Source organism: Vicugna pacos, chromosome X (genome assembly GCF_048564905.1).
Source record: "Vicugna pacos chromosome X, VicPac4, whole genome shotgun sequence".
Taxonomy (NCBI): Eukaryota; Metazoa; Chordata; class Mammalia; order Artiodactyla; family Camelidae; genus Vicugna; species Vicugna pacos.
The window spans coordinates 56,717,614-56,861,792 of record NC_133023.1 but is presented as its reverse complement, the minus strand read 5'-3'; the positions used below and the strand labels follow the sequence as shown (position 1 = coordinate 56,861,792).

At 34.2% G+C, this 144,179-nt stretch overlaps 1 long non-coding RNA gene and 1 pseudogene across 1 annotated transcript; both read right to left on the bottom strand.

Annotated features, from left to right (window-relative positions):
- Nucleotides 1–12,452: 12,452 nt before the first annotated feature.
- On the bottom strand, nt 12,453–13,176 carry LOC102525909 (dnaJ homolog subfamily B member 6-like; annotated as a pseudogene).
- A 31,014-nt stretch (nt 13,177–44,190) lies between these two features.
- Nucleotides 44,191–125,237, bottom strand: LOC140691767 (uncharacterized). The gene is made up of 2 exons (XR_012067438.1): nt 125,109–125,237; nt 44,191–44,226 (listed from the first exon to the last, which is right to left on the bottom strand). It is a non-coding gene; the product is annotated as an uncharacterized lncRNA (long non-coding RNA).
- Between the last annotated feature and the right edge of the window lie 18,942 nt (nt 125,238–144,179).

Genomic DNA, 144,179 nt, shown 5'->3' with positions numbered 1-144,179 from the left:
TCCCCAGGTACAGTCACATTCTATGGTACTGGGAGTTAGGACTTCAACATATAAACATGGGGGAACATAACAGCCCACAATAGAAGGCAAAATATCAAAAGTTGTCAGAAGAATTTAACACATGATTAAAATAGGATCATGGGTAACTGAGAAACAATACTTGGCTACCTATTTGACCAAAGTAACAACAAAAATATTTTAAAGAAAACATAGGAGGTAACACAATGGAAAAGAATTTTAACTCTTTCAAATGGGAGATGATGATGTCACAAAAAACAGCAGTGTAGAGAACAGAAAAATTCCATCCCTTCACTCTAGCAATAATTAAGCTAGCAAAAAATGCCAGAATCATCTTTTGAGAACTCTAGAATCCAATAAAAAATTTTCAACCACCACTCCATTGCTAAATGAAGAAAGAAGCTACTAAATTTTATGAGAGCAGTGTGGTATTTAAAGTAACCCCATACCATTTCTCATTCCCCTGCTTGGTGACAGTGGCCCACATTCATGGAATTTTTTTTTACTGATGCCAGAAGGGACAATGTGGGACATCTTCTTAAAGAATTATGATTGTGTGTTTTGATCTGTCTGGTGGCTCCATGAAGGATGGTTTCAGGGGCTTGCTTTTGTTTTGCCTACTACAGAACTTTCTCAAAGCTAAAGTGATCACTTAAGAAGTGTTGTCAAAGGAATTTAAAGACAAATAAACTAGCCACAAACATCTCAGGCAAGTGATACCAAACAGCACAAGCAGCAGACAGAAATGCCTGACAAGAAGAGGCTAGGAAAAGCTATACATGGGGGAATAAAGAATGTGAAAAGCTCTCACATACACTGGAGAATCTAGAAGTTCACAAACATACCCAGAGTTGGACATATGTTCAGACAGTACATGAGGAGGACCAAAGCTTTCACCTCTTGCTGATATATAGGCTCTGAGCAAGGAGAAAGTGAAGACAAAGCAGAGTTTTAAATTGTCTGGATAAATATTGAAGGAGTTTGCTAACACAGGACTGATTTATAAAATCTAAGCTTTTTGGGGGGGGGCCTTCAGGCATTTAAGGAAATATTTATCAATGCACTACCTGAGTTTTGAAATAAATAGTACTAATGGTTTCACAAAACTGAAAAAGTAATAAATACCACTGAACTGTACACTTAAAATGGTTAAAATGGCAAATTGTAAGTATGTTATATATATGTATATTTTACCAAAATAAAAACACTTTTTATACTCCCTGACCTAACAGAGTAAATATGCTATTGATTACATATGAAAAAGAGTATGGTCTTTACAATGGTAGTTTAGAAAACTCACTAAAAAAAACAACCAAAATTCACAAGCAGCAAAAACAAATTCTTGAGAGGACAGAAAAAGCTGATTTCCAGAGTTGCTGTATTATAATATACAAAATGCTCAGTTTTCAACAAAAATTAGAAGGTATATACAGAAACAAGAAAGTATGGCCCATTCATAAGAAAAAAGAAATCAACAGAAACTGTCCTGGGGAAACCCAGACATTGGACTTAGGCAGACAAAGATATTAAATTGACTATCTTAAACATGTTCAAAGACATTAAAAATGTATATAAAAGATGAAAGGAAATCGGGAGAAAATGTCTCATCAAACAAAGAATATCAGTAAAGGTAAAAACTACAAAAAGAAACAAAATGGAAATTTTGGAACTGAAATGTACAATAACTAAAATGAAAAATATACTAGATGGTTTTAACAGGATAGAAGAAAGAACCAAACAGGAAATACAAAGATAGGTCCATTGAAGTTATCCAGGTTGAGGAGCAGAAAAAAAAAAACAATGAAGAAAAATAAACAGAGTCCCAACACCTGTGGGAAACCATAAAGAATACCAATATATGCATAATGTGAGTCTCAAAATGAGATAAGATAAAGGAGCAGAAAGACTATTTGAAAAAATAATGTCTCAAATTTTCCCAAATTTGATAAAATACATGAATCTACATATCCAAGAAACTCAATGAACTCTAAGTAGGGTAAACTCAGATTCACAGTGAGATACATTCTTTTTTTTTATTTTTTTATTTTTTTATTTTTATTATTTATTTTTTTAACATTTTTTATTGATTTATAATCATTTTACAATGTTGTGTCAAATTCCAGTGTTCAGCACAATTTTTCAGTCATTCATGGACATATACACACTCATTGTCACAGTTTTTTCTCTGTGATTTATCGTAACATTTTGTGTATATTTCCCTGTGCTATACAGTGTAATCTTGTTTATCTATTCTACAATTTTGAAATCCCAGTCTATCCCTTCCCACCCTCTACCCCCCTGGTAACCACAAGTCTGTATTCTCTGTCCATGAGTCTTTAGATTCCACATACGAGCGATCTCATATGGTATTTTTCTTTCTCTTTCTGGCTTACTTCACTTAGAATGACATTCTCCAGGAGCATCCATGTTGCTGCAAATGGCATTATGTTGTCGGTTTTTATGGCTGAGTAGTATTCCATTGTATAAATATACCACTTCTTCTTTATCCAGTCACCTGTTGATGGACATTTAGGCTGTTTCCATGTCTTGGCTATTGTAAATAGTGCTGCTATGAACATTGGGGTGCAGGTGTCATCCTGAAGTAGATTTCCTTCTGGATACAAGCCCAGGAGTGGGATTCCTGAGTCATATGGTAAGTCTATTCCTAGTCTTTTGAGGAATCTCCACACTGTTTTCCATAGTGGCTGCAACAAACTGCATTCCCACCAGCAGTGTAGGAGGGTTCCCCTATCTCCACAGCCTCTCCAGCATTTGTCATTTGTGGATTTTTGAATGACGGCCATTCTGACTGGTGTGAGGTGATACCTCATTGTAGTTTTGATTTGCATTTCTCTGATAATTAGTGATATTGAGCATTTTTTCATGTGCTTTTTGATCATTTGTATGTCTTCCTTGGAGAATTGCTTGTTTAGGTCACATTCTTTTTTTTTTAATTGAAGTATAGTTATTTACAATGTTGTGTTAAATTCAGGTATACAGCAAACTGATTCAGATATATATACTTTTTTTCAGATTCTTCACCATTATAGGTTATTACAAGGTATTGAATATAGTTCTCTGTGCTGTACAGTAAGTCCTTGTTGCTTATTTTATATATGGTAGTGTGTTCTCTCTCACTCTTGAAGGACAGTTTTGCTGGATCTAGGGTTCCTGGTTGAGTTTTTTTCTTTTAGCACATTGAATAGCACTGCCTTCGGGCCTCCAAAATTTGTTTCTGATGAGAAATCTGCTGATAATCTTATTGAATATCCCTTGTATATGAGGAATCACTTTTCTCTTGCTGCTTTCAAGGTTCTCTCTTTGCCTTTGTCCACAGTGAGATACACTCCAGTCAATTTGTCAAAATTCAAATATAAGGAGAGAATCTGGAATGCAGAAAGAGAAAAGTGATTCATCACTTGGGATCCTCAATAAGATTAATGACTGACTTCTCATCAGAGAACATAAAAGACAGAAGGCAGTGAGATACCATATTTAATGTACTAAAAGAAAAATACTGTTAAACAAGAATTCTTTATCAGATATTATTCTTCCAAAATGGAGGTGAAATTAAGGTATCCCCAGATTAACAAAAATGGAAGGAATTTGTCATTAATACACCTGCCCAACAAGAAATGCTAAAGAGAATCCTTAGCTGAAATGAAAGGACAATAGAAGTAATGCAAAAATATATAAATAAGTAATTAACACTGGAAAGGCAATTGGAACTACAAGGTAAATATAAAATAATGATATACTTCAGATTTGTAATTCCTCTTTTATCTTTTTCACACAGGTAATTTAAAAGACAAATGCATGTAACAGTAATTATAAATTTGTGTTAATAGACACACAATACATAAACATGAAATCTGTGACAATATCAACATAGAGGGATAGGACAGCACTGTTTGGGTGCAGAATTTGTGTATACTATTGAATTTAAGTTGGTTTTAATTCAAGCTAGATTATTATAAATTTAAGACATTAACAGTCATCCCCAGGGCAATCACTAAGAAAATAACTAAAATATATACAGGAAAAAAGAGAGAGGAATTGAAATGATACACTAGAAAAAAATTAAATACATAAAGCAGTCATAGAGGAACTGAGGAATAAAAAAGTTATAAACATATACAAAATAAATGGCAGAAGTCTTTCCTTATCAGTAATTACTTTAAATGTAAAAGATTTAAACTACACAATTAAAAGGCAGAGATTGGCTAATGTATTGAAAACCATGATCCAACGGTATGCTGTCTACAAGAAATATACTTTAGATACAAAGACACAAATAAGTTGAAAGTGAAATTGAGGAAAAAGATGTTTCATGCAAATAGTAACCAAAAGAGAGCTGGGGTAGCTATATGAATTTCAGAAAAGATAGACTTAAATTCAAAAACTGTCAAAAAAGTAAAAGGACATTGTATATTAATAAAAGAGTCAATCCTTCAAGAAGATATAGCAATTATAAACATGTACACACATAATGATAGAGCTCCAAAGTATATAAGGCAAAAACTGACAGAATTAAATGGAAAAAGAGTTATAAAATAGTACTTAGAAATTTCAGTACTTCACTTTCACAAATGGGTAGGACAACCTGATGGAAGAATAACAAAGAAATGGAAGACCTGAATAGCAGCATAAGAAACTATACATAACAGATATACACAGAACTATTCATCCAACAATGGTAGAATATACATTATTCTCATGTGTGCATGGAACATTCTCCAGGATAGAAAAAATATTAGGCCACAACACAAGTCTCTTCTCCAACCACAATGGAATAAAATGAGAAATTACCAACAGAAGGAAAACTAATAAATTCATTAATATGTGGAAATTAACACCCTGTTAAACAATGAAAGATTCAAAAAAAATTACAGAGAAGAAACATGAAAATACTGTGAGACAAATTAAAACCAAAACACATTATGGAATGCAGTAAAACGAGCACTCAGAAGAAAAGAAATATTTGTAAAAAAATTACATTATACGAGAGGAAGTATCTCAAATCAATAATCTAACTTTATGCCTGAAGGAACTAGAAAAAGAAGAATAAGCTAAACACAAAGCTAGTAGGGGGACAAAAATAATAAGGATCAGAGAAGAGATAAACAAAATAGAGAATAAAAAATAGAGAAAATCCCCAAATCCAAAAGCTGGTTCTTTCAAAAGATCCACAAAGATAACAAACTTTTAGCTAGACTGTTTAAGGACAAAAATGAGAAGACTCAAATCAGCAAAATCAGTAATAAAAAGGGGAATATCATTAATCATTTTATAGAAATAAAAAGAACTGTGAATACAATGAACAATTTATATCAACAGATAAGATAACCTAGATGAAATAGACAAATTCCAGAAGCACACAAACTATTTAAAAGTGACTCAAAAAGAAACAGAAAGCCTGAACAGACCCATAACAAAAGATATTTAATCAGTAAACAAAAAAAATCTCCTAACAGGAAAAGCTCAGGACCAGATGGAATCACTAGTGAATTATACCAAATACTTAAAGAAGAATTAACACCAATCCTTCTCAAACTCTTCCAAAAAATAGAAGAGGACAGAACATTTCTTAACTCATTCTGCAAGGCCAGCATGACACTGATACCAAAGTCAGACAAAGAAGAAAACTACAGACTAATACCAGTTATAAATGTAAATGCAAAAACTTCAATAAGATGCTAACAAATCAAATCCAGAAGCATATTAAAAGAATTAGGTATCATTACCAGGTGGTATTTATCTCAGAAATGAAAAGGTAGTTCAACATATGAAAATTTGTCCATGTAATACACTGTGTTAATAAGATAAGGAAACAAAGCATGATCATCTTCACTGATACAGGGAAAGCAATTGACAGTATCCAACACCCATTTACAATAAAAATAAAAATAACATCCCAAAAATATGAGTAGAAGGGAACTTCTTCAACAACCTAAAGGGCATTTTTGAAAAATCCACAACTAACATCGTACTTAATGCTAAAAGACAAAAAGCTCTCCCTACCAGTTCAAGAACAAGATAAGGAAGCCCATGTTCACAATTTCCCTTCAGATTCCACTGAAAATTAAAGCCAGAACAATTAGATAAGAAAAACAAATAAAATATTTGAAAAGAATAAACAAAACAATTTCTTCATAGATAACATGATCCTATATGTAGAAAACCCTAAATAATCCACAAAAAAAAACTAATAGAGCTAATAAGTAAATTCAGTAAAGTTGTTGATTACAAGATTAACACACAAAAATCAGTTGTATTTATTTACACTAGCGGTAAAAACTCTGAAAAGAAGTTAAGGAAACAATTCCATTTATAATAGCATTTAAAGGAATAAAATATTTAGGAATAAATTTAATGAAGAAGGACAAGTCTTATATGCTGAAAACTATGAAATATTTTTTGAAAGAAATTACAGAAGGCCTAGATAGATGGAAAGACAGCCTATGTTCATGGAGCACAAGACATATCGTCAAAACATTAATAATTCCCAAAGAAATCTACAGATTCAATGCAATTCCTATCAAAAGCCCAATGGTCTCTTTTGTAGAAATGGAAAAACTGATCCTGAAATTCATATGGAATTGCAAGGAATCCCAAAGGCAAAATATTATTGAAAAATAACAAAATGGGAGACTCAGATTTTCTGGTTTCCAAACTTAATACAAAGACAGAGAAATCAAAACAGTATGGTACTGGCATAAGAGCAGACATAAGACAATGGAACAGTGTTGAAAATTCAGAAATAAACTCATACATCTATGGTCAATTGATTTTAGACAGGGGTGCCAACATTACTCAGTGAAGGAAAGAAAATAGACTCTTCAACAAATGGTGCTGGGACATATGCAAAAGAATGTAGTTGGACCCTTACCAAACACCATACACAAAAACTAACTCAATATAGATCAAAGATTGAAATATGAGAGCTAAAACTACAAAATTCTTAAGAAAAAACATAGAGGTGAATCTTCATGGACTTGAATTTGGCATTGGCTCTTAGATATGACACCAAAAGCAGAAGCAACAAATGAAAAAATAGGAAATAGGACTTCAAAATTAAGATTTTTCTGCATCAGAGATCATTATTAATAGAGTGAAAAGATGCTTCACAGAATGGGAGAAAAATATTTGCAATCATATAGCATATACAGATCTAGTGTCCAGAGTATATTAAAACTCTCAAAACTCAACAACAAAAAGAGGAACAGCCCAATGTTTTAAATGGGCACAGGGCTTGAACAGATATTTCTCCAGAGAAGATACACAAATGCTTAAAAAGCACAAGAAAAGGTGCTCAACAGCCTAATCCTTACGGAAATGCAAGTCAAAATCACAATGAGATACCAGTTCAGGCACACAAGACAGCAATATAGAGAAAAAATGTGAAAAATAATGTGTTAGCAAGAATGTAGAGAAATTGGGACACTTGTACAATGCTGTTGGGAATGTAAAATGGGTCAGTCACTGTGGAAAACAGTTAGTGGTTCCTCTAAAGTTAAACATAGAATTAGTCCATGACTCAGCAATTCCACTCCTAGGTATCTGCCAAAAGAATTGAAACATGTGTTCAAAAAAAAAACTTGTACATAAATGTTCATAGGAGCACTACTTACAATAGCTAAAGGTGAAAACATCACAAATGTCATCCACAGATGAATGGTAAAAATATGTGGCATATCCACATTCAGCTATAAAGAATATTCACCCATAAAAAGGAATTTGTGATACACAACATAGATGAACCTTGAAAACTTTATTCTAAGTAGAAGCTAAGCACAAAAGGCTACATATTACATGATTCCATTTATAAAATATCCAGAAAAGGCAAATTCATAATACAGAAAGACGATTAGTGGTTGCCAAGAGTTGAGGGGAGATGACAATGGGGTGTGACAAAAAGGTCTTCTTTTGTGTTAATGACAATGTTCTGGAACTTCATAGTGGTAACGGTTGCATAACATTATAAATGAACTAAATTACACTAAAATTTTCACTGTAAAATGTTTAATTTTATGTTATGTGAATATCACCTCAAGTTTTAAAATGTAAGTTAAAAGAGAGTAGGCCAATACTTCAAGAAAATTGTGTTGTTTTAGCAGAAAAAATTCTAGATTTGCATTAGTATACTAGTTTATGCTAAAATTTTTTGGAAAATATTTTAAATAAAGCTATCAAATGTTAGCCAACTTTGACAAATAAAATTCCCTTTCCATTAATCTTCCACAATATTCTGTATCCATAAGCCATCTTTCCAGTACATCATATAAAGTATGTTCAAAAATGAACATTTTCATTAAGCATATATATCTGTATATATAAATGTATAATACATGCAGTATATATAGATAGTGTAATAAATATTTATTTTTGTTCCTGTATTCATGGTGGAGCTATATACATCCTAATATAACTAATAACTAATATAATGCTATATTATATAATATTGTGTAAGTTTGAGATGTACAACATATTGGTTTGATACATTTATATACTGCAATGTGATTGACTACCACATACTTAGCTGACACCTTTATTATGTCTCATAATTATCATCTCTTTTTTGTGTTGAGAACAGTTAAGATTTAGTCTCTTAGTAACTTTGTAGTTTATAATGCAGTATTGTTGACTATAATTACTGGGTGCATTAAATCTCCAGAACTCATTTATCTACTCATAATTTTGTACTCTTCTCCCCAATTCCTGCCTCCCAGTCCCTGGTAAGTACCACTGTACTCTGTTTTTACAAATTGTTCTTTTTTTAAAATCCACATACAAGTGATATCATGCAGTATTTGTTTTTCTGTGTCTGACTTAGTCTTACTTAACATAGTGCTCTCAAGGTCCATCCATGTTGTCACAAGTGGCAGAATTTCCTTCTTTCACATGGCTGAATATATACCACATATTCTCTATCCACTGACAGACACTTAGGTTGTTTCTATATGTTGGCTATTATGAATAATGCTGCAATTTATGTGGGTGTACAGATATACCTTTTTTTTTTAAATTGAAGTATAGTCAGTGTGTCAATTTCTGGTGTACAGCACAATGTCCCAGTCATGCATGTACATACATATATTTATTTTCATATTCTTCTTACTTTTTTCCTTCTTTTTTTTTTGAGGGGGGAGTTAGGTTTGTTTGTTTGTTTGTTTATTTTTAGAGGAAGTACTGGGGATTGAACTCAGGACCTTGTGCATGCTAATCATGTGCTCTACCACTTGAGCTATACCCTCCCCATTTCATATTCTTTTTCATTAAAGGTTATTACAAGATATTGAATATAGTTCCCTGTGCTATACAGAAGAAATTTGTTTTTTATCTATTTTTATATATAATGGCTAACATTTGCAAATCTCAAACTCCCAAATTTACCCCCTTTCCCCTAGTAACCATAGGACTGTTTACTATGTCTGCAAATCTATTTCTGTTTTGTAGATGAGTTTATTAGTGTCCTCTTTTTTTTTCCTTTTTAGATCCCACATATGAGTGATATCATGTGGAAATGAATTATTAATTAATTTAAACTTGAAATAGACAAGCAAGTTTAATGAGATTTTCTGTTGTCTTTTACCCAACAGAGACAAGACCTTTATGAACCATCAATCCATTTACAGAAATCACCAAATTGTCAAACCATTAAGTCAACAGAAGCTGGAATCAGAAATCAAGCAAGTACTCAAAAAGAATTAAAATCCAGTCCTTACCTTGCTACCAAGTGACAAGAGTCCAGAGCACAGGAGCATGAATGCAACGCACCATTGTGAATGAAAGGGATGTGGATGATATAAGTAGAATTTGAAATAATTTGAATACCTTGGATTTTGCCCTGAGCATGCTGGATCTTTCTTTCTCCTAACAATGACCCCAAGTCTGATGAGCTGAAAAGCGGCTTACAAGATTCAGACTTAACTCTGTTTAATTTATATGAAAAAGCTTTTCTTTCTTAAAAACAAAAGCTTTTCTTTGAAAAGCCTTTTGTCTCTCTTGTACTGAACTCTTCTGAACAAAAAGTCTTAGTGGCAGTGGAGGATGACTTGGAAAAAATTGTTTGGGAAGGCTGGAGCATTACTTTGATAGGTATTTACCTTTCTAAGGGTATGAATCTCAGACTTCGGAAGGATCACTAGGTTATGAAAGTCAGAGACATTTAGTGGGGTTATGAAAGTCAGAGACATTTAGTTGGCTTTTGGAAGACATATGTACATACCAAAAAGTTATGTGAGAACTCAGGATCCCTACCACTCCACCTCAAGCAGCAAAAGTTTTCTTTTCCTTTCCTTTTTGGATGGAGGTAGATGGCTGTTTCTCTCCTGTATATAAAAGGAGAAAATACACTCTTCTCAGTCTCCTGCTCTGTGGAGTGTCCAGCTACACTGGACTTCATCATGTCACTCCAGGGGCAGGATCTGGGGAAAGAGAAGGCTACTCACTTATTATTTACTGTAAGATAATTAATAAGAAACCTGACTCACAACATTGTAAAATGATTATAAATCAATAAAAAATGTTAAAAATTTTCAAAAAAAAAACTTGACTCTGCATCAGATTACCTCTTGTGTGTATTCATGAGAAAATTAATAAAGTTAAATAGCAAAAACCCAAGTTATATCCATACTGATATATGCAACATGTATGAAACTCAAAAAACTGTTGTGAATGAAAAAAGCCAAACAAAAATGAATCTATTCTGTATGATTTAATTTGTATAATCCTTAAAATGCAAATCATTCTATACTGACCAAAAACAATATAAGGGTTGTCAGCTGGCCTTGAGACAAGTTAAGGCCGTGGGACCCAAGGCCATGGCCAGAGCCTTGAGATAAGTTAAGGCTGTGGGACCCAAGGCCATGACTACAGAGCATGTTTGTAGTATGCAGTAAATAATTGCTCCGCGCATGTGTCAATTATATAAGATTTAGAACAAAGAAAATAGAAGTACGCATGTGCTAGAGATATTCTGTAAGCCTAATGAACAAAGAAACTCAGACTGCACATGTGCTGACAGGAAAACAGATAAAAGCAGGACAGGTGCATCATAGGCGCGCACCTTCCTGTGGCAACAAAGTGTTGTTAACACCATGGTGTCTCCAGCTGAAGTCTGTCCGGCAGTATGGCAACTCCTCATGCATTTTTTCGTTTTGGCCGCTCACCTCCTAGAACCCCACATCAGCCTCCCTTGGCTGACAAGGGTCAAATTTCATTCTTCTATATTTGGATATGCAGCTTTCCAAGTAGAATTTGTGAAAAGACTGTCCTTTCCCTGCTAAGTGGTCTTGGAACCTTTGTCAAAAATGAATCAATCATACATATAAGAGTTTATTTCTGGGCTTTATGTCCTATTCCATTGATCTATATGTGTGCCCTTAATATCGGTACCAAACTGTTTTACCTCCTGTAGCTTTGTAGTAAGTTTTGAAGTTTGGAATCAAAAGTCCTCCAAATTTATTAATCTCTTTCAAGATTGTTTTAGCTAATATGGGTTTCTAGAGACTCCATAGGAATTTTAGGATGGGTTTTTCTATTTCTACCAAAAAAGTCATTGAAATTCTGATAAAGATTGCATTGAATCTGTAGATCATTTTGTGTAGCATTCGCATCTTAATATTTTTTCCCAATCCATGAACACATAATGTCTTTGCGTTTATTTAAGTCTTGTTTAATTTCTTTCAGCAAAACATTTTGTAGTTTTCAGTGCACAAGCCTCTTGCCTACTTGGCTAGATTCATTGCTGAGAATTTAATTTTAAAGTTAATTTAATTGATTTATTTTTACAGGTCCTACCCAGGTAAGAATGTACCAAATATATTCATATTTCTTTTTTACCTTTTCTTACAGCAAATGACAAAGACTCAGTTTACCGACTTTACTTTTTTAAACCTAAGCTTAGCATTATACTTTTAAACAATTGTTAAAATGTAGTAAGTTTCCAGCATTTATGCACAACTAGAAAACATACTCAATTTATATTAAAACAGAAATGTATCACCACTGATGCATTAATATTTTAACTACTAAATACTAAAAAATTTGAAATTATTTTTTGTGGAAGATTAATTCTGGCAATGTTGACTTCACAGAAGACTGACACTACTTGGCTAATATTTCAAACACAATGGAAAAGGTCTGTCTTTGTATTAGTTCACAAAAGAGTCATGGCCACCTTAGATTACATTTAATAAAAAAAAGCAGAGTGCATATACAGATTTACAACAATTTTAAAGGCAAAAAGTATGAAACTATTATGCAGTACCAACAATAAACTCAAAAGTCTATGACAAATAGGGCTCCAATGAACTGTTTATAAATACTTTAGGTACAGTTATACTGAAAATTGAGTTCATTTTAAATCTTCAACAAAGTTCCTATTAATCCTCAAATGTTTATAGTTTAACATTTCTGTTAAATGCATGCAATTATTCATTATCAAGTATAGCAGCTGCTCCTTGCCATTTTATTGTTAAGGACTTTAACTAGTCATCTTTTTCAACTTCTACTCTTTCTTCACCATTCATGACAGTTCTCTTTGTGGTGACATTTCTGCTATTTACTATTTTAGTAGAAGTTGATATAGATTTGAAGTTGCCCATCCCAATACCACCAAATGACGTCGAAGAGAATGAAGTGAGGCCCCCATGACCTAGTGAACTGGAGAACATACATCTTGTATAAAAAGAAGGACTTCTTTCATCCAAAATGTCAAAATCCACTAAGGGCAGAGAAAAACCACCCTGTGCCCTGACACCTGTTCCCATGGAGCCCCTTTGCCCCTTTGATTCCAAAAAAAGTCCTCAAATGGGTCTTCAAAGAGGCTGAATGGAAACAGGTCTCTTCCACCAAAAAATTTCCTGAATACAGCATTTGGGTTATGGAATGTGAAGCCAAATTCAAATGGATTGTCAAAATGACTTCCACCTCTACCATTTAATTTTCTTTGGCATATTTATCATAGGTGTCCCCCTCTTTAGCATCTGATAACATCTCATATGCTTCAGCTACTTGTTTTAATTTTCTCTACTCTTCTTTATTCTCAAGATTTCTAACTGGTTTACATACCAGTGCCAGTTTCTGATATGCCTTTTAAATATCCTTGGCTGAGGAATGTCTCTGTATGCCTAGAACTTCATACTAATCCACCATGTTTTAGCAAGCTGTTGGAAGGATTCCAAGGACATGGAAGAAGGTGGCAGGAAGAAGCAGTAGTTGAGTGGTGGCCTGGCTCTCCCATTGGCTCTGGCACAGCTGTGCTGGTGATGGCAGTGGAGGTGGCAGCTCCTCATGCTTTCCTTTCTCTCCATGGATTTAACTTTTTAGATATTATTATAAATGGAATTGCATCCCTAACTTCATTTTGGATTGTTTGTTCCTAGTGTACAGAAGTACAACTGTTTTGTTTTGTTTTGTTTTGTCCCCTGTAACTATGAACTTTGTTCTAGTAACTTTCTTGTAGATTCTTTTAGATTTTCTAAAAATTGGATCATATAATCTGTGAATAGAGGTAACTTTACCCCTTTATTTTCAATTCTGATGCCCTTTTTTTCCTTTGTCTAATTGGTATGATTAGTACTTCCATTAAAACATGAATGGAAAATGATGAAAGTGGGTATATTTGCCTAGTTAGTGATCTTAGGGGGTAAAGTTTGCAGTTTTTCGCCATGAGTATGATGTTAACTGTGGGTTTTTAATAAATGTCCTTTATTGTGTTGAGAAATTTTCCCTCTAGTCCTAGTTTTCAGAGTCTTTATCATGAAAGGATGTTGGGTTTTGTCAAATGCCTTTCCTGCATCAATTGAGATGACCATGAGGGGTTTTGTGCCCTTTGCTCTATTAATGTTGATGTTAATACATTGATTGATTTTCTTATGTTGACCTACTCTTGTATTCCACTTGGTCATGGTGAATAATTAATTTAATATGCTACTGGATTTGGTTGGTAATATTTTGTTAAGGACTTTTGCATCTATATTCATAAGGGATATTGATCTATAATTTTCTTTCTTGTGATGTCTTTATTTGGCTTTGTATCAGAGTGATGCTGGCCTCATACAATGAGTTGAGAAATGTTCCCTTCTATTTAATATTTTTGAAAGAGTTTTGTTTTCTTTTTTGTATATGTATATTTTTATTGAAATACAGTCACTTAACAATGTGTCCATTTCTGGTGTACAGCATGATGCTTCAATCATACATGAACATACATATATTCATTTTTCATATTCTTTTTCACCATAGGTGACTACAAGATATTGAATATAGTTCCCTGTGCTATACAGTATGAACTTGTTGTTTATCTATTTTATATATATATATTAGTTATATATATATATAATATATTATTTATATATATATATTAGTTAGAATCTGCAAATCTCAAACTCCCAATTTATCCCTTGCCACCTCCTTCCCCACTCCTAGTAACCATAAGTTTGTTTTCTATGTCTGTGAGACTGTTTCTGTTTTGTAAATAAGTTCATTTTTTTAAAGATTCCACATATACATGATATCATACGGTATTTTTCTGGTTTGATAAATTTCTTTTGTATTAGCTTGGTTTCTTTTTGGTTTTTGTGACTCTATTGTATGCTTTTGATTTGTGGTTATCTTGTTTTTCAAGTATGTTAACCCCTTACTATATCTTTTTCCTTTAGACTGGTAGTCATGTAGGCTCAAACAAATCCTAAAAAGAATGAAGGATAGAAAAAAAAGAAAAAGAATAAAAAAAGAAGAGGGGAAACAAACCTATATTTTCTTGCTTCCCTCTCTGACCTTTTATGGTTTTGATGTCTTCTTTTTTTTTTTTTTTACATCTTCATGGTTATTCTCTTGCAACTCATTATAGTTATCGCACTTCCACTTATGGTTTTCTTGTTTCTATAGATTTCTGCTTCTTTTCTATTTAGAGTAGACCTTTCAATATTTCTTTTACCACAGATTTAGTATCACTGAATTCTTTTACTTTTTGCTTGCCTGTGAAATTTTTTCTCTCTTCTTCTACTCTAAAAGATAGTCTTGTCAGATAAAGTATCCTAGGTTGCAGCTTTTTCTCATTGAATATATCTTGCCAGTCCCTTCTGGCCTGCAGTGTTTGTGTAGAGAAATCAGCTGAAAGCCTTATGGGTGTTCCCTTGTAACTAACTCTTTGTTTTTCTCTTGCTGCCTTTAGAATCATTTCTTTATCTTTAACTTTGGCCCTCTTAATTACAATATGTCTGGATGTAGGTCTGTTAGGGTTCTTCTTGTTTGGGACCCTCTGTGCTTCCTGTACTTAGATATCTGTTTCCTTCTTTAGGTTTGGCAAGTTTCCAGTCATGATTTCTTCATATACCTTTTCAATCCCTTTTTCTCTTTCTTCTCCTTCTGGGACCCCTATTATGTGTAGGTTGACATGCTTTATATTATCCCATTGGTCCCTTACATTGCTTGCATTGGTTTTTACTTGCTTTTCTGTCTACTGTTTTGATTGGATGACTTCTGTTATCCTGTCTTCTAAGTTATTTATTCGTTCCTCTGCATTATCTGGTCTGCTTTTGACTGCCTTTAGCTTGGCTCTTATCTTAGCCATTGAGTTTTCTGTTTTTCATTGGGTCCTCTTTATAGTTTCTATTTCCTTTTTGTTGTATTCTCTGTTTATATTCATAATTTCTCTTATTTCCTTCAGTGCTTTTATCACCCTCTTTTTGAAGTCATGATCTAGTAGGTTGTTAGGGTATATCTCATTGTTCATTCTTTTAGGGGACTTCTCTAGTTCTTTTAATTGGGAGTGGCTCCTCTGCTTCTTCATTTTACTTATATTTCTCTGGCTCTATGGATTTAGGAGTATCAGTTATCTACTGTGGTCTTGAAGGCCTGGTTTATTTATTGTTTGTTTGTTTTTATTTAAAGTGGGAGTTTTCCTGTGTAGACTGTGTGCATCTAATAGTTTTGTTGCAAGGGCTGTTCTTATTATGGGTGGTTGCCACACCTTTCTTCCATGTGTGTTGGATATTATCCCTTTGATGGGGGGTGTGGTTGGTGCTGTGATTATCAGAGCCTGCCCTGGTTGTTGTTGTTGAGCAGGGCCTCCTTTTTTGTTCTACAGTTGTCACAGCCTTGACAGGGGCCTGGTCTGCTCTCTTGTTGCTGGAATAGGGGCTTCTAGACCCATTTCTGAGCTGTGGTGTGTAGTAGGCAGGGTTGGAGTGCTTCAGCTAGGAAGAAGAGTTGGCAAGAGATGTCCACTGAGAAGTGCTCTCTGTGGCATTGTCTGTCACTTGTTATGTGGGCTTAGGAAGTACTCTTTGTTAATGCTACCTTTGTCCTACCTCAGCTACAGGAATGTGGTGTCCCCCAGGTTCTGGACCCCAGGAACCACCAGTGCAGATCTGCCAATGTCAGGTACTAGAGCCCACTGTAATAAGCATTCAGTCATACACCTCAGTCTGTAGTGCACCATAGGGTCAGTGCAGACTTCAGCCCCACTTCCATGTACTGTACAGTATGATTCATCAGCCTGTTGTAAATACACGTACTAACCCCTGCCGTGCACCAGAACTCTGCTCACTGCCTGTCTGTCCCAGAGGCATGGGTCCACAAAGGGTCCAGAAAGAGCAAATCCACCCTCTCTGCTTGGGGCTGTAAACAAATCTCAGTCCCGCCTGTGATGCTGCAGGGCCACTGGGTATGGATTCAGCTTTCAGCCCTGCCTCCATGCAGCAGTGATGGTTATGACTGAGCCCCACCTCTCTTCTCACAAGAACACACCAACAGTGGAGCCAAGCGGAGACAGAGGATATGGCCCGGCTGCATTGTGCCCCTCCCCCACATGCATACCAGTACTGGTGCTTTTAATGGGGGTCCCAGCTGTTCTATTCTGCACACATCCCCAGCCAGAGCTCACACTGCCCTCCAGTCCCCCTGAAGCTGCCTCTGTGCAGTGGGCCCCAGCCCTCTCCCTGAACTTGTCATCTCCAGCAGCCAGTCACAGCTTGTCCCTGCCAGCACACATCTAGGGCTGGGGATCACAGGGACCATCCATGCCAGTTTATCTTAGTTCTGTCAAGCAGCTGCCACTTTCTTCTCCAAGCCCCGGAAGCTCCACTCCTGTCCCCACTGACCTCCCAGAAGAGAGGGGGTATCTTAGCATTAGGGTGCCTTTCTTCCTTTGCTGCTCCCTCCCTGCAGGACTGATCCTGCACCAATTTTTTTTCTTTTTTTCTCTCACTGGATTTTGTGACAATCCTCCTGTATTTTGAAGCAAGTGACAATCTGCCAGAATTCAGCAGGTGTTTTGTGCAATTCAGTGGGTTTATAGATGTAATTCTTGTATTTGTGAAAGGGGGCAAGTTGTGAGTCTCTCTACTCTGCCGCCTTGGCACCTTCTCCTAGATTGCTTTCTTATTTACCCTTCACATATAAGTGATATCATACAGTATTTGTCTTTCTGTATTTCACTTAGCATAATACCCTCAAAGTCCATATGTGTTGTTGCAAATGGCAAAATGTCATTCTTCTTTAAGTCTGAGTAGTATTCCATTGTGTGTGTGTGTGTATATATATATATATATATATATATGTATATCACATCTTCTTTATCCATTCATCCATTGATGGACACTTAGGTTGCTTTCATATTATAATGTTGCTATAAATATTGGTGTGCATGTATCTTTCAGAGTTAGTGTTTTTGTTTTTTTTGAACACATACCAAGGAGTGGAGTTACTGGAAAATACAGTAGCTCTTTTTTCAGTTTATTGAGAAACCTCTGTACTATTTTACACAGTGGTTACATGAACTTACATTCCCACCAACAGTATGAGAGGTTTCCTTTTCTCCACATCCTTGCCAACATTTGTTATTGGTGTTCTTTATGGTGATAGCCATTCACAGATGTGAGGTGACATCCCATTGTGGCTTTGATCTGCATTTCCCTGATGATTAGAAGTATTGAGCATCTATTCAGTTGTTCTGCCCATTATAAAATTAGGTTGGTTCTTTTTATGTTGAGTTGTATGAGCTGTTTATACATTTTGAATATTAACCCCTTATAGGTCATTTCATTTGCAAGTATATTCTCCCACTCAGTAGGTTGTCTTTTCATTTTGTCAGTGGTTTTCTTTACTAAAGCTTTTAATTAGGTCCCATTTGTTTATTTTTGCTTTTATTTCCTTTGTTTTAGGAGACATATCCCTCCAAAATATTGCTACTATTTACATCAAAGAGTGTCCTATGTTTTCTTCTAGGTATTTTATTGTTTCCAGTCTCACTTTGTATATACTATCAGAGAATGTTCTACTCTCATTCTTTTACATGCAGCTGTCCAGTTATCCCAGCACCACTTATCGAAGAAACTATCTTTTCTCCATTGCATATTCTTGTCTCTTTTGTCATAGATTAAATGACTGTAAGTGCATGGGTTTATTTTGGGGCTCTCTATTCTGTCCCATTGATCTATGTGTCTGTTTTAGTGCCAGTACCACACAGTTTTGAATACTGTAGCTTTGTAGTATAGTCTGAAGTCAAACAGCATTTTGAATCCATTGCTCCATTCTTCTGTCAGAAGATTGTCTTGGCTATTTGGGGTATTTTGTGTTTCCATACAAATTTTTAAATTATTTGTTCTAGTTCTGTGAAAAAAAATGCCATTGGTATTTTGACAGGGATTGCATTGAATCTAGACTGTCTTGGGTAGTATGGTCATTTAAACAATATTAATTTTTCCAATCCAAGAACACAGTATATCTTTCCATCTGATTGTGTTGTCTTCAATTTCTTTCATCAGTGTCTTATAGTTTTCTGAGTACAAGTATTTTACCTCCTTAGGTAGGTTTATTCCTAGGATTTTTTTTCTTTTTAATGCAATGGCAAATGGAATTGCTTCCTTGATTTCTCATTCTGATAGTTGTTGGTGTATAGAAGTGCAACAGATTTTGTATATTAGTTTTGTATTGTGCAACTTTACTGAATTCACTGATGAGCTCTAGGAGTTTTCTAGTGGAATCTTTAGGATTTTCTATGTATAGTATCATGTCATCTGCAAACAGTGACAGTTCTACTTCTTCCTTTTCAATTCAGATTCCTTTTAGAAAATTATGAAATGAAAAAGCACATTGGTAAAGGCAAACATATAATAAAGGTATTAAATCATCCATGCATAAAGGTAATTAGAATGTTAAAAGACAAAAGTAGTAAAATCATCTATATCCACAATAAGCAGTTAAGGGATACACAAAACAATTAGATGTAAAATATGATATATCAAAAACAGTCATTGTGAGGGGAGGAGCATACAAAGGCAGGATTTCAAAAGTGTATTTGAAATTAAGAGATCAGCAACTTAAAACAATTATATATATATATATATATATATATATATATATATATATCATGGTAACCATAAACTAAAAATCTATAATAGATACACGCACAAAAAAGAGAAAGATGAATCCAAACAGAACACTAAAGGTAGTCATCAATCACAAGAGAACAAGAGAAGAAGGAAGGAACAGAATAGACCTACAAAAACAACTCCAAAACAGTGAACAAAATGGCAATAAGAACATACATATCAGTAACTACCTTAAATGTAAATGGACTAAATTCTGCAATCAAAAGACACAGAGTGGCTGAGCAGATACTGGAAAACTCCCCAAAATCCTATATATATGCTGCCTACAAGAGACTCACATCAAATCTAAAGACATACACAGACTGAAAGTGAGTGGATGGAAAAAGGTATTCCATGAAAATGGAACTCAAAAGAAAACTGTAGTAGTACTATTTATATCAGACAAAATAGGCTTTAAAATAAAGGGACAGATAAAGACACTATATAATGATGAAGGGATCAATCCAAGAATAAGATATAACAACTGTAAATATATTCACACCCAACATAGAAGTGCTAAAATATATAAGGCAAATATTAACAGAAGTAAAAGGAGAAATTGATAGTAACACAATAATAGTAGGGGAGTTTAACATCGCAATTACATCAACGGACAGATTATCCAGATAGAAAATCAATAAGAAAACACTGGCCTTAAATGACACATTAAACCAGTGGACACATTATTTGGACACATTAGTCCAACACCAGTTGGACTTAATTGATATATAGAAAGCATTCCATATGAAAGCAGCAGAATACACATTCTTTTCAAGTACACATGGAACATTCTCCAGGATAGATCACATGTTTGACCACAAAACATGCCTTGATAAATTTAAGAAAATTGAAATCATATCAAGCATCCTTTTCAATCACAGCACTATAAGACTAGAAATCAACTGCAATTAAAAAAAAGACAAAGAAAACAAAAACACTTTGAGGTTAAACAATATGCTACTAAACCAATGGATCATTGAAGAGATAAAAGATTAAAAAAAAATACCAGAAACAAGTGAAAATGAAAACACAATGATCCAAAACCTGTGGGATGTGGCAAAAGCAGTTCTATGAGGGAAGTTTATAGAGATACAAGCTTACCTCAGTAAACAAGAAAAACCTCAAATAAACAAGCTAACCTTACACCTAAAGTAACTAGAGAAAGAAGAACAAACAAAACCCAAAGTTAGTAGAAGGGAAGAAATCATAAATATCAGAGCAGAAATAAATAAAACAGAGACTAAAAAAAATAGAAAAGATCAATGAAACTAAAAGTTGGTTCTTTGAACAGATAAACAAAATTGATAAACCTTTAGCCAGACTCATTGAGGAAAAAAGGGGAGAGGTCCCAAATCAATAAAATCAGAAATGAAAAAGGAGAAGTTACAACTGACAGTACAGAAGTATAAAGGATCATAAGAGACTACTACAAACAACTATATGTCAATAAAATGGACAATGTAGAAAAAAATGTACAAATTCTTAGAAATGTACAATCTCCCAAGACTGAACCAGGAAGAAATACAAAATATGAACAGACCAATTATCAGTAATGAAATTGAATTAGTAATTAACAAACTTCCAACAAACAAAAGTCCAGGACCAGAGGGCTCCACAGGTGAATTCTACCAAATATTTAAAGTGTTATCACTTATCCTTCTCACATATTCCAAAAAACTGCAGAGGAAGGAATGCTTCTGAACTCATTCTAGGAGGCCAGAATCACCCTGATACCAAGACCAGACAGTTATCACAAAAAGGGTAATTACAGGCCAATGTCAGTGATGAACATAGATGCAAAAAGCCTCAACAAATATTAGTAACCTGAATCCAACAATACATTAAAAGGATCATGCACCGTGATCAAGTGGGATTTATCTGAGGCATGAAAGGATTTTTCAATATTCACAGAGTGATACACATTAACATATTGAAGAAGAAAAACCCTATAATCACCTCAATAGATGCAGAAAAAGCTTTTGACAAAACCCAACATCCATTTATGATAAAAAAGAAAAAAAAAACTCTCCAGAAAGTGGGCACAGAAAAAACATACCTGAACATAATAAAGGCCATAAATGACAAAACCATAGCTGACATCATATTCAACAATAAAAAGCTGAAATCATTTCCTCTAAGATCAAGAACAAGACAAGGATGGCCACTCTCACCACTTTTATTCAGTGTACTATTGGGAGTCCTAGCCACAGCAATCAAACAAGAAAAAGAAATAAAAGGAATCCGAGTTACCATACATTTTAAGTTTAAAATTCTTATTTAGTTACTATTTATAATTTCTACCTTTTTATTGATATTCTCAATTTGGTGAGATATTTTATCATACTTTAGTTTGTTAGATAATGGTTTCCTTTAGCTCCTTGAATACATTTAAAATAATAGTCTTTGTCTAGAAATACATCATTTGTGCTTCCTCAAGCATGTTCATACTGATTTCTTTTTCTCATGTTATTTTCTTACTTTAAAAAAATAGTTTGTATATCTTCCTTGAAAACTGGACTTTTTGAATATTAATGGCAGCTATAGAAATAAGATTCTTTTCTCTCACCATGATTTATTATTGCTGCTTATTGTAGTAACAGCTGATCATTTGATGACTTTGTTTTGCTATAAGAAAAAATTCTCAAATTTATTTTTAATGGTAGCCATTTAACATAATCATTCTTAATAATGTTGTCCTTTCTTTATTACCAAATCACATGCAAGTGAATCTTTATATTTTTAGATCACTGTCCTTACACCTTTTTTTGGTGCATTATTGTATTTTCCCCAGTTCCCCTCCACAGTCTTTTGAATCTAGCTGTTATTTCATAGATATTAATATGCACGTCTTTTTACAGTACAATTCTGTGCTTGCATTCAGTCTACTTGTATTTTTCTCAACCTTCCATGGCATTTGAGTGGATTTGCTAATATTCAATTTCCTTTTTTAAAGAATTAATAAAGATTCTACAGAAACTGACTCAAGTATGAGACTAGGTCCACAAAGCTCAGTAGTGCAGGTGGATGTCAAAGATGAAGAGATTTGCTAGAATGTGACTTAATTATTCTTCAGGAACCACTCAAAGCTGAGATGCTTAGAGAAAGGAAAAGACCAAATACCACTCTGTATAGCAACATGATTGTGTTACTTCAGCTTCCACAATCTTTCAATGAGTTTACAAATCACATTACTTATGTATGTGGTAAGCTGCTACTCACAACAAGTCTGCTATAAATGTCCAAACTTTTCAACTGGAACTGGACTGGAAAAACTACTAGAATAACCAAGTTACTCAATTTCCTAATGAAGCTATAATCCACATACCATATTAAGTAAATAATGAGATGCTTTTAAAATTTACACCAATCATGTTCTTCTTCCCCACCAATTAAATCTATTAGCCCACAGTGTGTTGAATTTAAAACAATAATATAAAGAACTACTAATAATATACTAGCAAAACTGAATAATTGCATAAATGTGTGTGTGTGAATGAGAAAGCAAAGAGACAGAGTAGTTATATGCCTAAATGAATAATTTAAATATTCCTTTTGATTTTACAAATTACTCTTTCTAGAGTTCTCACTAGCAAATAAATAGTTGACCCCTGAACAACGTGGGGACTAGGGGCACCTGAACCCTCATGCAGCCAAATACTGGCACATAACTTTCAACTCCATAAAAACCTAACTGCTAATAGCCAACTGTTGACCAGAAGCCTTACCGATAACATAAACAGTCAATTAACACATATTTTGTATGGTATATATATTATTTATTCCATATGTTATATGTACATATATATGTATATTTTTACAATAAACTAAGCTAGAGAAAAGAAAATGTTATTATGAAAATCATAAGAGAAAATACATTTATAGTACTGTACTATATTGATACCGTAAGTTTACGTCATCTGTTTATAAGATGAATGGTTTTTCTGTCAGTACTTACATTAATATTGTATTATATGATATAAAATCCTGTAGATGTTATACATATTACTAACACTAGACATCAAAAATGAAAAGATAATGTGAAAAAAATTCATATGCTAAATATTAGCAGGAAGGAGATCATACACCAAGATCAAGTTGGATTCATCCCAAGATTACAAGGATGGTTGAACATAGGCAAATCAGTCAACGTAACACAGCACATTAACAAAAAGAAGACTGAAACTACATGACCATCTCAATAAATGAAGAAAAAACATTTGATAAAATTCAACATGTATTTGTGATTAAAAAAAAAAAAAACCTCTTACCAAAGAGGCTACAGAGGGAACATACCTCAACATAATAAAAGCTACTTATAACAAATCCACAGCCAACACCATACTCAGCAGTAAAAAACTGAAAGCCTTCCTGCTAAAATCTGGGACCAGACAAGGATGTCCACTCCCACCACTTCTATTCCACATAGTATTGGAAGTCCTAGCCATAGCAATCAGATAAGAAAAATAAACAAAGGTATCTAAATTGGAAGGGAAGAGGTAAAACTGTCATTATTTGCAGATGACATAATACTCTATACAGAGACTCCTAAAGTCTCCACACAAAAACTACTAGAACTGATAAATGAATTCAGCAAGGTAGCAGGATACAATATTAACATTCAGAAATCTGTTACATTTCTTTACACTAAAAAGAAAATACTAAAAAGGGAAAGTTAAAAAAAAAGTTTTAAAATCACATAAAAATAATAAAATAGTTAGTAGACTTGACCAAGGAAATGAAAGACTTATACAATGAGAGCTATAAAACATTGGTAAAAGAAATTCAAAATGATTCAAAGAAATTTATAAAAAAAATCCCATGCTCTTGGATTCAAAGAATTAATATTGTTAAAATGGCCATACTACCCAAAGCAATCTACAGCATCTACTCTCTTAACAACTTTCAAATAGACCATACAAAGTATTAAGTATAGTCATCATGTTATACATTACATCTCCAGTACTTATTTGTCTTATAACTGGAGGTTTATACCTACTGACCATGTTAATCAAATTTTCCCACCCTAACTCCCAATTTAGTGACTTATTAAAACTAGTTCTGTACTCTTTATTGTTTGTCTCTGTACTTTTTTTTTTTTTTGGCCTTTGAAGTCTCTATTCTGTCAGCTAATTATTGGGTGGAGATTTTCTTAAACATTTTAAGACAAAAAAATCTTTGTTTTTGACAGTGGGCTCTGTATGTGTTTGGGCACATCTCTGACACTGAAGTTAGGCAGTGTGCAATTTTGTCTTTGTCTTCATTTCCTGATGATATAGAGTCTAAGGTCAACAGGAGGTGAGATTTAGGGTCTACTGAGGGTTTTTTTTTCCTGAGCGTGCACACAGCCCTGAGAGGGCACATGGCTTTTTAGATTCCGAGGAATTTGACAGAGCTTTTCAAAGCCCTTTCAGATATATAATTCCCTGCCTTTCCTCTCAAGCTCTTTTGTTACTGTATTATATCCCCCAACTGTTATCAACTGCTTCAGGCAGTGGCAATCTGACATTATTGTGTTCATTTTCAACAAATGCTTCCTGAGAAACATCTTTATCACTAGATCAGTTCTGAGTTAGCTGAAATAAAGATAATATTTTTGAAAATCAGTTTCCCAGATGGCCACCAGGCAGGTAAGCACAAATAATTAATTACATTTATTTAGAAATGAAGTCTGTTCTGCTCCTTCCAGTCCCAAGCATGTGGCCTGTTATTTTTCCACTGGTACCATTTAGCCAAGGATTAGGGACTGGGACTGAGGTAAAATAAAATGGCACAAAGTTTGCTGTTCTTACTGAGAATCAGCTACACTTTTGGAATAAGCATTGCCCAGCTTGATTCAAGACTTTGGTTAATTTCCAGAGTTCAAAAAAATGTTTCTGACAGTTTTTGTCCATTTGTTCATTGATTTTATGGAGGACAATATTTTGAGTCCTTTACTCTGTCATTATTGCTGAAATCACTCCTATAATGGTTCAAAAATACATCCACAAATTCCCTAATATTCTACCTTTTAAGTGATGAAGTCCAATTACCATCCTGTCAACATCAGTTGTATTGAGTGACTCAATTTTAATTAATAGAAAAATGTGGAAGTGATGGTACATGACTCAGAAGGACTATTTCACAAAAGACACTGGGGGCTACTTCCTTGTGCTCTCTCTTGGATTATTCACTCTGGGAAAAGGCAACTGCTACATGCCAAGGCCCACATAGAAGGAGTGAAGTATTCCTACCAAAAGCAATGTGACTGAGCAATCTTATAAGTGAATCCTACAACCCAGTCAAACCTTTAGATGATTTCAGTCTCAGCAGACTCCCTGGCTCCAATATTCTGAGAACTACTGTGCCAGAACTATTAGCTAAGCTACGTCTGAATTCCTAACCCCTACAAACTCTGAGGTAAATGTTTGTTGTTGTAAGTCATCATATTTGGGGGCAATTTGTTACACAACAGTAGATAGCCCATAAACCTACTTGCAAAGAAAGCAAAAATATTAAAAATTTTAAGAGCAATTCTGAAAATATCCTAGATGATAATCTTTTCCAATGCTAATCAAAAAAGATATTTGTAGAAGAACAGGTCATAGACTACTCAGATGAATTCCATATATAGACATCTGCTGTATCTCTGAAATAATCTCTATAGTATGAGACATTTATAAGTAGAGTGTCAATTTCTGTAGTGAGTTTGGGGATATCCAAGCTGATCTAGGAAAATTATGTGACCACAAGGTGGCAGTAACACACAATGAGCTTTATTTGGGTGATTACTTTATTAATAGATTTGTATCAAGGATGGGGTATGTGGAAGTTCCTCATAGCCCAAGATCTTCTGAAGGTCCAACACTCAGAAGGACAGGAGGCAAATGAACTTCCAGGAAAGAAAGGAATAGGAGAGGGAACTTACTGTTTAGGTGATATCACTCAGCAGCAAGGTGGGGACTCTGGTTCAGAAGGCTCTGAAGGGCATCAGTTTTATAGCACCAGAGTTTACTTTATCTGTGGTCAACAGGTTTACAAGAGCAGCTTTACAAAGTATGAAAATCAGGCAAGCCTGAAAAGGCTAAAAAATATGCTTATAAGGGCTACACTTAAAGCAATTGTGTAAAATGGGTATATTTGTAAAAATTATAAAAATGTGTAAAATGTGTAAATATTTGAGTTAAGCACTGGTGGGCTCTTATGCAAACTATTCTGGCCTGCTGTGAAGAAGGAAAAACTGTAGGGCCAATATACTGGGTCCATCTTTGGCTCATTTATATAACAGCTTCCCCTGCCACTTAATATGAAGAGAATATCTGTAGGTAGGTTTAATTTTTAGAAAATGTCATTCAAAACAAAATAGCCTCTTCCCATTTTATGCCATGGAGATTCTTCATTTGGTTCTCTACAGGATAAATCAGGATTACATTCTGAACTTCAAAAAATATTTTTTGAAAGATAGGTCATTTATAGAGAACCCGCTAAGATTCACATTAAATCTTGTATTTGTTTTCTATTCCTGCCTTAAAATTACCATGGAGTCAATAGCTTGAAACAACACATTTATTACACCATGTTTTCTGTTGGTCAAGGATCTGAGTTAGCTTGGCTGCATCCTCTGTTTAGGGTCTCACAAGACCATAATCAAGGTGTTTGCTGGGCTGGATTTGCATTCAGAGGAATAACTGGAAAAGAATATACTTCCAAGTTCACTCAGGTTGTTGGCTAGAATTCATGTTCTTGTGGCTACATAACCAAAGTTCCAGGCTTTTTGCTGGCTGCCAGCAGGAGACTATCCTCAGGTCCTAAATGATACACACAGTTTCTGTTCCTATGTGTCTCTCCAACATAACTGCTTACATTGTCAAATTAGCAATGAGTTTCTTCCTCCAGTCTGATAAGACAGTCTTACATAACATGACATAATCATAGAAGTGGTTTTCTGCCACATAGCATAACCTAATCAAGGGAGTGATATTCCATTACCTTTGCCATTGTTTAGAATTTGCTATTGGTTAGAAGTCATAGGTACCTTGTGGACACAAGGGGAGGGGAGTAAACAAAGGTGTGAACACTAGTAGACAAGAAATCATTGGGAGTTACCTTATGGTTTGTCTACCACAAATCTATTTTTAAAAGCAACAGGACAAAGAAGTGTTGTTACTTAGAAACGATATTTCAGAGACTTAATAGGAAGATATCCAACCAACATGAATTCAATATGTGTATAAAATAGCTTATCTTTACTTGCTTTCCAATGTATTTATTAATGCCTACAATTTGTTCTTCAATAATTGGTCCACTTAATATTGTTATAGTAAAAAACAAAACATTAACTTTAGTTCTGCTGGTCTACAAAAGTCTTGATGACAGACATCTGTGAATACATTTGAAAATATATTATTTTTGGATGAAATTATCATGAATATGGCCCAACTTAAGAACTGATAAGTGGTTATAATGGTTCTCAAATAAATTTGCCAGAGTAAGGTATAATTTCTCTACTGGTATAATTTTCTAATTATAATTATATATAAATCTCATTTATAATTATAAAAATAATCTTTTAAGGTTAATTTTTGAAGACATGAAATAGAAATGAGAATTGCAAATCTGATACTTGAAAGTCGGTCTTTCAAAATTAATTTGAGCATTCTAAGTTCTGAGATTTAAACTTGAAAGTGATGTTCTTTACTACTTCACTTTACACATTCACATAAAGTAGTTGTATTAGTCAGGGTTCTCCAGAGAAACAGAACCAATAGGATTCAGTGCAAATATTTAAGAGGAGATTTATTATAGGAATTGGCTCATGTGGTTATGGAAGATGAGAAGTCCCAGAATCTGCTGTCTGCAAGCTGGAGAACCAGGAAAGCTGGTCATATAATTCAGCCTGACTCTAAAATCCTGGTAATGGGAGAACCAATGATGCAATTCCCAGTCCAAGACTGAAAAGTCTAGGGGAGAAGAGAGGTGATGGTATAAATTCCAGAGTCTGAAGGCCTGAGAACCAGGAGCTCTGATGTATGAGAGCAGTAAAGGGAATTTACTCTTCCTCTGCCTTTTTGTTCTATTCTGGTACTCAGTAGTTTAGAAGATGCCCTCCCACATTGGTGAGAGCAGTATTTTTTACTCAGTCTACTGATTCAAATACTAATAATCTCTTCTGGATACACTCTCACAGACACACCCAGAAATAATTCTCTACCAGCTATCTGGGCATCACTTAGCAAAGTCAAGCTGACACATGTGACTTGTTAAATTAACATTTGTCAAGTAGAGCCCCAGGATGTCAGATGGTGAGTCACAGTTCAACAAAAGGCTGCAAGGGTTCCCAGGCTAAGGCTAAATTGGTCAATCCAAACCAAGAAGAGTGGGGCTTTGGTAAGCCTCTTGGGGTTTTATATAACAGGTGCACAAAGGGAAGGCTCTGGAGGAGAGTGTTTACCATAGGGGCAGTTGGATGAGTTATGTCAGGACCTTACATTTACTTGTGCTTCTCTGCTGGTTGTTACCTAGGGCATGCATTCTCGGGAGGAGTTAGTGTAAGGTCCAGGCCCCTGCAGGCCACATGACCCAAAAAAATGGTTGCCAAGGCAGCAGTATTATGGAGTAGTTCAGTTAAACTCTCAACGACATATAAAATTAACCCTCACAGAAGTCAACTACACAATCTTACTTCTCACTTACCCTCCATTTAAAAAGAATGCCCATAATGGGAATGCAGAGGAATATAAAAAATTCTGGTAAACCAAATAGGAAAATACATAATAGGATATCATATATAAAGTTTAAAATATATGAAATGTGCATGATGTCAATTATCATAGAGTTCAATTAAATATATTTTATATTATATGATACCTGGCATTGAATCATTCAAAAAAACTAAGATCTCACAATTCTTATATTAATTTGACAAGTGAAAAACTGGTGTGCAGGAGAATCTTAAGCTGAAAAATGGGTTCTATAAAAAGTTTATTTGTAATGCATTTTTTCTCATTTATTTTATCACTCAATTATACAAAAATATTTATTGAAAAAATTTATTGAAAAGGCAGATACAATACTAACTGCTGGGATCATGTTTGGAACACTGTTAATTCTACAGATCAATCTGAGGAGAATTGGCATCCTTACTATGGAGAGTGGTCAAATTCATGAACATAGTATGTCTCTCAATTAATTTAGGTCATTGACTTCTACCAAAATTTTGAAGTTGGAAGGTTATTTAACTACAGATTTTAATTATTTCAGAAATATGCGCCTATTCAAATTATCTCTTTTTGGAGAAATTATAGTAGATAGTGTTTTAATATCTTTAATGTCTTTAGGATTTGTAGAAATGTCACCTCTTTTAATTCTGATATTAATAATTCTGTTATGTCTCTTTTTTTTTCTCAGAGATTTTGGCAGGTATCTTATTAAGTTTACTGATTTTTTAAAAAGATTGCTTTTGCTAATTTTCCTTACTGTTTTTCTCTTTCCAATTTCATTGATTCTAACTCATATTTATTATTCATTCCTGCTGCTTGCTTTCAGTTTAATTTTTTTCTACCTTTCCAAGGGGAAGTTACAATTGATTTAAAACATTTCTTTAATCCCAATATAAGCATTTAATACTAAAAATGTTTAAGTTCTGTGTTAGAAATTTCCCAGGTTTGATATGTTGTATGTCTGTTATATTCAGTTGAAAATATTTTCTAATTTCCACTACTATTTTTAATACCAATTAGCTTTTGGAAAGGCTGTTGCTTAATTTCCAAATAGTAGTGGGAGTATTAGATGTTTCTGTTATTGATTTCTAGTTTAATTCCATTACTGACACAAATAATACTTTCTATAATTATGATCATATAATATTTGATTAGATTTTTTTTGGCTGAAAAATATGGTGAATATTGCTGAATGTTTTAAGTGAACTTGCAATCTACTGTTGTTGGGTAGAGTGTTCCATGAATGTCATTTAAGTCATTTATTAATAGTGTTCAGACTTCTATATCCATGATATTTTCTCAATACATGTTTTAATAAATGAATGAGGCAATGAATTTAATAAAAATAAAATAATAATAATAATAATAATAATAATAACAATAATAATAATAAATGAACAATGAGAAAGGAAAGTTAAACTCTCCTCGAGTAATTGTGGAACTTTCTATTTCTCTATTCATTTTTAATTTCATGTATGTTGAGAATCTATATAGTTGCATCCAAATTTAGAAATAATCCAGATAATTTTCTCTCTTCTACAGTCTTGCCATTTTACATAGTTTATCATTTTTATTTCTGTTACTTGTAACATATCTTTGTTACTCTATTTAAACTGGGTGTTCTTCAAGGATGGTTCAACATAAGCAAATCAATTAATGTGATATACCACATCAACAAAAGAAAGAACAAAAATTACATGATCATGTCAATAGATGCAGAAAAAGAATTGATAAAATTCAATACCCATTTATGACAAAAACTCTAACCAAAGTGGGTATAGGGGGAACATATCTCAACATAATAAAAGCTATCTATGACAAACCCACAGCAAGCTTAATACTCAATGGTGAAAAGTTAAAAGCCTTCCCGCTAAAATCTGGAACAAGACAAGGATGCCCACTCACATGACTTTTATTCAATATAGTATTGGAAGTCCTAGCCAGAGCAATCAGGCAACAAAAACAAATAAAAGGGATCCAAATTGGAAGAGAAGAGATAAAGTTGTCACTATATGTGGATAACATGACACTATATACATAGAAAGCCCTAAAGGCTCTACACAAAAACTACCAGAGCTGACAAAAGAATTCAGCAAAGTTGCAGGATACAAGATTAACATACAGAAATCAATGGCATTACGTTACACTAACAATGAAATACCAGAAAATGAAAGTAAAGAAACAATCCCTTTTAAACCTGCAACAAAAATGAAAAGTATTTGGGAATAAATCTGACCAAGGAGTTGAAAGACTTTTATGTGGAGAACTACAAAACAATGATTAAGAAAATTAAAGATAATTTAAAGAAATGGAAAGATATCCCATGCTCTTGGATCGGAAGAATTAATATTGTCAAAATGTCTACCTTACCCAAAACAATATGCAGATTTAATGGGACCCCTATCAAATTACCCAGGACATTATTCACAGAACTAGAACAAGTGATCCTAAAATTTAAATGAAATCATAAAAGACTCAAATTTCCAAAGCAGTACTGAAGAAAAAGAACAAAGCTGCAGGAATAATCCTCCCAGACTTCAGACAATACCATAGAGGTACAGTAGTCAAAACAGCATGGTACTGGCACAAAAACAGACCTATGGATCAATGAAACAGAATAGGGAGCCCAGAAATAAACCCACATACCATTTAACCCAATTGACCCACAGGTCAATTAATCTTCAACAAAGGAGGCAAGAATATACAATGGAGAAAAGACAGTCTCTTCAGCAAGTTGTGTTGGGAAAGCTGGACAGCAGCATGTAAATCAATGAAGTTAGAATACTTCCTCACACCATACATAAAAATAAACTCAAAATGGCTTAAAGACTTAAATATAAGACAAGTCACAATAAACCTCCTAGAAGAAAACATAGGCAAAACATTATCTGACATCAATCTTAGCAATGTTCTCCTAGGGCAGTCTACCCAGGCAATAGAACTAAAAGCAAAAATAAACAAATGGGATGTAATTAAACTTGTAAGCTTTTGTATAGCAAATAAATAAATAAATAAACAAACAAAACAAAAAGACAACCTGTGGAATGGGAAAAAATATTTGCAAAAGATAAGACTGACAAGGGCTTAATTTCCAGAATATATAAGCAGCTTATACAACTTCATAACAAAAAAGCAAACAATCCAATCTAAAAATGGGCAGAAGACCTAAAAAAGCAACTCTCCAGTCAAAACATACAAGTGGCCAATAGGCAAATGAAAAAATGCTCAATATCACTAATTATCAGAGAAATGTAAATCAAAACTACAATGAGGTATAACCTTACACCAGTCAGAATGGCCATCATTTGAAACTCCACAAATGACAAATGTCGGAGAGGGTGTTGAAAAAAGGGAACCCTCCTACACTGTTGGTGGGAATGTAGTTTGGTGCAGCCATTATGGAAAACAGTATGGAGATTCCTCAAAAAACTAAACATCAACTTACCATATGATCCAGCAATCCCACTCCTGTGTATATATCTGGAGAAACCTCTAATTCAAAAAGATACATGCACCCCAATGTTCATAGCAGCACTATTTACAAATAAGCAAGACATGGAATCAACCTAAAGGTCCATCGACAGATGATTGGATAAAGAAGTTGTGAGATATATATATCTCACACATACATATATATACACACACAATGGAATACTACTCAGCCATAAAAAGAATAAAATAAAGCCATTTGCAGCAGCATGGATGGACATAGAGAGTCTCATCTAAGGGAAGTAAGCCAGAAAGAGAAAGAAAAATACCATATGATATCACTTATATGCAGAATCTAAAAAAAAATGACACAAATGAACTTATTTACAAAACAGAAACAGACTTACAGACATAGAAAACAAACTTATAGTTACTAGGAGGGAAAGCAGGTGGAGGGCATAAATTGGGAGTTGAGGATTTGCAGATAGTAACTACTATGTATAAAATAAACAAGTTCTTACTGTATAGCACAGGGAACTATATTCAATGTCTTGTAGTAACCTATAGTGAAAATGAAAAACAACATGAAAATGAATATATGTATGACTGAAATATGCTGTACACCAGAAACTGACACATTATAAACTATTATTCAACTTAAAAAGTAAAATAAAATAAATGAAATAAAAAATTAATCTTCAATATTTGTGTTGGTATTTCCAAGTCTTTTGCCTCTCTCTATATCAACTTCAAGAATCAGTTTCTTGATATCCACAAAATAAATGTTGAAATTTTGATTGGAATTGCATTTAATCTATAGGTCAAGTTAGGAAGCACAGACAACTTGACAATATCTATTCCTTTATTTAGTTTTGATTTCATTCATCAGAGGTTTCTGTTTTCCCTCATAAAGACCTTGCACATATTTTGTTAGATTTATACTTAAGTATTTCATTTCTTGGGTGAGGAGTGCTAATATGGAAGGTATTGTGTTTTTCATTTCAAGCCGCACTTGTTGATTGCTGACAAATAGGAAATCATTTAACTTTTGAATAGTAATTTTGTTTCATACGACTTTTGCTATAGTCACTTAGTTCCAGGATATTTTTTGTTGATACTTTAGGATTTTCTGCATAGATGATTACATCATTTCTGAAAAATGACAGTTAAATTTTTTCCTAACTAATCTGTATAACTATTATTTTCTTTTCTTGTACTATTGATTGAGTTAGGATTTCCAGTATAATGTTTCAAAGGAGTGGTGAGATGAGATACCCTTGTTTATTTCTGATCTTAGCAGAAAATTGGCTAGTTAAGAATGATATCATTGCCTGTAGGTTTTTGGAATATGCTCTTATCAAGTTAAAGACATTACTCTCTATTTCTAGTTTATCGAGTATTTTTTAAATCATGAATAGGTTTTGAATTTTGTTAAATGATTTTATTGCATCTATTGATATGACCATGATTTTACTTAGCCTGTTGATGTGATGAATTATAGAAATGGATTTTGAATATTGAAACCACATTGCATACATGGGATAAATTCCTAAGGTCATGGCTTAAAATTTTTCTATACATAGTTTTGTTGAGGATATTTGCATCTGTATTCATGAGAGATATAAGTTTGTAGTGCTCAGTTAATGTCTTTGATTTTGATATATGTTAATCATGGTCTAATTGTATGAGTTAGGAAGTATTCCTATTGCTTCTATCTTCTGGAAGACATTGTAGAGTATTAGTATAATTTCTCCCTTAAGTGGCTGGTAGAGTCCTCCAGTGAATCCATGTGGGCCCATGGTTTCCCTTATGGTTATTTATCAACCTAATTTCTTTTATAAATAAGGGTATATTCAAATTGTCTATTTGTTAAGGAATTTCATATCTACATTAAAAGTGATATTAGTCTGTAGTTTATTTAACTTCCTTTGCCTTTGATATAATGGCAACACTGGACAATAAGTGGAGAAGTGCTTTCATTTTCTATTTTCTGGAAAAGATCACATACAAATTGGTGATAATTCTGAAAATATTTGCTTTGATTTTGCAGTAAAACAAAGTGGGCCTGGAGATTTCTTGCAGTAGTTTTAAAGTCATAAATGGTAACTAAGTTCATATTGGACTATTCATTTTGCTTCTTTTTGTGAGTTACAGTAATTTGTGTTTTTTGAGGTACTGGTCATTTCACTTAATGTGTCTAACACAAGCATGGCATGTTATTCATAATTTACACTTATTATACCTTTAAAGTATTCATGGTTTATTGTTATACCTTGTTTCACTTGCATTATTGAGTATTTGTGGCTTCACTTTTTTGCTAATCTTGACAGAGGTCTGTTAATTTCATTTATCTTTTCAATGAACCAGTTTTATGGTTTGTTTCCCATATCGTTTTGTGCATTTAGTTTCATTGATTTCTCGTCTTATTTTTTTTTTAATCTCTTCTTTCTTGTTTTAGATTTAATTTGCTATTCTTTCCCCAATTTCATAAGGTGTTTGATTTGTTTACTGATATGAGGTTTTCATGTTTTCTGATGTGAGTATTCAGTGATATAAATTTTTCTCAGCACTGACTGAACTGTATCTTACATATTTCATATTTTTGTCATTCATTTTTATTTCTCCTGAGGTACTTTCCTTCTTTTTTGTACATTTTTTATTGAGTAATAGTTTTTACAATGTTGTGTCAAATTCTAGTGTAGAGCACAATTTTCAGTCATACATGAACATGTATATATTCATTGTCACATTTTTTTCGCTATGAGCTATGACAAGATCTTGTATATTTTTCCCTGTGCTATACAGCATAATCTTGTTTATCTAGTCTGCATTTTAAAATGCCAGTCTGTCCCTTCCCACCCCCCGCCCCCTCGACAACCACAAGTTTGTATTCTATGTCTATGACTCTGTTTTTGTTTTGTATTTATGTTTTTTTTTTTAAAGATTCCTCATATAAGCGATCTCATATGGTATTTTTCTTTCTCTTTCTGGCTTACTTCACTTAGAATGACATTCTCCAGGAGCATCCATGTTGCTGCAAATGGCATTATGTTGTTGGTTTTTATGGCTGAGTAGTATTCCATCGTATAAATATATCACCTCTTCTTTATCCAGTCATCTGTTGATGGGCATTTAGGCTGTTTCCATGTCTTGGCTATTGTAAATAGTGCTGCTATGAACATTGGGGTGCAGGTGTCATTTTGAAGTAGGGCTCCTTCTGGATATATGCCCAGGAGCAGGATTCCTGGGTCACATGTTAAGTCTATTCCTAGTCTTTTAAGGAATCTCCATACTGTTCTCCACAGTAGCTTTCCTTGCTTTCCTCTCCCACTCTTAATAATTTAGATGTCTTCTTTTACAACTTTGTGTTTACTCTTTTTGTAATTCATGGCAGTTATCTCCTTTCCAGTTATGAGTTTCTCATTTTTGTAGCATCCTGCTTCTTTTCTATTTAGAGCAGATCTGTCAGTATTTCTTTTAGCATGGGTTTAGTGTTGCTAAACTCTTTTAGTTTTTGCTTGTCTGTGAAGTTCTTTATCTCTCCTTCTATCCTAAAGGATAGCCTTGCTGGATAGAGTATCCTAGGCTGAATCTTTTTTTTCATTCAGGACTTTGAATATATCTTGCCACTCCCTTCTGGCCTGTAGTGTTGGTGTAGAGAAATCAGCTGAGAGCCTTATGGGGGTTCCGTTGTAACACACACTTTGTCTCTTGCTGCCTTTAGGATCATTTCTTTATCCTTGACTCTGGCCATCTTGATTATGATATGTCTTGGTGTGGGTCTGTTTGGGTTCTTCCTGTTTGGGGCCCTCTGAGCCTTCTGTACTTGGATATCTGATTCCTTCTTTAGGTTTGGGAAGTTTTCAGTCATGATTTCTTCAAATACCTTTTCAATCCCCTGTGTTCCTTCTTCCCCTTCTGGAACCCCTATTATGCGTAGATTGGTACACTTTATATTATACCATAGGTCCCTTATATTGTTTTCATTGTTTTTTATTTGTTTTTCTCTCAGCTGTTCTGATTGGGTGCTTTCTGTTGTCCTGTCTTCTAGGTCACTTATTCGTTCCTCTGCATTATCTAGCCTGCTTTTTGGACAGCCTTTAGGTCAGCTCTCATCTCAGCAAATGAGTTTACTAATGCTACCTGGTTCTTCTTTATAGCTTCTATCTCATTTTTGACATAGTTTATATCTCTAAACATGATTTCTTTTAGTTCCTTCAATACTTTGATCAGTTCTTTTTTGAAATCTTGATCTAGTAGGACATCAATGTCTATTTCCTTGATCGTGCTTTCAGGGGATTTCTCTTGATCTTTTAATTGGGAGTGGTGCCTCTGCTTCTTCATATTGCTCATATCTCTGGCACTGTGGCTTAAGGAGTATCAGTTATCTAGTTCTCCAGGAGATGGTGTGCTCTTAATGATTTTATCGAGAGGTCTTTGTGTCTTTGCCCTGTTTTGTGAACTCAGCTTGCTGTTTCCAGAGACCTTCTTTTGGCGCCCTCATCTGTGCTGCTCCCAGTGGCTGTTGGCTAGCAGATCACGCCCCCTCCCAACACTGGGTCAGGTGCTGAGCTCTTACCTGGTGGGCAGGTGGGTCAGTCCCCCTCCCAATGCCACAGTCAGATGCTGTGCTTCAGGGTGAGGCAGGTGGGTGGATCACGCCCCCTCCCAGCACTGGGGCCAGGTGCTGCATTCCTGCCAGGAAGGGGGTGGCCGCACGCCCTCTCCTGGCGCCAGTCACTCTGCTGCTCTGTGCAGCTGCCCACTCTGCCTCCAGTCAGTGCTCTGAAGACAGGCTCAGGGAAGACCACAGAACGGCCCCACCCCTGCTCCGTGCCATAGCTCAGCTCCTTGTTTGTCTTGGTGGCACAAGTTCTCTAAGGTGCCAGGGCAGAAAGATCCTATCTGCCTCAGGCTGTAAACAAGTCTCAGTCCTGCGTAGGAGGTTGTGGAGCCCCCGGGTGCGGATTCAGGTCTTAGCCCTGCCCCTGCCCGGGTGCTGCGCACAGGAGGAGATGGAGGAGCACCAGTAATGGCAGCACAGGTCTGAGGAGAAGAAGGCTATGGCACCCCTCCTCCCCAGGGCACACCAGCTGTGTTGCTTCGTTTTTGCAATTTATGGGGGACTGAGGTTGTTCTGCTCCATATCCCCTCCCAGCCACAGCATACAGCACCCTGCAGTCCCCTGGGGCTGCCTCAGTGCAGCTGCCCCAGTCCTCCACCTGGCTTGGACAGACCGGCCTGGCCCCAGCTGCCGGCTTGCCTCTCAGGCTGGGTGTCGTGGGGACCCTTTGTGCCCATTAGTTCTGTCAGTCAAGGGGTGTTCAGGCCAGATCTGAGCCTCAGAGTCTTCCCCTCCATCCCACTGGCCTCTCGATTGGATAGGGGAGACCCAGCAAACGAGTGCCAGTCCTCCTTTGCCGTTCCCTCCCCGCAGAACCGGTCCCGCACTGTTTTGTTTCTTCTTCTTTCTTTTTTCCTTTTCTCCTACCAGATTTTTGGCGTCTTTGTCTTTTGAATAGGGCGATGTTCTGTCAGAGTTTGGCAGGTGATCTGGTTGGCTGAATAGGTCCATAGATGCGAGTTTTGGTGTATTTGTGGGAGAGAGTGAGCTACGAGCGTCCTTCTACTCCACCATCTTGCTTCTCTCCTGGTATTTTCTTTCATTAATGGGTTATTTTAAACTGTTTTTTAGTTTTCAAGTTTTGAGAAATTTTTTTGTTACCTTTCAGGTATGTGTTTCTAACTTTGACACTATTGTGGTCAGAAAACACTCTGTATGATTGAAAGTCTTTTAAACATATTGAGGTTTGCTTTATGGCCCAAAATGTAGTATCTTTTCTACATGGCCTATGAGCATCTGGAAAGAACATTTATATTGGTATTGTTTGGGTGACCTATTTTTCCATCAGTCAATTCTGGGTAGTTTATAATTTTGATCAGGTCCATATCCTTACTAATTTTCTGTCTATCCACTGTTGAGAGAAGTGTTGTGTTTACCAACACCATTTATTTCTGTATCCACTATTACTTTATATATTTTAAAGCTGTTGTTTGATGCATAAAATTTAGGATTGTTACATATTATTAATTGAATATTTTACCATGTTTTTCTCTCCCTGCCCCTTGTAATTTCCTTTGTTGTGAAATTTACTTTAGGAAAATTCCTGATTTCTTCAGATTCATATTTGCATGGTTCACTTTTTCCATCTCTTTACTTTGAAACCATATATATCAGGATATTTGAATTGATTTACTGATATATAGCATATATATCAGCACTGTATCAGTCATGTACTTTTATCCTTTGCCATTCTTATAATTGTATGATTATAATTTATTACATGTATTATATATTATATATTTAGAATTGTTTTGTCTTATAATTGGACATTCACATTTATTGTAACTTTTGACATGGTAGGGTTAAATTTGAGATTTATATTGCTTTTTGCTCTTTCATTTACTTCTCTTACCTTATTTTTTACTTGAATGTGTTTTAGAGTATCATATTTATTTATCTAGTGCTTTTCAGTATATCTATAGAGATTTTTAGTTGCTCTTGGTAACATGCATAACATATCAAAATCTACTGGTATTTACCTATTTTAGTGCAGTGTAAAGAACTTTTGCCTCTTTTCCCTCTCTTGTTTATAATAGTCTTAAATATTTTCACTACATGTATTGAGAATCATGTTACACAATGTTAAAGTCTTCACTTTCTATTGTTCTTTTATCCTTCCTGGTGTTCCAATATCTCTTATTGTTTCACTTCTCTTTGGAGAATTCTCTTGAACTATCCTTACAGGATGGGTCTGGTAGTATCAAATTATCCTGTGTTTAATTTATTTGAAAATGTGTGTATTTCTTCCTCACTCCTAAAGGATAACTTTGCCCACCACAAAAATATAGGTTGACAGTTGTTTCCTTTATGACTTGAAAAACGTAAAGTCATCTTTTTCTGCCCTCTACAGTTTCTGAGGACAAGTCTACTATAATTTGTGGGTTTTTTCCCCCATAATACTCCTTTCCTCCTCCCTCTGGCTTCTTTCATGTTTATCTTTTGATTTTAATGGTTTGAATATTGTGTGCCCCAGAATGGATTTCTTTAGGTTTCTACTAATTTGAGGAATCTTAAGCCATTATTTTGTCAAAGACATTTCGGATTTACCCTCTTTCTTACCTCTTTCCAAGACCCCAATGACAGGAATGAATAGTGGATCTTTAGTTATTGTCCCAAAGATCCTTGAGCCTTTAAATTTTTTTTTAAATGTGTTTGCTCTCTGTTGTTCAGTCTGAATGATTTCAACTTAAAGTGTTCTATCTTTAAGTTCACTGAGTCTTTCTTTTCCCTTGTCATCTCCATTGTGCTGTTAAAACCATCCACTTAGTTATTTCACTTATATTTTTCAGTTCTGGGAAATTAAACACTTTGTCCTTCATAATTTCTTTCCTTGCTGAGACTTTCTCATATTTTATTTCAAATGTGTTTTTGCTTGTTAAAACATTCCTATGGGGGTTGCTTTACAATCCTCATCAAGCAGTTCCAACATCTGTGTCATCTCTATGCTGGCAGCTATTTATTGTCTTTTCTCATTAAAGCTGTAATTTTCCTGGTCCATGATGTGAATTTTTACACTGGACATCTTGGGCATATGAAACTCTGGAATCCATTTGAATCTTCTTTTTTACAGACCTCCTCTGAGACAACTCGTGAGGTAGAGAGATTCTGCCATCTAAGTACCAGGTAAGGGTGAATTTATAGGTTCTCCCCTTGACATGCTTTAAACTCCAGGAGGGAGGGGAAGCTTATTACTGCTGGTCATGTGTAGGTATGAGGAAACAACACATTATATTAATGCTCCTCACCACATCCTCCACAGATACCAGGATGAGTGGTTGGGAAAGCCCTCGTTAGGGCTGGATGGTGGCCAAAGTACCAGCTTACCACATGGCCTCATCTGACACAATCCATGTAGAGAAGGAAAGGCTCTTCATTACTGCTTGATGTGGATATGAATGCAAGGAACCCACAAGGCCTGTACTTATGCCATGATGGGGGTAAGTGTTGCCACTTCACAGTAAAGGCTTTGCTGTCCAACAGGTTTTCTCTGAAACCACCCTGACATTGGTTGAGGGGGGATGAGAGGCTCATTATACCTTGGCAACACTGACGCCTATGATGCCACTCACTCAGCATTTCCTGATGGGGGTGTGGCTGGAGCAGTGATTTTAACCTTTAGGTTCTGACAGAGTAGGGCAATACTTCTCAAAGTTGCCTCAGTTGATGGGTTGCCACTGGCTAGAGAACCCTTTCCCTAGGGCTTTCTTCTGTTTTGATTTTTGGTCTGTGGTCATAGGCCTTTCTATCTGCCAGATAGTCCAGCACTTAACCTGAGCTATATTAGGCAAAAGAAAAGAAAAGAAAAAACAAAAACAAAAACAAAAAAAGCAGGCAACTTAAAGTCATGTTTTTCCTTGGGTCCCATTGTCTCTTACTAATCTCCATTTCTGTTCATTCTTCCTATATTTCTTTTATATATAATGTCCAGGGGTTTTGGCAAATATGAAAGTGCATCTATTCTACTAATCTTGAGCCAAAAGCCCTAGACCATATAAAATTAATTTATTTATTTGTTTGAGTTTGTCTATCCTTTTATTATGTCTCTTTTTAAAATTCCACTTTTCCTTCCTCCCTCTATTACTTTTGATTTGAATATTTTATAGTATTTCATTTTAATTTATTAAATAACTTTTTAGATCTTCATATATTTGAGGCTACTCTAAGTATTACAATGTACATAGGTGATGTTTTCCCATATACTAAACATTAATATATTACTACTTCAAACAAGATCCACAAATCTTAGACCTATATAGGTTCCTATACCATCTGCTTTGTCATGAACTATGAAATGTCCTGTGATTTTGTCATACATGGAAGCTACAAGTAAGCCTGTTAGTTTTATGAATTCTGGCAGAAGACATGAAAATCACACATCAATGGCAAAATATTTTATTACTCATGACATGGCAAGCAGTATGAGCATCTTCATATTGATTTCATGAGTTCATACCACTTCTTCATGCCTCCCACCTTATTCCAAGGCAGGCAATAAGAAATGGTCTAGGTGGATTCTGCACATGAAATGGGTTTGCACCAGAGGCGAGGAAGCCCAAGTTTTGGAAACCTGAATATTTTGGCTAATCTGTATATTAACTTTTCCAATAGGCCCAAAGGATTAATCCAGTTACCAAGGGTGTATTAGTTATAGCAGAGGTTCTGTCTATACCTGCAAGTTAGAACTCTAGGGCAATTCTATAATCTAAAACAAACCTGAACAATGACTGCATCCAGGGACTAGATGGAGGAACCTTAATGAATTAAGCACTCCATGGAGTCACCTTTCATTGAAGCTTTGCTTCAGATTGTGGAGCAGAAGATAAAGTTTCCTGGAGAGGGAAAGCTGCAACACTTTAAAGTAAAGGCAAGATTACCCTGGGGCCAAGTTTTCTGTATTCTTAAAAAATACAAATTTCATCTGACAAACAAGGCTTGTTGATCCTTTTGCCCAAAATGGATAATTTAAATGTTTTAAGAGATTGCAAACCGGCATTCCAACCTCTGTCCCAGAAGGAAACATTATTTATATAGTGCAAAGCAAAAAATTTTTAAAAACTGCCATGTGCATAAGTTACCTGCCAACACTTACTCTACATTATAACCATACTTTTATAAGTAAATATATTGAAATTTCCCTTCAGGCAATGTTACAATTTTGTTTCCAAGAGTCATGCACATTTAAAAGGACTTAGAAGAAAAACAATTTTCATGTATGCCCAGATATTTACCATTACTTGCTCAAACTTGAAATCTTTGAAGTACCAACTTTCTCTCTGGTATCATTGCCTGAAGAATATCCATTATCATTTCTTTTTAAAGCATTTCTGTGATGAAAAACTCTCTAGACTTTATTTCATTTGAGAATAACATTATCTTGAATCCATTCTAAAGGGATATTTTTGTTAGTTATAGAATTCTGGGTTAATAATTCTTTACCTTTAACAATTTAAAGATGTCTTATTGTCTGTATTCTGTAGTATCTGATGAGAAATACATATTCAAATTACTGTTACTCTATGTAATATATTGCCTTTAAGTAAGAGCTTTCAAAATTTTTTCTTCATCGATGGCTTTCATCAGTTCAATTACATTGAATACTGGTATGCATTTGGACTTATTCTCTTCAAGGTCATAATGCTTCTTGAACCTTTACATTTGTCTTTCACTAAATATTAGGATTATTTCTTCAAATGTTTTTTATGCCAATCTCTTTCTCCTACCCATTTGTGACTACAATGACACAAATGTTCAAACTTTTAATACTGTCACACAGATCCTTGAAGCCCTAATAATTTTTCTCAAACTGTTTTCCAAGTTTGATTTTGTTTCTAATTATTTTCAGGTTCACTGGGCCCCTGTCACCTTAAGTCTGTTATTGAACTCATCACTTTTATTTTATTTATTTATTTATTTTTGGCCAGAAGGGAGCAACACTTTATTTTTTTTAACATTTTTTATTAATTTATAATCATTTTACAATGTTGTGTCAAATTCCAGTGTTCAGCACAATTTTTCAGTCATTCATGGACATATACACACTCATTGTCACATTTTTTTCTCTGTGATTTATCATAACATTTTGTGTATATTTCGCTGTGCTATACAGTGTAATCTTGTTTATCTATTCTACAATTTTGAAATCCCAGTCTATCCCTTCCCACCCTCTGCCCCCCCCCCCGGTAACCACAAATCTGTATTCTCTGTCCATGAGTCTATTTCTGTCCTGTATTTATGCTTTGTTTTTGTTTGTTTGTTTTTGTTTTTTAGATTCCACATATGAGCGATCTCATATGGTATTTTTCTTTCTCTTTCTGGCTTACTTCATTTAGAATGACATTCTCTAGGAGCATCCATGTTGCTGCAAATGGCATTATGTTGTCGGTTTTTATGGCTGAGTAGTATTCCATTGTATAAATATACCACTTCTTCTTTATCCACTCACCTGTTGATGGACATTTAGGCTGTTTCCATGTCTTGGCTATTGTAAATAGTGCTGCTATGAACATTGGGGTGCAGGTGTCATCCTGAAGTAGATTTCCTTCTGGGTACAAGCCCAGGAGTGGGATTCCTGGGTCATATGGGAAGTCTATTCCTAGTCTTTTGAGGAATCTCCACACTGTTTTCCATAGTGGCTGCACCAAACTGCATTCCCACCAGCAGTGTAGGAGGGTTCCCCTTTCTCCACAGCCTCTCCAGCATTTGTCATTTTTGGATTTTTGAATGACGGCCATTCTGACTGGTGTGAGGTGATATCTCATTGTAGTTTTGATTTGCATTTCTCTGATAATTAGTGATATTGAGCATTTTTTCATGTGCCTTTTGATCATTTGTATGTCTTCCTTGGAGAACTGCTTGTTTAGGTCTTCTGCCCATTGTTGGATTGGGTTGTTTATTTTTTTCTTATTGAGTCGTACGAGCTGCTTATACATTCTGAAGATCAAGCCTTTGTCGGTTTCATTTGCAAAAATTTTCTCCCATTCCGTAGGTTGTCTTCTTGTTTTACTTCTGGTTTCCTTTGCTGTGCAGAAGCTTATAAGCTTCATTAGGTCCCATTTTTTTATTCTTTCTTTTATTTCTTCTAGGAGAAAATTTTTGAAATGTATGTCAGATAATGTTTTGCCTATGTTTTCCTCTAGGAGGTTTATTGTATCTTGTCTTATGTTTAAGTCTTTGATCCATTTTGAGTTGTTACTATGTATAGAAAATCCTAAAAGGTCCACACAAAAACTACTAGAGCTGATTGAAGAATTCAGCAAGGTAGCAGGTTACAAAATTAATGTTCAAAAATCAGTTGCATTTCTTTACACTAACGATGAATCAACAGAAAAAGAAAGTAAAGAAAAAATCCCCTTTAAAATAGCACCCAAAGTAATAAAATATCTGGGAATAAATCTAACCAAGGAGGTGAAAGAATTATACACAGAAAACTATAAACCACTGATGAAGGAAATTAAAGAAGACTTTAAAAAATGGAAAGATATTCCATGCTCTTGGATTGGAAGAATCAATATTGTTAAAATGGTCACACTGCCCAAGGCAATCTGCAGATTTAATGCAATCCCTATCAAATTACCCAGGACATATTTCACAGAACTAGAACAAATCATAATAAAATTTATATGGAACCATCAAAGACCTAGAATTGCCAAAGCATTACTGAAGAGAAAGAAAGAGGCTGGAGGAATAACTCTCCCAGACTTCAGACAATACTATAAAGCTACAGTCATCAAGACAGCATGGTATTGGTACCAAAACAGACATATAGACCAATAGAACAGAATAGAGAGCCCAGAAATGAACTCATCACTTTTAAAAACCAATTTTAAACACTGTATTTTTCAGTTTTATAAATTCTACTTAGTTCTAAATGTTTCTATTTTCTCAGCTGAGAACTTATATTTTCTATTCATTTTAAGAGAATTCACATTTATGTCATGGAGTATAGTACTAATGGCTGCTTTAAAGTGTTAGCATGATAATTCCAAGATTTGTAGCATCTGGTATCTGGCATCTATTCATTGTCACTTCTCTTTGAGTTAGTCATATTTTCCTGTTTCTTTGTATGTTGAATAATTTTGGATCATCATTTTGAACATAGCTAAAATGCAAAAATCTGACTCTTTTAAAAATCCTCTGGACAATGTATGTGTGTATGCATTTTTAAAAAGACAATCAATTCAATTAGGTTCTGACCACAACTTTGTATTTCCCCTTTTATGAAGAATGATTCCAATATCCAATTTTGCTTCAAAGTCTTTACTATGACAATTTTGGTCTGCCTCGCCTATGATTCTGAGTTTAGTCAGCAACATGGGTGGTGCTTCATATTATAGTTACATTATCAAAGATATTGCTATGTTTGTTTTGGCCTATACCATGAGTGCTCAGGTTGGAGATGAGCTCACAAATTGAAATGGTTCACCTACAAAATAAGGAGGTCCCTTTCTCCAGCTCTCTCTTCTCTAAAATTACCCATCTCCAGTTCCAAGGGACCACTTTTCCTTACTCCAAATAGACTAGACCCATGTTTCTCCTGGATATTGTCACTTCTGCTGCCACAAAGCTCTGCACAAATGAGGTAACCTTAAATAAGATGGTTTTTTCCTCCTGCAGACTTCACTGTGTGTGACATCACTAGAATGCAACTCCTTAACTGTAGCTGCCCTCAAGGAAAGGCCAAAGGCGGGAAAGGGAGAGGGAGAGAATAACTATCATGAAAACTCTCCCCACATGCTTCAGCTTAAAGGTGCCCCATTTACCAGTCAACTGGCCAGAAAGATAGTGCTTCCGTTAGATATTTGTTTATGCTCATTAACAGCTTTATACTAGTGATGCCCTCACATCTAGGCCAGAATTTACAAATTTTTTTCTAAGTTAGCATATTTGTTGGCATATAATTGTTCATAGTAGCCACTTACGATCCTTCGTATTTTGTGGTATCAGTTTTAATGTTTACTCTCATTTATTTTGAGTCCTCTTTTTCCTTTTCAAAAAACTTAGTTTCATTACTTTTTCTGTTGTCTTTTAAGTCTTTATTTATATCTATTTGTTATGAACTTCCTTTTGCAAACTCTAACATTAGTTGGTTCTTTTTCTAATTTCTTAAGTTGTAGTTTTCTAATTTCTTAAGTTGTAGTTAAGTTATTTAATTTTTTTTTCTTAGTGGAGGCATTTATTGCTATAAACTTTCACCCTAGAAATGCTTTTGCTGCATTCCACAAATTTTGGCATATTATTTTTGTTTTCATTTGTCTCAAAATACATTCTGATTTCCTGAGTGTTTAGATTAATATTTTAACACTGAAAGTTTTCAGGAATTATTTCTTCATATATCATTTCTAACCACTTTTCCCCTATTTCCAGCACTGCTGAGACACATATAGCACAATGGCAGCCCGCATTTCTAAGAAACTGCTATTCTTCCTTCTTTTTTCTATATTCTTTGGATTGTATGTCTATCAATCTATGTTTCAGTTTTTTTTTATTCTAACAGTTCATATATACTGTTGAAACACTCTAGTGAATTTTTGTTTATACTTTTCAACACAAGATTGTCATATAAATCTTTTCTATAATTCCTTATTATTGATACTTTATTTGAAGAGATGTTGTCTTCATATGTATACCTCTTTAAGCATGGTTTCCTCTAGTTCTTTGAACATATAATGGCTGATCTGAAACACTGATAAACCAGATATATAGGCCCTTGAATGCAGGTTCTGTTACCAATGTCTTCTGCAAGATGGTCATTTTCTTTTTTGCATGTCTCAAGTTTTTATGCAGTTGAAAAATACACATTATAAATGATATATGGTAGCAATACTGGCTAGTTAACCACAACACAACTCCAGGGATGGTAGTTATTCAATTTTTTAATGTACAGTGATTGGACGCTTTTAGTGAAGTCAATTTCTCCCACAATGTTAAACCGAAGGTATTACTCCTTAAAGGGCATAAACCTGGAAACATCCAGTTATCCTGGAATGACTAGTTTACAAGGACTCAATTTGTCTCTTTTCTTGAACTTATCGAGCTACTGGCTACACTAATTACAAGTTGATTTTTCTACGGTTTAGGATTTTTCTATGCTCTGGGGCATCTACTACTGAATGGCCTAATCCAATTAAATTCAGGTCTTTTGCAGTGGTAGTTTTTTATGTCAGTCTTTGTTCTGACTACAGGAATGTTCTTAATGCTTTGTGTGGTTCTCTATGGAAAGTTAGCTAGTCTACAGTTTAGCAGGTTGCTCTCATAAAGTACCAGCTATATATTTACTTATCACTGAAATATCTATCATTTTTGGGATAGCCTACAAGTTTGAATGTCCCCATATTCTTAAATAAAGTTTCATTACAAAAGGCTTAAGGGCTCTGTTTTTATGTTCTGCCTGTCCTACTCAGAATCTGTCATCCAGATCCAAGGAGCTGGAGGGATAGTGATAACATTTCCTCAAAGTGACAACCCAGATTTGTAAGTATTAAACTGGGAGATAGCTTGTGTTCTTCTCAACTTGCCTCACCTATTATGAAACTTCAAAGGCACAAATGACCTGTAGTGAGGACAAGGGGCTCAGTATTCTGAGGACACCAGGCCTGAAGAAGAGCTTCTGTTTTAAGTGTCTGAATTGGGAGAGGAATAAATCTTCATCTTGTCAGCTGCAATTGCTTGGAAGTGAGGATCTACAAAACTGAGCTGGAGAGTAAGAAATTTTGGCATCATTCCATTCTGGACTTTAGACCTCAATTGTTAGCCAAAAGAGTAGGATGCCTGTATTCCTGACTCAAATGCTTGGAGTGAAGTCACTGCTGAATTGAAATGGGAAGAGTTAGTGGGTGGTGGTTTGAAAGGCATACAATTTTGGTCGTCAGTTTTAAAATTCTTATATATTTCATTATTTGCTATATGCCATTAGGAGAATTTCCAGAAGTGTGTATTTCAAACCTTTTCATAATTATTATATTTCTTGTGGTCATCTATGATCAGTGATTTTAGATGTTACTATTATGACTTACTGAAAAGCTCAGATGATGGTCAGCATTTTTTAGCAATAAAGTATTTTTTAATTAAGGCATGTAATTTTTTATTTTAGATGTAATACTACTACACACAATAGACTACAGTACAGTGTAAACTTAAATTTACATGCACTACTGAAAAAAAAAACCTCATGTGATTCAAATTATTGTGATATTCAATTTACTGTGATGGTGTGGAACTGAACCCACAATACTTCCAAGGTATCCCTGTACATCTTGAGGAAAATTCTGAGAAATTGGTATTGCATTTAAATGTAATTTTTCTTTCATTATATTATAAAATATGATATACAGAAGACAATGTGAATTATACATGTACTCAAAGAATAATTTAACAAGCTTAAAGGAAGAAGATATTAATCAGTATCATTAGAGTGGCATATGTAATTATATTTTTACCCAGATGAACCACTATCCTGACTTTTCTTTAATACATTCTGCTGCTTTGCTGAAAATAATGAGATACATGCATAATATGTAGTTGGAGTTCATTCTATTTCATTAATGTGTACTAATCTACAGAAAGGAAACACCACCACAATTAATATATCTATTCCCTTGATAGTTGCATGTTTCCCAGTTTAGAGCTATTAAGAATAGTGATGCTACAGATATTAACACGTCTTAGGTGAACATATATGCCTCTATCTTCATGGGCATATATACAGTAGTGAAATTTCTAAGTTACAAAATATGTGCATATTCTTCCTTCAAATAAATCAAAGCAATATCTTCCTAGGTCAGCCAACCAAGGCAATAGGTATAAAATAAAAAATTAACAAATGGGGCCTAATCAAACTTAAAAGCTTTTGTACAGAAAAAAAAATAAGCAAAATGAAAAGACAACCTACAGAATGGGAGAAAATATTTGCAAATGATGTAACTGACAAGGGCTTAACTTCCAGAATATACAAATAGCTCATACAACTTAATGACAAAAAACAAACAATGCAATCAACAAATGGGCAGAAGACCTAAACAGACACTTCTCAAATGAAGACATACAGATGGCCAACAGGCACGTGAAAAGATGCACAATACCAGTAATACAGAAATGCAAATCAAAACTACAATGAGGTATCAACTCGCACCAGTCAGAATGGCCATCACTAAAAAGTCCACAAACGGTAAATGCTGGATAGAGTGTGGAAAAAAGGGAACCCTCCTGCACTGTTGGTGGGAATGTAATTTGGTGCAGCCATTATGGAAAACAGTATGGAGGTTCCTTAAAAAACTAAAAGTAGAGTTACCATATGATCCAGCAATCCCACTCCTGGATATGCATCCAGAGAAAACTCTAACTCAAAAAGATGCATGCACCCCAATGTTCATAGCAGCACTATTTACAAAATAGCCAAGACATGGAAGCAACCTAAATGTCCATCAATAGATGACTGGATAAAGAAGTTGTGGTACATATATACAATGGAATAATACTCAGCCATAAAAAAGAATGGATTGACATTTGCAGCAACATGGATGGATCAAGAGATTATCATGTTGAGTGAAGTAAGTCAGAGGAAGACAAATATCATATGATATCACTTATATGTGGAATCTAAAAAAAATGACAAACAAATGAACTTATTTACAAAACAGAAACAGACACACAGACATAGAAAACAAACTGATGGTTACCAGGAGGGAAAGCAGGTGGGGGGTGGATAAATTGAGAGTTCAGGATTTGCAGGTACTAACTACTACATATACAATAAATAAGGCCCTACTGTATAGCACAGGGAACTATATTCAATAGCTTGTTGTAACTTATGATGAAAAAGAATATATATATGTAATTGAATCACTATGCTGTACACCAGAAACTAACACAATACAGTACATCAACTATATTTTAGTTTAAAAAAATATGCATGTTCAACTTTATGATGTATCATGAAAAGGTTTTCCAACATGACTGTACCCAATTATACTTGCACCATCCCTGTATGAAAGATATTGGTTAGCAAAATACCAATATTTGGAACCCCAAATCCATTTCATTTGACACATTCTAGAGAGTATATATTAGTACTGTTTGTAGTTTTTGCCATTCTTCTGTTGCGAAATGATCTTGAATACCTTCAGCTGTGATTTATGTGGGCATGTTCAAGTCCTTGTCAATCTTCTATTAACTGCCAATTTCATGTTGATCCCAATGAGTTGTATATAAATTCTGAAAATCAGAATTTTGTGACAAGTTATATATAACTACTACATTTTAAGTGATGTCTTTAGACTGTCTCAGGAAAAAAAAATGTAATAAATATGTTGCAATGCAAATAACATTGAATAAACAAGGCCAAGAGTCAGTAAGCTATACCCTGGAAGCTATATATCCCACCACCTGCTTTTTATAAGGTGATCAATTCCTTTTTTTTTTTAATGAGGTAGAATAACAGATAAAATCCACCATTTTAATAATTTTAAATAGTACAATTCAGGGGCTGTAAGTACATTCACAACTTTGTGCAATCATCACTATGGTCAAAATCTATATTTTAATAACATAACAGAGAACCCAAGACTGATAAAGCAGTCATTCTCCACTCCCCATACCCTCCCTAGTCATTGACAACCACTAATCTGCTTTGCCTCCATGGATTTACCTCTTCTTCACATTTCATGTGTGGAATAAGGTCATTATGTGTCTGGTTTCTTTCACTTAGTACAATGAATAAGAGGAACATCTATGTCATACCGTGTACCTGTAATTCATTCCTATTTATGGATGAATAATATTATACCACTTTCTTCACCCATTCATTACCTCATGGATATCTGAGTAGATTCTACTCAGACCACAGCAAATCATGTGGCTATATATATTTCCATATAAAATTTTTATTTGAATGTTAGTATTACTTTAACTTAGAAATATACCTTGGTGTGGAATTGGTGGATCATAAAAATTCTATATTTAAATTTTTGAGGAACCACCACCATACTGTTTTTCACAGTAGTCTCACCATTTGACATCCCTCATAACAACAACAAAAATTCCAACTTCTCCATATCCTTGCCAACATTTATTATTTTCTATTTTTTATTTTATATCTATAGTGTGAAGTGATATCTCATAGTTATTTTGAATTAAATGTCTCAAAAAATATTAAAATTCTTTTTACGTACTTCTGGTTACTGGTATATTAACTTTTGAGCAATAATCATGTTTTGGTGCATTTCTAAATTGTATTTTCCTTCTGTTTCTTAGTTGGAACTGTTCTTTATATATTCTTCACACCAGTACCTTCTCAAATATATAATTTTGAAGTATTTTCTCCTATTCTGTGAGCTGTCTTTCCACTTTCCTAAGAGTGTCCTATGGTGCACATATTTGTAAGGTAGATAAAGCCCAATTACAGGTATACCTCGGAAATAATGAGGGTATGGGTCCAGACCACCACAATAAAGTGAATATCACAATAAAGTGAGTCACATGAATTTTGTTTCCTAGTGAAGATAAAAGTTATATTTACACTACACTGTAGTCTATTAACTGTGCAATAGCATTATGCCTTTAAAAAACCAATGTATGTACCTTAACTAAAAAATACTATAAAATGCTAACCATCACCTGAAACTTCAGTGAGTAGTTGTTTTTCTGCCTTGATATTAATGGCTGCTGACTGATGAGGGTAGTGGTTGCTAAAGGCTGGGGTGGCTGTGGCAATTTCTTAAAGTCAAACAGCAATGAAGTTTGTCATATCAATTGACTCTTCCTTTCATGAACAATTTCTCTGTAGCATGCAATGCCATTTGGCATCATTTTATCCACAGCAGAACTTCAAAACTGGAGTCAATCCTCTCAAACCCTGCCACTGCTTTATTAACTAAGTTTATGTAATATTCTTAATCCTTTCTTGTTATTTCAACAATATTCAAAGCATCTTTAACAGGAGTAGATTCCATCTCAAGAAACCACGTTCTTAGTTCATCAATAAGAAGCAACTCCTCATCCATTAAGGTTTTCTCATGAGATTGCAGGAATTCAGTCACAGATTCAGGCTCCACTCCTAACTCTACTTCTCTATCTTCACCACCTTTGGAGTTATCTCTTCCACTGAAGTCTTGAACCTCTTAAAGTCATCCATGAGGGTTGGAATCAACATCTCCCAAACTACTGTTATTGTTGATACTCTGACCTCTTTTCATGAATCACAAACATTCTAAATGTCATCTAGAATGATAAATCTATTCCAGAAGGTTTTCAATTTACTTTGCCCAACACATCAAAAGAATCACTACTTAGTATGGCAGGTACTGCCTTACAAAATGTATTTCTTAAATAATAAGAAATGAAAATCAAAATTTCTCCTTAACCCACCAGATGCTGAATGGATGATATGTTAGCAGGCATTAAAAACATTATGTCATTGTACATCTTCATCAGAGCTCTTAAGTGACCAGGTGCATTGTCAGTGAGCAGTAATATTTTGAAAGGAATATGTTTTTGCTGAACAGTGGGTGTCAACAGTTGGCTGAAAATATTCAGTAAACCACACTGTAAACAGCTGTGTTCTCATCCAGGCTTTGTTGCTCCATTTGTGGAGCACAGGCAGAGTACAATTAGCAAAATTCTTAAAAACCCTAGGATTTTTATTTTATTTAACTTTTTTATTGATTTATAATCATTTTACAACGTTGTGTCAAATTCCAGTGTAGAGCACAATTTTTCATTTATACATGAACATATATATATATTCATTGTCAGTTTTTTCTCTGTGAGCTACCATAAGATCTTATATATATTTCCCTGTGCTATACAGTATAATCTTGTTTACCTATTCTACAATTTTGAAATCCCAGTCTAACCCTAGGATTTTTAGAATGATAAATGAGAATTGGCTTGAACTCAAAAGTTACCAGCTGCATTAGCATGACAAGGGAGTCAACCTGTTCTCTGAAGACAGGAATTAACTTCTCCCCTGTAGCTATGAATGTCCTAGATGCATCTTCTTCCAATAGAAGGCTGTTTTTTTCTATATCAAAGATATGTTGTTTAGTCTGGCCACATTCATTCATGATCTCAGCTAGCTCTTCTGATAACGTGCTGCAACTTATACATCGGCATTTACTGCTTCACTTTGTACTTCTATGTTATGGAGATGGCTTCTTTCCTTAAACCTCATGAACCAACTTCTGCTACCTTCAAACTTTTCTTCTGCAGCTTCCTCACCTCCCTTAGCCTTCACAGAATTGAAGAAAGCTAGGGCTTTGCTATGGATTAGGCTTTGGCTTAAGGAGATTTTGAGGCTGGTTTGATCTTTTATGCAGACTGCTAAAACTTTCTCAGTATCAGCAATAAGGCTATTTTGCTTTCTTATCATTTATGTGCTCACTGGAATAACACTTTTCATTTACATCAAGAACTTTTCCTTTGCATTCACAATTTGGATAAATGCCACAAAAGGCCTAGCTTTTGGCTTATGTAGGCTTTCAACATGCCTTCCTCACTGAGCTTCATCATTATTAGCTTTTTATTTAGAGAGAGATGTGCAAGTCTTCCTTTCACATGAACACTTAAGAGGCCACTTTAGGGATATTCACTGGCCTAGTAACATTATTGTTGTTTCTCAGGGAATAGAGAGGCCTGAGGAGAGGGAGAGAGGAAAACGTCCAGTCAGTGGAGCAGTCGGAACACAAATACGATGAAGTCCATTGTCTTCTATGGACATGGTATGTGCCTCCCTAAAACAATTACAATAGTAACATGAAAGATCACTGATCACACGTCACCATGACAAATATAATGATGAAAAATTCTGAAATATTTCAAGAATTACCAAAATATAGCAGAGACACAAAGTGAGCAAATGCTGTTAGAAAAATGTCAATACATTTGCTAGATGTAAGGTTGCTATAAATCTTCAATTTGTGAAAAACACAATTATCTCCAAAGTACAATAAAACCAAGAGCAATAAAACAAGATATACTGTAATCTATTGAGCAATAAAACAAGATACACTGTAATCTATTATTTCTTTTGATGATTTTACTTTCAGTGTCATATATAGGAATCAGTTGCCAAATTAAAGATCAGGAAGATTTTACTATACATTTTACTATTATGATTTTTACAGTATTAGCTTGTACATTTAACTTTTGAAAGATTGAGTTAATTTCTGTAACAATTATGAGTTCAAAGTCCAATTACATTCTTTTGTAAGTTGATCTCCAGTTGTCAAAGAACCATCTGTTGAGACTCTTCTTTCATAACTGAATGGTCTTGGCAAAAATCTGGAAAATCAATTAGCCATAGATGTATTTCTGAACTATCATGTCTATTCCACTGGCCTATATGTCTATCTTTATACAAATACCACACTGTTCAGATTACTATAACTTTGTTGTAAGGTTTGAAAAAAGTGTGAACCATCCAAATTTATAGTATCCAAGATTGTTTAGGCTATCCAGGGTTCTCTGCAATTTCATACCTCTTTTAGGATCAGCTTTTCCTTTTCTGTTAAAAAAAAAAAAGGCAGTTGAGATTTGGATAAAAATCACATTAAATTCGCATGCTGCTTTAAGAACTGATGGCATGCCAAAATATGCTTTCCAATAAATGAACACAGGATGTCTCTCCATTTGTTTAGTTTTCTTTAATTTCTTTCAGCAATGCTGTGTAGATTTCAATTTACAAGTTTTGTACCTATTAGAATAAATGTACCCTATGTATTTTATTATTTGATACTGTAAATGGAATTGTTTAATTGCCTTTATGCATTGTCCATTACTAGTATGCAGAAATACAACCAATTTTTGTGTATTTGACATATACTCTGAAACATTGCTGAGTTTCTTATAAGGTCTAATAGCTTCTTGCATGTTATTCTTTAGGATTTTCTATGTATAAGATGATGTCATCTTGAGACTAGAGACAATTTTACTTCTTCCCTTCCAATATTGATGTATTTTACTCGTTCTTTCAGCAAATAGTTCTGGCTAGAACTTCTAGTACAAAGTTGAATACAAGAGGCATCCTAGTTTTATTTCTGGTCATAAGAAGACAGCAATCTCTCCCCTTTAACTATGTTACCTGTTTTTCGTAAGTGCCTTTTATCACATTGAAATTCCATTTTATTCCCAGTTCGCAGAGCTCTATATATCACAAAAGGTATGAATTATGTCTAATGCTTTCTTTCAAGTGAATGATCATGTGTTATTTTCTTTGTACAATTAATACGGTATATGACATTAATTTATGTACGTTGAATCACCTTTGCAATTCTGGAAAAAAATCCCATGTTGCTCATCATGCATAATTCCTTTTAGCATGTTGCTATATTTGTTTTACAAGCACTTTATTAAGGTTTTGGCATTCATATTCATAAGGTATACTGACCTACATAGGCTCTGACTTCATATCTGTCTGACATTGGTTATCATGGAAATTTTGTCTCATAAAATGAGTTTAAAGATGTTCCCTCAATTGCATGTTTTGAGAGAGGTTGACATGTGGTATTAATTCTTCCTTAACGTCTGAAAGAATGAACCAGTGAAACCATCCAGTACTGAGCTTCACTTTATTGCCAATTTTTTAAAATTTCCTGAGGTGAAATTCATGTAACTTAAAAATAGTAAGTCTAAGGTGAACACTTTGGTGGCATTTAGCACATTCACATAATTTAGTAGCAAAATGTTTTCATCACTACAAAGTAAAACCCTATAGTCATTAAGCAGTTTCTCCATATTCCCTCTCTTCCTGACTCCTGGCATCAACCAATCAAAATTCTCTCTCAAAGGAATTTTATATATATAATCATACAACATATCACCTTTTGTGTCTGGTTTCATTTCCTTAGCATAATTCTTTATGGGTTCATCCAAATTTAGCATGGATCAGTACTTTATGACTTTTACAGCTGAATAATATTTCATTGTAGGTATATACCAAAATTTCATTCTTTCTTTGGACATCTGCACTGCATCCCACAGCAGCTGAACCATTTTAAATACCGGCTATGTGGACAGGATTCAATTTATGTACATCCTTGCCAACACTTACTCTTTTAGATGTCTTTAAAATTACAAACACAAGTGGATGTAAAATTATCTTGTAGTTCTGCTTTTACTTCATCTATGTCAAATAATATGAAGCATCTTTCATGTGCTTTTTGTCCATTTTTTACATTTGCCTTGAAGAAATGTCTTCTCAAGTTTTTGCTCATTTTTTAATTGGGTTTTCTACTTGTTGCTGACATGTAAGAGTATTTTTTAAAAATACATAATATATCCATGACACTAAGCCCATGTTAGGCACATGCTTTGTATTTTCTCACCTTCTGCATGTTGCCTTTTTCCTCCTTGGTAATGTCCTATGATGCACAAAAGTACTGAATTTTAATAAAGTTGAATATATTTATTCTTTCTTTTTTTGGCTTATGCTTTAGATATCACATCTAGGATTCCACTGCCAAATCCAAGTTTATGAAGATTTATTCCTATGCTTTCTAATAAGTTATAGAGATTTAGTTCTTAACTGCTGATGCACAGTGAGTTAGTTTTGTATATGGTACATCTTCATTCCTCTGAGTGTGGAAATACATTTTTGTCCAAGCACCATTTGTTGGTAGGGGTCCAGCTTCATTTTTCTGCATGTGGAAATCCAGTTGTCCAAGCATCATTTGTTTAAGGGACTGTTCATTCCTCTAAATAATCTTGGAAACCTTATCGACTGGGTGTAGATATATAGTTAATTTCTGAAAACTCAATATTATTCTGTTGGTCTATATTATATACTTTGGCCAGTACTGTGTCATTTTTGATTAATGCAGTTATGCAGTAAGTTTTGAAATCAGAAGTCTCCTGACCTTGTTGTTTTTCAAGATTGATTTGGTAACTCAAAACCTTAGCAATTTCATATGAATTTGATGACTAGTTTTTCCATTTCAGCATAAAAAGCTGTTCAGATTTTGAAAGGAACTGCATTGAATTTGTCAATCACTATGAACTGTACTGACATCTTAAGAATATTGTATTATAATATATTTACACAGGATACCTTTCAGTCTATTTACATGTTCCTTAATTTATTGCAGCAAAGTTCTGCAGTTTTCACTGAACAAACACTTCAACTCCCAGGTTAAATTTATTCCTGGGAATTTTATTCCATTAGATGCTACTGTATATGGATTTTTAAATTTCCTTTTCAGATTTTAGCTATAGAAATACAACTAATTTTCTGTGCTGATTGTTTACCTTTGCTGATTATGTTGTTATCACTAGAAACTTTTGGGGAATTCCTTTGACTACATAAACGTTCATATAGAAGTATAGAAAGAGATTTAATCCTTACTTTCCAATTACTATGCCTACCATTCCTTTGACCTGCCTAGCTGCTGCAGTTACAATATCCATTACAATATATAATAGCAAAGGTGAAATCAGTCATGTTTGTCTTGTTGATGATCTTAGGAGAAAAGCATTCAGTCTTTTGACATTGATATTACCTATGTGTTTCACATAAATGCTATTTATCATGTTCAGCAAGTTCCTGTCTATTCCTAATTCACTGTTTTTTTTGTTTTTCTTTTCTGAAATAAAGTTTTGTTAGATTTTATCAAATTCTCGCTCTGTACTGAGAGGATTTTTCAAATGAGGGTTTATTTTCTTCATTATATTATTGTGCTGTATATTATCCAAGTATTACTAGCAATAATTTCACTTATTTATGATGTATAATCCTGATAATATGTTGTTGGATTATTTTTTTTTTGGAATTTTTGGGAAAACTTTAATAATCTATCTTCCAAGACATACTGGTAATGAATTAGCTCTTCTTCAGATGGTTTTATTTGGCTTTGGTGTAAGAGTAATGTTGAACATATTACTCTTTTTCTTATTTTTTGAAAGAATTTGAGTGGTTACTATCAACTCTTAATATTTGGAAGAGTGTACCAGTACAGGTATATGATGGAGGTCTTTGTTGACAAGTTTTACATTTTTTGTTACATGCTCAATATCTTTATTGCTATAAATCTTTTCAGATTTTCCAAAACTAACTGAATTTTTTATTTCATTGAAGTACAGTTGATTTACAATTTTGTGTTAGTTTCAGGTGCACACCACAGTGATTCAGTTTATACATATATTTTATTTATATATAATTTATATAATTACATATATTTATATATAATTTTTATTAATATATAATATATACTTATATATGATTTATTTATATATAATTTATATAATTACAAACATATGTAATTTTCCATGATAGGTTTTTACAAGATCTTGAATATAGTTCCCTGTGCTATACAGTAAAATGTTGTTTGTGGGGGAGTGTATAGCTCAGTAGTAGTGTGCACAAGGTCCTGCGTTCAATCCCCAATACTTCCATTAAAAAAAAAACAAAACTAAAACCTAATTACCTTCCCCTCCAAAAAAACCCATGTTGTTTACCTATTTTATGTATAGTAGTTTGCATCTGTTAATCTCATAGTTCTAATTTATGCCTCCCCACTCCCTTTTCACTTTGGCAACTATAAGATTTTCTATGTCTGTGAGCCTATTTCTGTTTTGTATATATATTAATTTGTATTATTTTTTAGATTCCACATGTTAAGTGATATCATACAGTATTTGTCTTTCTCTAACTTACTTCATTAAGTGTAATATTTTCTAGGTCCATTCATGTTTCTGCAAACAGCAATATTTCATTTTTTACGGCTAAGTGTGTGTGTGTGTGTGTATATATATATATCTCACATCTTCTTAGGCCAAGCATCTGTTGATGGGCACATGGGTTGTTTCCATTTATTGTCTATTATAAATAAGGTTGCTTTTGAACATTGGCTGCATGTATCTTTTGGAATTAGTTTTCTCTTTTCCAAATATGGACCCACAAGTGGGATTGCTGGATCAAATGATAGCTCTATTTTTAATTTTATAAGGAAACTCCATACTGTTTTCCATAGAGGCCACACCAATTTACATTCCCACCAGCAGTGCAGGAGGATAACCTTTTCTTCGCACCCTCTCCAGCATTTACTATTTGTAGACTTTTTGATGACAGCCATTCTGACCTGTGTGAGGTGATACCTCACTGTGGTTTTGATTTGCATTTCTCTAATAATTAGCAATGTTAAGCATCTTTTCATGTGCCTGTTGGCCAACCATCCATATGTCTTCCTTGGAGAAAAGTCTACTTAGGGTTTCTGCTGATTCTGATTGGGCTGGTTGTTATTTTTAATATTCAACTGTATAAGCTGCTTGTATATTTTGGATATTAACCCTCTGTTGGTTGAGCTCTTTGCAAATATTTTCTCCCATTCAGTAGGCTGTCTTTTCATTTTGCCGATGGCTTCCTTTGCTGTGCAGAACTTTTAAGTTTCATTAAGTTCCATTTATTTATTTTTGCTTTTATTTCCTTTGCCTCAGGAGACTGGTCTAAGAAAATATGGCTACAATTTATGTCAGTGAATGTTTCGTCTATGTTCTCCTCTAGGAATTTTATGGTGTCGTGTCTTATATTTACATCTGTAAATCATTTTTAGTTTGTTTTTGTATATGGTGTGAGGAAGTGTTCTAATTTCAATGGCTTACACATGCACATACCCAACTTTGCCAACATCACTTATTTAAGACTGTCTTTTCTCCACTGTATATTCTGGGCTCTTTTGTCATAGATTAATTCACCACAGGTGTGAAGGTTTATTTCTGGGCTCTCTATTCTGTTCCATTGTTCTATATGTCTGATTTTGTGTCAAAACCACATTGTTCTGATTACTGAAGCTTTGTAGTATAGTCTGAAGTCTGGAAGGGTTAGGCCTCCAGCTCATTATCCTCAGGATTGCTTTGGCAACTCTGAGTCTTCTGTGGTTCCATATAAATTTTAGAATTATTTGTTCTAGTTTGGTGAAAAATATCACAAATATTTTGATAGGGACTGCATTAAGTCTGTAAATTGCTTTGGGTAGTATGTCTATTTTAACAATATTAATTTTTCCAAGTGAAGAAGTTGGGATATCCTCCCATTATCTTGAATCATCTTCAAATTCTTTCATAAATATTTTACAGTTTTCATATTATAGGCCTTTCACTTCCCTGGTTAAGCTTATTTCTAGGTTTTTTATTTCTTTTTTTTTAAATGGGATTTTAAATGGGATTGTTTTTGTTACCTTCTCTGATATTTCATTGTTAGTGTAAAGAAATGCAACACATTTCTGTATATTAAACTTATATCCTGCTATCTCACTGAATTCATTTATTGTAATAGTTTTTGCATGGGGACTTTCAAGTTCTCTATATAGAGTATCATATTCATGTGCAGATAGTAAGTTTTACCTCTTCCCCTCTAATTTAGATACATTTTATTTCTTTTCTGATTGCTATAGCTTGAACTTTTAATACTATGTTGAACAGAAGTGAGAGTGGGCATCTTTGTTCCTGAATTTAGCATGAAGGCTTTCAGCTTTTCACCACTGAGTATTATGTTAGTTGTGAGTTTGTTTCCTTTATTATGTTGAGATATGTTCCCTCTATACACATTTTGATGAGAGTTTTTAACATGAATGGATGTTGAATCTTGTCCAATGCTTTTTCTGTGTCTTTCCTTTTCCTTTTGTTGATGTGGTGTATTACACTGATTGATTTGTGTATTTCAACCATCCCTGCAACCAGGAATAAATCCAACTTGATTATGGTGTATGATCCTTTTTATTATGTATTGCTAGGATTGTTTCCTAATATTTTGTTGAGGATTTGTGCACCCATATTCATCAAATATATTGGCCTGTGGTTTCCTTTTCTGTATCTTTTTGTCTGGTTTTGGTATCAGGGTGATGGTATCTTCATAGAGTAACTTTAGGAGTGTTCCCTCCTCTTCAATTTTTTGGAATAGTATTGAGAATGACAGGTATATGTTCTTTGTATATTTTGCAGAATTCCACAGTGAAGATGTCTGGTCCTGGACTTCTGTTTTCAGGGAGTTTTTTTTTTTTTAATTACATATTCTATATCACTTCTAGTGCTCTGTTTGTTCCAATTACTTGTTTCTTCTTGACTCAGTTTTGGTAGGCTGTATATTCCTAAAAACTTACTAATTTCTCCTACGTTGTCCAATTTGTTGGCATATATCTGTTGACACTATCCTTTTATGATTTTTATTTATATTTCTGTGGTATCAGTTTTTATTTCTCCTCTTTCATTTATTATTTTGTTTATTTGGTTCCTTTTCTTTTTCTTCTTGGTGGGCCTGACTAGAGGTTTGTCAATTCTATTTATCTTTTCAACCATCTTGTTTTATTGATATTTTCTGTTTTTTAATCTCCATTTTTATTTATTTTCTCTCTGATCTATATTATATGCTTCCTTCGGCAGGGTTTTGTTTGTTCTTTTTCTAATTTTTTTAGGTGGTATAGGTTAGATTATTCATTTGAGACTTTCCGTTTCTTGAGGAAGGCCTGTATTCCTAGAAATTTCCTTCCTAGAACTCCTTTTGCTGCATTCTGTCAATTTTATAAGGCTGTGTTTTCATTTTCATTTCTCTCAAGTTATTTTCTGGTTTCTTTTTGGATTTCATTGTTTACTCATTGGCTTTTTAGTAGCATGTTGTTTAGCCTCTATGTGTTCATTCTCTTCCCTTTTTACTTTCTGTGGTTCATTTCAAGTTTTATACCATTGTAATCAGAAAATATGCTTGATATAACTGCTATACTCTTAAATTTGTTGAGGCTTGTTTTGTGACTTAGTATGTGATCGATTCCATAGAACATTCTATGCACACTTGAAAAAAATGTGTTCTCTGTTTTTTGGATGTAATGTCCTGTAGATATCATTTAAGTCCAACTAGTCCATTGTGTCATTTATGATCTCTGTTGCCTTACTGATTTGCTCTCTGGATGATCTGTCCATTGATGTCAGAGTGTTAGAGTCTCCTACTATTATTGTATTCCTGTAATTTTCTCCATTTTTATCAGCTACTATTTGTTTTATATACTTAGGCACTCCTATATTGGGTGCACATATGTTGAAGAGTGTAAAACACTCTTCCTGTATCGATCCTTTTATCATTATATAATGTCCTTCTTTTTACTTTCCTCATCGCCTTTGTTTTAAAGTCTATTTTGTCTGATATGAGTATTGCTATCCCCACTGTCTTGTTTCCACTTGCATGAGGTATCTTTTTCTATCCCCTTACTTTCAATCTATGTGTATATTTCACCCTGAAGTGAGTCTCTTATAGGCAGTACATTGTAGGTTCTTGTTTTTAATCCAATCAGCCTCTGTATGTCTTTTGATCAGAGCATTTATTCCACTGATATTTAAAGTGATTATTTATAGGTATGTACTTATTGCCATTTTAAAGTTTTCCAGGTTTTTTTTTTAAATAGTTCCTCCTTGCTCACTTCTTTTTGCTTTTTCTTTTGTGGTTTGATGGATTTCTTTCATTACAGTATGCTTGAGTTCCTTTCTTTTTGGTTTTTATAAATCTACTGTATGTTTTTGATACCCGGTTATCCTTGATTTCAAATATGTTGACCCACAACTGTATCTACTTGCTCTAAACTGATGTCATACAAATTCAAACACATCCCCAAATAGCTACATCTTTATACTCCCCCTTCCACATTTGTGATACTGATGTCCTATTTTACATATTCATTATCCATATGCTTATCCTTAGTGTTTATTGTAGTTATAGTCACTTTTACATTTTTAGCTTCTTAAATATACATACTAGCTTATTTAAGTGATCTTCAATCCTTTTATATACTTTCCTTTCCTATTATTATTTTCCCTTACCAGTAGATTCTTCCTTCCTTTCTATTTAGACAAGAGCTTCCAATATTTCTTTCAGGGTAGGTTTAGTATTGCTGAATTCTGGCTTTTGCTTGCCTGAGAAATTCTTTATTTCTCCTTCTATTCTAAATAATAATCTTGCTGGGTAGATTATTCAAGATTGCAGGTTTTTATCTTTGAAGACTTTGAATATATCATGTCATTTCATTTTGGCCTGCAGCATTTCTACAGAAAAATCAGCTGATAGCCATATGTGGGTTCTCTTGTAACTGACTCTATTTTTCTCTTGCTGTTCCTAGAGTCCTCTCCTCATCTTTAACTTTTGCCATTTTAATTCTAAGTCTTTGAAGGGTCTGTTTGTGTTCATTTTGTTTGGGACCCTCTGTGCTTCTTGCACATGGATATGTTTCCTTCTTTAGGTTTGGTAAGTTTTCAGACATAATTTTTTCAAATACATCCATTTCCCTTTTCTCTCTCTTCTCCTTCTGGAACGCCTATCATGTATAGGTTGGCATACTTTACACTATCCCATAGATATCATATGTTGCTTTCAATTTTTTTTCATTTGTCTGTCTGCTAATTAGGTGATTTCCATTATTCTATCTTCCAGATCACTTATTCGTTCTTTTGTGTCATTTAGTGTGCTATTCCTCCTTTTAGACTGGTTTTTATCCTGGCAATTGAGTTGCATAATTTTGATTGGTTCTTATGGAACTCTCAAAAAATACATATTGATCTACTTCAGGTAACACACAGGTAGCTTACATTTCACATTTCATTTGTTATTCTTTCTCCTCCTGTATCTGGATAACATCAATTGTTCTATCATCAAGTTCACTCATTAGTGATTCTGCCTGCTCAAATCTGATATTGAATATACTATGTAGTAAATTTCCTATTCAGTTATTTTAATTTAAATCACCAGCATTTCTAGCTGATTCCTTTTTATAACTTTTTATTGATAATCTCATTTTGTTTGTCCATCATTATCTTGGTTTCCTTTAATTCTTTGTCCATGGTTTCCTTTATCACTAAGCAAATTTAGTACAGCTCATTTCAAGTATTTGTGTAGTAAAACCTCTGGGATTCAATGGACATGACTGCTAAATTTTTTCTTTGAATGGGCCATACTTCCATCTTTCTTTGAATGATTACTATTGACTACTATTGTTTGGTAACAGTGGAAATTACCTTGGAAATTCTCTCCAGGGTTTGTTGGTTTTGATTATTGAAGGCTACATTTGTCTGTTTAGTGACATTTCTAAACTATTACTGCAAATACAATTACTTGTTCTGTGCGGTCATTTAAGCTTGTTTTCATTGAATGTTTAGACCAAGACATCCTTCAAAATTAGAAGTAAAAAAAACACATAAAAACTAAATTTCTCCCAATCTTTGTGAATTGTTTCTGTGCAGAGGTATTCCTTGATGCTTACCAAGTTAAAATTCTGCATTATTTAGATTTTTTTTCTTATTGGCTAACCAGAGGAATGAAGTTAACTTCTAAGATTTATAACAACCAAGTTTGAATTAATATTGATTTAGCTCCAGTATTATACAAAAACAATGCTGCTGTGCAGCTGTGTCCCATACCCTTTGTTATATTATAAATTACAATATAAAAATGTGACAACAGTAATAATTCTTTTGATTTTTTCTTTTAAATCACATAAGGACTAATTATACAAAAAAACAGTAAAATATTGCCTTTTATGTTTAACAATATAGTTATTTTTTATTGTGGCATAGTTGATTTATAATATTATATAAGTTTCAGGTGTACAACATAGTAATTCACAATTTTTAAAGGTCATACTCCATGTATAGTTATTATGAAATACTGGCTGTATTCCCAGTGCTGAACATTATATCCTTGTAGCTTACTTACATTATACGTAGTAGTTTATTTCTCTTAGTTCCCTACACCTATCATGCTCCTCCTCACTTCCCTCTACCCACTGGTAATCACTAGTTTGTTCTATGTATCAGTGAATCTGTTTCTCTTTTGTTATAATCACTAGTTTGTTTTTTGGACTCCACATATAGGTGATATCATACAGTATTTGCCTTTCTTTCTCTGACTTATTTCACTAAACATAGAAGCCTCCAAATTCATCCATGTTGTTGTAAATGGCAAAATTTCATTCTTTTATAGCTGAGTAGTATTCCATTGTGTTCATTCATGTGTTGATGGACTCTGAGGTTGCTTCCATATCTTGGCTACTATAAATAATGCTATGAACACTGGGGTGCAAGTACCTTTTCTAATCATAGTTTTCATATCCTTGGGATATATATACTCAGGAGTGGATTTGCTGGATTATATGGTAGTTTAAAATGATTTGTTCTAACTTATTTAGTAACTTGTTATTTCTGTAATGAGACAGATTTTTGGTGTTCTCTACTCTCCCGTGCCCATTGACATTAACCTGCAGCTTGTTTTTGTAAATAAATTTTTATTAGGACATAGTCATATTAATTAATTTACATGTTTTCCCTGACAGTAGAGTTCAATAGTGTGACAGAGACCATATGGTCCACAAAGTTTAATAAGATATTTACTATCTGGCACATTAAAGAAATATGTTGTTGGCCCCTGTATTAAGACATTATTGAAGAAGAATGAAAAAGCTGGAAGATTTAAACTACAAAATATAAACTATTATATGGCAATAAAAATTAGGACAGTGTGGTATAGAGGAAGAAAACAGCTGGGGATATCCACTTGTCCCAACATTATCTGTATTTTAAAATTTATGTAAGACAAAATGTATATATTCTGTGTTCCACTGCATTATTTTAAAAATGCATTGATTCACTTACATACCAACAAACATCAGGAAACAACAGTTCCATAACCAAAAAAATTACTTCTTTATCCCTCATTTCACACTTAACCTCAGGAAAACATCAATTTCTTCTATGTTACAAATACTTTGCATTTACCAAATCATCTGTGTCAGAATTTTCAGTATGGATTCTTTCACATAAAAATATCCACTTGAGATTCATATATATTGTTAATTGTATCAATAGTTCACTATGCTTCATTGCTGATTAGTAGTATATTAAAGGGATGTAGTACATTTTATTGATCCAATACCTTGTTGGGGGTCATTCAAGTTCTTTCCAGCTTGCACTGACCCAAAAAAGCTGCTATGCTGTGATGGTACACAACGTTAATGAATAGTTCTATAACAGAACACAGGTTATTATTTCAATTTGGATAAATACCTATGAGAGCAACTGCTTGGCTATACAACAGATGTATGTTTAATTTATATATATGTATATATAAAAATATATAAAAACCCTGGAAAACCTCTTTTACAAAGTACTTGTTCCATTTGACAAACAATGCATAAGCCTTCCATTTATTCTATATTTTTAGCAGCACTTGGAAATGCTAAGGTTTTTCATTCAGTCATTCTAGTAGAGATTTATTGATATTACAGTGATTTATAATTGGCATTTCCTTAATGACAAGTGATGCTAAGTATTTTTCCATTTCCTTATATATCACTTTATCTTTAATGAAAATATCTACTTCCATCTTAAGCACACTTATTTAATTGTGATATAATTCACATACAATAAAACTCAACTTTTTAACTCCTCATTTATCACTCCTAGCCTCTGAAAACTACTATTTTATGTCTTTTATACATTTTCATATTGTAGACATTTCACATAAACAAATCATACAATAAGGGGCATTTTAGGTCTGGCTTCTGTCACTTACACATTTTCAAATTCAACCATGTTGTATGCTGTATGAGTACTTCATTCTTTTTATTATACTTTATTTCACTTTCTTGATAGTATCTCTTCAAGGACAAAAGTTGTTATTGTATTTTGTCTTTGGCTGCTTGTGCTTTAGACGTAATATCAAATCCAAGGTCATGAAGATGTACAACTATGTAGAGTTTTGCAATTTTAGTTCTTAAATTTAGGTCTTTGATTCATATCGTATTCATCTTTGCAAAATGTGAAGTCGCTGGATCAACTTTATTAATTTGTATAGGGATATCCACTTGCCACAGCATTATTTGTTGAAAAGATTATCTCTTACTGCACTGTTTTGACACCTTTGTCAGGAATGATTAATCATATGTATGTGAGTATATTTGTAGACTTTCCATGTCTATTCTTCCATATGCCTATATAATCTATATGTCTATCCTTATAATTTTACAATGAGGTTTTAATTATTTGATCTCCATACTAAGCTTTAAAATCAGGAAATGTGAGTTCTCCATTGCTGTACCTTTTTTTTTTCAAAATTACTTTGTCGATTCTGTATCCATATTTGCATGTGAATTTTAGACTCAGCTTGCCAACTTCTACAAAATGCCTGCTAGGTTATTGATAAATATTCCTCTAAATCTCTAGATCAATTTGGGGACTACTGTCAATTGTATTCATTTCCTACAGCTGCTTAGCAGCCAACAACTGGAAAGCTTAATACAAGAAAAATTAGTTCTTCCACAGTTCTGGAGACCAGAAGTCTGAAATCAAGTTGCCAGCTTATCATAAATGAAATTAACTATCTCACAGTTCTAGAGGATAGAAGTCTGAAATCAAAGTATTCATAGAATCATGTTTCCTCTGGAGACTCTAGGAGAGAATATCTAAGATTCTGTTGTGGCTATCAATCATTAGTGCTCCTGTTCTTGTAGTCACATCAGATCAATCTCTGCCTTTATAATTACACACCATTTTTCCTGTGTATCTCTGTCTCTGTGTGCCCTTTCTTCTTCCCTTATAGGGACATGAATCATATTGGATTAAAAACCCAATCTCACCAATATAATCTCAGATTAACTTAACATCTGCAAAGCCCTTATTTCCAAGTAAGGCCAAATTCATAGGAACCAAAGGTTAGGATGTTAACATCTTTTAGAGGTATGTAATTCAACCAATGATACCATCTTAACATTACTAATTCTTCCAATCCATGAACATGAAGTATCTTTCAATTTATTCATTTCTTAAATTTCTTCAATGTGACTTTTCTGGTTTTCAGTATAAAAGTCTTACACTTCTTTTCTTCAGTTTATGCCTAAACATCTTATTCTTTTTGATGCTATTATAAATGAAATTTTATTTATTCAGATTGTTCATTGCTACTATAGAGAAATAGAACTCATTTTTCTAAAATTTTCTTATATCTTTCTGCAATCATTCTGAAATCATGCATTAGGTCTAATTACATTGTGTGAGTTACCTAGGATTTTTCTATACACAAGATTATTTCATCTGTGAATACAGTTTATGTTCATTTCCAATCTAGAGGCAATTCTCTTGCTTAACTGACCTGGATAAAATGTCTACTATAATGTCAAAGAGAAGTATTAAGAGTAGACATTCATGCCTTTTTCCTGAACTCTGGGGGAAAGTACTCAGTCATTAACTATGTTAGCTCCAAGTTATTCCTAGATACACATTATCTAGTTGGGAAAGTTACTTTCTATTCCTAGTTTGTGAAATGTTTTTAATATGAACAGGAATTGGATATTGCTAAATGCTTTAATCTCTCTGAAAGAGATTACAGAGTATTGACATAGTTCTTTCCTTAAATGTCTTTATAATTTACCAGTGAAACCATCTGGGCCTAGCACTTTGTTTTGGAAAGTTATTAAATATTGATTCAATTTCCTTCATAGATATAGGCCTAGTAAGATTGTCTATTTTTATTGTGTAAGTTTTAGCAAATTGTGTCTTTTAAGAAATTGGTCCATTTCATTTAGATTATCAAATGTGTGGGCATAGACTTGTTTACAGTATTCCTTTATTATCATTGCCATGTGCATAGAATCTGTAGTGATGTCCCACCTTTCATTTCTGTTATGAATAATTTGTGTCCTCCAATGGAATACTACTCTGCCATTAAAAAGAATAAAATAATGCCATTTGCAGCAACATGGTTGGACCCAGAGATCATCATTCTAAATGAAGGAAGTCAGAAAGAGAAAGAAAAATACATGATATCACTCATATGTGGAATCTTAAAAAAAAGGGGGGGGGAGGGACACTATGAATTCATCTAGAAAACAGAAATAGACTCATAGACTTAGTAAACAATTTAATGGTTACTGGGGAAAGTGGGTGGGAAGGATAATTTTGGGATTTTGAGATTTACAAATGTTAGCCACTATACATAAAAATAGATTTTAAAAAGTTTCTTCTGTATAGCACAGGGAACTATGTTCAATATCTTATAATAACCTCTAATGGAAAAAATACATAAACGAATATATGCATGTATATGCATGACTGGGATACTGTGCTGTACACCAGAGACTAACACATTGTAACTGACTGTATTTCAAATAAAAAAAAATATTTTAAAACATAATAATGATTTGTGACCTCTTTTTTTTCCTTAGCCTGGCTAGAGGCTTATAAATTTTATGGCTCTTTTGAAAGAATCAACTTTTGGAAGGGGAGGATATAGTTCAGTGGTATAGTGAGTGCTTAGCATGCACAAGGTCCTGGATTCAATGGAGGTCTCAGTACCTCCATTAAGAAATTAAAAATAAAATAAAAATAAAATAAATTTAGAAACATAATTACCTCCCTTCCCCCCAAAAAAACCCTACATTAAAAAGAATCAACTTTTGGATTCATTTATTTTCTGTATTTCTTGTTTTCAATTCCATTAATTTCTGCTCTAATTGTTATTATTTCTCTTCTTCTGCTTACTTTGAAATAATTTGCTTTTTTCTAAGGTAGAAACTTAGATTATTGATCTTAATTATTTCTTATTTTCTAAATATCACATTCAGTGCTGTAAATTTTCCTCTGAGCACTGCTTTCATTACATTCCACAGATTTTGATAAGTAGTGTTTTCATTTTCATTTAAAAATATTTTAAAATTTCTCTTGATGTAGCTTTTTAAAATACATGTTTTATTTAGAGGTGAGTTTTTAATCTCAACATATTTGAGATTTTCCAGATGTTTCTGTTAATTGATTTCTAATATCACTCCATTATGATCTGAGAGCATATATTGTATGATTCTGTCTTTTTAAATGTGTTTAGGTGTGTTTAATGACCCAAAATGTTTTCCATTTTGGTGACTGTTACATGTCAGCTTAAGAAAAATGTGTATTATTACTGTTGTTGAATGAAGTAGTCTACAGATGTTCACTAAGCCCAGCTGATTGATGGTGGTGTTGAGTTCAAGTATGTCCTTACTGATTTTCTGCCTGTTGGATCTGTCTATTTCTGGAAGAGAAGTGTTGAAATCTCCAACTAATAGATGGATTCATCTATTTTTCTTTGTAATCCGAATAGGTTTTGCTTCAAATAGTTAGATGTTCTGTTGGTAAGTGCACATACGTTAAGGACAGTTATGTATTCTTGGAGAATCGACCCCTTTATTATTGTAATGCCCTTCTTTATCTCTGACAACTTCCACTGCTTTCAAATCTGCTTAATGTGAAATTAATAAAGCTATTCCTGCTCTTTTTTCACTAGTGTTAACATGGTATATTTTTTCCATACATTCACTTTTATCTTTTTATTTAAAACACATTTTTTTGGTAGGAAGTATATTGTTGGGTCTTGTTTTCTGACCTACTTTGAACACTCCCAAATTTGTGCAATTAAACCATTGATGTTCAAAGTGATTACTGATACAGTCCGATTAATATCTACCATATTTGCTCCTGTTTTCTATTTGTTGTACTTTTTTCTCTGTTCCTATTTTTATCTTCCAATTTTTTTCTGCCTTTTGTGGTTTTAACTGACCAATTTATATGATTCCATTTTCTCCTCTTATATCAGTTATACTTCTTTTGTAACTTCTTTTTAGTGCTTGCTACAGTTTGGAATACCTATTTAGAGTTAATCCAAGTCTGCTTTCAAATAACGCTATACCACTTTTCAGTACTGTGAGTACCTTATAGTAACAAAATAACCCCAACTCCTCCCTCCCATATTTTGTATCACTTATATGTAAGTATACATAAGTACATACATATATGTATATGATATACATAAGTATACATAATTGAATACATTATTTTTTTCACAAACTATTACCTGTTAGATAAATTAAGAATAAGAAATAAAAGTTTTTATTCACCAACACTCATTCCTTCTTCAATGCTCTTCATTACTTTATGTAGATCTGAATTTCTAACCTTTACATTTTCCTTCTCTCTAAACGCTTCTTTTAACACTTCTCTCAAGGCAGGTCTACTGGCAAAAATACAGATCCAAGGAGCACTGGTGATTTTTCAGTCTGTTCAGCTTTTTACTTATTCTTAGGATGGAGCTGGCAACCTCCAAGCTTCTTACATATGGATCTAGAAATCTCACTTCTTTTAAAGTCTACCAATGACTGGTCACTGAATATCAGTTATTCAGTTTATGTGCAAAAGCATGTTGCCTCATTGTCTTCGAGTGATAAACCCACGTGACATCTTTCAAAATACACAATCAAAAAGGGAAAATGGCCAAAGAAAATAAAAGTACATTAATAGAAGTGATAACACCGGATGGGAAATTTGAATTTAATGTAAATGTAGTTTATACATGGCTGACCATGGGAATGTTGACACTATCATCATTTGAGACCTCTAGATATGCACCTGTAGGAACTTCCCAGTATAAATAAGAACAGTGATTTTGCTGAAAAGGATGAAGATGTCCCACAGGGAGTGACACACCAACAAAAAAGTTTTTATTAAAGAAACTTTGAGAAATATTTCATAACATTGAAAGCTTAAAGGATGAAATGTTGGAAGGAAATCTGTGGGAGCCCATGATTGGGTTAACAAATTGTACAGACCCCAGCCACCTGTCACCTTTAAGAAGAACAAATGTGCTTAGTAACTGCTTTGCAAGCAGGCGCCTGTGCATCTGCACTCTTGTCTCCTTGCCGTAAAAAGCAGAGACAATGCCTTGCTTGCATAGTTGAGGTTTTAGATAGCACTCCGCTCGTTGCAAAGCAATGACCCAGGCCCTCAGCTATAAACGCTGGGAGTGCCTGCTCTTAGACAGTCTGTTACCCCCAAAACAAGGAACTGGCTGATCCGAGTGCAGTGGTGTTTACAATTAATTGATCACAGCAAGGCACCGTCTCTGCTTTTTACGGCAAGGAGACAGGAGTGTGGATGCACAGGCACCTGCTTGCAAAGCAGTTACTAAGCACATTTGTTCTTCTTAAAGGTGACAGGCAGCTGGGGCCTGTTACAATTTGTTAACCCAATCATAGGCTCCCACAGAAATCTATATTTAGAAAGGAGTGTGACAATTCGGTGAAGTACAGAAAAGATGCTCACTCCTATAAATTATACAAGGAGAAGAAAATAAGCACTGTTAAAAATACTCTTGATAATTTTTATAATGAAATAAAAAAAACTTTACTTTTAAATGTTTTCGATGTTTCATATTACAATATCATAAATAAATACTAGCTTAACCATTCTTTCAATATGCTTTCAATTTCCTACACATTTGTAACTGACAGTAAGAATTTTTAGTATTTTGACAAAGAAACTTTTTAGGCAATGGAACAACTGTAATTTTTCCATTACTTAATGCTGGTTTCAGCTAGGAGATATTTTTACAGTCCCACAATACTCTGCAAAGCAAGAGTTGCCTACATTTCATAGGGTTTTCTGGGGGGGGGGGCTAATGTAAATGGTACTGTTAATTAAATTTCACTTTCCAAATATTCATGGCTTGAATATTGAAATACATGCCGTTCATTGTTTTTTCTTGCCTTGTGGCATTGGCTAGGACTTCCAGTGCAAAGCTGAATAGTAATGGTAAAATCTAACATACTTGCCTGATTCCTGTTCATAGAAGGGGAAATTATTCAGTCTTTAATGATCAATATTGATGTTATTATCAGTGTTTATGAGATTCCATTTATCACATTAATGAGGTTGCCCTCTATTCCGAATTTGCTAAGCATTTTTTATAATGAATAGGTTTTAAATTATGCCAAATGCATTTCTTTTTATACCTATTGAGAGGATATGTTTTTTTCTTTAGTTATATGATTGACTTCCAAATAGATTTTTCTGAACTCTTTCAGTTCTGAACTGGACCATTCTGAAATATACCTGGAGCATTCTGTTCTCCTTAAAAAAAGACATGCTCTCAGGGAAAACCATTTTATCACAGTCCAACAGACCTTAGGGAAGGTAAGTACCCAACCTCACTTTCCTACAGACTTTGACATGGAAGAAAATACCCAACTCCAGTTTCCTTGAGCCTTTGACAAGAGGAAGGTAAGTACCCAAATCCAGTCCTTTCTAAGCTTCCTATCTCACCTAAAGTGGGAAAAAAGCAAGAATCACTTGGGAAGGTCACAGGCAAGGGACATAGGCTCTCCAAGAGACTGAGATTTAATCACAGGATTACAAATGCTGCTCTTCTCCTCACATACTATACCAACACATCAACAGAGCTCCTCTTTCCACTTTTCAGAGTTTTCCTTAGGTTTCCTTTTAAGTTTTTTCCTGGGATTACAGTGTACTTATGAGGGGAGGAACAAGGAGAAATGTGTCTATATCACACTGTCTAAAAGAGAAGTCCTGGTGCCTGCTTCTATAAATAAAATTGTATTGGATAACAGTCATATTCATTCATTTATTTACTAAGGTGATTTTTGGGCTATAGCAGCAGAGTTAAGTAGTGTGACAGAGACCGGGACTCAAAAAGCATAAAATATGTTCTATCTGGTCCTTATAGGAAAAGGCTTTCTGACCCATCTTAGAGGACATAATAATAAAACTCCAAATATAATAGCAATAAAAAGATAAAATATTATAAATAAGCAGAATAAAAAAATGTTTAAAATATATATGAAGATAACCATAAATACATTTAAAATTTAAAAAGAACCTTAAATGAATAAAAAGACATCTCCTATTCTTGGATTAGGATGTCCCAAGATCTTCAAGACATCATTTATAGGTTTATAAATTTTACAAACATAATTTTGTAAATTTATAAATTTAATAGAATCCCCCCAAAATCCCAGTGAGTTTTACAGAGGTACATAAATTGATTCAGACATTCAAATGGAAAAATAAACCCACATAAATTTCTAGGAAAACACTGAAAAAAGAAAAAGCCCCATGAATGGACTAGCCTGACAAATTATTATAATATACTAAAAGCCTATATAATTAGGAGTGTGGTACTAGCCCTGAATAGACAGGTCAATGGAGAATAGAAAAGTCCAGAAACAGATGCAACTATATGTAAAAGCCTTCTACATCACAGTCCATTTGCAGTTAACAATGTATTGCTTCATAATGTCTTACAGTCTTATAAGCTTATAGTCCTCTATCCTTTATGTTACTGTTTTTATATATAATACATATATATATATATATATTATAGACCTCAAAAGACAATGTTATAATTTTAATCTTTAATAAGGCATTTGTTTTATAAAGCTATTAAGAGACAAAAGGCAAAAAAAGTCCTTGCATTTACCTAGATATTTATCAGTTTAATGCTCTTCATTCTAAGGATCTAAGTTCTATGAAGTTTCATTTACTTCTGTCTTAGAACTTTCTTTATCATGTGGTGTAATATAGATCCACTAGGAACAAATACTCTAAGTTTTCTTTTACTGAAAATGTCTTTATTCCGTCTTCATTTTTGAATATTTTCACTGGATATACATTCAGGGTTGATAGGTTTGTTTCCTTTTTTTCCCCCCTCACAATTTAAAGGTGTTATTCCATGCAGTTTTGAATGAAATGGTTTCTGATGAGAAATCAGAAAGCAACAGAATTATTGTGCCCATGTATATGTCATTTTCCTGTTGTTAAAGATTTACACTTTTTGTTTGGCTCCAAACACTGTAATTATGATGTGCCTAAGGTGGGCTTCTTTGCCTTTATCATGCTTCATATGTAACAGTCAGTATCTGAAAATTTTTACATTTAATCGAGTTTGAGAAATTTTCAGGCATTACTTTAAAAAAGAAAAGTTTTTCCCCATTTCTCTCCCTCTCATCTCTTCTGATATCCCAATTGTCCATATGTTTTATTGCTGTGATCTAACAGGGCTCTCTGGCTCTGTTGTTTTTCCCATTTGTTCTTTATTCTTTTCTTCACCTAGGATAATTTCTATTGATCTGGCTTCAAATTCACTTACTCTTTCCTCTGTTATGCCTATACAGCATACAAAAGTTAAATCCTTTCAATGAACTTTTCACTTCAGAAATTATATTGCTCCTCTCAGAATTTCATTTGTTTCCTCTTCAAGACTTAAGAACTCCTTGTTGAGAGTTCCCTTTTTTTCTGCTGATATTTTCATGTATTGAAAATATGTTGTTTTACTTCACTGAGAATAGTTAAAATGCCCACTTTAAAATTACCAAATGCTAGTTTACAATATTTGGTTCACCTTATGGTTGGAATTTTTCTCTAGAGGATGTGTTACATTGTTTTGGTCCTTCTGAAGTCAAGAATGAACACTGTAATCCATAGGAAAATTACTATAAAAATAATGTTGAAAAATAAGCTAAATAGTAAATGGGAAAACTAAAATGGATTTCTAAAAATATTCAACTGCTCCCAGAAAAGCAAGAAAGGAGAAACAAAGAAATTAATAATATAGACAAAACAAATAGAAAGCTAAAAATAAAATGGCAGACCCCAGCTGAGGTATATCAATAATTATATTAAATGTTAATGAAATAAATGCTCCACTTAAAAGGCAAGAGACTGTTAAGAATAGATTGAAATACAAAGGAAAAATAAATACAAACTATAAGAGATGAACTTTACAAATAAAACACAAACAGCCTGAAAGTAAATGGGTGGGAAAAATGATATCATGATGAAACAATAAGCATAAGGAGACTAAAATAATTGTATTATTAATAGCAAATAAAACAGATTTTTAAACAAAACTTAATACTAGAAATCAAGAAGGACACATGCTGATAATAGGGCTGATTTAACAAGACACAATAATCATACATGTGTCTGCATCCAATAACAAGAGTATCAAAATACATGAGCTGAAGACTGACAAAATTAAAGGAAAAAACAGGCAATTCCACACTCATGGTTGATAATTTTAAACTCCTCTTTCAGCAACTGATAGACCTAAAAAAAGAAATTAAGGAATGCATACAAGTATAAAAGATATGAACATTATCAATCACCTAGAGTCAACTGATATTCTTAGACACCACACCAAAAATAACATAATGTACATTATTTTCAATTGTACAAGGTAGGTTTACCAAGATGGACAATATTCTGAACCATAACACAGTGGAAGTATAAATAAAAAATTAAGATAGTAAAGAATATGTTTTTAACCATAATATAATTAAGCAAAACCTATAAGATGAGAAAAAAAACAACTATTTGGAAATTAAACATTCTTTTAAATAATCACTGACTCAATGAAAAAAATTACAAGATTAAATGTCATTTTGTACTGAACAATAAAAATATTTTTAAAATCTGTGGGACGCAGCTAAATAGACAAGTTTATGACTTTAAATGCCTACATTAGAAAAGAAGGAAAGTCTCAAATCAATGATCTAAGTTGGGTGGGTGGGGTCAATGACCTACAGCCCCCAGGCCTGTGTCATCTTTGTAAGTTACGTTTTATCAAAACACAGCCACATCCATTCACTTAAGAGTTATCTATGGCTGACTTTTTCCACAATGGAAGGACTGAGCAATTGTGAGAGATCATACAGTCCATAAAGTTAAAATATTTTGCCTACACCTGAACTAAACTTCCGCCTTATGAAAGTAGAAAAGGTAGATAAGTTAAACTCAAAGCAAGTATAGGAAATTATAAAGATAAGAGCAGAAATCACTGAAATAAAACATATAAAAATAATACAGAAAATAAATAAAACAAAAAGTCTCAAAACTGATAAACTAGATTAAAAAACCCACAAATGTCTACTGTCAGAAATTAAATAAGGAACATCACTACAGATTCTTCATATGTGCAAAAAATAATAAAGGAATATTATGAACTGTATGGAGTGGTTTCCAAGAAACAGTATTAAAAGGAAAAATCAAAATGCAATATGTTGAAGAACATATATATCACACTACCTATTGTGTAAGAAGAGAAAATACAAAAATGTATATCTATGTCAGAAAAATAAACCAAAAACCAATGAACTTGGTTATTCATAAGGGACAGGGAGGCAAATAAGGTAGAATGGATACAGGGGTGATACTTCTCTGAGTGTATATTTTTGTACACTTCTGATTTACTAAAGTGCATTACTATCCTAAATATTCAAAAAATAAAATTATATCAATAAGATTGTGAAGGAAGGAAAACTAAAACTAAACAAATGAATCTAGTTACATTTTGAGTTTATACCATAACCATATGAAAAGAAGGACAGAAAGGCAAATAGGATAGGAAAAAGGAAGAGGAAGGGGCAGGGAAACAGGCAAGGAAAGTGTAAGGAAAGAACGAAGGGAGGGAGGGAGGGAATAAGGGAGGGAGAAAGGACGGATTCAAGTATCTTATAAACACAGTATTTGACAGTATACCCTCCATCTTGTTGGATGCAGGTAGGTGTCAGGGGCCGAAGAGCAGATAAAATGGAAACAACCCTTAACTATTTTTAGTAGGTTTCTTTATTGGTTTTGGGGTGAAGCAATTTTGAAAATACTTTACATGTATTACAAGATTGATATATTAATATATTATAAGATTATCTTTGATGCTGTTTGGACCTAGTTTTCTCACTGTGCATAGGAGAGACAATTACAGATGGGGAAAGCAAGAAAGAACACTGTAGGGATGGATTGGAACTGAAGGTACAGTATGACCCACACAAAAATAAAATCTCTGTATGTTTCTGTGTGTATATATATTTGTGTAGCTGTGTATATATACACACATACTTCCTAGCTGTGTACACTGGAAAAGGCCAAAAAGAAAAGACCTCAGGAGCAGTGAGCAACCAAGTGCCCAGATCTTGGTTTGTAAATACTATTCCTCCACTAAAAGGAACCAAGGTTCCTAGAAAAAAACAGGTAATTACAGAATGAGGCAGGATAGGTACAAGATGAGTTTTCTCATGACAAAAGTAAGGAAACTTTCAAATAAATGTTGTGGACGTATCACAAGTACATAAGACAGTTTAAGGGGCTCCCATTGGCTGTATCTAGAACATTTTGAGTACAAAAAATAATTTTAAAACATAATGACTTATAAACCACTGAAAAAAGTTAAGAATTTGACTCTCTCATAATAATAAATAAATCAAACAGAGGCAGGTCTTGTGCTTACAGTATTATGCTGAGGCCTGACTGGTAAGTCTAGACTTGCAAAACAATCATGGTAAAGAATGCGCAAGGAAAAAGGCTAAATCCAGGGGGACATTTTGATAGCATATAAAATATTTTCATAATCTCAAAATGTCTCACTACATTGTGATGGAATCATTGTGTATCTAGACAGTAACAAGTGAATATTCTGGTTACCATATTGGACTACAGTTTTGCAAGGCCACAGAAATGCTGCAGATTAATAAGGCTATAAAGACATAACTAAGTGTAATATTTATATCTAGGCTGGATCCAAGACTAGATGGGGTGAAAATGCTATAAAGAACATTGTTATGAAATATAAAGGATAGTTTAGACAAATGAGTTTGACAAATGTACTATGGTAATTAAAAAAAAAATCCCTATTCTTAGGAGGTATCCACTTAAGTATGTAGGGGTAAGGGGCCAAATGGTCCAGAAAAAAAAGAAAAACTATTTATACAGAGTAGAGAGGGAGGAGTACAGAAGATAAAACAAATAGCAAAAAATGTAAACAACAGATAAATCTTGATAAAAGAATTTTTATAAGTTTAAATTTTTTTCAAATGAGAAGTTTTAAAAAGAGGCATGATATCTAAAACATTAAAAAATAACTCTAACATAAATTGGAATCCAGAATGTTAAAAAAAAAATACTGTCACAAACAATTAACAAAATTAAAAGATAAAACAATTCAATAGATAACAGTAAATGATGTGAACAGAAACTTTAGAAAAGGAAACTAGAATCATTAATATGCCTATGAAACGATCTTCAACATCACCAACAGTTAGTGAAAGACCTCCATACACAAAAATAAACTCAAAATGGCTTAAAGACTTAAAAATAAGATAAGACATGATAAACTTCTTAGAAGAAAACATAGGCAAAACATTTATCTGACCTAAATCTCAGCAATGTTCTCCTAGGGCAGTTCACCCAGACAATAGAAATAAGAGCAAATATAAATAAATGGGACCTAATTAAACTTACAAGCTTTTGCACAGCAAAGGAAACCATAAGCAAAACAGAAAGACAACCTACAGAATGGGAGAAAATATTTGCAAATGATGTGACTGACAAAGGCTTAATTTCCAGAATATATAAACAGCTCATACAACTTAATAACAAAAAAACAAACGACCCAAACCAAAAATGGGCAGAAGACTTAAACAAGCAATTCTCCAATGAAGACATACAAATGGCCAATAGGCATATGAAAAAATGCTCAATATCACTAATTATCAGAGAAATGCAAACCAAAACTACAATGAGTTTTCACCTCATACCAGTCAGAATGGCCATCATTCAAAAGTCCCTGAACAATAAATGCTGGAGAAGGTGTGGAGAAAAGGGAACCTTTCTACACTGCTGGTGGGAATGTAGTTTGGTGCAGCCATTATGGAAAATAATATGGAGATTCCTCAAGAAACTAAAAATCAAATTACCATATGATCCAGCAATCCTACTTCTGGGTATATATCCAAAGGGATCCTTAAATCAAAATGATACACGCACCCCAATGTTCATAGCAGCCCTATATATACAATAGCCAAGACAAGCAAGCAACCTGAGTGTCCATCAACAGATGACTGGATAAAGAAATTGTGGTATGTTCATACAATGGAATACTACTCGGCCATAAAAAGAACAAAACAATGCCATTTGCAGCAACATGGATGGACATAGAGATATTCTAAGTGAAGCAAGCCAGAAAGAGAAAGAAAAATACCATATGATATCACACATATGTGGAATCTAAAAAGAAAAGAAAAAATACTATGAACTCATCTACAAAACAGAAACAGACTCACAGACATAGTAAACAATCTTATGGTTACCAGGGAAAGGGGGTGGGGAGAAATCTTGGAGTTTGAGATTTACAAACGTTAGCCACTACATATGAAAATAGATTTTTTAAAAAAGTTTCTTCTATATAGCACAGGGAACTATGTTCAATATCTTGTAATAACTTTTAGAATATGAAATCAAATATATGTAAGTATATGCATGACTGGGACATTGTTCTGTACACTAGAAATTTACACATTGTAACTGACTGTATTTCAAAAAAAAGTTAGTGAAAGGCAAACTGAAGCACATCATTTCACATCCATCATATTGGCAAATTTCTTAAACAAATAATAACAAAGTGCTGAAAAGTATAAGCAGCAAGGAAAAGGGATAAAGAGGAAAGCAAATGTTATTGAGAAACCAATATTCTCACAATCTTCAGTAAGAGTGTAAACTGAAACAATCACTCTGGAAAGTAACACATATTTCACTTGACATGTAACACAATTTCACTTTAATAAAAACACTAAAGAAATTCTCATATGTGCACAAGAAGTCCTCTGAAGATTTCACTGCAGCACTTGTATTTAATAATAAGTAACTGGAAACAACCTAACGTCCATCAACAGGATACTAAATCCATTGTATTTTCACTAAATGGAATATGATTCAGTAATTGAAATGAATTTATCAATACAGATAAATCCAAGGGTAAGATACAACTAGTATAGCATCAACCAGAAAAGAAATTATAACTAACTACTATGGTGACACCACTCCATAGTTGCTGAATATCCTATGCTGCAAAAATAATGATGAGTGAAGAAACCAAGTTGTGGAATAAATAAACCATTACAGAACTTTAAAAAAGTTTAATAGCATGGAAAAACCATTAATATATAACTAAGCAGTAAAAGTATTTTAAAAAACACATGGTAATGATATACAACTTCAAAATAGGACTTACTTGTGGCATGTGACGAAGAGATACAAAGGGGGCTTCAACTGTACCTATGCTGTTTAATGTTTTTAAAAATCTGAAATAAATAAGGTAAAGTTTAAAATTTGTTAAAGCAGGGTAGTGGTAATAAGGCTCAGTCTGTCACTCCCAGTATTTTCTGTTTGAAATATTTCATCTGAAAACTTTAGATGGCCTGCTATTTTCAAGAGAATAAAGTGCAAGTTACCAAGAAAGAGTTCTGTACATTCTAGCCGCAAACTATCTTTCTGTCTCATCACCTATTGCTCTCCACCTCACATAATCCTTGTTACCAATAACAAACAATATATCATTCTAAATATGCCATAAACTTGCAAAAAAGAAACATGCTTTTGCTCTTACTTTTGCTCTACTTAGAATATCCTTTTCCCCAACCTGTATGAGAAAAAAATTATAATATAGTTGACCCCTGAACAACATGAGTCCACTTACACACAGACTTTTTTAAATGAACACATGTGGTTCTACATGATCCATGGTTGGTTGAATCTACAGATGAGGAATAGTAGCTATGGCAGAACAAATATAGGACTTGAATATCTGTGGATTTTGGTATCTGCAGTGGGTCCTGGAACCAACCTCCCACAGTTATATCTAAGGATGACTGTAATTCTTGAAAGCCAAATACAAATGTGATCATCTCTTTAAAATCACCTTTGAAAATTCCATTCAGAAAAAAGTCCTGTCTACGACCATACTCTGAATGCATCCAATCTCATTAGAAAGGGCCCTTCTCTGTGTTCTGTTCCCACAGCAGTCAATATATTTATTATTATAACATATCACATTGTCATTTTGTTAATCACTGAAGCAAGGAGTTTACCATTGTTCTAGATCTTCCCAAAGAATAATATTTTGGCTTTATGTTTCTCTAGTATCTGCCTGTTTTCTAATAATTGATTTCTACTCTTTCTTACTTCCTTACTTTTACTTATTATGAGTTTACTTTGCTTTTTTTCTTCAAGCTTCCTAAGGTGGAGCTTAGGTTACTGCTATTTAGACTTTTCTTCCTTACTAATAAAACTATTTAATAAATAAAAGCTTGATCTTTTTCTAGCTTATATTTTTTTGAGAACAAAGGCACTTTTCCTTTCCTTTTTTTAAAGACATAATAATATTTTCTAAAAAAAAAAAAAGAATAAGGCTAACTTTTAAAAATCAAGCAGTACAAAAAAGCACAAGTTAATAAGCAATAAATTATTTAAAACATCATTAAAAAGCAAGTTTAACATTTAATGAATATCTTTGGACCTGTCTCTGCATATAATTTAGATAGAAAAATGTGAGAGGAGTGGCCAAAATGGTAGAGAAGGAAGACTCTGAGCTCACCTCCTCTCACAGGCACGCCAAAATTACAACTATTTACACAGCAACTATGGATAAGAAAGATCTGAAGACTAGCAGAAAAGATCTACAACTAAAGATATAAAGAAGAAACCACAATGGGATGGGTACGAGGGGAAGAGATGCCTATACAGCAAAGACCCATACACAAGGGGGAGAAGAAGGGGGCGAACCACAAATAGGAGAATAATTATAATTGCAAAGGTTCTCCCCAAGAAATGAGGGGTCCAAGCCCTATATTAGGCTCCCCAGCCCAGGGGTTCTGCACTGGAAGGATGAGCCCCTAGAAATATTTGGCTTTGAAGATCAGAGGGGCTTACTTTCAGGAGAACCAGAGGGTAGAAAATAGAGATTCCACTCTTAAGGAGTGTACCCCAAATCTCTCACAATCTGAGACCCTGGTAAGAAGCAGTAATTTGAAAGAAGCCTGGATCAGATCCTCCTGCTGATCATGGAGAGACTTTGGGAGAGGCAGGAGGCAACTGGAACTCACACTAGGGACACAGATGCTAGCAGCGATCATTTTGGGGACCTCATTTTATCAAAAGGCCACTGGTGCTGGCAAGCACCATTATGGAATCCTCCCTCTTGCTTATTAGGAATGGGATCAGCCTGACCCACCAACCTGTGGGCATCAGTACTGGGATGCTTTAGGCCAAGCAGCTAACAGGGTAGGAACACAGGCCCATCCACCATCAGACCAGCTACCTTAGGACCCCCTGAACACCCAGCCACCTCCAGACACAGGCCACCCACCAGTGCACTGGCACTAGCCCAGGGACCCCTGGAGCCCTACAGTCAGCCATTGAGACCCTATCTGCCTACCAGTGGACAGACACCAACTCTGGGACCCCCAAGGCCCTGTAGCCTGAGACATCAGGACCCAGCTCTGCCTACCAGCAGGCTGAAACAAACCCCAGAATAACCTAGGCCCTGACTCCACCCACCAATGGACAGACACCAGTCCCAGAACTACCGCAGCCCTGCAGCCTACCACTGTAAAGATCTAGCACACCCACCTGGAGACCAGCACCAGCTCTAGAACCCCTTGGGCCCCAGCCCTGTCCATCACAGCTCCAGGATTCCCCAAGGCTCTGCAGCCAGAAACCCTAACCCTCACTGTGCCTACCAGCAGACCAATAACAGCTCTGAGACACAGTGGGCCCCTCAGCCAGCTGCTCTGGGATTCAGCCCATTCACCAGCCAACTGACACCAGGTTTGGGGCACCCCAGACCCTCCAATGGATGCATGGATAAAGAAGATGTGGAATGTATATATACAATGGAATATTACTTAACCATACATTGGAATATTACTTAACCATAAAAAAGAATGAAATCTTGACCTAGAAGGTATTATGCTAAGTGAAATCTGAAAAATAAAACAAATGAATAAACATAACATAAAAACATAAATATAGAGAATAAACCTTTGCCAGAAGGGAGGGAGTGGAAGGAAGAGAGAAATAGGTGAGGGAGATTAAGAGGTGCAAACTTCTAGATGCAAAATAAATGAGTCACAGCTATGAAATATAGTGTGGGAAATACAGTTAATAATTATATAATATCTTTGTATGGTGACAGATGCTAAGTAGACTTACTGTGATGATCATTTTGAAAGATATAGAAATACAGAATCAGTATGTTGTGTAACAGGAACTAACATCGTGTTGTAGGTCAATTATACTTCAAAAACTAACTCATAGAAAAAGATAAGATTTATGGTTATCAGAGGTGAGGATGGGGGAAGGGAAATTAGATGAAGGCAGTCAAAAGGTACAACTTCCAGTTATAAGATAAATAAGTACTATGATATAATATACAACATGATAAATATAGTTAACACTGCTGTTATATATGGAAGTTGTTAACAGAGTAAATCCTAAGAGTTCTCATCACAAAATCTTTTTTCTATTTAATTTTGCATCTATATGAAATATGGATATTCATTAAACTCATGCAGTAATAATTTCAAGATGTATATATGTAAGCCTAATCATTATGCTGTATACCAAAACTTATACAGTGCTGCATGTCCGTTATATTTCAACAAAACTGGAAGAAAAAGTACCCCGAAAAAATTAAAAAGAAAAAAAGGTGGATTAAAAACATAGTTACAAGTAATTTCATTAATCCAGGATTATATCACAAAGTGGCTGCTAGGGAGAGGTGACTTGATTGGAAAGCACAAGGAAACTTTCATGGGTGATAGAAATGGAATACCTATGATGCTTTAGGGGTACAAAATTTGCCACCTAAATGTGTTTCTTTGGCATGAGGATTAATATAGGCTGATTGTTTTTAAATAACAGAAGACTCGGAAGACTTTATCTATACCACCCTTTAAATTACCTAAAGAATTTAGACAAAGGGCCTGTTCCTACCACCAGAGATATCTGCAAATAATATGGGCTAGCTGTGGTGGGAGGAAACTTGGCAGGGCCTAGAAATCAGAGTCCTCTTAGTGTCAGGTTGTCTCTGCATTCATATACCGAACACTTGCTTTTCCATCTCCATGTGAATTGCCTTCCTCCCCTCTGAAGTCCCAAACCACTACCCCCAACATCATCTTTTGTCTTTAGATAAAGATGGTATTTAAAGTGAAGCTTCAGCTATTTTGGTGAGTTACTCAATCTTCCTGGGTCTCTCCCATGTATATATGTAATTAAAGTTTTGCTTGATTTTCTCCTGGTAATCTCCTGTAAATCATGTCAATTTAATTCTTAGACCAGCCAGAAGAACCTACAAGCATAGAGGAAAATTTCTTCCTTCCCAAAAATGCATTTTAATATATGTGAACTATACCTCAATGTTTTGAAATGGGATTATATGAACTTTTATTTTAAATGGTTCAATTTTATTTTACTTGATTTAAAGAGAAAAAAAGAAAAATGACTGTGAAGGAACTGCTAAAGTTCAGATGTTATTTCACAAAAAAATATAACTATCAAAATGACATCCTAAAGTTTTTTGGATGGAAAATCATTAGAATGTAAAACATATATATTTTTACCACATGTTAATTTTAAAGTACTGATACCATACAATGAAGAATGAAATTAGAAGAATGAGGATAATTACTTCTACAACTCCTCACAAAGCTACACATTTCTGTGGTTTGTGTATTTCTACTCTCAGGGCTTATAACATATTTTGTTGTGTGACCTTAACTCCCTTAGATTTTCCTCTAGTTCAACACTTAACTATGCATTTGATGTTTACCACTAGGCCTGTTATCAGTTAACTCTATAACTGCTGTTGACAAAAAACAATCAATATTCAATCTATGAAAGAAATGGAAAATTTTATTCGAGCCAAATTGAGGGTTATAACTGGGGAAAAGCCTCTCAGGAAGCTCTAAGGACTGTTCTGTCTGTTAAAGATCAAAGCAGAGTTAGATAGGTTTTTGAGACAGAGGGTTATACATTAAATGACATAGATAGTTTGCATAGCCCAGATCTGCAAGTACAAAGCGGTGGGTCATTGTGACCTCTTACAAGATTAAGAAGGAATGTTATCTTTTAAGGAGTTGTCTTGGTGCTAGGAGAATGTTGCTCTTTAAGGTTGAGCAGGTATTTCTCAAGGGGAGGTTTGGTCGATGCATAATACAGATACACATTTTATAGCAGAAGGAAGAGGAGGCCAAAGGGCAAAGAAAAATTTTTAGGTTTAAATTTTCCTTGACTTGCCTTAAAATACGAGTTTTTATTTCATCACTGTGTTCTTCATTTTTATTTACCTCTTAGTTGATTATATTTCACTGTTAAATAACTTTTCCAAGAAAGATTCACAGGTGCTAATTCCATGAGTGCTAATTCTATTTTATACTTGACTGTTTCTGCCTGATTCCTTAATACTTGAAAGACAACTTTTCTTTTTTGAGTGATATGGTGACAAATTTTAGATGAATTCCAATCACTACTTAGACTGCTATGGGAAACCTCCCCTCACCCAACTCAAAGTAGAAATGCTAGATAAAAGAGAACATATTGATTAAAAAACACATAAGAAAGATCAAAGAAAAGAAATTCCTCAGGTACCAGAAACAAAGACAGAACTCGAAAGCCACTGCTGTGACCTCTAGCCAAGAAACGTGGTCTCCAGAAAGTAGAAGAACTTGGAGCAGGGCTTCCTGTGGGAGAGGTTCTACATATCCAAAAAAGAAAGTGACAATTCACAGTTCCACAACCAACATATAAAAGTACCCTTAACCCATCACTGCCAATACTAGTAAACTATTTAGTTTTATACCAATCTAGCAGATAAGAAAGGACACTGCACTAATAATGTAATTTGCATTTCCTTCAGTAGCTTTTCTATGCTTATTATTGATTTGGGTAGGCATTTCCATGGAATTATCTATTCATATCTTTTATCCATTTATCTACTATTTTTCTTTCTTACTCCTTAAAATAGCAAAGATAGAAACCCTTTACCTTCTGTGTGCAATGCAAATTAGTTTTCTTTCAAATTCTGCTTGTGGTGTATTTTACCATAAAAGTTTTTATTTTAAAACTTGATGTACTTAAATTTATCTTTAAAAAGGGATCAAAACTTCTGCTTTAGTTGGAGGTTGTAATTTTCATAAGTGAAAAAAAAGTAAATTTTCAGAGATATTAAAAAATTTAAAGCCCTCACATTTTCATCAACTCTCTTACTTCATGCAACTCTTAACCTGCTCTGAACGAGTTTAATATCAATGATCATTTGGATCATAGTCTCAATTTTCTCTAAGTTTTTTCTTTTTCTCCATGGCTTAATTTGCTAGAGACCAAGGGTCTTCTGACCAGAGAAAGCAGGTATCTGACCAAAGAATATTACCATAGATGAAGGTCACTTATAATGACAAAAGGGTTAAGAAAGACATAACAATGTCGAAAATCTATGCAGGGCCTCAAAAATAAATTAAGGAAAAATTAATAGAACTTCAAGGAGAAACAGACTAATTGCAATTACACTGAAAGATTTCAATATATTTCTCTCCCTAGTTGATTTTAAAGAGTAAATAGAAAATCAGTAAAGACAGAGAAGGCTGAACAACTCAGTCAATTAACCTGACCTGGCTGTTTACATAACACTTCAGCCAACAGCAGAACATACATTCTTTTTAAGCACACACTGAATGTTTATTAAGATAGATCATAATCAAAGCCATAAAACAATTTTAAGTAAACTTAAAAGAATTCTAATTATATAAAATAGGTTCTTTGTTTTTTGGGGGGTAATTAGGTTTATTTTTATTTTTATTCTTACTCTTATTATTAATAATTATTTAATGGAGGTACTGGAGATCAAACCCATTACCTTGTGTGTGCTAACTAAGCATGTGCTTTACCACTGAGCTATACCCTCCTCCCCTAAAGAATGTTCTTTGACTACAAGAGAATTAAAATAGATAAAAATCATGGAAAGATCTCTGGAATATCCCCAAATATATGCAAACTAAACAGTACACTCATGGATCAAAGAAGTCAACATGGAAATTAGAAAGTGTTTTGAACATAATAAAAAGTAAAACAATGTATCAAAAATTTGTGGGATGTCACCAAAGAATTACATCTGAAAAAATAGCATACATAAAATCCCTATATGAAAAAGTCTCAACTCAGTGACCTGACATTAAGAAACTAGAAAAAGAGAAAATTAAAACTAAAGGTAAGCAGAAAAGAAATCAGACTAAAAATTCAATGATAATTAATAACATAAAACAATAAAGAAAATCAATGAAACCAAAATGTAGATCTTTGAGAAGATTAATAAAATTGATATACCTCTAGCCAGGCTGATCAGAAAACAGAGCAGAAAGGGTACAGGCTCAGCAGTAGAATATGCACTTAGCACGTACAAAGTCCTGAGCTCAATCCCCTAGTACCTCTGTTTAAATAAATAAAGAAATCTAATTACCTCACCCCACCAAAAAAGAAAGAAAGAAAGGAAGGAAGGAAGCAAGCAAGCAGGACAGTACTACCACAAATGAAAAAGGTAACATTACCAGATAATATCAATATAAAACAAATGATAAGTGAATTTTATGAACAACCTTATGTCAATAAACTCAATGACTGAGATGAAATGGACATATTCCTTAGAAGATGCACATTATCAGAGCTCACTCAAAAATATATATATATAACCTAAATACTCCTATATCAACTAAAGATACTACATTAAAGGTTAAAAATCTTCCCCAAAATAAAACATTAAGCCAAGATGAATTCACTGTGAATTCTACTAAACATATAAGGATGAAATAATACGGATTCTACAAACATTATTCCAGAAAACTGAAGAGGTATTACATTCCATCTCATTTTAATGAATTAGGCCACAATTTCCCTGATACTAAAACCTTGCAATGACATGAGAAAATTACAAACTAACCTCCCTCATGAAAGTAAATGCAACAATTAACAAAATTTTAGCAAATCTAACAATATATAGAGTAATATAAGCTTTGTCCCAGAAATGCAGGCCTGTTTCATAATTCAAAAATCAATGTAGTTCAATATACTTAATTCAAAAAGAAAAACCACATCATCATCTCAATGAACACAAAAATAGCACCTGACTAAATTCCAAGCTCATTCAAGACTTTAAAACTCAAAACACTAAGAATGAAAAGAAACTGATTTAACCTAATAAAGAAAATTTACAAAACAAAAACCTATAGCTACTATCATGCTTAATGGTAAAAGACTGAATGCTTTCTCCTGAAGGGAGTAAGACAAGGATGCTCATTCCTACTACATCTATTCAACACTGTACTGGAGTTCTAGGCAGTAAATAAGGGGGCAAATGTAAAGAAAAGGAGATTAGAAAGGAAGAAGTAAAATTGTCCTTATTTGCAGGTGAAATAATCCTATATGTAAAAGGTCTTAAAGAATCCATAATAAAACTACACAACTAACAAAGAAGTTTAGGAAACAACAAGATATAGGAGTTAGACCCCAAAATCAACTACATTTCTATACTACAATAAACCATCCAAAAATGAAAATAAGAGACTTCCATTCTGAATAGTATCAAAAAGAAAAAAACATTTAAGAATAAATTTAACAAAAAAAAATTTATACATTAAAAAAATAAAAAACACTGCTTGGAGAAACTGAAGATGTATAAGTGGAAAGAAATCTATGGAAACTTATGTTCATGGATTTGAATCATGCAATATTATTATGAAGACAATGCTCACCAAACTAATCTATAAAGTCAATGCAATCTGTATCAAAATCCCAGCAGGCCAAGTCGATTCTAAATGCAAAGGATGCAGAACCGCAGAATACTCAAAACAATTTTGAAAAACAACAAAGTAGTAGGTCTTTCATCACCAGATTTTAAAACTTACAGCAATCAAGACAGTGCAACACTGATGAAAAGATAAGATACAGAAAATAACTGATACACTGGACTTCATCAAAATTAAAAATTTTAGTGCCTCAGATAGAAAATGAAAAGATAAGACACATGGGGGAGAAAATATTTGAAAATCATATTTTTGATAAAGAACTTTGTGTCCAAACTCTCTCTATATAAAAACTCTAACAATCCAATGAGAAAAAAAAAAAGAAATGGAGAAAAGATTTAAATGTTATTCCTTCAAATACATATGAATGAGCAATAAGCAAATGAAAGATGCTCAACCTCACTAGAGTTAAAGGAAATGCAAAATAAAACCACAATGAAATACTACTTCACACAAACTAAAATGGCTATAATCAAAAAGACAGGCAATAACAAATGATGAAGAGCATGTGGAGAAATGTGAACTCTCATATATCGTAGGTAGGAATGTAAAACAGTACAGTCAATTTGGAAAACAGGCAGTTCCTTTAATAGCTAAATAAATATTTATGACCCAGCTATTCCACTCCAAAAAATCTACACAAAAGAAACAAAAACATACAAGAACATGTACATCAACATTCATAGCAGCGTTTATTATAGCCAAAAGAAAAACAAAAAGGGGAAACAATCTAACTTTCTGTCAAGTGCTAAATGGAGAAACAAAAATACATTGTATCTATAGAACTGAATAATATTCAGCTCTGAAAAAAAGGAATAAAATACTGACATATGCTACCACAAGGAAAACCTAAAAATGATTTTAGTAAGTAAAGGGCGTCAAACTCAATATAATTATTATATGTTTTCATTTATATGAAATACCCAGAAAAGGTTAATTTTTAGACAGAGATCAGTGATAGCCTGGGAGCGGGGATGGGAAGAGGACTGACTATAAACAGGCTTGATGGAATTTTCGCAAATAGTGAAATGTAAAACTGGATTGTGGTGACATCTGTACACTATACAAATTTACTAAAAATAAGTGAATTGTGCACATACAATGAATAATTTTTATGGTATGATATAATACCTCAATAGCATTTAAAAGGAACCAAATTAAATTTTTTTAACTAAAAAATACAGTATCTGCAATTAAAAAATTCACTTGCAACCTCAATAGTAGAATGGAGACAGGGAAAAAGAGTCACTGAATTTGAATTTGAAGACAGATCAATAGAAATTACCCAATCTGAGCAATAGAACAACCAAAAAAGGTTGAAATAAAACAGAGACTCAGGACCCATGGGACGATACAAAAATGTCTAGTATACAAGTCTCCAGAATGTCAGAATAAGAAAAACACTATGCAGAAAAAATGTTTGTAGGAGTATCAGCCAAAAACTTCCCAAATTTGATAAAAGATAAATTCATATATTCAACCACCACAGCAAACCTAAACAAGATAAACCAAAAGAAAAACATACCCAGAAATGTTACAGTCAAACTTTGAAAAAAAAAAAATACAGAGAAAAGTTTGAAAGCAGCTACAAAAAACAACACATTTCATATGGGGAAACAATGATTCAAACAACTGCAAATTTCTCATAGAAAGCATGGAGGACATAGATGGTAGAAAAACACCTTTATTTAAAGTACTAAAAGAAATAAGATAATGGTTAGACAGTGGTTTCATTATCTAATACCTCTTTATCCAGCGAAAATGTCCTTCAGGAATGAAGGTGGAATGAACACATTCTTAGATGCAGGAAAATGAAGAGAATTCATCTCAAGCAGAGTTGAGATGAGATGATAGAGAGTTCTTTAGTCTGAAAGTAAACAGTATCCAGAGGAAGGCAGGATGTTTACGAATGAAGGAAGAACAGTAAAACTGGTAAATGACTGAGTGAATATAAAACTATTTTTCTCCTAAGTTCTTAAAATATGTATGACTCCATGAAAGAAATCATAACACGGTCTGGGGGACTTTCAAAATGTATAAGTGTAAAACACATGGCAACTATTAAAATCAATGGAGGAGGATAAAGAGATCTATATGAACATAAGGGTTCTGTGTTTTATCTCAAGTGGTAAAATATTAAATCTATACAAACTGTTTGGTAATGGCTAGGTATGTGTATCGTAATCCCTATGGGAACAACAATGACAAAACAAATTTAAGAGATGGAACCAAAAAGTTTAAAAGAACATTAAAATGGAATACAAAAAAAAAATGCTCAAATAACACAAAAGAAAAAAAATAAAAAACAGAAACAACATTAGCAAAGATGACAAAGCTCAGACATATAGAAAGCTAGAAACAGTATCACTACATTCCTTGAGAGACGAAAAAAGCTTGGCAACTGTAAATTAATGATTTTCTTTACCTTAGAAGTAAAGCCATTGCAGCAAAAAATTATAAAGAAATTTAGAGAAAGCAAAGTGCCTACTGGGAAAGACAGAATCTAAGCAATTGATTACTGGTACGAATGTCAGAGAAAGTTGTATAAAAGCAGGTAGGAATATTAAACTAAAACTTATAATAAACTGCTAAAGGCCAAGTGTGGGTTACCATGAGAATGAGGTTTCAAAAACGGGTCAGATTGTACTGGCCTGGCCTGTAGCCTTACCAACAGGTGGCCGTCGGGAAGATCACAGAGAAAGATTCCCTTTGTGCTCCCTGGGGGAGGGGAGCAGCAACTATGGTTGAAATCCTGCCCAGATGCATCTCACCTATCTCTCTCACCAAAAAAAAAAAAGTTCTTAATCTAAAAGGAAGCTCACTAAAACCTGTGGCCTGTAACACTGGGTAGAGGAATACAGGGCGGACCAAAATTAATACCAGGCCTATCTCCCCTAAGAAATAAAAAGCTTAAGTGCACAATGTGGGGAAACCCAGTGGTGGAAACCAACTACATCTGGGTAAGGGGAGAAAAGAGTAAAGCATTAGCCCTAGGGGAGGAACAGGAATACAAGTGAGGAACAGCATTAAATCTGATGGTGCAAGAAGACTTGTGAAGGCCATACTCTAAGACCCAGAATCACAGTGCCAGCTTAAGACTGGCTCATACAGAAACAAAACGTATGGTTACCAGGGGGAAGAGGGGAGGGAGGGATAAATTGGGAGTTTGGGATTGGCAGATACAAACTACTATGTACAGAATAGATAAAACAACAAGGTACTACTGTATAGCACAGGGAACTATATTCAATGGCTTGTGGTAACTTGTAACAAAAAAGAATATGAAAAAGAATGTGTGTGTGCGTGTATAAAAATATAAATATATATAAATAAAACTGAATCACTATGCTGTATACCAGAAACTAATACAACACTGTAAATCAAATATACTTCAATTAAAAAAAAAAAGCTGAGTCTTAATCAGAACATTAGAGAATGGACCCCTCCATTCTACTCCCAACCACATGCTAGCAAGCATCATGGAGTAAAATTAATACACAGTGGAAAACTGAAGGACACAGATCCTCTCTGGGAAGGAGTGCAAAGTAGGAAACCCAAAGCCAAGCAGGAACATGAAAACAAAATATCATTACATAGTTCAAAGTCTCTGGTACACTGAGGGAAACTACAGTAACAAGCTTCAAAACCAGCCCAATTCTCACTACTTTGACATAAAATTACACATTAATAGCCTAGACAAAAGAAAGGTGTGTTTTTCTCAAAGAATAAAAAATACTTACTTCAGTATCTACTATCTTATACCACATGTCTGACTTTCAACAAAAATTATAATGTATACAAAAACAAAGGGAGAAAAACAGTCCAAGAAATGCAATCTTCAAAACCAGACTCAGATACGAGATGTGGTAACTAAAAGAGAATTTAAAATCACTAGGATAATATGTTTAAAACATAGACAACAGACACGGTCATACAGGTAATATTAGAAGATAGGTAGAAACTATAATAAAGATTCAAATAAAATGGTAGAAATTTAAAAGTATAGAGGGTTTTTAGGGTAGCAATTCTGTATAATACTTTAATCTTAGATATACTGCCATTATACATTTGTCCCAACCCACAGAGTGTACAACAGCAAGACTGAACCCTAATGTAAACTATGGACTTTGGAAGATGTTTCAGTGTAGGTTCATCAGTTATAACAAAAGTACCACTGTGGTGGGGAATGTTGATAATGGAAGCAACTATGCATGTGGCAGGGGGGATATATGGGAAATCTCTGTACACTCCTTTCAATTTTGCTATGAACCTAACTGCACTAAAAAAAAAAAAGTCTGTTTTAAAAAATGACTTTAACTCAAATCCATGTAAAGAAATAAACAGGGCTAGATATTTTCTCCCATTCCGTAGGTTGTCTTTTAGTTTTGTTTATGGTTTCCTTCTGTGCAAAAATGTATATGTTTGATTAGGTTCCATTTGTTTGTTTTTGCTTTTATTTCTTTTGCCTTAGGAGAATAACCAGAGAAAACACTGCTAGACTTCAGTCAGAGAATATTCTGCCCATGTTAATGATGTGACCGACAAGGGACTAATTTCCAAAATATACAAATAGTTCATACAGCTCAAGAGCAAAAAACAAACACACAAAAACAAAAACCAAACAAAACAACTCAATCAAAAAATGGGCAGAAGATCTAAATAGATACTTCTCCAAAGAAGACATACAGATGGCCAACATGAAACATGAAACAGCCACATGAAAAGATGCTCAATATCACTATTAGAAAAATGTAAATCAAAACTACAATGAGGTATGACCTCACACCAGTCAGAATGGCCATCATTAAAATGTCTACAAATAATAAACGCTGAACAGGGTGTGGAGAAAAGGGGACCCTCCTACACTGTATGAGCCAGTTGGTGGGAATGTAAATTGTGCAGCCATTAGGAAAACAATATGGAGGTTCCTTAAAAAACTAAAAATAAACTTACCATATAATCCAGCAATCCCACTCTTGAGCATAATCTGGAGAAAACTCTAATTCAAAAAGATACATGCACCCAATGTTCATAGCAGCACTATTTACAACAGCCAAGACATGGAAGAAACCAATGTGTCCAACAACAGATGAATGGATAAAGATGGGAAATACACATACACATACACACACACACACACACACACACACACACACACACACACACAATGGAATATTACTCAGCCATAAAAAAGAATGAAATAATGCCATCTGCAGCAATATGTATGGACCTGGAGATTATCACACTAAGCGAAGTTAAGTCAGAGAAAGACAAATATCATATGATACCACTTACATACGGAATCTTAAAAAATGATACAAATGAACTTATTTATAAAACAAACAGACTCACAGACGTAGAAAACAAACACGGTTACAAACGGGAAAGCAGGGAAGGGGGAGGGATTAATTAGGAGTTTGAGATTAGCAGATACACGCTACTATATATAAAATACATAAACATCAAGGTCCTACTGTACAGCATGGGGAACTTTTATTTTGTAATAAACTATAATGGAAAAGAATCTTAAAAAGAATATGAATATATATAACTGAATCATTTTGCTGTATACTAGAAACTAAAACAACATTGTAAATCAACTATATACTTCAATTTAAAAACTCTTCTCCAAAACAAACAAACAAAAAGAAACAGGGCCAGAAAAGCTTATTACATACGTAAATATAAACAACAGAAAATATTTTTTACTCTTCTCTTCTAAAATGATTTAAAAGAGAACTGCATAAAACATACAAGTATAAAACAACTGTAAAACAGTTGGGTAATAACATGTAAAGGCTTCATTTGCATGATAACAGCACAAAGGAGAGAGGATGCAAAAAAGCAATACTGGGATATTATAACCTAACTCTTTTCTTTTCTTTAGTAAAAGTAGATTTATTTAGAGAGATGTACACGGTTGGTGGGGGGGGGTAGTTACAGTAAAGGTAGATACACATGCCATAGACAGAGTACGGGTCATCTCAGAAGGCAAGAGAGAGTGACCTAATCTGACAATTTTTAAATAAACTAAAAAAGTCACTAAAAATGAGGTTTCCTATTGCCAGCATTTGGTATTCACATATTTAAAAAAAATTTAATCATTCTAACATGGGTATTAAGATATCTCATTTTTTTCACTGAATTTCTCTAATTGCAAATGAGCATTTTTTTCATTTCCTCATTTGCCATCTCTGTATTTTCTTTGGTGAGGTGTACAGATCTTCTGCCTAATTTCTAATTGGGTTGTTTGTTTTCTTATTGTTGAGTTTTAAGAGTTCTTTTTATATCTAAGTCCTTGATCAGATATGGGTTTTGCAAAATTTTTTCTAGTCAGTGGTTGTCTTTTCATTCTTTTGACAGTGCTTTTTCAGAGCATTTTTAATTTTAAAAAAAGTCCTATTTATCAATTTCTTTTTTCATGGATTATGCTTTTGATGTTGTATCTAAAACTCACTGCCAAACCAGAGGTCACCTATCCTCCTATATTTTCTTTTAGAAGTCTTACAGCTTTCCATTTTCTGTTTAGGTCTCTGATTCACTTTCAGTTAATTTTTGTGAAAGGGTGAAGTTCTCTAAGTAAGTTCACTTTTTTACCTATGGACCTAAAATTGTTCCAGCACCATTTGTTGGAAAGAATATCCTTTTACCATTGAGTAGTCTTTCTGCCTTTGTCAAAGATTAGTTTGCTATATATTTCTGTGGGTTATTTCTGAGGTCTCTATTCTGTTCTGTTCATCTATGTGCCTGTACTTTTACCAGTAGCATGCTGCTTTCGTAACTGTAGTTTTATAGTAAGTCTTGAAACTGAGCGGTGTGAGTCCTCCTACTTTGTGCTGCTTCTGTACTGTTACTTGTTATAGATAATTTGCCTTTCCATAAAAGGTTTAGAATCAGCTTATCAATATCTACAAAATATTTTGGTGGAATTTTGATGGAAATTGCATTGAATCTATACTTCAAGGTGGGAAAATCTGACATTTTAACAATATTGAGTTTTCCAGTCCATGAAACGAAAGTATCCCTCCATTTATTTAGATCTTCTTTGATCTCTTTCCTTAGTGTTTTCTGATTTTCCATCAACAGATTCTGCACTCACTAGATTTATACCTAAGTATTTCATTTTTGTTTGGTGCAATTGAGGAAATAGTATTTTTTATTACTAATTCCAATTGTTCATTGCTGACATATAAGAAAATAATTGACTTTTATAATATTCACCATGTATCCTGCATCCTTCTCATCCTTACTTATTAGTTTTAGATTTGGGGGTTAGTTTTCTGACTGTTTTATAACTTTGATTTTAAAGAATTATATTACCATACAATATGCCTTTCTTTCACATAATTGGAGAAACTGCGCATCAGTTTGTCATCACAGATTAAGCCTTTTTTTTAAAAAAGTAACAATGTTTCCAATACTGTATTATGAACATGACTATAACACTATAGGCCATAACATTTTTATAACAATCCATTCATTAGTGTATAGGCTATTGTATCAATTACATTAGGCTACCATAAAGCAATCATACTGCTGCTTTCTCATTATCAGTGCATCAATCGTTATACCTGTAAATAAATATGAATTTTTTTCACATTATCTTTTCATTTTTGGCATCTAGTGTTAGTAACACATGTAACACCTATAGTGTTTTGTATCATATAAAATAATACTGATGGAGGTACTGATAGACATTTCATCTCATAAACAGACAGCATAAGCTTATGGTCTTGATAAATACAGTACAGTAGCATATATGTATTTTCCTTATGATTTTCTCAATAATGTTTTCTTTAGCCTATTTTATTATAAGAATACAGTATATAATATATGTAACATACAAAATGTGTGTTAATCAACTGATTATGTTATTGATAGGCTTCTGGTTAAGTTCTTGGGGAGTCAAAAGTTAATATGTGGATTTTTGACTGCCTGAAGGATCAGCACCCCTAACCCTCACACTGTTCAAGGGTCAACTGTACCTGCAAATCATATAGCTGATAAGAGACAATTATCCAGAATATACCAAAAGCTGTTATAACTCAATAATGACAAGGCAAACAAACAATCCATTCAAAAATTGGCCCAAATATTTAAACGGACATTTCACCAAAAAGGATACATGAAAGGTTAATAAAAACATGGTAAAATTAGCTAATTCATCAGTCATTACGAAAATGCAAATAGAAACCACAATGAAATGCAATTTTACTCCAACAGAATGCAGTAACAAATGTAGACAAAAATGTAAAAATCATTAATCCTCCTACAATGCTGGTAGGAATGTAATATGTTACAGTTACTTTAAAAAAGAATTTGAATATTCCTTAAAATGTTAGACATAAATACCATATGATCCTACAATTCACATATAAGAGAAATGAAAACATATCCACATACATTTCCATGTGAATGTTAACAGAAGCATAATTTATAATAGCCAATAAAATAGAAACAACCCAAATTCTCATCAAATATTTAATACAAAAACAAAAACTGGTATACTCATACAACTGAATATTATTTGAAAACAAAAATAAATGAAATACTAATACATATAATAATATGGATGAACTTCAAAATAATTAACCTATGTAAAAGTAATCAAACACAAAAGACTACAGGTTATATGATTCCAATTGTAGGAAAGGCCCAGAAAAGGCACATCTATAGAGACAAAAGTAGATTAGTGTTTGCCTGGGGTTAAGGGTGGGAACAGAGATTAAATGTAAACTGGTATGAGGAATTTTACTGGAATGGTGAAAATGTTATAAAACTGGATTGTGGTAATGGTTGCAGAACTCATTAAGTTTATTAAAAATTGTTTAATTATACACTTTAAATGAGCAAATTATATACTATGTTAAGTTTTACCTGAAAAAAGTTATTTTTTAAAAATTGGAACAGTCTAAACAACATCAGAAAAAAAGACAGACATTGTCATATGTGATAAAATACAAGCAAACCCACCAACCTACTTACTCTAATTATCCTACCTAAAAAACCCAACCACCAACCTACTTACTGTGAAACGCACCCCCACACAAACTTTACATATACACAAAGTTTAAAAGTAAAAAGATAAAGAAAGACATAGAATGAAACACTAACCAAGGAAAAAAGTTGAGAATCTATACTAATTTGAAACAAGCATCAGAACAAGAAAGATTATTAGAGAACAAAGAGGAACATTATGAAAAGATAAAGGGGTGATAACTCCCAAAAGATACAATAATCCCATATATATGCATCTATCAGAAGATTTTCAAAATACATGAGACAATAAATGATAGATATGAAAGGGCAAATAGGCAAATCCAAAATTACTTTGAAATTTCAACACTGCTTTTACAAAAATTAATAATACTGTCAAAAATCAGAAAAGATATGGAAGGCCTGAACAATACTATCAACCAACTTGATATAATTCTAGAACACTCCAAGCAATAACAATAAAACACACATTCTTCTAAAATATACATCTGTAACACTGACCAAGACAGATCATGTTCTAGTCTACAGACAAATTTCAATGAATTAATAAAATAATGATAATAATATAAAAGGCATTCTAAAGTATAAAATTAGACTAGAAATCAACAACAGAAAGATATCTGGAAAATCCTCAAATAAATGGAGATTAAACAACAAACATAACACATAAATCAAAGAGAAAGTGCCAAGGGAAATTAAACTAAAGACAATGAAAATACAATGTATCAAAATCTGTAGAATGCAGCTAAAGCAGTGCTAATAAGGAAATTTATAACACTAAAATAAATATTGGAAAATAATAAAGACCTAAAATCAGTAACCAAAGCTTGTATTAAAGAAACTAGAGGGGAAAAAACCAAATTAAATCTAAAGCAAGCAAAAGGAAGGAGATAATAAGCTCTAGAACAGATATCAAAACAAAAATACAAAAAAAAAAAATCAATAAAGCCAAAATTTGGTTCTTTGAAAATACTGATTATACAGTTGACCCTTGAACAATGCCGGTTTGAACTGCATGGTTCCACCTATACAAAGATATTTTTCAATAGTAAATACTACAATATTACACGATCTGCAGTTAGTTGAATCCACAGATACAAAGGACCTGTGGATATGGAGGGCCTGTCTATAAGTATTATGTGGATTTTCAACTATGCCTAGGTTTGGTGCTCCTAACCCCTGTGTTGTTCAAAGGACAATTGTAATTGATAAACTTGTAGCCAGGCTGACCAAAACAAACAACAGCAACAAAGAAAAAAAAAAAAAGCAGGAGAGAAAGAGTAAGAAGCTATAAATCATTGGTATCATAAATAATGCCAAAGACTTTAAGAGGAAAATGAACGAATACTACAAACAACTATATACAATGAACTTGCTAAATTACATGAAATGGAATAATTATTTGAAAGACACAGACTATCAAAACTTGCTCAAGAAAACCTGAATAGCACTGTATCTCATAAATAAATTGGATTGGAAGTTGCTAACCTCCTAAAGGTGAAAACTTCAAGCCTAAATGGTTTCACGGATGAATTGCACCAATCAAGAAAGAAATAATACCAATTCTACACAAATCCATTAAAAAGAAAGGGAGAGAACATATTCCAAATATGAAACCAGTATTACCCTGTTCACAAATCCAGAAAGAAACATTACCAGAAAACTACAAATCAGTATCTCTAATGAACATAATAGATATGAAAACTGTCACAAAATGTTAACAAATCAAATCCAGTAATATTAAAAAACTGTATCACAAGTAGGTTTCATCTAAGGAAAGCAAAATTAGTTCAACATTAAAAAAAATCAATGAAATTTCGTATCAACAATTTAAAGAACCACCACCACACAGTCATTTCAATAGATTTAGAAAAAGAAATTTGAAAGATTCACACTTTCATGATAAAAACTCTCAGAAAACTATAAACAGAAAGGGAAGTGCTTAACCTAATAAAGGTCATCTATATAAGACCTACAGCTAACAAATACTGGAAAGAAGAAAAGTATGCCCTCCTGCTCTACCCTACTCAATATCATATTGGAAGGCATACCAGTTCAAAAAAGCTAGGAAAACAACTATAGAGTACACATATTGGAAAGGAAGAAATTTTAAACGCCTTTATTTGCAGAAAAAAATATTGTCCATCTAGAAAATCTCAAATAATCTACCCCAAAAAAACCCTTTTAGAATTAAAAAGTGAGTTTAACAAGGTTGCAGAATATAAGGTCCATAAACGGAAGTCAGTCATGTTCCTATAAAGAGCTACAAATAACTGGAATTTGAAATAAAAAATAAAAATAATATAATTTATAATAGCATCAAAAAATGAGGTTCTTATACATAAATCTAACAAAATATATGCAGGATCTGTATGCTAAAAACAATAAAATATTAATGAAATAATCAAAGGAAATCTAGATAAATAGGGAGAAATACCATGTCTATGAATCAGAAAATCCAGTAAGATATCAAATCTCCCCAGTCTCATCTACAGATTCGATGTCATCTCAATCAAAATCTTAGCAACCTCTATTTGTAGATTTTTAAAGATCGTTTTACAGATAACAGTAGGACAGTGAAACAAGAAGAGACCTTCTCTGAGATACAGCACAAAGGGAAGACTTAATCTAAGGGTGACACAGTCATTTAGGAAAACCAGAGGCTACTACCCTAGCTAAGCAACCCTGCTCATTAAGTAGGGGTGTTATTCAGAAATGCAAGCCACTTCCTCTACCCTCAGCTCCAGATCAGCAGTGCAGAGGTGCTACCAAGAAGCAGAGGTAGACTGTAATAAAGAAAGTGCAGAGGTATCCCCAAGGGAACCAACTTCATTTGGAATACACCAGCGGGAAGTTCAATCCTAAAGTACTGCCAAAAACAACAGAAATTTTGGTGGTAAGCAGTAAGAGGAGATTGGTAAATACATGAGGGCAACAAACTAAAGGAACCAGTTAGAAGCTTACCAGAGAGAACCAGGAAAATACACAGATAAGAAGAGCCCTCCTGTGGTCTGTACATATGCTCTCAGACTGCAGTGGAATTAAACTAAATCAATAATAAAAAGATAACTGAGAAATCACAAAATACTTGCATTTTAAATAACACACTTCTAACTAGTACATGGATCAAAGAAGAAATCTCAAGAGAATTTAAAATATATTTTGAGTTAAATGAAAATACAAATTATCAAAAGTTGCAGAATACAGTGAAAGCAATGCTTAGAGGGAAATTTATACATTGAATGCATATATTAGAAAATACTAAAAAGATCTAAAATCAAAAATCTAAGCTTTCACTTTAGGAAACTAGAAAAGAAGAACAAATTAAATCTAAATTAAGCTGAAAAAATAATAATAGCAGAAATCAAATTAAAAACAGCAAATCAATAGACAAAATCAGCAAAACCTAAAGCTGATTCTTTAAAAATACCAGTAAAATCAATAAGCCTCCAGTAAGGGTAACTATGAATAAAAAAAGAAAAAAACACAAATTACTACTATCAGAAACAAATGAGGGGGCATCATTATAGATTCCATGAACATTAAAAGGATAATAAAGTAATACCATGAGTAATTATGCCCACAAATTTGATAATTTAGATGAAATAAACCAATTCCTTGAAAGAAACAATCTGCCAAAACTCACACAAGGAGAAACAGACAATCTCATTAGGCCTGTACCTATCTATTAAAGAAATGGAATAAATAATCAATTACCTTCCAAACCAGGAAGCACCAAGCCCAGATGGGTTCACTGGTGAGTTTAACCAAATATTTAAGATATTATACCAATTCTCCAAAATCTCTTCCAGAAGATAGAAGCAGAGGGAATACTTTCTCATTCTATGAGGTCAACATTACCCTAATACCAAAACCAAAGACATTACAAGAAAACTATACACCAATATCTCTCATTAATGTAGACACAAATCCTCAATAAATCAGTAATCTAAGTCAACAATATAAGAAAAGAATTATACACCATGACAAAGTGGGGTTTATTCCAAGTATGCAAGGCTAGTTCAACATTAGAAAAATCAATGGATGTAAACCAATGCATCAACAGCTAAAGAAGAAAAATCACATCCTCATATTGATAGATGTAGAAAAAGTACCTGACAAAACCCATTCATGTAAACTAGGAATACAGGAGAACTTCCTCAACTTAATTAAAAAAAAGGCATCTACAAAAAACTAAACATTACTGTAAATAAACAGTAGGCAGCCATTCAGTATAAAATTGCAACTTGATCAGCTAGAATCTCTGATACTGGGCACTGACTCAGAAGGAGTAAACCTGGAGTTCCACCCCTACTGATGGGTAAGACTCAAAACTATTTCACTACAAAAACCTGATATGTAGTATGAAAAATGTAGGCCCTGACTACTTATGCTTCCACTAAACTGGAGCCTTCCTCTAACATACACTATCAGTCTATATGACTAGACCTCATCCTGCTAGGGTAGGCATCTTGTCCTGTACATCGATCCTTTTGTTCAGGTCCTGCTCCAATGTGAACCAACCACCAGGGGACCACAATGCTAGTATCTATCCGCTTGAATAATATAACTACTTAGAAATTTCCTGCTGAAATTCTCTACCTAACAATTTGGATTCCATCCCTCTGAAAGCCAGGCCAGATCAGGCACACATTTGCTCTGTCCCCTACTCCCCAAACATGAACTTCAGGACAGTGGTTTTCAAGCCTTTAGAAGAATTTACACTCTTAAAACTATTAAGGACCAAAGAGCTTTAGTTGATTTATTTACTATATTAGAAAATAAACTAAAAAAACTTTTAAACTATTTATTCACTACTATTAATTTAATTATTAATTCAATAATTTGGTTAATTTAATTAAAATATTTAATTCTTCATTTCAAAATATTGCATATATTACATGTTAACATAAATAGCAAATTTTTGTGGAAAATGACTATTTTCAAAACCAAACCACCTTAAGAATGAGTGGCATTGTTTTATATGTATTTAAATTTTTGTGGATCTCCTTAATGTGTGGTGAAGAAGACAGCTGAAGCCTCATATCTGCTTCTACATTCAAGCTATTATGAAATGTTTTGCTTGGGTTGAAATACATGAAAAAGTACTAACAGATATGTCATTTTTAAAAAGAAATATATTAATATCCTTTCAAATAATTATGGATATTCTTCATGGATACTATACCAAAACTCAACATGTGGTAGTTCCTCAAAGTTTAGTTGAAATGGAGGAATCTGAAAACATATCAACAAACTTTTCATACCCTATTATATTAAAACCCACTGGTCTGTCTTGCCCTTTAAATGGATATTTGACCCATTCATGATTCTGGAACATCCTACAGAGGTCATTTGAGAAATACTGGTTCAGTGAGTAATGCAGATGATGTTGGCATATTTCATTAAACAGTATTTCTTAAAATCACCTTCATTAAAATCTCTCATGTCATTAGGAAAGTCTTCTAAGTACTGGAAAACTATAAAGTTCACACAGGTGGACTGAAGTTTATAAAAATTCTCAATTTTGTTTGAAAGCTCAAATTTTAAATGGGCAACAAATACTATCAGTTGTTTTCCTTGAAGGAATAAGCTCACTCCATTTATTTAGGAAAAAGTATATGCCTAATATCCAAATATAAAAACAACAGTTTTTCCATCAGTTATTCTTCTAAGTAAAATGCTTAAGTGAAAAAAGTGAGTAGCAGTTTGCAATGTGCCTCATGCATACCTCTCTTTTCATCACACAATATTAAGACATATATGTAAGGGTCTATATTTAATAAAATTAGTAACATTTACTGCTCAAAGACACTTTTTTTTAAGAGAAACTGGCTTTTAAAAAAAAACTATAAGTGCATGGTAAAGAACACAATGTCTACTGGTAGAGTTTGATGCCACTAACCTTGATTCATACTCAGGCAGAAGCAGATTTCTTTTATGCTGCTCTGACACCATCAGTGCAGATGTCAACACAGCAATAGTAAATGTAATAATTTAGTACTGTTATAAAAATATTTTCCACTTTGCAGATCCTTTGAAAAGCCCACACACTGAAAACTGTTTTATACTATTGGCTACCACCTCAGGTGATTCGTTCCCCTAGAACTATCTACTCCTACCCTATATGGCTTATTGCCCTTTCCCAACAGTACTACCAAGTCTAAACCAGTCTAAACAAGGAAAACTTCACTATCCTTTAACCTACTGCCTTGCAGGAAACAAGGGATCAAAAGAGACAAACCACTTCATTTCCAAATCAATAAGGGTTTCCCACCCCTCCCAGGAACTTAAGCTGTATCTTCTGAATAGCTGTTTTCTCAATTAGCTGCAGGTTTTAGATCATAAGCAATTTTTTTTTTTAGCTTTAGAAGGGAATCCTAAATGTGTAACACACATTTCTACCTAACAAAACAGAAGTTATAACTGTAACTTAACCTTTTCTGGATGCCCTCTACATTAAATTGCCCCAGATGACTCTATTTTATATACATTTGTCTCCTCACATGCAGTCAAGCTATGAGCTAACACTTGTAATAATGATCAAGGTATCATGCTATCAACCCTCTTCTACCTTCTAAATATGACATTGACCTAGAAACCAGGTTTATTAGAATTATGTATTAAGGCCTTCAAGTGAGGGATACATTGAAATGCATTCAATGTGAGTTCTAGTACACAGACACTGCTATAACTCTTTCACCTGTTCAAAATCCTTTTTATTCTACATCTCTGTTAACTGGCTAAACAGATCAGTTCCAGACATTAAGATGATAACTGTACTTGTGTTTAAAATGAAAGTTTGTCTAGATAACTTGAAATTCACACAGAGAAGAGGTTTGACAAATCAACAATTCAAGACCAGTATTTTTAATAAACTTTTAAGATAATTGTAGAGTCACATGCAGTGTAAGAAACTATTTACCCACATTCCTTTGATCAATGAGTATCCACCAGAATACTGATATTGATAGTCAAGATGCAGAACACTTCTATTAACATAAAGATACTTCATGTGATCTTTCATAACCACATCCACCACCCTCCTATATCAACCCCCCCCAGAAACTTAACAACCACTACTCTATCCCCCATTTCCATAATTTTGTCATTGTCAGAATATTATATAAATGGTATCATGCAGCACATAACCTTTTCAAATTGGATTTTTTTCACTCAGCATAATTTCCTGGGGGGTTCATCATGTTGTTGCCTGTATCGATTTCATTCTTCTTTATCCTAAGTGGTATTACATGTGTTGAGAGCTTAGCTAAGCTACTCCGTGGGTTTGATGCCCCAGCATCCATTTTGTTCGGCCAAGAGGTCTGAGCGCACCTTAAACTGACATTAGCCTTTCGTGTAAGCACATATCCTAGATAACAACCCTCGGAGTCACAAGTAAATTTAAGTCCTGATATAATTTCTCCAATAGCCCTTGTGATAAACAGTTTCCCCTGCCTCCCAGGGACTTTCCCTTGAGCACCCCTTAGATTAGACTCCTGAGCTTAACAAAACCCTGCTCTTTATGGTTTGAATTGACCAATCCAGACTGAGCCCAGAAACCCTAGAGCACTCTAACTATAGATCCTAATAAAGGCACGCACCCTGGGTCCTGCTCCACTCTCTCTCCTTGCGCCCTGCCTTGACCTTGACCCCTCCATGTGGCCCCTCAAGACCTGCTGTGTACTTCACTTCAGAACTTGTGACTAATAAATTTCTCTATTTCAATTTCCCTCGTGGTCTCTTGTCTAACCTTGGCTCACCATCCAACCCCCTAAGGGGCTCTACTTAACAAATGCTAAATTTAACAAAGTCATAACATGTAATCAATGTACCACAATTTATTTGGCCATCTAACTATTAAAAGACATCTGGGCATTCCTATATTGTTACTATTATGAATAAAGATGCTATGAACATTCACTCACAGGTTTTTATGTGAACATAAGTTTTCACTTCTCTGGAATATTTTTTTTTTTACACTCACGAGTGTAACTACTAGGTTATATGGCAGTTGCATGTTTGATTTAGTAAGAAATTGCCAACTTTTCCAGAATGGCTATACCATTTCACACTCCCATCAGCAATGTATGAGTAATCCAGATTCTCTGCATCCTAACCAGTACTTGGTGTTAGCACTATTTTTAATTTTACCATTCTAATAGGTAAACAGTTATATTTCCTTGCAGTTTTAATTTGCATTCAAAAATGACTAATGATTGAAAATCTTTTCTTTTTCTAATTTTCCACATCTTTTATGAAATATCCCTCATGTATTTTGCCTATGTTCTAACTGGACTGGTTGCTTGGTTTTTCACTATTTGGTTTCCAGTTTTTTATGTATTCTAAATACTAGTAAATTGTGAGATACGTGGTTTACAAATAAATTCTGCCACTTTGTTACTTTTTTACATCCTCTTAACACAGACTTGGACACAGTAAGAGATTTTAATTTTCTTTAATTCATCATTCTTTCCTTTTATGGGTCATGCTTTTGAGGTCAAGTATATGAACTTCTAGCCTAACCCAAGATTCTGAAGATTTTCTCCTGTTTTTTTCTAGAAGTTTTATAACTTTAAGTTTTGCATTTTACATTAAGTCTGTAATTGGTTTTCAGTTTAACACTCATACAAGGTGTGAAACTCAAGTCAGGTTCTTTTTTTTTTTTGCCTATGGATGTTCAATTGCTCAAGCACCATTATTAAAAAGGCTCTCTTTCCCTATTGAACTGTCTTTCCACTTGTGTCAAAAATTAGTTGGGCATAATTGTGTTTGTCTCTTCCTCAGTTCTCAGATTCTTTGCATTGATCTATGTGTCTGTCCCTCCACCAATATAATACTGTCTTGATTATTATAGCTATATAAGAGGCATTAATAACAAAATGATTCCACCAATTTATTCTTTTTCAAATTTGTTTTAGCTATTCTAGGGCCTGTGCCTTTCATAAGCTTGTCTCTATCTATAAAAACATACTAAGTATTAAATAGAATTCCATTAAATCTGTATCACTCTAGGGACAAAAGACTTCTTTACTATGTTATCTAATTCATGAATATGGTAAATATCTTCAATTATTTAGGTCTTCCTTAATCTTATCAGCATTCAGTAATTTCCGGATACAGATCCCATACATGTTTAGTTAAGATTATGTCTAAGTATTACATTTCCTTGGAGTAGTTGTAAATTATATTGTATTTCTAAATTTTGGTTTCTGTACATTCATTGATAACAGAGAAATGTGATTGATTTTTCTGTATTGATCTTGTAGCCTGTGACATTGCTGGAATTACTAAATCTAGGAGTTTTTAGGGGTTTTGTAGCTTCCTTGAGATTTTCTACATAAATGTTATCTGCAAATAGAAACAAGTTTTTCTTTCTTTCTTTCTCTTTTTTTCTTTTTCTTTCTTTCTCTTTCTTTCTTTTCTTTCTTTCTCTCTCCCTCCTTCCTTCCTTCCTTGATACTTTAATTTCATTTTCTTGCCTTACTACAGTGGCTTGAATTTATGGTACTCTGTTGAGTAAGGGAGGTGAAAGTGGACATCCTTTCCATTTTCTTGGCCCTAGAGGTAACTACTCAGTCTTTCATCATTACATACAACGTTAACTGTTGGTTTTTTATACATACTCTTTATCAAGTCAAGGACGTTATCCTATATTCCTCATTTTCCAAGAATTATCATCATGAATGGGTATTTGATTTTGTCATATGACTTCCTGGTATCAATTAATATAATCATATGATTTTACATCTTTAGCCTATTTATAAGGTGTGTTATATTCATTGATTTTCAAATGCTGAACCAGCCCTGCATACTTGGGAAAATTCCACTTGGTCACAGTGTATAATTTTTTTCATATACCACCAGATTCAATTTGCTAATATTTTGTTGAAAGTTTTTTGGGCCTAAGATGATGAAAGACATTAGTCTGTAGTTTTGTGGGGGTTTTGTACTAATTTTGAATGGTTTTCATATCAGGGTAATACTAGTGTCAAAATGAGTTCTATTCTTTGAATGAGTTTATGTAAATGGTTTTAATTATTCTTTAAATAATAAGTAGCATACAACAGTGAAATCATCTGGGTCTTGAGATTTCTATTTTAGAATCTTTCAAATTATGCTTTCAATTTATTTAATAGCTATGTAACTATTCAAGTTGTTTGTTTCATCTTGGTTTAGATTTGGTAGTTTGTCGATTTTGAAGAAATGGTTTTCTAAGCTGATGAATTTACAAGTATACAGTTGTTGATATTATGCCCTTATTTTTTCAATAAGGCTGCAGGATCATTCCTAATATTAATGACTTGACTTTTCTATCTTTGTTATTCTTGCTAGAAGTTTACCAACTTTATTAAATTTTTATTTCACTGATTTTTCTCTATTGTTTTCCTATTCTCAGATTCATTAATTTCTTACCTAATTTTTCCCATCCTTTTGCTGGTTTTAGTTAAATTATGCTCTATTTTTCTAGTTTCTTGACGTAGGAAGTAACAATTATGGAATTGAGCCTTTTTCTCTTTTCTAATGAAAGTATTTAGTGGTAAAAATTCCCCTCCATACAATGCTTTATTACTGTGTCTCACACATTTGATAGTTGTGCTTACATTTTCTTTCAGATACATATATATATATATGCACATATATATACTCACATTTATAAAATTTTCCCCTTTAAGACTTTAATCTTTGACCCACGGATTATTTAAAAGAGTGCTGTTTAATGTACAAGTGGTTAGAGAGTTCCTTGTTCTTTTTCAGTTATTAACTTTTAGTTTGAGTCTATTGTAGTCAGAATATACTATGTATGATTAATTGTTTTAAATTTGTTAAGGTTTGTTTTATGGCTAAGGTATAGCCTAGCTTGGTTCATCTTCCAAATAGTATGGAAAATACTGTATGCTCTAAAATAGTATATGTTTATAACTCAACAACTAATAGAAATGAGCTATCAAGCCAGGAGAAGACATGGAGGAATCTCAGATGCATGTTGCTAAGTAAAACAAGTAAAGTGAAAAGGCTACACATAATGTATAATTCCAACTGTCTGACATGCTGGAAAAGGTACAACAATGGAGGTAGTTAAAATATCAGTGGTTGTCAGGAATTTGGCGGGAGGAAGAGAAGGAAGGATGGAAAGGCAGAGCATGAGAGATTTTTAGGGCAGTGTAACTATTCTTTATGATACTGTAATGATGAATGCATGTCATTATACATTTGTCAAAAACAAATAAAGTGTATAATACAAAGAGTGAACCCTAATGTAAGCGATGAGCATTAATTAATAATACGTCAATAGTGGCTCAATCGTGATAAATGTACCATGCTAATATAAGATAGCAATAGAAGAAACTAGTTTTACGGAGGGGGGAGGCAATAAAGGAATTATGGAACTTTCTGTACTTTCTCTTCAATTTTGCTGTAAACTTATCACTGCTCTAAAAAATAAACCCTATTAATTACAAAATAAGAATCAACAGAATGTGGTAATTCAATCATAAAGGACAGTCAAATGTGCTTATACATATTCAAGAAATCAAAATAATAATTAGTTCATTTGTGCCCTTATTATTACCATTATTTTTTAGATTCCTCATATAAATGATGTCATATGAAATTTTTCTTTCTCTCTTATTTTGTAGTTGGCTTTATTCCTTTGATAACTATGTAAGTTTAAAAATCTAAAGATCTAATCTGTTCTTAGAAACAATAATTAGTACATATATGTAAACTAAAAAAAAGTGCAGTATACTGTATATATGTACTTACATGCAATATAATGTGCATGTGCAGTCAAACTATAATAATTCTACCTAATAAAACTGAAAAAGAAAAAAATCCCATTATAAAGTATATTCTTCAGTTGTTTGGTGGAGTGTTCTATAAATGCCAATTAGATCTTGTTGGTTCATGGTGCTATTGAGTTGTTCTATGTAATTACTGATTTTCTCTAATTGTTCTGCCAATTTTTGTGAGATTGCTGAGGTCTCCAACTGCAATTAGGGATTTGTCTATATATCATTTCCGTTTCAACAGCTTTTGTTTCACATATTTTACAGTTCTATTGTTTGGTACATACACTTTGGGATTGCCATAAGTTCTAAGTGAATTTTACCATTATAAAATGTCCCTCTCTTTAGCAATTTTTTTTTTCATCTGAAGCCTACTTTACCTGATATGAACAGAGCAACTTCTGCTTTCTTTTGATTAAGGTTCACATGGTATATCTCTGCCTACCCTTTTACCTTCAATCTACCTATATAATCATATTTGAAGTAAGTTCCTTATTCATACATATAATTGGGTCATGGTTATATTATTCCACTCTGACAACCTCTTGTCTTTTAAACGATGCACTTAAACCATTTAAATCTAGTGCAATTATTAATATACTACAGCTTAAGTCTGTTTTTTTTAATTTTCCCCTTTTCTCTTAGCATTGTATTTCTATTTTCTTTTACCTGCCTCTCTGTGGGTTAAACTTTTTTTTTAATTCTGATTTATTGCTTGTGTTCTTTACTATGTTTCTTTACACAGCCTTTTAGTGGTTGCTCCATATTATATATACATTACTTATCACAGTCTACTACTGTCAACATTTTACTAGTTCAAGTCAAGTATAGAAACCATCCTTCCTTTATGCCCTTTCACCCTTCCCCATTTATCCCATAATTGTCTTAAATATTTCCTTTAAATACATTTCAGACAGTGGGGAGGGTATAGCTTAGGGGTAGAGTGCCTGCCTTGCATGCACGAGGTCATGGGTTCAATCCCCTGTACCTCTATTAAACACATTTCAGGTACAACAAAAAAGCATGATCCTTTAAAGATAAAATTGATAAGTTTGACTTTATTAAAATTAAACAGTACTATTCTGTGAAAGACAATACAAAGAGGATGGAAAGACAAGCCAGACTGGGAGAAAATATTTGCAAAACACATATCAGATAAAGTACTTTTACCCAAAATATACAAAGAACTCTTAAAACTCAATGATAAGAAAACAAGAAACTCAGTAAAAAAAAAAAAAAAATATCTGAAGAGTCACCTCACCAAAGAAGATACACAGATGGCAAATAAGGATATGAAAGGATGCTCAACATCCTATGTCATTGCAAGTTAAAACAATGAAATACCACTACACACTTATTCGAATGGATAATTTTATTTTTCTAAAAAATAGACAAATGCTAGCAGGGACACTGAGCAACAGCAACTCCCATTCATTGCTAGTAAGAATGCAAAATACAACAGTCTCTTTGAAAGACATTTGGGCAGTTTATAACAAAACTAAACATACTCATACATCCAGCAATCATGCTTCTTGGTATTAACCTAAACTTTTGTCTACACAACAACCTACACTTGAATATTTAAAGTTTATAGCAGCTCTATTCATAAAGCTAAAAATAATACATCAATTGCCAAAAATTAGAAGCAACCAAGTTTTTTTTTTTTTTAATTCTTCCCCTTCAAGGCCCAGATCAAGTTCTGCCCTGTCTTGAGATACCTTGGTGGGCCATGGCCTGCTTTCCTTCCTCATGGAGTGTGGACTGTGACTCCCTTTTCTCTGCCTCTTAGGCCAGGCATGGCCTTCAAGTCTCCCTCAATTTATCTCCAGAAACCCACACTGTGGGAGAAAACCTGTGAGTCTTCCGCAGTGGGCAGGACCCACGACCCTAAGATGTTCTTTAGCTGGTGAGTGGTAAATAAACTGTGGTATATCCAGACAATGGAATATTATTCCATGCTAAAAAGAAATGACCTATGAAGCTATGAAAAGACATGAAAGAGCCTTAAATACATACTGTTAAGTAAAAGAAGGCAGTTCGAAAAGGCCACATACTGTATAATTCTGACTATGTGACATAGAAAAAGCAAAACTATAGAGACGGTAACAGGATCAATGGTTGTTAGGGATTTGGGGGGTGGGGGAGAGGGAGGGATGAATAGATAGAGCACAGGGGAAATTATTCTGCATGATACTGTAGTGCTGGATACATAACTTCATACATTTGTCAAAACCCATACAGAATGAACCTTAATGTAAACTACGGAATCTATATTAATAGATGAATAATGGTTCATTAGATTTAACAAATGTACCACACTCATGCAAGATGGGCAAATTGTATGATTAGGGGGAGAAGATAGTATAATAGAGAGTTCCCACACTGTACTATCTGCTCAATCTTTCTGTAAGTCTAAAACTGTTATATAAAGTAAAATCAATGTAAAATGCTTTTAGTTTTTAAAAAGAGAATTAAGTGTCTGGTGGGGAGAAGGGAGACAAGCTTTCTCCACAATTATCCACAGCAATATTTAAATGCCAGAGAAAAATGGAGCAATTATAACAAAGTTCTGAGGAAAAGAAAGTATGAACTAAAATCATATGCCTAAATTGTTGTTTAAGTATTAAACACAAGAGAAAGTCATTATTCAACTTTAAAATACTTAGAAGCAAAAGCATCTATAAGAATTTTGTGAAAGAAAAAGCCAAAAATTATTTTTAAATGAACTAACAGCTACTAAAATTTATATGGAAAAAAAATTTATATGGAAATGGAAATAACCTAGAAAAAATAGTTAAAGCAACTTTTCAAAAAAAAAGAAAGTTAAAGGACAAAAAGTACTTGACGTCAAGACTTAATAGAAAGCTACAGTAATCAGGAGCATGATACTAGTAAAAGGAAAAAAGAACACAGATTAATGGAACAAAATGTAACAGAACTAGAGCAACAAATACACAGACAAATTGTTTCTGACAAAGGAAGGTGTCAGGTCAATTCAATAAGAAAAGGGAAGTCTTTTCAAGCCACAATGCTAGAACAATTGAATATCCATATGTAAAAATACTGAGCACTGACCCCCTTACTTAATGCCAAATTCAAAAATTAACTTGAAATGGAGCGAAGACCTAATCTAGAATAAAACTTCTAGAAATAAACAGAATATTTTTCAAACTTTGGTGTTACATAAGCATTCCTTAGATAAAACACAAAAAGCACAAACCAGTAAAAAAAAAAATTACAAAACAGATCTCATCAAACAGACCTCTAATCTGTGAATGACATACTTTAAAAAACCAAACAAAAAGGCACACCAGAGAACAGGAGGAAATATTCACAATACATATATTTGACGAAGGACTTGCATCTGGAAAATATAAAGAAGCATTCTACCTTAATATTAAGACAAACAACCCAACCAAAAACAGACAAAAAATTAGGACATTTCACGAAAGAAGATATAGATGTCAAATAACACATGAAAAGATACTCAACATCATACTCACTAGGGAAACACAAATTAAAATGACAAGATACTATTAAACATCTATTACAATGGCTTTAAGAAAAAAATATGAAGTGTTGGTGAGGATGTAGAACATCTGTAAACTCATACATTTCAGGTGGGAATGTAATATGGTAAAGCTTTTTTGGAAAACTGTCAGTCTCTTATAAAGTTAGACAAACTCTTACAATATAACCCAGAAATCCTACAGCATGACCCAGTATTCCTACTCCTAGGTATTTCCCCAAGATAAAAATAAAAATATATCTCTATACCAAAACCAATATGGAAATATTCACAGAGGCCAAAACTATAGAAACCAAAAAGTTCTTCAACCAGTAAATGAATAAACAACAACATCACGGTGCTGTCAATTTTAAATTATTTATAAATGATATCTAAATTGAAAAAAGAAGACAACTAACTAACTTGGAGAAAATATTTGCAATTTACCTCCACATAGGGCTACATCCCTTTAAACATAGAAATAATTTTTTTTAATTGCAGGAAAAAATTACCAAAAATCCAATAGATAAATGGGAAAAGAAGTAGCTACTAGCAAACAAACAAACAAAAAACAAAACAAAAACCTATAAAAATGATACTTAAATATGAGAAAATGTTCAAACTCACTCAAAATTTTTAAAAGTGTAAATTTTAAAAACACCAAGATGTCATTCCTCACCAGATTGGCAATATTTTAAAAATATGAAAATTGGGAAATCTGAGTAAGATCAGTGGATTGTATCAATGTCAATGTCCTTGGTATATTTCCTCAAGTTTTGCAAAATGTTACCATTGGGGAGAACTGGGTAAACAATACATGGGCTCTCTCTGTATTATTTCTTATAACTATATGTGAACTTACAATTACCCCAAAATAATCACACTACTGTATGTGATAATGCAAAAACTGAAAAAAGTTTCATCAAGAGAGGCTCATTTAAAATGTGGTAAATACACATAAAGAAAAAGAAGCCATTGCAAATATGTGGATATATGTGCACCTAATGCATTATGCATGCATAGTATATGCACTTATGACCATGTTTTATTGTTAAACACAAAAAATATAAACAACATGTTTATACATTTGCTTAAAACAAATACGTACACATATGCACATATATGTATATATTATACATAAGAAAAACACGTTCAGTTGGTGAAGCTGTGATGACACAAGCACTCACACATGGATGGTGCAAACGCAAACAGTACAATCAAATGTAAACTGTACAATCATTCTGGAGGGATATTTGGCAATACTTAAAACAGCAAAAGCAATTAGTAACTCTTATAAGAGAATCCATCCTGTAGATACATCTTCAAGAATACAAAACTTTATATACATAGATTTATTCATTGTAGCCTTGTTTGCAATTAGAAAACACTAGACTCTAAAGGCCCATACACAAGAGATTAGTTAAATAAACTACAGCCCATCCAAACAATGAAACACAATGTAGCAGTTAAAAAAGAAAATCAAATTCCAAAAGAATAGCTATAGCATGCAAACTTTCATGCAAGCAGAAAATAGGATATACAAAAATATACATGTATCAATTTATTTGTGCAAAGGAAATATCAGAAGGATAAAGCAGAAACTACTTAAGGCTGGTTACCTACAGGAGGTGGTTGGGAATGGGGTAGTAAGGACCAGGAAATGGGAAAAGGGTATTAGAAATGAGGAAAGGAGTACACTTCTCTTTGTAAACCTTTTAATATAGGTCTAACACTGGGAACCATAGTACTGTTTCATATAACCAAAACATAAACACATATTTCAACATAACCAGCAAGTAAACAGGCATTTCAAAATAGAAAGCAAAGAATAACAAACTTAACTGTAAACCAAATGGATAAATTGAACATAAAACAGATATGCTGTTTATAAAAACAGAACAGACATCCTCTTTTTTAACTGAAGTGTAGTTGATTTACAACGTTAGTTTCAGGTGTACAGCTAAGTGATTCAGTTATATGTATACATATTTTTTTTTCAGATTCTTTTCCATTATATGTTATTACAAGAAACTGAATATAGTTCCCTGTGCTATACAGTAGGTCCCTGTTGTTTATCTATTTTATATACAGTAATATATGTCTGTTAATCCCCAACTCCTAATTTATCCCTCCCTGCCCTTTCCCCTTTGGTAACTATAATTTGTTTTCTATGTCTGAGTCTGTTTTTGGTTTGTAAATAAAATTTGTATCATTTTCTTCAGATTCCACATATAAGTGATACCATATTATATTTCTCTTTTTCTATCTGACTTAGTATGATAATCTCTAGGTCCATCCATGTTGTTGCAAATGGCAATATCTCATTCTTTCACGGCTGAGTAATATTCCATTGTACATATATACCACACCTTCTTATCCAGCCATCTGTTGATGGGCATTTGGGTTGTTTCCATGTCTTGGCTATTGTAAATAGTGCTGCTATTGAACACTGGGGTGTATGTATCTTTTCAAATTATAGTTTCCTCTGGATATATGCCCAGGAGTGGGATTGCCAGATCACAGGGTAAGTCTATTTTCAGTTTCTAAGGAATCTGCATACTGCTTTCCATAATGGGTGCACCAAATTACATTCCCACCAACAATGTAGAATCTAACTATAATGAACATACACACACATACCCGCCAAAAAATGGTATTTGCATAATCTCAAAGTATATCTCCACAAGCTAAATATAAAGCTGAAAGAGAAAAGTGGTAACTTTACAGTGGAAAACCCTGGTACACTTTAACCAAGAGATCGAAAATTAACATCCATGTATTAAGAAAAACTGATATCATATATATATGATGCAGAGGGAATGGCGCAACATTAGTTCTGTGGCATTATTGCCAAGATTGCCTAACATGGATTAAATCATTAAAAATGCCAACAAGATGACATATCTTATAAAGAATGCAAAACACTATTATAAACATGCTCAAACATTCACATTCTTGCAACAAATATTGAAATAGAAAATCCTGTCAATAAATATGAAATAAAGAAAAACAAGTGGAAAATTTAAAGTTAAAATACTAAATAACTAAAATTTAAAAATAAATGGAAAGATTCAACAGCACCATGGAGATGGCAAATAAACTTAAAGAGGTAAGTAGAAACTATCCAATACTAATTAAGAGAGAATCTACTGAACATAAATGTACAAAGGTTCAGAAACTATAAGACAACAAGAGAAAGATAAAAGGAAAAGTGGGGAACTAAAATATTTGAAAAATTTAGTGCCTGAAAACTTCTTAACTTTGGCCAATAGACACAGACCTACAGATTCCAGACACTAAGAAAACTTCAGAAAGGATAAACACAAAGAAATCCACAGCCAGATACATAATAAAATTGCAAAAAACACCTGAATCCAAAGAAAATATAGCAGTAAGAGAAAAATGAAACATTACCACATAAAAAAATAATGATTCAAATAACTAACTTCCCATCAGATATAACAGAAGACAAAGAAAGAAGCACACATGTTTAAATGGCTGAAAGAAAGGATTGTCAACCCAAAATAATCTATCCAGAAAAATTACTTGCAGAAATAAAAGAAAAATAAAGACATTCTCAGATGATGGAAAACTAAATGTATGTAGTCCATGAGGTCTTCCCTTTAAAAATTGCTAAAAGAAGTTCTTCATGTAGAAGGAAAATACTAGAAGGAAACCTGAATAATCAGGAATGAAACAACAGAAATATTTATTTGGATAATACAATAGGTTATCTCTCTCAAATTCTTTAAAACTGTTTGAGGGTTGAAAACAGAAGACATAAATATTTTCTGATAGATTTTTCAAAGTATGCCAATACAATATATGACAATTATAATATAAAAGAGAGTTAGGGGACCTGAAGGATGTTAATGTTTCTAAATTCCAAGTTACATGGAAAAATACAGTGAAAACTTAAGTCTGTATTGTATAATTGCCTAAAGCAAACACTAAAAGAGGTTATATAAAAGATATAGTCAAAAATAACAATACAACCAAAATGAAAACCAAAAAGTGTTCAAATAACCCAAAAGAAGGCGGAAAGGAAAGGGGAACAAAAAAAGAACAAACAGAAAACAAAGTAGTAAACCTAAATCCAAACATAGCAATATTTACATTAAATGTTACTGGCCTAAGCACCAAAGCTCAAACACAGAAATTGTCAAAATAACCAAAAACAAAGACAAAAAACACCCTTAACAATGACACAACAATACCCTGTCTATAAGAAATAAACTTCAAATATATTGATACAGGCAGATTAAAAGAAAAGAAATAAGAAGATATACACCACGCAAATAACAACCCAACAACAGTGCTGGCTATATTCATTAAAGACAAAAACAGATTTCAGAGCAAAGAAACTCACCAGGCATACTTAAGGGGAAATTATATAATGATAAAAGGGTCTATTCAACAAGGAGCCACAACAATGCTAAAAGTATTTAGCACCAGAGCTTCATAATATGTGAAACAAAAACTGACAAAATAAGAAATAGACAAATTGACAAGTATACTTAAAGACTTCAATGCTTCTCTGTCAGTACTAGACAGAATTAACAGGAAGAAAATAAGCAAGGGCATAAGAAGAAGATCATCAACAAAGGAAATCTCTTCAGTGGTTATACAACACTCCATGCAACAACAAAATTCATACTCTTTTAAAATATATTTGGAACATTCACATAAAGCAAAGTCTAACATATATTTAAAAATTTGAAAGTATACAAGGTAATTTCTCAAACCACAATATAATTCAACTAGAAATCAATGACAGAAAGACGACAGGAAACTCCCTAAAGAACTTAAATTTAAAAAACAATGATACTTTTCATTCTCAGAAGGTGAAATTTTTTTTTAATTTTTCATACTTTATAACATTTTCAGTCTTTCCTCTTGTTTTAAAGTCCTCAAACCATTAATTCTGTCATCTGTTATTTCAGAGTCAGCTTCAAATGACAGATTTTTCTCCTCATGTTTTCCAGATCTTGGCCAGCCTGACATTATTTGTTAAATCTGCTTTATTTACTTTTCAAAATAAAACTTGCTAACTTCCAAATCTTTTGCAACATATTGGGAGTTTAAAATTTCTGGCATAAGATACAGTCCAATTAAAAATGAGCAGAAAAGCCAAATAACATTATTCCAAAGACGACATACAGACAGCCAACAGGTACATGAAAAGATGCTCAACAGCATTAATCATGGCAGAAATGCAAATCAAAATCACAATGAGGTATCATTTCACACCTGTTAAAATGACTATTATCAAAAAGACAAGAAGTTAAGTGTTGGTGAGGATGTGGAGAATTGGGAACTCTTGTGTACTGCTATGTAAATGTAATGTAAACTGGTGCAGCCACTATGGAAAACAATATGGACGCTCTTCTAAAAATTAAAAATAGAACTACCACATGATCTGGCAAGTTCACTTCTGGGTATTTATCCAAAGAAAACAAAAACACTAACTCAAAAAGATATAAGTACTCTCATGTTCACTGCTGCATTATTTACAATAGCCAAGACATAGAAACAACTTAAATATTCACCAATAGATTAATGGATAAAAAATAATGTTATTATATATATAAAAAATATATATATAGTGTGTGTATCTATATGTATAATACACAAATACAATATTATTCAGCCATAAAAAAGAATGAAATCTGGCCATTTGTGACAACATGGATGGACCTTGAGGGTATTATGCTAAATGAAATACATCAGACAGAGAAAGACAAATACTGTATGATCTCTCTTATATGTGGAATCTTCAAAAAAAAAAAATAGGTACAGAGAACAGATCAGTGGTTTCCAGGGGCAGGGGTGGAGGGTGGGAGAAATCAAAAAAGAACCTAAGAGACCTGTAGACAGCATCAAGCATACTAACACACAAAATGAGAGGGCCATAAGAAGAAACAAAAGGAGAGAAAGGGACATCAAGAATATTTGAAGAAACAATGGCCAATCTACATAGCTTAAGAAATTCAATAAGCCTCAAATAGAATAAACTCAGAGATTCACACTGAGCTGTAGTATAGCCAAACTGTTGAAACCCAAGAAAAAGAGAGAATCTTTAAAAGCAAGAAAAGAGAAGTAACTCATCATCAGAAACCATAGAGGCCAGAAGGCAGTGGAATGACATATTTTATGTATCGGAAAAAAAAAACTGAATCAACAAATCTATTTCTGACAAAACTATCTTTCAAAAAGAAAGGAAAAAGACCAACAACAAGTTTATACTGTATAGCACAGGGAACTATATTCAATATCTTATAGTAACTTATGGTGAAAGAGAATATGAAAAATGAATATATGTATGTTCCTATATGACTGAAGCATTGTGCTGTATACCAGAAATCAACACAACATTGTAAACTGACTATACTTCAATAAAAATATTTTTTAAAAAAGAAAAAGAAAGGAAAAAGACCAACTTATGGCATAACATTGCAGGGAGCTCAAGTGTCCTACTCCCCACACTGTTATGAAACTGATGAAAACCATTTTTAAAAAAATCTAAAGCCCCTGGAAAGGGTTCTAAGGACAAACAACAAAAGAAGAAGCATCTATTCAAAAACATCTTTTAAAATTCACTAAGAAAGGTGTGGTATTTGACCCAAGACTACTCTCTCCCTCTCCCATACTAGCTCAAGGACAGGGAGACTACTCAAGACTCCTGAAGTCAAGAACACAGGGCTCCCTCTCCCCACCAAGTCCCATTTAGAGGGCTTTTTTCCCTGGGGGAACAGGGCATTGGAGTTTTTCATCCAGTCACCAGCTGCCTGCTGCTAAGGCTGAGTCCTGGGCATGTGCATTTTAGAGGTAGGGGTTCCCTTTTGCCACCGAGCCTCCACTGTGGAAGGCAGACTTTAATTGAATGTTGTACATGGAGAAGACTGGGGCCCTGAACACCCCTGCCCTGCGTTGTGAGCAGAGAGAGGCAAACTGAGAGGACCTCTGGTTGCACCCGCCCTTCCACTAAGCACTCAGCTGATAGAGCAGAATTATAACTCAGAGAGAAATTTGCCATTGGCCCTACTCCCATCTCTCAGAGACCAGACTCAGAACTTATGCTTAAGGAAGAAGCAGAAGTTAAAACAGATAGCTCCTATTCTCTTCCCAAAGGAACTGACTTCATTTGCAAGACCATGGAGAAAGTCAAGCTTAGAGGAGTCCTGAAAAAAAAAAAACAAAAAACAGTGAGGTAGTAATGAAAGGCAGCTGGGAGACATTCAAAATATAGGCTGAACTGTGGGGTAGCTAGTTTGCGGAGAAAATTGGGGAATAAGGCAACTGGGAGGAGCCCTGCTGGGGTTGGAACAAATATCAATCACTAATCTCAGAAACTATTCCTTCAAAAGACCCACAATTTGCTTGGATTTGTTTTTAAGAGTAGTTTATGCCCTGGGGCATTATGGAAAACAATTAAACAATCAGGTCACAGTAAGTGAAGCTTGGCTGCTGGGTGTGGTAAGAGAAAGTCAGGCCTAACAAAACCACTGTCATCCCAGGGTGATTGTGGATATATTCAAATTGCACCTCCCTAAGTAGCAACATCAGGGAACTAACCTTGTGGGAAAGGAGGCTACAATGAGATACCACTTTACACCCTCTAGGATGGCCAGAATTGGATAAAGTCAGATAATGACAAGTGTTCGTGAGAATGTAGACAAGTTAGAGCCCTCATACACTGCTGGTATGAATGTAAAATGGTGCAGCCACTTTGGGAAAATCTGGCAGTATCTTAAACAATTAAACACAGAGTTACCATATGACCCGGCAATAATACTCGTAAGCGTACACCTAGAGAAATGAAAACATATGTCTACACAGAAATTTGTATATGAATGTTTGAGCAGAATAATTCTTAGTAGCCTAAAGGTGTAAATAACCCAAATGTCCATAGATGGATGAATGAATAAACAAAATGTAGTATATCCATACTGTGTATGGAACATTATTCAACCATAAATGGGATGAAGTACTGATACATGCTACAACATGGATGAGCCTTGAAGTATTATGCTAAGTGAAAGAAGTCAGTCACAAAAGACCATATATTATATGATTCTACTCATATAAAATGTTCAAAACTGGGAAATCTATAGAGATAAAAAGTAGATTAGTGGTTGCCTAGGGCTGGGCAACCCTAGGGGTTTGGGTAGGTGTTTATGGCTAAAGCATATGGACTTCTTGGAGTAATGAAAATGTTCTAAATTGACTGGTGATGGCTGCACACAACTAAAAACTACTGAATTGTACACTTTAAATGTGTGAATTATATGGTATGTGAATTACATTTCAATCTGTCAAAAGAGAACCAACTTAAAGGAGAAATTAAGACATTCCCAGGTTAAAAAAAAAAAGCAGTGAGGGAGTTCACTGCTAAAAGACGTGCCCTAGAAGAATTACCAAAGGGAGTTCTTCAGGCTAAAATTGAAGGATAACAGACAGTACTAAAATGTATATGAAGAAATAAAGAACATGGGTAAAGGTAACTACACAAGTAAGTATAAAAGCCAGTATTATTGTATTTTTGGTTTGTAACTCTTATTTTTTCCTATTGATTTAAAAAGAAATGGACAGGCTGATCCTAAAATTCATATGGAAGAGCAAGGGGCCTTGAATAGCTGAAACAACCTTGAAAAAGAATAAAGTTGGAGGACTGACACTTCCCAATTTTTTAAAAGTAATATAATCTAAAGTAATCAAAACAATGTGGTATTGGAATAAAGATAGACACAAAGAGATATGGAATAAATTTGAAAGGCCATACATCTATGGCCAATTATTTCAACAAAGGTGCCAAGATCATTCAGTGGGGAATGAAGTCTCTTCAACATATGGTGCTGGGACAACTGGCTATGCACATGTAAAAGAATGAAATTGGAACTCACATCATATACAAAAATCAACTCAAAATGGATCTATGACATAAACATAAGAGCTAACACTACAGAACACTTAGAAGAATACATCGGGATAAATCTTCATGACCTTGAATTTGGCAAAGAATTCTTAGATTTAACAGCAGGAAACAAAAGAGAAAAATAGATAAAGTGGACTTGAGACTTCAAAAATTGGTACACTGAAGGACATTACCAAGAAAGTGTAAAAATATACAGAATGGGAAAAAAATTATAAATCATATATGATCAGTCTACAATTCAGAATATATAAAGAATTTACACTCAGCAACAAAAAGATAAATACCCAAATTTTAAAAATGGGCAAAGGACTTGAATAGAAATCTCTACAAAGAAAATATACAAATAGCCAACAAGTACATGAAGATGCCCCAAATCATTAGTCATTAGGGAAATACAAATCTAAACCACAGTGACATACCACTTCAAATACACTAGGATGGTTGTAATTTTAAAATTAAAAAAAAAAAAAACAGGCGATAACAAGTGTTGTCAAGGAAGAATGGTAATTCTGTTTTACTTATAGAAAAATTGCCGAACTGTTTTCCACAGTGGCTGCACCATTTTATATTACAGCTGCAATGAATTAGTTTCAATTTCTCTTCTTCCTTGCCAGCACTTGTTTCCTGTTTTTTTCTTTAAGTTAGATTCTACCCTCAATTTAGAAATTTCAATTGGCCCCTGTTACTGTAACCCAGATAACATGTACTTAAAAAATTCACCTATTTTATTGACTTTTAAAAATTTCTCTTCAAAATGTATTAAAAAATTAATCCATCCTAGAAAAAGTTTATATGTCACAAAAGTTTAAGAAATGCATGGGAAAAAGAATCACTTTAAAATAATGGTTTCCTCTGGGGATGAGGGAAGAGAAATGTAAACAGGGATGGGTACACAGAGAACTTCAACTATAATGGTAGTGTTTAATATTTTTATGTTTGGTTCATGAGAACAGAGGTTCATTGTATTATTCCTTATATGTCTAAATACGTCTTAAGTATTTCATAACATATATAGAAAGCCCTCCAAAAAAGATAAAGAAAAGAAAGTTAATTTAACATTCCTTCATCACCCTCAGTACCACCACCAAAAACACTAGATCATACTAGACAGAGTATTCTGCAACTTACTTTCCTCACATAACAATCCATTATAGCATTCACTAGATCAAGAGTGTAAAAAGGTAAATCTGTTTACAGCTGCAAAATATTTCATAATATGAATGTCCCACAATTTTTTCTAACATCCTCCTATTGATATACAGGTTGTTTCACTTGTCATAAAAACAAAGTTGTAAAGGCATCCTTGTTCATGTGTTTTTATACACCAGTACTTTTATTTCTGTAGGATAGATTCTTATAAGTCAGACTATTAGGTTCCAATATTTAGTCAAGCGATATCTGTATTTTTTATTTCCCTACATATTGTCAGATTATTTTTTCAATAGGGTGCAGTAATTCATACTCTCTCCAGCAACGTATAAGTGAGATATGGGCAATTCTCGAGTGAAATTTCTTTTAACTCCATAAGCATTTAACAGATTAAATTAATTTTTGCTGTCTTCCCCATATTGTAAATGTGTTATGACATTACGTTTAACATAAATTTATTTTCACCAAGAGATCTGAACACGAGAAATTTAGCTTTTTTCTTACTCACTGAGTAATCAAACTAACAATCCACAAATATTAACTACACACATACACACACACACACACACACACACCCTTCTACCTCTGAGATGCTTCCAGAACACACAGTAAGTATTATAAAGCTCTCATTTGGGGTATATATAAAGGGCACAGAAGAAAAAAATTTTTTTTAAATCTAGCCCACAAAGAATATGTTACAAACTGACCAGCTTATCAAAACTACGAAAAGTTTCCTTATTTCATAGGCGTCTTTTGCACATGAAAGGCACATGAAGGAATTAAGGACGGGTAGGCCCAACAGGTTAGGCAATTCCTGAAAGCGCTCCAGGGAGATAGAGTCTCATTTTAAAGCGGCATGGTGTCAATAAAAACCCACTTAAACAAATAAAGAAAAGAGAGGAAAACGACCCAGAATCCCTCCTAGGAGCTAGTTTCTGTAACCACCTAGCCTCATCCATGGCAGAAAGGTGATTAAGGAGAGAGAAATTATTCTCTGATATTTTGAAGAGAAGCGAGCGAGAAAAATGAAATGCAGGCCGGCTCCTCCCCCACTCAGGCAGGCCAGCGATGCCGAAGAGTGTAGCCTTGCTAATGGTCAATTTTCTAGCCGATGTGAGGCTCAGCACTCACCACAACACAAATATTGGAGTTCCTGGACTTTCCTTAGAAGATTCGTCCTTTGGCCGCCTTTCCACATCTCGTATGCCTGCAGTATTTGCACCCTATGCAAACGCCGCCATCTTAGGTCTCAGATAAACCCTCGGGGATAGGACGATAGAAACCTGGGCTGAGCGTCACAGCCAAATAGGCCCCTCGCCCAGCCGCCGTGCACTCCCCAAATGGCTCCCCCCGGCAACGTGACCCAGCCGCCCTTCGGCCCCTCCCCCGTGTTCCTGACCAGTCGCACTTCCTTTTGCAGCCTTTGTTAGTTTCTTTGAGATTCCCTCGTTTTCTTTCCCTTCATTTCTTTTTTTTTCCATCCCAGATTTCTTTTACCTTTGCCCCGACTCCTTTCTTTCCACGTTTCTAGATACCTCTCGTTCTGTTCAACTTTCATTTACCTCACACGTGCATGGCATTTTAAAGAAGCCAAACCTATCATTCCGTTATTTTACCAAATTATAAGGTGAGCTGAGGACTGACTTTTCCCTATTTTATAGGTGAGGAAACTAAGGCTCAGAAAGACGAACCAATTTTCCAAAAGCTGCAACAACTAGTAAGTGTTAGAGTGGACAAAACCTAATTCTTTTCACTCCGCTGAGCTCCGTGCTCCTGTAGATCACGGTCTACTTTAACCAAATAATTGAAAAAAATGGGAAAACTGAAGACAGAGATGGAAAGGGTTTAGGCCTAAATTCATACAGTAAGTCAGTAACAAAACTGGATTCAAAACATGCTTCTTTGTTTAATTCTGTAACAAAGTGCCTTTAAAAAGCGTTTGGGATGCTATGCTCCAGCCCAGAAATCCATCTTTAATTCTTAGGCTTAGCTCAAGTCCCGACTTCTCTAAGAAATCTCTATATTTATCAAAACGTTTATCTTTTTTGGTCCCTTACCATGAGGGAAAATACACTAGCTGGACGCCAGCCCCCAAAACATTTTTAAAAACTGAGGCTGAAACTTGTTCGTGCAGCATTAGGTGTGAATTGCGTGGAAGGTTAGTGAAGGAAGATTTGTGCTGCACAGATAAAGAAAAGACAATTTAGAGGTCTTAATTCCTTTCCAAGGAAATAGTTTCTACATTCTAATGTTATCTATCTCTAGCTTTCTAAGAACCCAACATACAACACCTCCTACTCTATTCATTTACATCATTACTTTTTCTTTCTTTACATTAATATTGTCACACTCAAATAGAAGGTAATAGTAGAGAATTCTATAAACATATAGGCCTTAATGTGTGGCCATTCTTACGTAAAATACTGCATAGAGCCAGTCTGTGGTGTCAGTAATGTGTGAAGTGAGGTGAAAAGAGTTTAGCTTAAGCTTAAAATGTGTCATTTCCTGGGGTTTAGACATGTCTGAGCGCAATTTGGAAACTGATTGGTAGGGTAGACACTAGAAATCAATTGCAGGAGGAACTGCTGAACTCTTGAGAAAGAATTCACCCTAAGAGAGAAGGGAGTCCAGCAGACAACCTAGTGTAAATGGAGGATCAGTTCTGAGTATTGCAAGGGATCTGTGACTTCAATCATTTTCTCCCATCAAGTAGCCTATCTCTTGATTGTACTACAAAATGTATTTATTTCAAGCTAGGTACACAGCATCTCTCTGCAGTGATTTAATGATAAGTAGAAAGGTGGGAAAAAAATGAGTGAAACCTATTACAGTTTTGCTTTGACAACTCTCAGAACATTTTCTGTCTGGAAGAAATGACCATTTGAATTTTAAAGAAATACATATAAATAAAAATCAGCAGGAAGCACTAGTAGAACAATAGGCTTGTGAAGCTGCTAGTCAATTTCGGGGTGGGGGGGCTTGAGGCACTGGTTTTATTTAGTGGTATTTCAAATTGAAAGGTGTTGGACCAGGGACCTAGGGGCAGAAAAGCTGTGTTAATTCACAGCCAAATTTGAAATTTAATACCCCTGCTTCCACCCATTCACATTTTCCCCAGTCTATCTTGATTCCAACCCAAGAAAAATGCCTCCAGAAAACACCAGAGACAGAGTTTGATGGCCATGCTATAATATTTGCTCTTCAAGGCTGATCCTCTTAGCTTCCTGGGCTCTACTGGTGCAGTCAGCAACTGTTCTCTTCTCTATGAGAGCCCAGTTTTCCTCTTTCATAGGTAATTATTCCAAAAGTAAGAAAAATGTCTCCTGCAAGGATATAAAATCCAAATAGACAAAAGAGTTGGGATTTCACCATCATCTAGCCATATTTAGCAGGCACTTACTTACAAAGGGCTCTCAATTGGAGAGTTTACAAAGATAATTGCACAGACTTCTGGGACAATAATTTGTTACTTTATCATTCATAATCTAAGAGAAATAAATTAGTAATGTACCTATAAATGACAGTTAAAATAATTGATGTGTACAAAGTTAGACTCCACGTTTGATTTGAACGCATTCATTTAAAACATGAGTTGACAAAAATACAACTTGATGTGGCAAATGGGAGAACATATGTAACAGAATGTATTCATTCATAAAGAACTTACACGTAAAGAATAGGGCTACACAAGAGAGTGGGACGGAGCACAAATAGGAATGCAAAACAGTATTGGTGCTCAAGGAGATTGGATTCAAGTTGGGGAGGGGAAAATAAGAGGAGTTCTAAAGAATTATAAGCAGTATTTTTGTATCAGGCACTGTACTAGGTACAAGGTGGGAATAAAAGTGAGGCTTAGATGTGGGAAGAGAATATGGGGATGAATCTACCATGATTCCCAGCCTCAGGGAATTTACAGACTACTGGGGAAAAATAAAACATGAAGGTTGAATAATATTTTTTATTAGGGGACTCAAGGAGATAAAAAGTATTTAATACATACATTTCAACACCTGAAATGATTTATGAAGTCATACATTTTACAAGGCTGTATTAAGTGATGTAGCAAATGGGAAGAACAACAACAAAAAGAAATTTATGAATATATTGCAAACCAGTGAGGGCATATTAGAAGGGAGGTATACCATGAGACATGTAAAAGTTACACTATTTACACTATGAGTGAAGTTGACCTTTCCTGAAGCTCTTTTTAAATGTTTTAAAATTTTTTAATTGAAGTATAGTTGACTTAAAATATTACATTAGATTCAGATGTACAACATAGTAATTCAATATTTTTAGATTGTTCTCCATGTAGTTATTATAAAATATTGGCTATATTCCTGGTGCTATACATTACATCCTTATAACATATCTATTTTAAACCTAATAGTCTGTACCTCTTAATCCCTCTCACCCATTTTGCTCTCCCCCACCCCTCTCCCTTCTGGCAACCACCAGTCTATTCTCTGTATCTGTGAGTTTGTTTCTGTTTTATTATATTTGTTCACTTGTTTTCTTTTTTACATTCTATGTATAAGTGAAAACATACAGTATTTGTCTTTCTCTCTGACTTATTTCTCTAAGCATAATACCCTCCAATTTCACCCACGTTGTCACAAACAGCAAGATTTCATTTCTTTTTTATGGCTGAGTAATATTCCATTGTAAATATATACCACATCTTCTTTATCCATTCATCTGTTGATGGACATTTAGGTTGCTTCCACATCTTGGCCATTGTAAATAATGCTGCTATGAACATTGGGGTGCATATATCTTTTTAAATTAGTGTTTTCATTTTCTTTGGATAAATAACCAGGAGTGGAATTGCTGGATCATATAGTAGTTCTATTTTTTATTTTTTGAGTAACCTCCATACTGTCTTCCATAGTGGCTGCATCAATTTACATACCCACTAACAGTGTATTAGAGTTCCATTTTCTCCATATCCTTCTCCAACATTTATTTGTTGTCTTTTTGACAGTAGCCATTCTGACTGGTGTGAGGTGATAGCCCATGGTGGTTTTGACTTGCATTTTGTTGATGGCTAATGATGCAGAACATCTTTTTATATGCTTATTGGTCATTTGTATATCTTCTTTGGAGAAATATGTATTCAAATACTTTGCCCATTTTTCAATTGGGTTATTGGTCTTTTACTGCTGAGTTGTAAGAGTTTTATGTATGTTCTGGATATGTGCTGTTATCAGATATGTGGTTTGCAAATATTTATTCTGATTCTATGGGTTTTCTCAATTTCTTGATATGTCCTCTAAAGCACAAAATTTTTTTCATTTTGATTAAGTACAATTTATGTGGAATTTTTTTCTTGTGTTTGTTGTTATTCCTTGGGCTTTTGATGTCATATCTAAGAAACTATTGTCTAACCTGAAGGTATGAAGATTTACATCTAAGTTTTCTGAGTTTATAGTTTTAGCACTTACACTTAGATCTTTGCTCTATTTTGAATTAATTTTTGTGTATTGTGGGAAATAGGGTTTCAACTTATTTCTTTTGCATGTGAATATCCAATTATCTCAGCATAATATGTTTTAAAGACCAGTCTTTCTTTGTTGAAAATTAGTTGACCATAAGTGTGAGGACTTATTTCTGAACTCAGTTCTATTCCATTGATATATATGTCTGTTATGTCAGTAACAAGTCTTAATTACTGTAGCTTTGAAGTAAGTTTTAGAATCAAGAAGTATGAAGGCTACAGATTTATTTATTTTTCTGGATTGTTTTAGTTATTTTGGTCCCTTGCAGTTCCTTATGTAGAGGGTTAGTTTGGTAATTTTTGGAATAATCAAGGTGGGGTTTTGATAGGGATTGTGTTGGATGTGTAGAAAATTGGGAGAAATATTGGCATCTCAATATATTAAGTCTGCCAATCCATGAACAGGGAATGGATGTTTTCCCATATACATAAATTTTTTCAATGACATTTTGAACCTTTCTATGTACAAATTTTGTACTTTTTTGTTAAATTTACTCCTAAGTGTTTTTTATGCTATTTTAAGTGGAATTTTCTTAATTTCATTTTCAGATTGTTCATTGCGAGTGTATAAAGCTACAACTGATTGTTGTATATTAGTTTTGTATTGTACAACCTTGTTATAGTGGTTTATTAGTTCTAGTTCTAGTAGTTTTTTATGGATTCCTTAGCATTTTCTATATACAAGATTATGTCATTTAAAAATAGATACAGTTTTACTTTTTTCTTAATTTGAATGCCTTTTATTTCTTTTTCTTGCCTAGTTTCCCTGGACCTCCACTACAAGGCTGAATAGAAGTGGTGAGAACAAACATCTTTGACTTGTTCCTGATCTAAGGAAGAAAGGGTTTTCGTAGGTGCTGTATTAGCTTCCTTTTGCCACTATAAAAAAAATTAGTGCAAAGTTAGTGACTGAAAATAACGCAGATTTATTCTCTTAACACTTCTGGAGGTCAGAAATCTGCAATCTTAGTTAAAATCAAGGTGTTAGCAGGCCTGTGCTCCTTCTGGAGGCTGTAGAGGAGAATCTGTTTCCTTACATTTTCCTGCTTCCAGAGTCTGCTTGCCTCCCTTGGCTTATGGGCCTCTTCTTCCACCTTCAAATCTGGCAATGTAGCATCGTCTCTAATTTCTCACCTATGCTTCCTGCCTTTCATCTTCTTTCTTTGACTCTGATTTCCTGCCTTCCTATTATAAGGAAACTTGTGACTATTGAGGGGGCTCATCTGAATAATCCAGCATAAACTCCCCATCTCAAGATCTTAATCACATCTGCAAGGTCTCTTACCATGTGAGGTAACATGTTTACAGTTCTGGGAATCAGGACAGGGGCCATTATTCAGCCTATCAAAGATGTCCTTTTTCAATTTGGGTAAGTTCCCTTCTATTCCTAGTGTTTTAGGTTTTGGGTTTTGGAGGGGTTTTTTTTCATGATAGGGTTTTGATTTTGTCAAAGATTTTTTTCTACATTTAAGATGATCATGTGGTTTTCGTGCTTTATGCTATTAATAGGGTGATTGATTTTCATATGTTGAACCAACTTAGCATTCCTGAAATAAATCCCACTTGGTCATGACATATAATCCTTATTATGTTTCCAGGTTCAGTTTGGTAGTATTTTGTTGGAGATTTTTGTGTCTATATTCTTAAGAGATATTGGTCTATAGTTTCCATTTCACATGTTTTTTGTATCAGGGTAATTCTGGTCTCAAAGAATGAATTAGAAATTGTTCCCTCCTCTCGTATTTTTTGGAACAGTTTGCAAAAGACTGTTAATTCTTTAAACATTTGATAGAATTGACCAGTGAAGCCATGTGGGCCTGGGCTTCTCTAAATGGGCTTTTCTTCGATCACTGATTCTCTCTCTTCTCTTTTAAAGGTCTATTCAGATTTTCTGTTTCTTCTTGAGTCAGTTGTTGATAGTTTGTGTTTTCATTTTGCATGCTACTTAAAACTGTTTCAGATGAAATTTATACAGGACTTAAGTCATCAGAATATTTATGAGCCAAGTCATTGGTTTTTTTTTTTTGTAAATGAGAAGCATTCATAGAAAGCAATTTTTCTCTGGTTCAGAATGAAAATTATGAGGGCACTTCATTTAATTTTTCATATAACACTTCAAGTCTGAAATTAGGACATCTATAATTTTCTTAATTTCTATTGGATATGCATTTTCTCTACAATAATTGATGTTTCATCTAGTGATTTGTGCATTTACAATTTACTTATTTTTTCATTTATTTTCAAATTCAGAAAGAATATTCATATCTCTTGATAAAGTTTTACATTCATAAAACATACTTTCAAAGTTGGTTTCTTTCATTACCATTCAAAATATAGAACTATGTACATGTGAACACACACATTTTCATTTGCTTCATACTCTAATATGGCTTAGCACAGCCCTGCTGTTTTCAGCCTATACTTAAAGTTGCAATATTTTGTTCATCATAGATCTATTGCACTAATTTTAATTTTAAAAATATTGCATTTACAACTTCAGGTTCACTTGAATGACTATAATCAAAAAGGCAAGCATTGGTAAGAATATGGAAAAACTGGAGCTCTCACATATTGCTGGTGAGGATGTACAATGAGGGATAGTTTGGGAGTTCCCCACAAAGGTAAACCTAGAGTTACCATATGACCCAACAGTTCCACCCCTAAGTATATGCCCAAGACAAAACATATGTCCACACAAAAACCTGTTCGTAACTGTATTATTCGTAACAACCAAAAAGTAGAAACAACTCAAATGTCCATCAACTCATGAATGGATAAACAAAATATCGATAGAATGGATGAATCTTGAAAACATCATACTAAATTAAAGAAGCCAGGGAGGGTGTAGCTCAAGTGGTAAAGTTCATGCTTAGCATGCATAAGGCCCTAGGTTCAATCCCCAGTACCTCCATTAAAGAAATAATTAAATAAACAAACTTAATTACCTACCCACCCAAGAAAAAGAAAGGGTGCCTAAGAGGTCCTACATCATATAAAGCCCAGGGGCAATTACCCTGAGGCTAAATGAAAGAAGCCAATCACAAAAGACCACATATTGTATAATTTTACTTACACGAGGTGTCTGGAATAGATAAATCTATAGAGACAGAAAATAGTTTTGTTGTTGCCTAGAATTGGGAGGAGAGAGGTTGGAGTTAAGGGGAGTAGGGACTGACTCCTTAATGGGCACGAAGTTTCTTTTTGGAGTGATGAAAATGTTGTAAAAATAGATCATGGTGATGGTTGCACAACTCTGTAAATATACTAAAAACCATTGTATTGTGCACTTTGAATTTTAAATTTAAAATAAAGCTGTAAAAAAGCAAATGAATAATTACATTAAAATATTATTTATCTTTATTACTGAGTTTCTTAGGCTTTCTTAAATTTTGCATCCAAGGCAAGTGCTTTACCTCACGCTAATCCTGGCTCTGGGAATTAGTGATTCCCAAAGGCATCTTGAATAAAATCATGCATTGCCCACAAGCTACTGATCCCTTAAATTCTAACCGTTGGAGATTGTCCCTTTAGCCTAAGGTTTTCATCCCTATTAGAATGTTAATTCCCCAAGAGGAAGAGGAACAGAGAATATCCCAGTAAGTACTGTCCACTATTCACATCTTATAAGTGAAGTTATTGGCTTTGTTCCTCACCACATTGTTAATGGGAAAGTAAGAGACATTAGGGCTCTAAAACAAAGAGAGCCCTAGGGATGAGAGAAGTCCAGAAAAAAAGATTGTGGGCCATAGAAGCAAATTCTGCCTTTTAATATGAATTTCTTATGATCAACTCATCTAATATTTATTGAACACCTACTCTGTGTCGGGCTCTGGGGTAGGTACAGGAGTATAGCAGTGAAAAAACAGACATGTTCCGTATTTTCAATGACTTCACAATCTTGTAGGTAAGATAGACCAGTAAAGACCTGATTTTGTATAGTGCCAGGTACTGTGATAAAGGCATGAGATGGTGCATAGAGGAAGGAAAGTATTTGGGTTTGCACAGTGCTTTACAGTCTACAAATCACCTCATCCATGACCTCACTGGATCTTCACAACAACCCTTTGAGTTTTTCAGAGCAGAGATTGATATTCTCACTTTACACATGAAAAAAAAAAATGACATTAAGCTGAATGGCAGTCAAGACTAGAATCCAGGTTTCATGGTCTTTTCACTTCATCCTGCAGTTCTTGCAGACAGGTCATGGTGCTAGAGCTATAATAGGTGCAACTGGATGAGTTTAATTTTCTATCTTCCTTTACACCCTCAAAATCTGCTCTCCTAGATATTCCCAAAGCCTTAGCCAACACTGGAAAAGGATGAGGAAGGTAGGAATGAGTAGGTCCTTAGCCAAAGGATATATACATACATTGTACTGGGATATACTAGAGTTCTCCTTCATGAATTCTTTGCCAGCTTCTTGGTTTTTGCCAAGTAGACTAATAAATGGCATTATTAATCATCTCTAAACAAAAACCTCAGTCTAGTCAAATGTGAACTGAAGTTATCTGCCTGTCACACTCTGTAATTTCAGGGAAATCCAAAGCACATGTTTCTGATTTATTTGTATTTACCTCATAAAAAATGTTTTTAAAAAGCTATGGGCTGCTCCAATGCCTCTTTTGGCTTCTTAGTAAGACTTTTAAGTTATCTTTTGCTATTCTTAAAACTAGGTCATTCTGTGCCAAGGATGGCTATTTGTTTTTGATATGCCAGATTGCTGCACTATGACTCAAATAGGCTTTGTAATTTGAATTAGGTTCAAAAGCTTTGACCAAAGAGTGAAGAGCAAACTTCTAAATTTAGCCATAATAATCTCACTCAGATCTCAGGCTTCCCAATCATACCACCTTCACACTTTGAACTTAGATTCTAGGCATATCCTCAAGACTGAGGTTTTAAAACTCATCTCCAGATCCACTCTTCTCACCTTTACACTCTTCTACTTAAACAATCAAACAAGCACAAGGGAGTTGCTCTTCTTTGGTGACCACACAAAAAGATATGGAGCTTCTAATGAGGTAGATAGGATTTGATCTAGAAAGAAAAGAAAATCTTAACTTTGCCTTAGACTAGAGAAACTTTGAGTGCAGTGGTTTAAGATGGCTCTAATAATCCAAGACCGCAAATGCCTGGATACTAAAATAACTAAAGCTTTAGAGATGAACTGATTTAGAGTGACTAGTAGAGCTAAGGAAACTGAGAGGCAAAAAGGCTATAAACAAGTTTCTGAGCACTTATAACAGTAATAACTAACACTTATGTAGTATGCCAGGTATTAGTTTAAGAGTTTTACATATATCTGCTCTTTGTGCAGCAATCCTATGATATTGGTACTATTATCCCATATTATATATGGAAAACAAGAGGCACTAAGAGATTAGGCAACTTGCCTCCGAATCACACAACTAGCAAGTGACAGAGATAGGATTTAAACACAGGCATCTAAAATCTAGATCCATGATATGCTATGCTTTTCTTTTTTAATTATAGAAGTGTAGTCAGTTACAATGTGTCAATTTCTGGTGCACAGCATAATATCCCAGTCATGCATATATATATTCATGTATTCCTTTTCATATTCGTTTTCATTAAAGGTTATTACAAGATATTGAACATAATTCCCTGTGCTATACAGAAGAAATTTTGTTTTTTATCTATTTTTATATATAGTAGTTAACCTTTGCAAATCTCAAACTCCCAAATTTATCCCTTCCCACCCCCTTTCCCCCATAACCATAAGATTGTTTACTATGTCTGCAAATCTGTTTCTGTTTTGTAGATGAGTTCTTTACTGTCCTTTTTTCTCTTTCTTTCTTTTTTTTTTCACTATTCTACATATGATTGATGATATGCTATGGTTTATATGGCTTTGCTAACAACCTGGTCCCTTCATCCTCCCAAATACCAACTCTCAGGTGCCTGGAACTGAACAGATATAGATATAGATACAGATATACATATACATATACATATACATATACATATACATATACATATACATATACATATATATATACATATACATATACACATATATCTCCTTTTGGCTTAAGGCTTTATGTTCTATTAAAATGAGTACAGTCTATTTCCAGAATGAATAGATTTTGTTTCAAAAACTTGCTTTTAAGTTCTTGGGAACTCAGAATGCATTTTTCCATTGAAACAACATTATATGTAATAGTTAAGGTCTCAGGCCAGACTGTAAAAATTGATTTAACTTTTGTAAAACTGAACCATAAAAATAATATAACTGATCTGAGCCTTAAGTATTAGAAGAAGAAGGTCCTGTTGTTCGTGGGATGGAGTATAGGGGGAGGAAGGGAAGACAGTTACCTTCCCTTTCTTGAGCAGAGAGTCAGTCCATTGACAAAATGTTCAAACAGGTAAGGTTTCTTTTTGTAGCCCCTTGCTTTATAGAGACCCTCCTACCAGACTCTTGAGTGCCAAAACCCCCAGGCTCAGCCTAAGAGATGGCATATGTACTTTTGGTACACAACAAAATAACACAAACAGAGTGGCTTAAAATAATAGCCATTTATTATCTCATAGTTCCTGTGGGTGAAGAGTCTGGTATAGCTTAACTGGATCCTCTGCTCATGGCTCACAAGGTTAAAATGAAGCTATTGCCCAGAGCTATGGTTCTCATCTGGGTCTTGGGGTCTTCTTCCAAGCTTACTCAAGTTGACAAAATTCAATGCCTTGCATGTGTAGGACTGAGGTCCCCATTTGCTTGCAAGCTGTCAACCAGGGGCCACTCTCAGCTCCAGGAGGCTGCTCACATTCCTTTCTACTTCTCCTCCTCCTTTTTCAAACCAAAAACAACAAATTTCTCAATGCAACACATCCCACTAGTACTTCAATTTTCCGACTTCTTAGTCTGCCACTAGTTGGAAAACACTTTCTACTTTTAAAGAGCTCGTTGATTAGATCAGGCCCACCTAGAAAATCTCTTTATTTTATGGTCAAGTGATTTAAGACCTTAATTTCATCTGCAAAGTCAATTCAAGCAGTACCTAGATTAGTGTTTGATTAAATAACTGGGAGAAGGGGTGTGTACACCAGGAATCCAGGAATCTTAGGAGGCCATCTTAGAATTCTGCCTACCATACCACTGAAGTCTGCTAGGCCTTAAATAATGAACTACCCTCTCTACCAGAACTCAAACTCCCAGTTCCGGAGGTCCTAATATTTACATGTCAGGGGGGAAAATAAGCTGATTAGTAGCCTGCAGACAATGGGCCTTTAGTTAGCATAGCAATAGTAATAAGTAAAGGTCTGATAGCTACCCTAATTGTCCTAGAGGTGTTGGTATACATAGAAAGAAGGTGTTTACAAATCTAAACACACTTCCAAATACTTTATTTTCAGGCAGTATAACAAATTTATAAGAATAACTCAGGCCATTTGGTGAAAGGTATTTTGGGACAGAGGGCCATCATGTATCAGTTAAGACCTATTTGGGAACTTACTCCTACTCTCTTCATTTCCCCTAAGTTGTTCATATTTATCACAGCTTTGTCTCCTCCTCCCATAGATTTTTCTGCAAATTCACTTTATTTTCTTCTTAAAGGCTCAACTGCCAATGGCATCAGGGACCTCAGAGAACAGGGAGAGAAATAAGGGGAAAGAAGGGCAGAGATGGCAGTTGATGATTGCATGAAAGTGTCAACTGTGATTCAAGCATTTCTAAGTTAGAGACTGTACAAAATTTGATTTCAGAGGTTGCAGGAAGGCTCCTTGCCCTACAGTGACTTCACATAAAGGTTTACAAATGCCCAAGAATAGCAAGTCATTAGACCTCTCTTATCACCTTTAGTTAGGGCCTCGAGAACAAAGCTTGAATTCCTCAAGGATGCTTGTCATTCCATGAAGAGGCTTTGATTTCATACAAAGGCAAGGGATCTCTCTCTCTCTCTCTCTCTCTCTCTTGCTCTCTCGCTCTCTCTTTCTCTCTGTCTCAGTCTCGCTCTCACTCTCACTCAAAGTTCAAACTCAAGTTTTCAGTTGTTTTTCACTTACTTGAGTTTTCAAGTGAACAGTAGGACCTATTTCTGTCTCATACCTAATTTAACATATGGACACAAGCAAAATCAGGAATTCAACTCCTAAACCAACTACCAACTCCTCCTTCATATTTCTGGTGCTTTTCTTTACACCGCTAAGGACTCTGGAGTTATAAAGATATAAGATAACATTCTTGCCTTAAAGTAATGTAGAGTCCAGTAGAGGAGCCAGAATATATAAAAGCAAACAGTACAATTGAGGCTGTAAATACCAAACACCTGTCATTGCTTCCTGAATAAAGTCCAAGCTCTTTAGCCTATAAGTCAAACCACCCCTGTGTGCCTATGTCCACTCCAGTTTCATCTTTTTCTACTCTCTCTACTTTACCAAAACCAGTTTACACAGTATCCTGTCATACCCATTCTGTGTATCTTATTTTGCCTAGGCTGCCTTTGCCCCCCACCCCTTATTCTTCACCACTCTAAATTTTACCTATCCTTCAAGACCTGAGTATTGAAAACTTCTGTGACCACAGCAATCTTTCCCTTCTCCAAACTGTAGCATTTTACCCTTTGGAACACAACTGCTGAGTGTGGAGCCTGTTTTTTGTTTTTTGTTTTTAATTCATTTCAATCTCTTCTCCCCATCAAAACAGAAGGGGACTGGGTCTAAATTTTTAAGTTTTTTTATTTCCCATAATATAACCTGGTTCACTGCTTGGTTAAAACTTGGTTAATCTACTGATCAGAGTCAAGAGAGGGAGTGAGAATGGTGGGAAATGACTTTGTAAATGACACTGAGGCCTCTTAGAGAAGAATGCACCCACTGCTCATGAAATACTCACTCTAGGTAGCTATTTTAGATAGAAGAACCACAACAGGATCAAATTTTTCTCTCAGAATAATTAGTCTGTCTCTATAGTAAATCTGGCCAGGCTGTCCTGAGGAGGTTATACCACCGACTTGAGGCCATGTCTTCTCTTGACCCTCCCCCCTCTACTTCCATCCCTCAGGAAAGACAAAGCTTAGATCTGAAAAAGCTTAGTTCTAGAAAGAAGTAACTTTAAGAGAAATTTAAGACTTGTACTTCTATCATAGTAACTTTCAGAAATAGGTCCAGCCTGATGCTTGGAATAAAAGAGAGAAGACAGGGTCCCAGGGCTGTCCCCTTACCCTCTATTTCTCCTGCCTTTAGGTATTTCTAACAAAACCTTAAGCTCCCTAATTACAGAGACTGTATCTTATTTATAGCTTTAATTTGTAGAGCAGGGCTTAGCACAGTGCCCTGCAAATATATATTCACATTCAGCAGAGGCTTATTGAAATGAAAAGTTAAACGTGGACATTTAGAAGTTATAGATAAATGGTACTCAGTATTGGGAATAGGACACAGTAGGTGTTCTGGCTAGTCAATCAGCCACCAACAATAATTGAGTACCTCATATAAGACTCTGTGGTTGCAGCTTTAATGAATACAAAGATGAATAATACATGATCCCTGCCCTCCAAAAATTCACAGACTCGTTGTGAAGATAAAACATTCTCACAAATAAAACAATTCCAGAAAAATATCAACTTAGTGTAGAAGAAAGAATCAGATAAGAAGTCAGGAATAGGACTGGGACCTTATTGGCTACTAATTTATTTGTGACCTTGAACAAATAACCTCTCTGGGTATGTTTCCTCCCCCTTGCTCCACCGAACTCTTAGAGTTATGTAGTAATTCAGATAAGTGAGAGGATTTACACATGTAGAAAAGTATAAAATGCCAAACTAAGGTACCACATGGTTAGAATATCATATTGTTATTTTATTAAACAGGTGGGTTCAGACTACAGATGTGCCCTTTGACTGCTGCTATTACCACAACAAGAAATTCAGACAGGAGTTCCCAGATGAAAGAGGGCAGTTTCCCTCACACCCCACCCCTTATTTACTAATTTTTTTAAAACTACTTTATTGAGTTATGATTGACATACAAAAAGCTGTACATATGTATGTGTATAACTTGATGAATTTGGAAATAAGTATATACCCATGAAGCCATAACCACAATCTGTGCCATAAATATATCCATCAACTCCAAAACTTTTCTCCTGTCTTCTTATTTCTTATTTTTTGTGTTATAAGAGCACCTAACGTAAGATCTACTATCTTAGCAAATACAATACAGAATTGTTAACTATGGGCACTATGTTGCACAGTAGATCTCTAGGACTTACCCATCTTTCGTAACTAAAACTTTGTACCCTTTGACTAATGCTTCCCCCATTTCCCTCCCCTAACCTTGGACACCACCATTCTGCTGTCTCCTTCTATGAGTCTGACTGTTTTAGAGTCCTCATAAAGGTGGTATCATGTAGTATTTATCTTTCTGTATCTGGCTTCTTTCACTTAACATGTTGTTATCCAGGTTCATGAACAGAACAGTTCTTAATAAGCAAATCACTCCCTGTCACCTTCATCTTCTTTCCTGACAACCTCTCTCCATACACACATATTTATATAGGATGAAATCAATTTTTACTGAAGGTCAAAGGTAGTCTTTAAAAGTTGTAAAAGGCAGTCACAAAAATATACCTTGAGGTATGTAGATGAGAATTCCCAATGTTGTCTCTCTACCATTTCCTATTTGGAGATAAATAGATACTGAGGGCCTAGTCCTTGCCCTCAAATATCCCTAGTTGGCCAAGCAACTATCTCTCAGGGAATAGAGAAGTGACATAAATGAGTTAAATCATCAGACAGAAGACAGCAAGGAGTTGTAAAGACTATGGGCAACTAGAGAATTCATGTTCCATATGATGACATTTCTATTTAAAAACTGAGGCAAAATGAACCTGAACACTAAACCTCAGAAGACCTGTCCACTTACTCAAAAAGTCACCCTAAAAAAGTATTTGGTTGTTCTTTTGTCTCTTTCTTGGCCGACTACCTCATCCTGAATATCCTGCCCATCAAGTGACAGTATGTCTTTGAACCTCAGTTTCCTTAACTATCGAAATAAAGGACTTCTATTCTGACCCCTAAATGCCCTTCAATTGAGATGTTTTGTATTTATACTTAGGATGAGGAAGATGGAGTATTGATAGTTCATTTTTTTGTTGTTGTTGTTACCCATTCCAGAATTCCCCCTGTCCCTGGTCCTGGGAATGGCCCAACTTAACTTTGGATTAACTCAGACTCAGAGGGGTCAGCTTTCACTGGATAAAATTTTTTTCCTGACAGCTTTGCCATTAGTCAGAGAAGAGGGCTACCCTTGCAGGAGGAGACCAATTAATAACTCCTCAGTCGGGATGCAAGAGGATGAAAGAAATGACAGTTGAGGAAGGTGACAAGTGGCAGCAGCAAAGATCTCTGAGAGATCTTTGGCCTTTGGCCCCCTTCGCTCTGCAGCCATGTGGCCTATATGAACCTCAGCCATGTCCTAGTTTTCTATCAACTTTCACTGGTGTCTATACTAGAGTATCCCATCCTGGATAGCCCATCCAGCAGAAGCATCAAGATTGTGATGCTGGAGGAAAGCCAGGTAAGGATCGCTTTGTAAGTATATGTGTCTGGGATGGGGGAAAGAGAGCAATGGAATCCTAGAGTCACCTCTCCTCACCACACAGTGAACAACTGAGAGGTCTGGCTGATGGGGGGAAACTTAGGGAAAAAAAAAGAATTTCACCAAAAAGGATGCCAGCATTCAGGTTGAAGAGAGTGGTGAGGTCCCAGAGTGGGTATGCTATTTATATAGAAAACACAGAGAGGTAAGAGTTTGGGGATGAAAAGGAGAATTTAGGTAATTGCACACTGGCCCAGGGGTCAGTAGCTCTGGGAGATAGAGAAGCAGCCCCCACCCTCCAAACTCATTCAACAGGTGACTCAACCGCCTAAGGGAAAGAGAGCTGCAACTCAGTGATACTCTCCACCCCCACCCACAGGTACCCTCTACCCATGGAGAGGAGATGTGTGGTTTTCCCTACTGCTTCTGTCACTTGCCTCCCTTTCTTTCTGCTCTCTCCTGGGGCTTGGCTAAGAATTTTGGGAGAAATTACCATTCTCCAAGGCTTGCTTGTCTTAGGAAGGAAAAAAGGTCTACCCAGGATCAAAAGTCAATCCCTCAACCCAAGAAACTGTCCCTCCTCCAAGGGCTCCTGAAGAAGGAAGTGAAGAGGAGGTTAGGGTAGCATAAGATGTTGTCTTTACCTTGTTGTATGGCTCTGGTGATGGGCTTCCTCACTCGCCATCTCCTTGGAGAGTATGAGGCCAACATTTCTAAGTATAGCTCCTGAGGCTCTTCTCATCACTACCCTCCTCAAAAAAACAGGGAACGGATTCCTTGTGGAAAAATTAAAACGCCATTTAGTTCCTCCTCTACTCTCTCCCCACACCCCATACCAGAATCCTCCAATTTATTCCTCTTTTTTCTCTCCAACCTTTGTCTCTGTCCTTTAGATGAGACCAAAGCATCAAAGCAGGTGAGGCATTCAAGCCTGAACCTTCCAAGGGAGGGGCAATCTCCCCAGATCTCTGTGGATCTTCATCTGCCAGAAAATGAATCCAACGATGAGAAATAAGAGGAGAAAATCTAAATTGAGGAGTGAGTAAGGATGGGGCTAGGTAAAAGTAAACTTTTTTGGTCAGAAAGGACTGTCTAGGAAAGACACAGAAATATATATATATATATATATATATATATTATATACACATTTCCCCTCTGTGTGTTTCTTCATCTGTTGCATGTGAATATGTATGTAATATGTACATATGTGTGTGTTTAAAAGATAGTGTATGAGGTTATGAGAGCAGAATTTAAACTTAGTTGCACATAGCATTACTTTCCTTGCTCTCTAGGAGTTATGCCACTCATTTCTCCAGGGACTGATTAAATGGCTCCAAGAATTATTTTTCTCAGATTTTGTAGGTTGATGGTTGATGGCAAAAGATGTGCTAGCATTTTCAAGAGACAAGAGAGATGCTGTGCTAGAAGCCCCAAAGGCAGTAAGTGAGTGGTATGCTCACTGCAACCAAGCTCAGCCAGCCCTCTCCCTTAGGAAAACGTCCTCCCTTGGACCTTGGCTCTGGTCCTATTAAAGCATCAAGATTCACTGAATTTTCTGAGACAGATCCATGGGGAACCCAATTATCTAGATGCCATTTTGAGAAGTATCAATCTAGGCCTTACATCACCAAGGGATAATGAGGTGTCTACCCCAAGACTGGACAAAAGACAGAGTGTTGGTGATACTGGATAAGAAGGGAGAAGTAAGCCTTCAGAAAAATTAGAAAGCAGGTGAAGCTGAATCCTTGCACCTCACCTTTCCTGAAAGATGTATCCCTCTCAGACATTCTGTCTGTCTCCAGGTTCAGGATACCCTCTTTATGTTTTTACATATAAGAGCTCATTTTAAAAATCAGTTTCTTCATTCGTTTACCTATATTTGTCACAGTGGCTCTGGCTAAACTCATTTCCTTGTCAATGTCCCAAGTGCCCAAATACAATGAGTGAGAGGTGTTTCCCAGTGGCAACCTGGGAGAAGGACTCTGGCCTATATAACTCTTCCCATGGTTTGATGCATTAGAGATTTAATGGACTGACTCCTGGAAGAACAATTGATTCTGAAACTACAGAAAGTGTGATAGTGAGTTGAAAGCTACATATATAGTTCCAGATACCTCAATATTAAGGCTAAGTACTGAGCAGGAAGGCAAGAGATTCTAGATGGGGAACAAGATATATTTCCTGTTTGAAACCTCCTTGGCATTGCTTATCCCTCATGCCTGTCTCACAAAGTGTAAAAATAGTACATTTCATTTCATGAAAGACAAAGTAACCTCCAAGAGAGTTTCAGTATATTGTCCAGACATACAAGATTGCAATTCTTACTGAGTCCCAATTCACATCATACTTCCCTCCAGGCTTACCTCCTAATTACTCATTGACAAAAAGAAAGAAAGGAAGAAAGGAAGGAAGAAAGGAAGAAAGGAAGGAAGAAAGGAAGAAAGGAAGGAAGAAAGGAAGGAAGGAAGGAAGGAAGGAAGGAAGGAAGGAAGGAAGGAAGGAAGAAAGAAAGAAAGAAAGAAAGAAAGAAAGAAAGAAAGAAAGAAAGAAAGAAAGAAAGAAAGAAAGGGAAAGGAAAGGAAAGGAAAGGAAAAAGAAAAGGAAAGGAAAGGAAAAGAAAGGAAAGGAAAGAAAAGGAAAGAAAAGAAGGAAGGAAGAAAGGCTGAGATGCATGTCTGAGTGTTTGTCTCCTTATCCTTGATTTCTATTTCTCCAACTATTTCTTCACTTGGCTGAAGTGGATGGGTCATAATTTTCATCAAAAGACCTTAAATTGTTCCTTAGCCTTTAATGCTATACCTTGATTTTAACAAACAATGCTACTTGTAACTGAAACCTAGAGAAAGAATGGGGAGGAGAGAAGATAAAAGGAAAGGAGACAGAGTTTGGAATGTGCTTATCTTTCTTCTTAAATTGATCTTTTTCTGATGAAGAGAAAAATTGCTACTTAGGTCAGCTCTCACTTAGGGCTAGAGATTTGGGATCGTGCAGTGGGAGAAAGTAAAGGATGAGAAAAGATAGGAAAGAAAAGAAGAGTGAGTGAAGATAAGAAGTAGATGAGTGTAGGTGCAAGTGTGGGGAGTGAGCAGGGTCCAAGTATCCAGGTAGAGTGATAGGAACAAGTGCTGAGATGAGTGTCAAGGAGTGGG